A 138,153-nucleotide genomic window follows, 5' to 3' on the forward strand; every position below is an offset into this window, starting at 1 on the left:
ATCACATTTTATAGATGAGGAAACCAAGGCCCTAAGGAAACAGGCCAGTCAGTGACAGACGGTTCTCAAATCAGGGCGGCTTCAGTCCAAATCCTGTGTGTTCTGAACCCTTTTTGAGCCCCGTAGTCCAGTCCCAGCCCAAAGTTTTTGAGTGGCTTCGTCACTTCACTTCACCTCGGTTCGCATCTCTGTGGTATATCCCCAGCTCATGGGCTCAGCCTTAGGAGACTTATCACCTCAGCAGGCTTGTCTAAGATAGGGACAGCAAAGGCCCCAGGGATGGGAGGGGTGGCGGGTATAAGATAAGAACTAGGAAAGCATTGTCAGGGTGGAAGGGCTGTGTAGGGGGGCAGGTCTGCCCAAGGAGAGGGGATCAGGAAAGATGCGGGTCTGACTTTGATTCCACCCAGCATTGCCCTCTCTTGTCTGTTGCTCGGCTCCTAGCGGGGGGCTGGTCTATCTGTGGGTGGAGCTGGCTGTAGGGAGCCCCCTCCTCTTGCATGTGTGTCTCCCTCACATGGCTCTTTGCCCAGGACTAACACCTGGGACAGAAGCAGGGGACCCAGACTGCTCAGAATGCTCCTCAGCTCAAAGGTGCCTTGGAAGCAGGCCAGACAGAGTGGGCTTGGAATGGGGGCTGAGAGGGGACAATTAGGAAGGGTCAGTCACCCCGGAACTCCAGGCACAGGTCCCAGCCCTACTCATTTGTCCCTCTGAACCTCTGAGTAATGCTAGTGGCAGCAAATGTGGACCAATCAGCATCAAGCTTATTGACACCAGAGGACCCTTCTTGTTACTAAAGAGGGTGGGGGGAACCCCCATCCCACTGCCAGGGGACCAGACTCAGCCTTCCCACCCAGAAACAACCCACGGCCTTCATCCCCACCCGTCTCCTGCTCACTGCCTTATCACACACTTCCCTTTCATTCCAAAGCATCTGTTGATCATCAGCTGTGTATGGACACTAAGCTAGGAGCTGGCGATAAAGAAATGAAACCCATGTAGTGCCTGTCTTTGCAGAGCATATGGTTCTGTACAGACAGGCGAGCACATAATTACGATACAGTCAGATGATTAAGATGTTAGGAGCTTCAGGAAAGAAAAGACTAACTTCCCCTGGGGAGGCATCAGAGAGGCCTTCAGTATCAGAAAGGGGCCATGGGAGCTGGGTCTTGAGGGAGGAATAGAAGTTTTCTGTTCAGAGGAATACTCAGCCCTGGCAGGGGATCTGAATCACCTAAGGAGAGCGTTAAATACTGATATAAAGTATTAATACCATAGTCCTGTCTCCAGAAATTTTGATGTTATCGGAGGGGCCAGGGCATGGAGATTTGTAAAAGCTCCCCAAGTGGTTTTAATGTACAGACAAGGCTGGGAGCCACTAGTTCAAGCAGGCTTAGGTCTCTGACAAAAAGAGATGATTTAGAATCACTGATATGGGATACAGGCTGTGCCAAAAATGTGGAGGGCGTGTGTGCGTGTGTGTACCTCTCTGTGTATATGATTGGAAGTCCGTGCCATTCTTTTCTTTTCCAGCTTCTTCCCTAGTACAGCAGCTTGTATTCTTGTGCGCACCACACACACGCGCACACACACACACTCTCTCACACACACACACCCTCTTGTATGTACATGCACCTCCAGACACATACTTGTGTAGATTCCCAGGTAAGGGAAATCCATTTCAGATAGATTCAAATTTAATCGGCAGTCTCTAAACAGTGTTCCATAAGCAACATGCAAGAAGACACTCACCAAAATAAGAATTTTGAAGGGCCACCCTCCTGGGTCTGGTGCAGCATTCCCAGGGCAGCCGAGGGTTCACAGTCACAGAGCCGCGTGCAGGTTTGTTTTCCGCATGCCCTCCTTGCTTCGTGGCTCGCTCTGGGTCCTGGTCCCCCGATGCCAGTGATGGCTCATCAGCCACCAGCCACAGAGGGACAAGCGGACCCTCTCCAGGGACACTGGGGACCTGTGGGAGAGGCCCACATGTGTACCTCTGTGTGCACGCGCAGCTCCTGCAGCATGCATGCTTCCTCTTCTCGGCAGGACGAAACCGCAAAAATAGCCCCAGAGTCAGAGATCTCCCCAGCTCACAGGCCGAGCCTCGCAAGACTCTTCAAAAACTTCGTGCACTTGGCTACACTGCTTCCTGATTCTGGCCTCAGACCACCCTAGAAGAGAGGCTTAAGTTCTGGGGAGGGGGTTCCACAAATCCCTTTCTGAGATCACACCTTTGCCAGGGCCCAAGGTGGTTTCCATCTCCCCACGCTGTACTCCTTTCTGTCCCCATGGCCTACCACTCTGTCCTGGGACCTCCTCTTTCCCTCCTCTCACCTCGCCATGTCCTCCAAGGCCCTGTGTGGCTCTATTTCTTTTTCTGATTACTGCCCCCGCCATGCACATACCCACCCATCTCCCCTTTCTCACAAGCCAAGGAGGCAGGAGTGGGCAGATCCCAGGGGCTGAGAATGTGGTAGCATAGCTATGTGCAGGGACTGTGCTAGGAGCTGATGGAACAGAGAGAGCCCCCTGTGCCTGTGACACAGGGCAGATGTGGGTACAGCTGATTAGGCTGAGACAGGTGCTATGTGGTGGTCAGCCACGGTAAGCCTGCCAGGGGACCAGAGAAGGGACTGCACTTGCCTTTCTCCTTCCGCGCTATTTCCTGAGCTCCAAAGTGGCCACTGCCAGCAGCTGGAGTGACTGGCAGCCCGGCCTTTTCAGAGCAAGATTCGGACATCCCCAGGTCTTTTCTTCAAGGGGTTTTGTATTGCCATTCTCACTCTGACGTCTTGCTGCTCCCCCACCTGCACAACTGCGTTCTGTTTCCAGGCTCCAGGGGGACAGGGAGGCATGGAGGGTGCCCTGCTTGGGCCGGGGGGGGGGGGGCGGAGCAGCTGGCCTCGCCCTTTGCTCCATGGGTTTTCACCTTCCCATGAATCTCCCCTCTGGTCCCCTGGACCCAAGGCAAGCTATATCTGCTTTCCTGAAACCAGGTGCCCCAAGGAACGTGGATTTATAATGGTGACATTGTTTTACAGATATTCGGGCACACGTTTAATCTCTGAATAGTGCCAAGAATTCCTAGAGGGTGAAGATTGAGTTCAATTCATCCCAAGTTCTTGGAAAGGTCTTGCAAAATGTATATATTGGTTTCTTTGCTAAATGAATGAATAAAATTTGGGAAATATGGCAATTCATGCATTTATTTTCTTCCTTCCACAAATAACTACCAAACAGCTAATTTGTTCAAGACCCTGAGAGGATAGGACACAGGACTCTTTCAAGGCCCGAAAGAGACACACGGGGAGAAGGTTCAGATCAGAGTGGAGTCCAGGCTGGGGGCTTTGTGAACTGAGCTCCTGCGAAAGGGATAGCCTCATAGCACCTGTGCCTGGCACGTACTACGTGCCGAATAAACATTTATTGAATGTCGTATAGATGAATAAATGAGCGCTGCCACACTCCCTTACCACCCCAGTGGTGGTTCTTTTCCCAGGGGCCTGGAAGCTGCCTGAGTTCGTGACAGTGCTCCAGGCCGGTGTCCAGGCCGTCACCATTAACCAACCGAAGAGATGCACCTCGTTGCCATTCTGGCCTCAGGGCTATCCTGGAGTAATTTACAGTGGGAGCACCCTCAGGCTAGCCTCCTGGGGCACCACCAGGGTGATGTGGTTGAGGTTCTCTTAGGACATCTGTCCCCCACGTTATCGCTCATGGGGCTATGTGACCATCTCCCGACTGGCCTCTCTCCCTGTCTCTAATTTGTTCCTGGCTGGCCCTTCCTCCATTATGGCTTATGGAGGTTTATTTCTGAAGTCCCTCCCGACCCTTCACCTCCATCTCAAAGTCCAGTCTCCTTAGCTGCCCATCAGACCTGCCACGAGTGGTCCCATCCTCTCCTCCAGGGTCTCCGACAGCTCCCCAATCTCCACGAGCCCCTTGATCTCACTGGCCAAATCCCAACCTGAGACCCTAACACCCCCTCTTTCTAGATCATGTCCCAGTTTCTTTTTCTCTGGATGCCTACAAAACAATATTCTTTCTGAACCCTACTATTTGCTGTAATGGAAACAGTTTCTTTTTAATCTAACTTTCCTCTGCGTATCCAGCCAGGCCCCCTGGTGGAACTCTGGTTCTTTCAATGCCAGAACCTGGGCAGACAGACCCAGTTTTCCCCAGCCTCAGGGGCCTAGGTGCCTGTCCTCCCATCCTAAGTGCTCTTGTTCATATGCAAAGAAAAATATCTCCCCTCGCCCATCTTCCGTGGGAAGCCCAGCATTGCCCCAGATCTCCGAGGATCTTCAGGGGCTTTTATCCCCACGCTGTCCTTGGCTTTGATCTTTGGGGTCCTCCGAATTCATAATCTCTCTCTCAACTGCCTCCTGTGGCTGATGCCTTCTCTTCATCCCACTTCCGCTTAAGGAAACAGCCAACTTTCCTTAATTTCCCCAAAACATCACTCACAAAAGACAGTCTTGTGTAGAGCAATTATTTTCTTCTTTCTTAATGATTTTTAAAACTGTTTACACTCACACACACACACACACACACACACACAAAACCCCAAGAACTTGCCATTTTCTTCTCAGTTTATTTAGCTGATTTCATGTATTTTCGACAGGTTTGTCATGTTTCCGGCAGTTAAAACTATTTTCCCCTCTGGCGTCACTCCCTGACACTACATTTCTGGTCTGTGACTCACAGAAAGTTGTCCCACAGCTGGGGCTCGAATCCAGTCTTTTTTCTTCAATCTCGCATCTCTCTACCCAGCCCCAGGTCACCATCAAACCTGGCGCTCACCATCCCTCAGCTGAGCAGTTATCCAGGGTCTCCCCTCTGGGAGGAGAGAGTTATGCCCTGAGTCAGCCACATCAATCCCACCTCCGCGGAGCCTTGAACTCAGCCTGTGCCAAGCCCATACTCCAAACCACCTTCAGAGCCATCTGGCCCACAGACAACATGCATTCATCCTCTGGGTTTTCAATTCCAACTCCAGAAGTTTCTAGAGAATTTCCCCTTGCACGCACACACATACATGCAAAACACACACTTTTTTTTTTTTTTTTTCCCTTAAGTAAAGAACTCAAAATGCTTCCAACTCCCGGGGAAGAAATCTTAATTTTTGGAGAAGAAAATAGAATAAAAAAGCAATTTTTGGGGTATACTTCGAGATAGCTATTCTGACTTGTCTAAATAAAACCCAGGGCAAGAGGTTTGACAAAGATTTTCATGCCTCTCCGTGTGTAAGAGGCAGCCTAGAAAGCCAAATGCTGCAACTTGATGAAGAGCTCTAAGATGAACAGGACCAGGCCTTCTCAGGACAAAGTCTTCAATGATCCTCTCCACTGGGGATCACAGCATAATATATCCCTTTTGTTAAGGCTCTGAAAAGTCCTGCAGTAAGAAACCACTTAAATTTGAGAACTGAATGTCTCCCAAACTTATTTGAGCACTTACTTTTAAAAAAATTTTTTATCGTGGTAAAATATACCTAACATAACATTTATAATTTTAACCATTTTAAAGTATACAATTCAGTGGTATTAAATACATTCACAATGTTGTGTAACCATTGCCACTATCTATATCCCAGACTTGTTCATCATTCCCAATAAAACTCTGTACCCATTAAATGATAACCACTCACTTTCTGCCTCCATCCAACCCCTGGCAGCCACTATTCCAATTCCTGCCTCTGTGGGGTTGCCTACCCTACATACCTCATGTAAATGGAATCATACAATATTTGCTCTTCTCGGTTGAGCATAATGTCTTCAAAGTCTATCCACGTCGTGGTATAGAATCAAACTTCGTTCCTTTTTATGGCTGAATAATGTTCCATCGTATGGATATGCTGCATTTGGTCTATCCATTCATCTGTTAATGGAAGGAGCTTATCCTTTATTTTATGCCCAGAATTCTCATGGGACAACAGGGAGGGTCCCTGGAACACAGTTTGAGGACTGCTGGTGTGTGGAGCCACTGGAATGTTTGGGGTTTGGGTAGGCCAGGATTGTCTTACCCACACAGTTGCCCAGACACTGCCAGAATGGCTTGGTCTCCAAACTCAAGGCAGCAGCTGAAGTCTGGAGAGGTGAAGCTGGCTGGCAAGTACCCCTGGGAGGGCTGGTCAGTGGTCTGCCCTGAGGGAAAGCAAGGGGGAACCTTGTCCGCTAATCCTCGCAAGACACGTGGCCCTGCTATGCTGTGGGGACCCATTGAGATGATTGACAGCTCAGTGTTGGTGACATCTGTCAGGGCTGCCTTTCCTGGCTTTGATGAGAGGACTGGACAGCAGCCAAGCTTGAGGGGAGCAGTTGCCTGAGAGGCCCTGGTTCCCTTTTGGCAGGGTCACGGCTGCTCCCTGTCCTGCTCCTCCAGGGAGCTGGACAGGCTGTTCCGAACCACTGCCCCTCCCTGCCCTTCCCCGTCAGTGCTTCCCAGAGACCCCTTTCTAGCAGGCAGATCTGGGGACATGTAGGGTAAAGTGTACACCCTATGAGCTCCATCCCCCTTTGAAAGGGCCTCACTGCAGCCCTATTCTCCCACAGGATGGGGTCTGGGATAGGCAAGTGAGGGTGTGCCCAGAGTCTAGCCTCCTGCGACCGGGGAAGGACATGCCCCCTTCTGGGAACTGGAAGGCCTGAAGTTCAGCACAGCCTCACCTTCAATTCCACATGTGACTTCTCTGAGTACAAGTAGACAGTGGCTCTGTGACCCAAGACCCCTCACAGCAATTTTCAACCTGGGCCCCAAACTTCCTTGTCCTGACTGCTTGCTGGGCTCAGGGATCAGGTTACGACTCCCCCACGGGAGCTCTATCCCACATCTAGCCTGAGCCATGTTCTTGCTGAAACAGCTTTGTTTCTCCTCCTGAGGGGTTATCTTTTGAGCCAGATAATTATTTAAATGTGCAAAGACCTTTTGGAGTTGTTAAACAAAACAAAAACAACAAAGCATCTTTAGAGAAATTACAAATAGGTGAATGTTCATCCTTCTAATCTGGGTATCATCCCATCAGACCCCAGACCCGCCTTTTAACTAAAGGTCCTTTAACCTTTGTCCAAACACCATGCTCCTTGGGCCTCCCAGGGCACCCCCTTTTCTCCTCATGGCACTGTTACCTGCTTCTCCATCCACCTTCCTAGCTCGGTCATTTACTCCTGGAGGCTGGTGTGCATGGCTGGCTGTTGCCCCAGTGTAGGGACAGCCTTTAGGGCCTGAGGCATTGAAGCGCAGTGCTGCTGGCCTGGGCCAGGAGGGCACCTTGGGGTTCTCTGCCCTGGTGAGGGGTCCTGCCCATCACACTCCAGCTGGCCGGTGGTCTTGCAGAGCCCAGCAGAGACACAGATGAGGGAGAAAAGTAGTAAGTGGATGAGTGTTCGCAGTGTGACGTGAATAAGGAGCAGGAGCCACGTGGAACACACACTGAGTTTCTCCAGCCCAAAGCTGTGTGCTGGATTGAAGTGGCATTGCCTCAGCCACAGGACAAGGTAGACAGTGTTTGTCCCTACCAGGCCTGTCTGCGCCTCCCTCTCAAGTGCTGAGCCCACCTTGAGACCTGCCTTCTCACAGAGCTCCCTCTCCCTCTTCCACCTGGGCCAGGCCTGTTCTCGGGACCTCTCTTCCCTGCTCACAGAGCCCAGCCCTGCTCACAGCTAGACCTCTCTCTCTCTGTTCTGTCTCCTCTGTTGGAGCCCATTTTGCCTTTCCTGGGTTCTGCTCCTGCTCAACAGCCTGGTGTCCTCAATGTATGGATTCAGGTGGCAGCAGCATTTCCCAGGCATCCCCTGACATGCAGGTTGTCACAGGTGTCGGGGGTCCGGACACTGGTTCTCAGCCCTGCCGCTCACTGGCTGTGTGACCCAGGGCAAAATACTCCCCTCTCTGATCCTCAGCTTCTTCATTTATAAAATATGTGGTTGGAGGATATGATGACTGAAGCCTCTTCCAGCTACATAATTCTATCTCTCTAGAAAATGTCACTCAACACCAGGCTGAATTAAAGTTCTTTTTACTTTCTACTTTAAATTCACCATTTTAAGACTGCCCTGGCCGGCTGGCATCAGCCACAGTGAGAAGGAAGGGGCATTTTGTTCCATCTGCTTTTCTCACTCAGGAATGGCCTCGGCTGGCCTATCTGTCCCCAGGCCCTCTGGGCCCCTTCCAGGGCTGTGGCCTTCCTCTGGCAGGGCCCTTGGTCAGGGGCTCATTTCCTCCTCCAGGCCTGAGCACTTTCCCGAGGAGCCAGTGCCTGGCGCTTCCTCAGAGGCAGGGCCTGGGTCAGCTTGGCAAGCACCTACTTGCTGTTGATGAGACTTAATTAACAGAGGGATCTGCTTCCTCCTGGCCCTGTGAGAGGTGCCTCCTTGGGAGTTCGGAGACACAGAGAGCTCCATTGTTCTCTGGAAACTCAGCTGCCTCCTGTAACTGCTCATCAGGGTCTCTCAGCTGCTCCCTCTTGCCTATCCTTGCTCCCAGCAGTTCCTTTCACTCCCCTCCCTGAGAGGTTTGCCCAAGTGCTCACTCTCAATGTCCAAAGTCTTTCCCAGGGCTGGCATCTTCCAGCCGTTCTCCTTCGTAATGTCCGTGATGCTAACTAAGTCCAGGGTCATCCTTAGTCCTCATCAGACTTGACCTGTCGGCACATTTGGCGCAGCCCTTCCCCCTCCTTGAACTAGATAGAGTTCGGTCTCTCTAGGTTGCCTCCTACCTCGGGCTGCTCCTCCACAGCCTCCTTCATTTGTTGGCATGTTCTGGAGCTCCATCCTCAGGTCTGTCCTTCTCTCTCTTTCCACATTTGGGGTGTTATGCCCCATGTAGGCTGTTGATTTCCAAATGCATACCTGCATCCCGAGGATGGCTAGATCTCACTCAGGGTAAACCCAAGTCCTTACTGCGGCCTCCAAGGCCTGCAGCCCCTGCCCCTGTTATCTCCCTGACCTCACTGCCTACTACTGTTCTCTGTGGTTCATTGACACACCAGACTCAGGTCGCCCTAGGCCTCTGCACTGGCTGTTCTCTCCACCGAGAATGTTTTACCTTCGAAGATCCCCGTGATTTGTTCCTTTACCTTCTTCAGTTCTTTGATCAAATGCCATCTTCTCATTGAGGCTGTCCCTGGTTACTTACTCCATTTTAAATTGCAACCCCCCGCCCCCACCCCTCTTCCCTCGGCATTCTCTCTCTCTTTGCTTTGCTTTATTTTTCTCCATAGTACTCGTTACCAACATGCTAAATATATCTATTTATTGATTATCTCCTCCCTCTGGAAGGTAAGTTCCATGGGACCAGGGATTTGTGTTCATTTGTTCAGTCTCCCCAGTGTCTAGAGTGTAGTAGTTCCTGGCGTCTGGCACATAGCAGTTGATCAACAAATATTTGTCAAACAAATATAGTGGGTGCTTCCGTAGGTGTCCTTGTACATAAATTTTCATGTTCTGGTGTTTTCACTTTTGTAGAGTAGATTCTGGAAGTGAGGTTATTCTATCAAATACACATATATTTTTAATTTTAATAAACAACTCTAGATTATATTTCCAGGAGGTTATAGCAACTTATGCCCATTTCTCCACTTGGGCTGGATGTCATCACAATTCAATTCTTGCCAGTGTGCTGAAGGAGGGAGAAGACATCTTGTTTTAATCTTAATTTTCCTGACTAATTAGAAAAGAGCAGTTTTCTTGTTTATCGACCACTTGAGTTTCTATTTCTGGGGATTTTGGGGGAGCGGGACTGGTGTGAGGAGCTGATCTTTCCTTACAAGTTTGTAGAGGGAATCTTCATTAAAAAAAACCAAAACCAGATAATTCTGATATTTATGAAGGTCCTGGAGCTACTGCTCTAGAATGAACACCCTATTGGTTCACCATTGCCTGACATGCATGGGGTCCCCCATGTGTTTTGGAACTAAAGAGGTTTTAATGTTTTTTTCCCTGTTGGTTCTCTGTATTTTTTTTTTTTTACAGTAAACTGGTGTTACTTTAAAAAAGATATTAAAAACAATCATAGGAAAATCTTTATGCCATAATGCCAAGTGGAAAAAGCATTTACAATTAGGATGTACTTTTTGATGACAGCTATACAAAAGGCTCTCTGTATATAGAAACTCTAGCAGTAAATCAACCAAAATGAAAAGGAGGGACTGTGGGTAATTTTTTCTTACTATGGGAGGCAAGCAAGCAAGGCGAGGTGAAGCACTAGTGGAAAAGGCTGAGCTGCCGGAATGATGGCACTCAGGCTACAACCCTCGTCTCTGTGTCTTGACAGACATCACTAATCACTTCAGTGGTTCCTCCTAAGTCCAGACTTGGCCTTAGAATCTTTCTTAATCCAGTAGGCACAGAGCTACCAGTCACAGATCAGAACTAGCAGGCAAGATCAAACCCATTCACCTAGCCTCCCTGGGCAGAAGGCAGTGCAGTCAGCACCAGCCCCTCAGATGCCTATCTTGCTGGGTCAGTGACGTGTACCCAGGTGACCTCCTGGTTGCATTGGAGCTATAGTCCAGTTGGCTGTTCTTGCCCACCTATGCCCTGGCTGGAGCACCTGGGGTCTTTTTAACCTGCACTGACTCTCATCACTGACACTAAGCATCACTTTCTGGAATCTCTTTTCCTCCTGGAACTTGGGGCTTTTTGGAAGCAGGAACACTGTTCTTGTTCCAGATGTGACTTTGCCTAGACTCTGGCACATCCCCTCAGGCACCTTACTTTGGCTACTCTGGCTTTTGGCCTGACTCTCTAGCCTCTGACCTCTGTTCTCATGCTTCCTGGCATGCTCCTCCCCAGACCATGTTCCCAGCTGTGATTTTGTGCCATGACGTTGTGTCAACTGGCACATCTTGACAGTCTAACCAGGCCCCTGGCCTTGCCCCTCCTGCCTGCCCTGTGCTTGGCTTGCCTCAGAGCTGAGGGATTCCCCAGCAAGACTTCCTGCAGCGTGCTCAAGAATTCCTCACCCACCCTCCTTCTCTAGACCATCTGGGGGAGGTGGGTTGATTAAAAGCATAGAAAGAAATATTTTTTATAGCTTTTTCCATTTTTGGAAAAACAGTAGATGATATAAAAAAATGACATAGAAAAGTATAAAAAGGATTGTCGATAACTCAACCACCTGGAGATAACCACTGTTTTTGTGTTGGCAAACACCACCCCGGTCGCCCCTCTGCCTCCACACCCATTGAGATATGTGTATATAAATTGTCTTAAATGGGATCATGCTGTTATTCAACCTGTGTTTTTCACTCACCCATATGTCATGAGCATCGTAAAGTATGCCAATGATGAAAAACATGTTTTCCCTCTCCTAGAATGTAAATCATATTCGACAGGATTTTTTCTCCTCCTAACATATCTTCATTTTTGTTTCTTCTGAGGTAGCAACTTTATCCTTTCCACATTTCTCTCCCACAATAATAGATCACCGATTTTTTAGTTGGGTGTACAGCCACTACAGTACAGACTATATATCCCGGCTCTCTGTGGACTATGTGTGGTCATATGACTGAGTTCTAGCTAATGGGGCGTGAGCAGAAGGGGTATGTGTACAACTTCCCAGGTGGGCCCTGTGCTGGTTTTATATGGGTTTACAAATTCTTTGACACTCCTTCTTTCATTAAAGGTGAAGTCCTCATAAGTGCATGCTGTACTTAGTGACTTGCTTCTCTTGAATAGAAAGTGGCCAAAGTCATTGTGTGTAATATCCAAGATTAGGACAGAAAAGACAGCTGGCTTTCTCCTTGCTTTCTCTCTTTCTTGGATCTTCCACTCTGGGGAAGCCAGCTGCCATGTCACGAGAATAGTCAACGAGCCCTATGGAGCGGTCTATGTGGCAAGGAGTGTGCCAATTTGAAAGAAAAGCCTTAAGCCCCAGTCTAGCCTTCACATGACTGTAGTTCTGACTGACATCTCGACTGCAGCTTTGGAATTCATGACTCAGAAATTTGAATACTCACAGATAACGAATGCTTATTGTTTCAATCAACAAAGTTTTGGGGTAATTCGTTATGCAGCAATAGACAACTAATACATGCCCTTAACAGGATGAGGGGTACTCTCCTTCCCCTTAACCCTCTCACTAGATGGAAAGTGGATGCGCAGTATACCATCTTGGATCTTGCAAAATGCTAGAGATGGAGGAGCAACGACCTAGATGAGGTCTGTGCCCTTGATGGCTTCATGGAGCAGAGTCAGCTAACCACTCACTGATTAATGGGTCTGAACTTCCCAGCCAATGTTTGGCCTCCCTAGTGTTTGTAAATGGGTTACAGGTGTGTGAAGCAACTGATGGCCTCCAACCCCAGTCCAGTGGCCTCTGCACACAAGTAGCCTTGTGCTTTCATTCCGCTGAGCCATATAATTGTTATTGTTTTCTCTGTGTGCCATAATGGGAATAAAATTTGAGAAGCTTTAGATCTCTGTCACGACAGCCAAATTTTATCCCAACAATATATCCTGCAAAGAGATGTTGCTTAGTACATTTAACATGTGCTACTCTCCTTAATAAGATCCCTGAGTATTTATGCCTGGAAGGGGTTTGTCAGATCTTGCAGAGGAGCCTGGCAGGTGTTGCAGGTGGTCAGGCTTTCCTGATGTCCAAGACACCCCACCCCGCTGGTCATCACTCACCCTGCCCAGACAGAGGGCCGACTGCAAACGACAGGAACTTCTCTTCAGCCTCAGAGACCAGACCTGCTTTCGATCTGCCTTAGACTCCTGCTCTCCTTCCACTGAGCTGCCTGGCACTACCTCCATCTCCCTTTTTTGGGGAGTTCTGCCCACTTCCAGAACAGAGGTGGCAACAGAGCTAATGCACCCATCTTCTCATGTGCTGTTCAATAATGTCATTTCTCCCTGAGGACAGTCATGGGTCACACATTCAGACAGAACCAAGCCTCACTCGGACAGAAGTCTATTAAGCAGGATGGGACCTGGGCTTTCCTAATTTTACACCCTCAGAACAGCAGAATATCAATTTTAATAGCTGGTAAGGTTCCCCTGATCTGACCCAGGTAATCAGGACTCAACAAAAAGATTCGTTTTAGTGTGATGATCTCACATCATGAAATGACAACCATACACATTTTACGATATTTCTTATACAAACATAGACTCAAATCTACATGACCATAAACACTCTGCAGTGGCATTCTGGGCAGTGTCACCGCCCAGCGGTTCCTCCCTAATAACTGGGGGGAACCATGAGCAGTGGGGCCAGGAAACGGTGCCAGCTGGACCTGGCGGCTTTCCTCCTGCCAAGCTCTGCTTCTCCCTCTGCCCTCTACACTCTGCCCTCCCTATACTGCTGGTCTTGGGTTTGGGTGTTTTCTTGTTTCAGGGCTCTTATTTTCAAATTAGTTTCAGTATCTGCCAAGGTGATTACACAAAGTTTGCACTGAGCATTAAGAGTTGTTTTTTTTTTCTTCTTCTTTTTTGGGTGGGGGGAGGGAGATTTTTTATTGTGGTAAAATATACGTAACATAAAAATTTACACCATTTTAACCATTATTAAGTAAGTGTACAGTTCAGCAGCACTAGGTACGCTCACAGTGTTGTACCACCATCACCACTACTCATTCTCAAGAACTTTTTTATCACCCCAAAATGAAACTCAGGCCCATTAATCAGCAACCCCCATTTCCCCCTTCCTTGGCCCCTGTGAACTCTGCTCTACTTTCTGTCCCTATGACTCTGCCTATTCCAGGAACCTCCTGTGAGCGGAATCATATAGTGTTTGTCCTTTTCTGTGGCTTATTTCACTTAGCATAACATCTTCAACCTTCTTCCATGTTGCAGTACATGTCCGAATTTCGTTCCTTCTCATTGATGACGATTAAGATTTTAATCAAAATTATTTTTCACCAAAGGTTGATGTTGCCAATACATTCTACAACATTCCCACAGACACTTATGAAACCTGGAATCAGCTTCTCTCTCTGTTCATTTTATCCTCTACATGCTGTCTGACTTCCAGTAGTGCCAGGCAAGGTGTTTCATTTGTTCTCTGGATGAGAAGAGGTGCTTCCAGGTTGGAGCTCTGTGCTGGGAACAGATGCCCTGTGGAGTGGCACCAGTGGTACCCATGAAAAGCCCTCTATTTGGTGATGGTGCAGGAGCGCTCACCGTTATAGTCTACTCCTATGTTCTATAAGCCTGGTTAATGTCATGCTTTTTTTTTTTTTAAATGTGGTTTCATGTTTCTTATTTGATTTAATCCTAACCCCATGATGTATGCCAGGTGTCAGTAACCCCTTTTTACTCTGAGGAAACTAAGGTCCTGGGAGGTGATGGATCTTGCCTACCCAGGAGGTTGGTGACATCCCTGAGAAAAGATGAGGTCACCCAAAGCCCAGGAGTTCATTCTATTACCCTGTTGGCCTCTCCATGGAAGCAAAGACTTCAGGCTCCCTTCTTTCTGCATGTCCTTCCTCTTCCTCCCTAGATGGAGTTAGACGGAGTGATAGGGTTTGGAAAGCATAAAGAAATGGGGAAGAATGAACACCAGCCCTTCCTCTTCCTCAGCTTGGGGAAAACCCAGCCAGGCTTCGAAGTACCATTAAGGTTGAGCCTGGCGCCCTCAAGAGGCAAGGGTAGGAAGGTGGCAAAATGGGCTGTGCTTCCTCCTGGGGACAAAGGGCTAAATCCATGGGGCTAGAAGCCTTCTCCTTGCTTGTGTAGGCTTTCTACCGGAAGTGCCAGTAACTACAGCATGTTTGAGAATAAATGATTCATACACATGGTTCAAAAACTACTAGATACAAAGGGAATACGATGAAAAATCTCTTCTCACTCCTGCCACCAGCATCAAGTTCCCTTCTTGGAGATGTCAATGTTTCTACTTTTGTATATCTTCTTTGACAAATGTGATATATACATGCAAGTACATACACATATACACATATTTATGGATGTATGTGTGTATGATATATCCTAGATCCTCATTTTTTTTTTCACAAAGGGTAACCTACGTACTGCTCTGTGCCTTACTTTTCCCCTCACCTGCACTTAATATATAATGGTAATAACAATGAGCATTTATTAAGTGCTTACTATGTACTGGGTACTATTCTAAGAACTTGATAGATATTATTTTAATTCATCTCATCCTCTAAACAATCCCATGAAGTAACATTATTTTTTAAAACTCTACTCATAATAAAAACCATGCAGATTAAAACAATAGGAAGATACTATTTTTCATCCATTATGCCGTTAAAGATCAGAAAGCTTGTTAACACACCATGTGGGAAAAGGTGTGGGAGAAATTGACATTGTGTAGGTTGTTGACAAGCAACTTAACAGTATCCATCAAAATTATAAGGCACCTATTTTTGATCCAGAAATTTCACTTCTAGAAAATTTCCCTGCAGATGGATGTGGAATTGGGCACAAATTATTCATGCAGCATTGTTTGTAATAGCAAAAGCTTGGAAACAACTTAAATGTACATCAATAGGCACTGGCTAAATAATTTTGGTATATTAGCCACACTCATTGGAATATTAGGCTGTGATTTTTAAAATGAACAAACTCTTTATGCATAAAGATGCAATGTCTTAGTCCATCGGGCTGCTATAAAAAGATATCATAAACTGAATAGCTTATAAGGAACAGAAATTTGTTTCTGACATTTCTAGAAGCTGAAAAGTTTATGATCAAGACACTGGCAGATTTGCTGTCTGATGAGAGGCAGCTTGCTGGTTCACAGATGGCTCTCTTTTCCTGATGTTCTCACATGATAGAAGGGACAAGAGAGTTCTCTGGGGTCCCTTTTATGAGGGCACTGATAGCATTCATGAGGGTTCCACCTTCATGACCTAATCACTTCCTCAAGGCCCCACCTCCAAACACCATCATGTTGGAGATTAGGTTTCAATATATGAGTCTGGTGATGGGGGGTGAAGTGAGAAGGACAAAACATGCAGTCTATGGCAGAGAGGCAATGTTACCTAATGATTAGACATCCAGACTGGAGCCAGGCTTGCTGAATTTTCATTTTGGCTCTGCTGCTAATCAACTGTGCAAATTCAGACTGTTACTCTAAAAATAACACCTGGAGTAATACCCCCAGCCAACCCAAAGACCAGTGAGAAATAAATGCTCATGGTTGTATGCCTCCAGGGTTCGTTTTGGATATTTGTTACACAGCATGATTGTGGTGAGACCTATCTGAGACAAGACCATAGTTGCTGTTCGGTTGCTCATGGGCGCCATTACGCCAGCGGGAAGGTGGCTCAATACCTAAGGTGGCTCATGACCAAAGTTACAGCAGAGACTTCCCGGGTGGCAAGATCAGCCAAACAGAAAAGTCCCCGCCCTGTAATCCCACAGACATCCTGGGCCAAAACCTTTAAAAACTGCTTCTATACCCCAGGCACGCGCGACTTCTCTGGCCCCTTTCCTTGGGACCAGTGAACCTCGCCTGCAGACTCTAATAAAGCCTGTTTTATACTTCGCTTTGGCTCAATCTCACCCTCATTTTCGTCTCCTCCGGCCAATCAGTTGGTGCTCAATTAATATTGTTTAATAGGAAACTGAGCAGGCCCTTTCCTTATAGTGAAGATTTCAAGGCTACTTGGAGAATGTCTCCATATAGAGCCCAAAGAAGCTCAGGGTTACTATCCAAAGTAAAACCAAAGCACCGGGATTTTATTTATTCAAAAGGCTGCTTTTTGAGTCCTGGTTGTGATGGAAGCTGAAGCACATACGAAAAGAATACAGATTAATCCTCCTTGTCCTCAAGAGCTCACAATCTCTGGAAAGAAAGATTTATAAACAAGTAATTACAAGGTATTGTGCTACTTGCTGTAACAAAGATATGCAGAAAGAGTGCAAAGGAGGGTACAAGCGTGTCAGCCCATGGTGGATGCAGGGCAATAGAGATGGGTTAAGTCATAGAAGGAGGTGGTGCCTAGTGATGAGGAAATGGATTTAAATTTGCAAGGTAAATTGATACAGAGCGGGAAGAGATCGGAGTTTTGGGAAAGGAATCTGCCTTCTCCTGATTGTTTTGTTTTGCACATATACTGCCATTCTGCCAGTAGAAGGCATTATAAAGGTTGGGGGAAGGATTTCCATGGAGAGAGTTCAGCTATAAGGAAAAAAAAAAAGTTTAAATCTGCTCTGAAAATACACAAATACATTCAGTTCGAGGGTAAAACATAACCCTTGTTTGTAACCATTTCTTATAGAAAACCAATAAGACAAATGAAACTAAGCCATCTGAAAATTTTTTAACAGTTTATATGAATAAAAATATGCTTAACACAAACCATTTCTTTAGCACTATGCAGTACATACTTTGAAATAAATTCTCGTAGAAAGAAGCGGCCAATCTGAGGGAAACTGGTAAAACCTTTTGGCAGAGAGAGATATGCCATGTTCCAGGCTGTGTTTGAAAAGATAACTCTGGAGTGAGCGTGAAAGATGCTAAAAGCCGCTGTCGCAGGGCCTGGGGTGTAGCACTGCCTACATCATGCCTCCTGCTGCAGGTCAGAATTGATCCTGGTACAACTACTGTGGATAGGATTGATTTGGGAACCATATAGCCCTAGGGGAGGAAACAGGAGAAATACAGGGGTTGGTAACCAGAAAAAGTCCTTTCTTCTGACTTCTCTATTAGAAACTAAACCAGTGAAGAAGGCATTTGGCTGCAAGTAGCAGAAAACCTGGCTATAGAGGATTAAATACACAAGAGAGTATTTTTCTAACAAGAGGTGTTGGTTGCTAACATTACTGTCAACACTCGACAGCTCCAAGGTTCTCTTGCCTTTTCCTCATGGTCTTAGATGGTTGGTACGACTCTAGGTGTCAGAACCACCTTCGAAAGAAAGAGACAAAAAAGTGGGACGAGGGAGGCAGCAACAGCTAAATCTATCCCTTTTACCACAGAGAAGAAGCTTTATTGACTGACACATACATACATATACACACACAGGTGCACATACACATGCATGCACACATGCACACACATACACACAGGCACATGCAGGCACACACACACTCACACAGACATGGCAGACTTTCACCTATACCCTCTGATCCACTCCTGGATGTCAGGGAGGAACAGGGTTAAGATGCTTGGTTTAGACCAGCCATTGATCCTCTGCTTGGAGCTGGGTGCATTTCCATCCCAAATAAATTGGATTTGTTAACAAAAAGAAGGGAAATGAATGATGGTAGGCAAGGCAGTGCCTGCTGCAGGGACTCAGGCATGTCCCCCAGATACAGCTTGAAATATGATTTTTTTTTTTTCTTCCTGAAATGGAGCTCCTGGAGGCATGGCAAGAATTCAGAAAACTTGCCTCTGGACTTGACATTGCAAAGTCCACTGTGTCCCCTGTTCCCACTTTAGGACCTCGCCACAGGTAGGTCCCAGTTTGTCCATGTCCCTCTCTGAGAGGCTCTTCAAAGTAAATCCAGCTGCTGGGTTGGGGTTAGTGACTAGTGCTAAGCAGAGTGGGAAGGTCTCCCTGGGTCATTGGACACAAGCGCCGTTGCAAAAACCCTGTAGATTTTTTTCTGAGCTGAGCTAGTACAAGAGTCTGGGGACAGCTGCTGGTTAGAGTCTGGTGTTCTAGTATCAGAGAGGACTCATATAAATCTATCTGAACTCTCTTGCTGATCCCCTCTTGTGGCAAGTGATGCTGAGCCATGAGGACTCTTGAGAACAATCGGGAAGATTCTAACAAAAGTGCCTAACATAATGCACTTACCCTGGAGTAAGGGGACCTGGATTCTTCCAAAGTTCAGCTTGATGGCTATATCAGTAAGAATAGGCTGGGTCACGCTGTGGTAACAAACAGCCCTGAAAGTGTAATATCTTAAACACAAGTTTATTTCTTATTCATTCTAAATGTCCATCATAAGTTCACTGGGGGCTCCATTTCATTTTTCCCCATTCTGGGATCCAGGATGTTGGAGCGACTACTAGTTTGAACTTGCTGGTTGCCGTGATAGAGGGAGAGAAAAGAACTGAAGGGTCTCGCAACAGCATTTGAATACTTCAGTTTGGGAGGGACTTGTGTAATTTCTGCTCACAACTCACTAGCAAAGACCAGTCACACGGCCCTCTCTGCCCACGAGGGGGTCCAGAGGTGTGACCCTGCCATGTACCTGGAATATAAGAGAGCGGCAAGTGTTTTTTAAGTGACACTCATCATGACCACAGTAACCTTGGGAAGCTCATCTCATTTCACCTGGCCTTCTTTACTTTACCTAAGAACGGTGCTCCTAAGGCAAAAACCGGATATGGTCAAATGGTCCTTATAATCCCTTTAGCCATTTGACATCCACAGGTAAAAAAAGAACTTTGACTTAACCTCACACCTTACACAAAAATTAACTAAAATGGATCATAGACTTAAATAGACTTAAATACAAAATTATTAACTTGAAAAAGCATAGGATAAAATCTTTGGGATCCAGGCCTAGGAATGATACTGGACTTTGTTAAAATGAAAAACTTTTATTCTCTGCAAAAGAGCCTGTTAAAAGCATCAAAGACAAATTTTAGACAAGCTACATGTATGATAAGAGCCAAAGAGCTACTCAATGCAAATAAATACATGCACATCTGGTAAAATCTGAATCCATCCTAAAAACTAGACAGATGCTGGTTTCCTGGTTTTGGTATTGCAGTAATGGCAATGTAAGATACCAACACAGGGGGAGGCTGCATAAAGGCTGCTTGGGACCTTCCTGTACATTTCCTGGCACCTTCCTGTGAATACATAATTATTTCAAAATAATTAAGACTTAAAAGATCTCTTCAGCTTCCCTGCAGGGGTCATATTGTTTATAAGCATCCATTTGTTTTTTAATAAAATATTAAAATTTTTCCAGTTATAGTTGACATTCAATATTATATTAATTTCAGGGGAACAGCATAGTGGTTAGATAGTTATATAACTTATGAAGCAATCCCTCAATAAGTCTAGCACCCACCTGACACTGTATATAGTTATTGTAATATCATCGACCGCATTCCCTGTGCTGTACTTTATGCTCCATGACTGTTTTGTAACTGCTGATTTGTACTTCTGAATCCTCTCACCTTTTCACCCAGTCCCCGACCCCACTCCCACCTGACAACCATCAGTTTGTCCCTTGTACCTATGAGTTTGTTTCTGTTTTCCTTATTTTTTCTTAGATTCCATGTATACATAAAATCATATGGTATTTGTTTTTGTCTGACTTATTTTACTTAGAATAATACCCACTGGTTCCATCCATGTTGTCACAAATGGCAAGATTTCATTCTTTTTTATGGCTGAGTTATATTCCATTGTATGTATGTACCACTCTGCTTTATTCGATCATCTATCAGTGGATACTGAGGGTGCTTCCACATCTTGGCTATTGTAAATAGCACTGCAGTGAACATAGGGGTGCAGACATCGTTTCAAATTAGTGTTTTAGATTTCGTCAAATAAATATCCAGAAGTGGGATTGCCGGGTCATACGATAGTTTTATTTTTAATTTTTAAAGAAACCTCCAGACTGTTTTCCATAGTGGCTATACCAATCTGCAATCCCACCAATAGTGCATGAGGGTTACCTTTTTCCCACATCTTCGCCAACACTTGTTTTTTTATTTATTGATGATAGCCATTGTGGCAGTCACAATGGTGTCTTACTGAGGCTTTAATTTGAATTTCTCTCATGGTTAGTGATGTTGAATATCTTGTCATATGTCTATTGGACCTCTGTATGTCCTCTTCGGAGAAATGTCTATCAGGTCCTCTACCTATTTTTTAATTGGTTTGTCTTTTTAGTGTTAAGTTATGTGAGTTCCTTATATATATTTTTGATATTAACTCCTTATTGGATGTATCATTGGTGAATATCTTCTCCCATTCAGTAGGTTCTTTTCATTTTGTTGATGGTTTCCTATGCTGTGCAAAATTTTTTAGTTTGATGTAGTACCATTTGTTTCTCTCGGCCAAGGAGACATAGCAAATAAAATATTATTAAGAGCAATGTCAGAGAGTTTGCTGCTTATGTTTTCTTCTAGGAGTTTTATGGTTTGGGGTCTTACATTTAAGTTTTTAATTCATTTTGAGTTCATTCTTCTATATGGTATAAGAAAGTGGTCTAGTTTCATTTTTTTTTTTTTTGGTATGTATTCATCTATTTTCCCCAATACCATTTATTGAAGAGAACGTGTTCACCCCATTGTATTTTCTTGCCTCTTTTGTCATAGATTTCTGGGCTGTCCATTCTGTTCCATTGATCTATGTGTCTGTTTTCATGCCAGGACCATGCTGTTTTGATTACTATAGCTTTACAGTATAGTTTGATATAAAATAGCATGATACCTCCAACTTTGTTCTACTTTCTGAAGATTGCTTTGCTTATCAGGGATCTTTTGTGGTTTCATATAAATTTTAGGATTATTTGTTCTAGTTTTGTGAAAAATGACATTGGTATTTTGCTAGGGGTTGTATTGAATCTGTAGATTGCTTTGGGTAGTATGAACATTTTAACTATGTTAATCTTCCTATCCATGAACACAATATATCCCTCCATTCACTTATATCTTCTTTAATTTCATTCTTCAATGTCTTATAACTTTCTGAATACAGGCCTTTTACCGCCTTGGTTAAATTTATTTGTAGGTTTTTGTTTTCACCATGAAATTGTAAATGAGATTCTTTTCTAGAGAATTTCCCTTTGCATGCACACATATGCAACTAATTTCTGAATATTAATTTTGTATCCTGATACTTTACGGAATTCATTTATCAGTTGTAATAGTTTTTTTTTTGTGAACTCTTTGGGGTTCTCTCTCCAAATATCATGCCATCTGTAAATAATGACAGTTTTACCTCCTCTTTTCCAATTTGGATGCCTTTATTTCTTTTTCTTGTCTGATTGCTGTGGCTAGGACTTCCTAAGCATCCATATATTTAAAGACCAAAGTCTTAACATCTATCTACAAGGTATTCCTGATATGGTGTCCTCCAGGAACTGAAGTGAGCACGTCAGTGTGTGGAAAGCATCGCAGAACCACCCGAATCATTGCCACTGACAGCTCTCTCCCCCTCTGTCTCTTTATTTTGTGGTTTTCACTGATCCATAGCTTTTTATCTGAAACCCTTGGGACCAAGATGTTTTTAAGTTGTTGTTGTTGTTGTTGTTTGTTTGTTTGTTTTTTGTGGGGGGTGGTTAGAAAAGTAATATAGTGCTATAGCATTTGTTATGTAACTCCCTCCCACCAGTAGGGTGGGTAGTAGTCCCCTATAATCAAACACATTAACATTAATATTCATTAATGTAATGTATAAAAAGCCCCAGTTAATGTGATAAGCACAGATTAAGAATAAGTGTCAATTCAAGTCACCAAATGAGTTCTGTTCAGGTCAAATTACCTCCAAACATGACACACATGTATGGGTACACATGGTTGGTCTTCAGAGCTTTTGGATTTGAGAATTGCCAAGCAGTGATAGTTAAGTGCAAGTTGAATGTAGCTACCATGACTTTACTGTGTGAGGCCCAGGCCCTGTGTGACCTGGGCCTTGTCTACAGAGGCTGCTGTGCTCAGGGTGTGAGTGACCCCTGGAAGGCCCTGACCAGTGTGCTGCAAGTGTGGGGTTCCCTCAGGTCCCTCTTCCTGGCCCTGACTGGCTGTGCAGGTCACAGCCCCTAGAGGAAAGCAGGGCTCCCTCCCTCCGAGACAACCTTGCCTGCAGCTCAGGCTGCTCACTCTCTTCAGACTCCAAGGTGCTAGAGCTGGAGCTGGAGCTGAAGCTGGAGTCAGCAGGGGTCTATGATGGAGTTCCACTAGCCCCTTTAGATGAGGAAGCTGAAACCCAAAGAGGGTGAGTTGTGTAGAATCACAGGCAGCTAGACAAGAAGCAGAGACTGGGTGGTTTCAGACAGAGGTGGAGGTCCTGGGGGCATGTTTAAAAGCTGGGACTAGAAAAGCCTCCCATCCCCTGGTACAGGGCTCAGAAGAGTAGTCTGGACCAGCCCCCAGCCACGGGGAGCGTCTCACCCCACCTGATGAAGTGTGAGAGATTTCCAGCCCACTCTTTCTTCCTCGGGACCCAGAGGGAGGTCCGGGGTCACGCAGTTGTCCCCTCCCCCACCCTTCCCCCAGCAAGCTCGGCCATGGGTGGGGGCGCTCCTGTCCTTAGCGCCCCCGCGGGCGCCGGGCCCTGTGTGGGCTGTTCAGACTGCGCTGGAGCCCAGCTCAGGCAAACCACGTCGCACTGGACGCCATTCAAACTTTTACAGGCCCTCAAATTGGGGCTGGAGCCGGAGAGGAAACACTAAAATCCTGTGTACACAACTTCTGTCTGTGCGCGGGCGCCCGCCAGAGAGTCGGGAGCGGTGAGGGACAGTCTGTACTGTTAAGGGCTCACTCCTTTCACCCGGCTGTTTTAGCAAGCAGCATTGATGTGCCACCTAAAACCAAGTCGCCTGGGTGTAGGCGTGGGGTCCTCGGCACACAAAGCCTGGTCAGGGTCTCCGCGCTTCGCGCTCCGTAAAGCACACACTCTTCAGGCCCAGGCCCTTCCCCCTCCCTGCAGAAAGATGCAGACGGGAGCCTGCTGCTTAGAGGTCAGTGGGGCCGGGCTTTGGGGGTCAGGGTACTGGCAGGAGCCAGCTCACCCTTTGCAGCTCTGTCACCATGGGCATCTGTGAAGTGGGTGTGATAATGATAAGTCACCTGAGAGGTTTCCAGTGAACATTAAAGAGATGATGCTGGTAGGGAAACAGCTGAGTCTGGTACATCATAGGTGCTCACTAAACGGTAGTTGTATTTATTATTTATATGAAGTAACAATAATAGTGCCATTAGGGGCCCAGTACACACTAAGTGCTGCATACAATTTAAATCATTTAATCCTCACAGTAGCCGTATGAGGCAGGACTTAAACCACATTTTATGGGTGAGAAACTAAAATACCAAGGGATTGACTGACATACCCCAGGTCATACAGGTAATGATTGGCTGGGGCAGGATTTGAATCCAGGCGGTCTGTGTCAGAGTCGTAGGTGCTTTGCTGACACTCTGAACTGTTGGTCAGCTGTACGTGACCATGGCGTCCTCTGCCTGCCACAAAGCTTCCCACATCTAGGCCCCAGCCCCCTTCCCAATTTTATTCCTGCCAAATGACCTCCTACTGTGAATCACAAGACAGCTCCTAGATTGGAAACCTGTGCTCCCCCTCCCATCTCTTGGCCTGGGCTCAGGTCCCCCACCCCACCCCTGCTGCAAAGCTCTGTCTGCTGACTATCTGTAAGCAAGGTCCATCCAGAGAGGCTCACTCCCTTTCTGAGCTGCCTCATCCTTACCCCCTGAAACTTCAGGTCTCCCACTCACTTGACCTTGGGCCGCCCTGGTCTGTGGATGTGTCTTCATTCTGGCCCCTCATCGAGACCCCTGATGTCCGGACCAGTCTTGTACAGAGCAGGGGAGCAGGGTCTCCCACTTGGAGGAAAAGAATTTTCACTGCTGGCAAATCTAGGGTAATGGGTGACATCCCTGTGTGAGAGAAGCAGAAGAGAGCCCCGAGCCAGCTTGCTTTAAGGAGGTGAGGGACAAAGTGGGCATCAGCCCCATGTTCCTGACACCTGCTGCTAGCCCGGGAGACAGCCAGGAGAGCAAAATGTGGTGTTGGCTTCCCTATTTACTGATGCTTGTCGGGCCCTGCCAACCCCTGTCTCCATCTCCTCTTTAACGGTCCTGTCATCAGGGCCGCCAGACGACCTGCTCAGTCTCAGGGAAGGACAGACACCTCACAGGGGTCTGGGGTCCTTCTGGCTAGGCCGCCTCAAACCCTAAGCCTGCAAAGGGCATCCATTCTCCAGACCTGCCCATGCTCTACATGACACCAACCTCTGTTTGAGCCATGCTAGCCCGTACCTGTATGTTGGATCTTCCAAACCTCTGCTGGGCAACTAGTGCTCCCACCCTGCTTCCCCCAAACAGCGCGAACTCCACCGGGTGTCCACATGGCATATATCCTTCAGCAACGGGAGGTCTGGGCTTGAGTCCTCGCTCTGTGGTTCCATGATGTCTTGGGCAAGTCGTTTAACCTCTTCTGAGCCTGTTTCCCCATAGGGATGTTTTCTTTCTTGTGTTCTTGAGATTAAGTGACATGAGAAGCATGAGATGCCCTGAACACTGTCGGAGCTGAAGTGTTGGTTTGTTAAGTGGGAGTCACACACTTGGGGCGACCTGGACTCTTGAGGTCATCTGGGAGCTGAGCCTGAAAGGATGACCCAGTGACCTGGCTCTGGCTGTGAGAAGGAAAAATGGATGATGGGAGGGCCAGTGTCTCCTGGTCTGGCCTCTTCAAGACTCGTAGCTGAGTCCTCGTTCTTCTCCTAGAGAGTGGGGCAGTGTTCACTGCCCTCACCATTTCTCGGCTTTGATCCCTGGGGGAAGAGAAGCTGTTGTGGGTCTGGGGTACCACAGATGCCATGTGGAGCACCTCAGATGCTTGGAAGAGCTGCAGTGGTGCTCTATAGGTGAAGACTGGTTTGTGACCACGTAGAAGCTATACCAGGGACTTCCAAACAAGGCTCAATGCTGAGGGAGCTAAGATCTGTTTGTGGGAGCTTCAGGGGACAGAGACCCTGGAGATATGTCACCTTATGCCTACGGGTTGGTGAGACGTGAGGGTAAGGGCCGCTCCACTGAAAAGGGCATGGATGCTAGACACATCCCGCTCCATTTAGATGTGGTGGCCTTCTTGAGTGGCCTATGCCTCAGGCATAGGCAGGAACAGTCTGCATGGTGTGGCAGTGCCCTCTGCTGGCCAGCCTTGGCCAGCACAGGCTGCTCCTTGGCACAGGGTGAGGGTGACCCTAACCCACCCATGGGGAGTGCCTCCACTCAGGCAGACGAGCCATGCCTGGGTCTGTGAGGGACCCTGGTAGATGGAAAGCCATTCTTATTTTACAAATGAGAAAACCGAGGGCTGGAGAAGGGAAGTAATTTGCTCAGGGTCCCGCAGCTGTTAAACAGCTGAGCAAGGCACAGTCTGCAGGGCTCTTTGTACTACTCCAAATAGAATCGTTTCACGCAAATATAACAGAATTCAGTTATGCTGGAAATATTGCTCTTCTTTATTTCATTAAAATCAAATTAGATCTGATTCCATCTCTGCCAGGGCTGTGGAAAAATTCACTCCTGCTTGATGTTGGAGGTGGGAATGGGGTTCTTCTTCCCTTGGCCTGTGTAAGAGCTCAGGAACCTAAGATGATGTCAGAAAATGGGGAAAACGAGCAGCTTTAAGTCCACAGCGTGTCACAGCCACTGTGAAAGCGCCATGTTTGAGCCTCGGCTCTGCTGCTTCCTTGCCAAGATAGGTAACCCTGGGCCCTGAGTCATGTCCGGGTCTTCCCCCGAAGCCCACAAGGCCCGGCCCTGCCACCTTATGTCCTGACCCCTCCCTAGTGAGCACTGCTACTCCTCCTGGCCTCTGAGTTTCCCCCCAAACCACCTCTTTCTCCTCTGTCCAACACCCCAGCCTAATCCCCTTAAATTGATCAAGATTCTGAAAATAAAGGCAGGAAGGTAGGTTGAATAAGGGGAGGAAAATCCAGAACAAACAGCAAATCATTATCACCAGAAAAGTTCCTGCCCCTCTAAACTCTGTGCTGAGCAGCAACATGTGCTTGAGGGGAAATGCTATGTCCTTAGACTGACCTTCTTGAAGCAGCTAAAGCCAAGAAGACATGGTTTAGACAGTGAGTACGTTGGCTGAATGTAACTGGAGAACTTTGGGGGATGGGGATCATCATGGGGAATGGGCATGCCAAACCAGTGAAAGTCAAAAAAGAAATTATGGAAAGTTGAGTGAGGGGCTAAATGCCCCAAGAGCTGGGTTGCAAAACCAATCTTATCTGAAAGGAATGGACTCGGGGCTCCCTATTGTCATCCCAAGCATAAAAAGGATGGACTGGAGAGTCCAACTGTGGCCCTCTGGATTCTGGAGCTCCCAGATCCTCAGTCTTGAAGTTCTGACCAAAAAAAATCTCACATTGTGGCCGTAAACTGACAGTCTAGTGTCCCCAGTTCCCTGAGGGTGGCGCCCTCAGCCTATGAGACATGGTACATCTATCTGCTTCTTCAAGGACCCTTCCCTAGCCTGGGAAAGTTCAGGTTCAGACATGAAGATGACAGAACAAATAAAGCCCCAGGGATCAAACTTTCATTTTAAGCATAGGAGTAACTCATGTATATTTGTATCTTTAAAATATTGTAAAATTCTAGATAATCTAACATATTAAACACTACAAAGTAGCCTGATATTTCCAGTTTGGAATATGTAATAGAATTTAGACTTGTGATTTTAAGCCAGAAGAGGAAAAACTATTTGACTCCATTTTTTTCATCAGCACAGTGTTTTATTATTATTTTAAATAAATAGATTATGATTTAATGTTTTTAATGATTGCAAAAACACATTTTTTTCCCTCTAGACCATTTAGGAAATTCCAGAGAGCATAAGAAAAAAAAGTCTTTTAATGACCTGTAATTCTACCACCCAAAGATAACCACAATTAACACTTTATTGTACAGCCTATGGATGAATGTATAGATAGATTTTCTTTAAAAGTATACATGAATTTCAATGAATTAATTTATTTTTGTAACTTAATCTTTCATGGTAACATTTTTATGTCATTAAACATTCATTCATACCACCATTCATAGTGGCTAGGAAATCATCCCTTGACTATATTTACTAGAATTTAACCAGTTTGAAGCCCTTTTGAGAATATAGATGTTTCCTTTTTCTCAATGTTCCAAATAATACACTTTGTTGTTGGGAATATAAATTGATACGACTTTTGTGAAGCCAATGTGGCAATAGGTATCATTTTAAAAAAAATTTATTTTATTATTAGTTTCAAGTATAGAGTACATTGGTTAGACCAATTTGACTCCACTTTTGTATTAATGGGATTTAAAAGGAAACTAGTGCTATGCTATACTAATACATTTTATTTCTTAGGCTAATAAGAATTTATTACTTAGAGATATTGTTATATCTTGTTATGTGCTTGTTAGAGTTATATGTTTACTTTGTTAGGCAACCGAAATGCTTACAAAGGAAATGTAATATATTAAATTTATAAATGCAGTTCAAAGTGTTTAGGAGAATTTAATTAAGTGTGCAAATGATTCTTAAAGGGCACTTAGGGGCTTTAATTTGAGTTAATAGAACATTAATCAGCAAAAACTGAAGGTTACTGTTCTTATCTTGCCATATTTATGAACAGAATAACAAGATTTGTAAACTGAGCATAACAGCTTAAAGATAACTAGGTTATTTTTATTTTAATGAATAGAACATTAATTTAAAACCTAAGTAACTGTAAGTACTGGACTGCCCTTTCTAGACGGCCCTTGGACATAAAAAAAAAATTTAACAGTGACAACTATTAATACTAATAGCTAATATTTATGGAGCACTTTACCCTGATTATCTCATTTAACTTTCTATTCCAGATGAGACACACTGGGAGGTCAGGAGCTTGCTCAAGTGCACGCTTCTAGGAAGTAATGCAAGTTGGACTCAAGTTGGCTTGTTGACTCCAGGGCTACATTATTAATCTTAGTGTCGGATGATCTTTGGGTCTTGGACTTCTAGGATCTGCACTTAGGTCCCTGGAGAATGGCCTCATACTTCCCTAACTTATACCTGTGAATGCTGTCTTGTTAGCACCTCCACCTGCCCAGAAATTTTGATTCTCAACAGAAATGGGGGGGCTGCTGAGTGCCTGGATCTGATACCATTTGTAGAACTGTCACATATTTGTGTCTTATAAACTCAGAAATTCTGATATCAGCCAAAGTCTTGTGACCAGTTACAGGTATGCATATTTTCTTCTTTTTCTATACATTAATCATTTTTCATTTTTCCTTCTTGTCTTTCCCCTAATCACTTACTTAAGAAATGTTGACGGTGTATAACATAACAATACAGTGTCTAGGTAACAGAAAATTTAGGCGGGTTTGGTGACTGAACTAGATGAGAAGTTAATATTGCCCAGAGATGGTGGCAGTGACTAGTGGCATTTGTGTCTAATATTTTGTAGAGAGGGGGAGTGTGTTCTCATTTGTGTAATGGTCGCTTCTTGCTAGGCAGTAGCATGGGGTATAATGATTGTTGTCATTTGTAAGTTTAAATATGGGCGCTATAGATGCTGAGTAGTTAAAGGAGTGGACTGTGCTGGATCATGTCTGCGTTTCTCACTTGTCTATATTATCCTCTAGACTGCAGGGGTTGCAAGTCTGAAGACTATATTCCTAGACCGGCTGCCTGTCTACCTGCTAGGTTCTGCTAATGAGAGACAATGGGGGAAGATTTGAACAGGGAGATGTATGAAGATTTTTGGGGGCCGGGGCATCTGGTAGCAACTCTCCCTGTAGCAATAGCAACAGTGGTGGCAGCAGTGACGACAGCAGTAACAGGTGGTGAGTGTGAGCTTTTGGTAACACCGTTTTTGCCAGTACAAAACTGTAGATAGCTTGACCTTCCACTTTTGTTCCTACAGAAATTCCAACTTGTTTTTCGCCAATGCTCTGTGTTAAATTCCCTCCAAAATGTTTATGGTAGTTTCCATTTTGTTGACTGGACACTGGCTGACACGGATTTTATTCTCTCGTTTGCTTTTTGTGCTCAGCTCTTTGATTTTAAGATAGATCCATCTTGTAGCATCTACAACAGGTCTGTCGCTTCTAACTGCCACGTAGTACTTCACGAAGTGTGCATCGACCACATGCACCTGCCCCTCTGCCAGGTCGACACCCAGAGTGCCACCCAATATGCTGTGATAAATATTCTTATACATGTCCCCTTTTTAAACCTGTGTGAGAATTTCTCTGCAATAAAAATGTATACCCAGGAGTGAAATTGCTTTGTTGTGGGTCATAGGTATGTCTATACTACATTTGACTAAACACTATAAGATCGTGCTCCCGAATAGCTGCACCACTCCAAAATATAATACTACCGTATTTAGGTTTACAGATTCTGGAATGAGGCTGCGCATCCCAGCTCTCCCACGCACTAGCTGTGTGACTTTTGGACGGTTGCTTAACCTCCCTGTGCTTCAGTTTACCCATTCGTAAAGGGAAGATAATAATAGTACCTAACTCAGTATGATATTATGAAAATTAAATGGGATAATGCAAGAAAGTGTTCAGTATATTGCCTGGCAATTAGCAAGAACCCAAGGAATATTAGTTATTATTGTTGGACATTTAGGTAATTTCCAGTTTTTTTTGCTACTTCTCAACAATACGGCAATGAAATTCAAGATTTTCTTCTTCTTATTTTTGTAGTTAAAAAAAATCACATAACATTAAATTTACCACCAAAGTTCAGGATTTTTAACAGACTGGCCACTGCCCTGGAGCTCTGGCAGCAAATGCAGCCTGGGTTTGACCACCTTTTGGCTTGAGACACCTGAATCTCTACTGAAGTAAGAGCCTCTCTCCAGACTGTCTGCCCCATTGCTGTGTGACCACAGCCTGCGTCTGGGAGAGCCCTTCCTATGGTTTCCTGATTTCTGCAGAGCCAAGGTCCTTCCCAGGCCCTTACCCTCCCTGGGAGTTGGTGAGACTCAGAGCTCCAACCCTGAGTCAGGCAAGGGAGTATCTGTGCAAGGTTTCATGCTGTTAGGGAAATATTGATTATAATCCCAAGGCTTTGCCCTCTGTGTGATCTTGTGCAAGTGATGTCACCCCTCTGAACCTCTGTTGCCTCACCTGTGAAAATGAATCGTGGCCTCTAGACTCATCGACAGTGTGGCTTGGGTAAGTCATCTTTCCTCTTAGTTTTCTTATCCATGAAGTGAGGGATATCACACACCTTTACAGGTTTATCATAAGGATAATGTTTGCAATGTACTTGGCACAGTGCCTGGTAAAGATTTTTATGGCAGGTAGACATAAGTTCAATACTGAATATTTTGTCTGCCTGATCCTATAAACCCCTGAAATGCTCTGTGAATTCTGACTAGTTGGCATCCAGCCTGCACATGGAAAATAAGTCCCCCAGAGCCCCCATGCTTATGCTCAGGGTCTCTCTGAGTTTGTAAATCCTCTTTCAGAATGCCTTAGGGAACACCAGCTGCCCTCTGTCCTTGGTACTGAGGCCACGGACTCAAGAACGCTTCAAAATTTCTTTCTCCTTCTCTGTCCCTATTTCCATCCCATCTTTATTTTCCACACTTGAAAGGAAAACTTTTCCTCTCCAGCATAGATGGATGAAGACATTGCATCTACATACATTCCCAAGGTCACTGAGAGGGGCTGTCTACTGGCCAGATAGTTGTAACTATCTGGCTCAAACAAGCAAACCAGGGAGATTTCAGTTCCAACATGTAAAGAATTTAGAAGTCATTGCTCCCATCTTCACAACAAGAAAGAAGTTGAGCAAACTGACAGATACCGAGGACAGAAAATCAGTAATTACATAGTTGAACTGAACAGCACCATCAGTTGTCTGGACCTAATTGAGATCTTTAGAATATTTCATCCCATAAGAGCAGAACACGCATTCTACTCAAGCTCATACAAAACACTCACCAAGTGTCTGTGTCTCCCCAATTCACATGATAAAGCCATAACCCTCAATGTAGCTGTATTTAGATATGGGGTCTCTAAGGAAGTAATTAAGGTTGAGTGAGGTCATAATGGTGGGGCCCTGACCTGATACAATTAGTGTCCTTATAAGAAGAGAAAGCATGTGAGCACATAGCAAAAAACCATCTGCAGGCCCAGGGGAGAGCCCACATAAGACATCTATCCTGCTGGCACTTTGGTCTTGGACCACATTTTGGGCAATAAAACATACCTTAATAAATTAAAAGAAAATAGAAAACATGTAAAGTATAGTTTCAGACTATACTTACAATGGAATTGGAAAGCGCCAGTCAAAATGAGGGCTCTACTGACTTCAGGCAAATTTGCTTCTGCTGGGGACCCCACTTAAGGCAAGACTGGTCCACCTCTCTGTGTGTGCCTATTCTTTGCAGACTGTCTCTCTCCTTTCTGACTGGGATCTGGGCCATGTAAAGGACATTCTGTGGCTATGGGGATTCAATGAGGCAGCTGACCCAACCTCCAGGGCCAAGCCAAGGCTGTGGCCTGGTAACAGGAGTTTCTGTAGCCAGGAATGAGGGGAGATGAAAACGTGGCTCACAGGTAGTCCTGGGGATGCATCAGAATCTTTCCTCTGGCCTCCACATTTTTGCCAACACTTGTTATTATCTTTTTCTATTATTATTATGATAGCCATCCTAGCAAGTATGAAGCGGTATCTCATTGTGGTTTTGATTTGCATTTCTCTGATGGCTAATGATATTGAGCATCTCTTCATTTGCTTATTGGCCTTTTGTTTATCTTCTTTAGAGAAATGTCTATTCAGATCCTTTGCCCAATTTTAAATTGAGCTGTCTTTTCATTTTTGAGTTATAATAGTTCTTCCTATATTTTAGATACAAGTCTATTATCAAGTATATAATTTTCAAAAAATCTCTCCCATGCTATGGGTTGTCTTCTCACTTTCTTGATGGTCTCTCTTGAAATTTTAAATTATGATGAGATCTAGTTTATCCATTTTTTACTGTTGTTGCTCATGCTTTTGGTGTCATATCTAAGAAGCCAATGCCAAATCCGAGACCATAAAGATTTACCTTTATGTTTTCTTTTATGAGTTTTATATAGTGTTAACTCCTATATTTGGGCCATTGATTCATTTTGAATTAGTTTTTGTACATAGCGTGAGATAGGAATCCAGCTTCATTGTTTTGCTGTGGAAATCTAATTGTCCCAGCACTGGTTCTTGAGGGGACTATTCTTTCCCACTGAACTTGGAATGCTTGTTGAAAATTAGTTGGGCATTGATGTATGATTTTATTTCTGGACTTTCATTTTTATCCCACTGTTCTATATATCTACCCTTATGCCAGTACCATACTGTTTCAATTTCTGTCATTTGGTAATAAGTTTTAAAATTGGGAAATGTGCATCTTCCAACTTTGTTTTTCTTTTTCAAGAATTGCTTTGGCTATTTGGGTTTTCTTGAACTTCCATGTGAATTTTAAGATCAGTTTATTCATTACTGCAAAGCAGGAGATTGAAATTTTGATAAGATTTCATTAAATCTGTAGATCAATTTGGAGAGAGTATGGACTGTCTTTCTATTTAGCGCTTTTTTAATTGTTTTTCGACAATGTTTCATAGTTTTCAAAGAATGAGTTTTGCATTTCTTTTGTTAAAAGACTACTTTTATATTCATACGTATTTAATTTTTTGATGCTATTGTAAATGGAATTGTTTTCTTAATATCAGCTTCGGTTTGTTCATAGCTACCATATAGAAATACAATTGATTTGTGTACATTAATCTAGTATCCTGCAAACTTGCTGAACTCTTTTATTAGTTTAATCATTTATAGTGGATTTCTCAGAATTTTATATATATATGTGTGTGTATATGTGTGTGTGTGTGTGTGTGTGTGTGTGTGTGTGTATATCTCATGTCATCTGCAAATAGAGACTGTTTGTACTTATTCCATTCCAATATGGATGGTTTTTATTTTATTTTATTTTTTGCCTAGTTGTCCTGGAGAGAATCTCTAGTACAATGTTGAATAGAGATTGTGACATCAGGCATCCTTGTCTTATTTCTGATCCTTGGGGGAAAGCATTTAGTCTTTTACCATTAAGCGAAAACTCATTAGCTGTGGCCTTTTAATAGATGCCCTTTATTAGGTTGAGGAAGGTTCCTTCTATTTCTAATCTATCCAATGTTTTCACCACAAAAGGATGTTGGATTTTTTTCCCATTTTTTTTTCATTTATTGAGATGATCAGATTTTTTTTTTTATTCTATTGATATAGTATATTACAAAAATTGGTTTTTGGATGTTAAACCAATCTTGCATTCCTAGAATAAACTCCTGGTCATGGTGTCTAATTAATTTATATATTGCTAGGTTCAATTTGCTAGTATTTTATTGATAATCTTCACATCTATATTGATAATAGATATTGCTCATAGTTTTCTTTGCTTGTGGTGTCTTTTCTGGTTTTAGTATTGGGGTAATATAATAATACTGCCCTTATAGAATGAGTTGGGAAGTTTTCTTCAGTTTTGGAAGACTTTGTGAAGAATTTGTATTAATTCTTTAAACTTTTGGTAAAATTCACCAGTGAAACCATCTGGTCCTGAACTCTTCTCTGTGGAAAGTTTATTCATTATGAATTCAATCCCTTTACTTGTTACAGTTCTATTCATATGTCTTATTTTTCTTGAGATAGTTTCAATAGTTTGCATCCTTCTAGGAGTCTTTCCATTTCATCTGTTACCTAATTTGTCGGCATGCTGTTGCTTACAGTAGCCCCCCGTGATTCTTTTTTCAGTTCCATAAGGTCAGTAGTAATGTCACTTCTTTATTTTTGAATATACTAATTTGAATATTCTCTTATATCTTGATCAATGCAGCTAAAGGTTTCTTAGTTTTGTTAACCTTTTCAAAGAAACGATTCTATTATTTTTCTATTATTTGTTTTATTATTAATTTCTACATGGTTTAGGGGAATATAAATTACTATGACCATCTTGGAGAACAATTTGACAATATAGACCAAGATTTAAATATATATATATATATATCTTTAACCTAGCAATTCCAATACTAGGAATTTATCCTAAGAATATTATCTGAAAAGAATTCAAATATAGATTTATATTAAAAAATTAAAACGATCTAATTGTCTTAGAGGATTAGTATAATTATGGTGTATTCAAACAGCTATTAATATGATTAAGTAGATTTCTTAATCATTAACACGTATATTACAGGGGAGAAAGAAGAAAAAGAGGATCAAAGGCAGAGGTGTGGGGGGAGGAAGAGAGGGAGCCCGAGGAGCCCGAGGAGCCCGAGGAGCCCGAGGAGAAGCGGTCAGAGGGCAGGAAGGAGGAAAGTGCCAGCAGCCAGCGAGGACGTGGGCCAGCAGGACTGCTGCTGCCGGGGAGTGGGTCCGACCTGCCACGCTGGGCCACACACTTCGTGGACACTAGGTGGCACTACGGCCCACTCTAACGGCCACTCTTTTCAGTGTTGGCTGTTTTCTTTTTATTCAAGAAAAATTAATGGGTGCTGGGAACTGCCGGTGCCCTGTTTAACAGAAGAGAAGCCCAGAGAGGGGCTGCGACTTGCCCCAGATCACATATGGGTGTCATGGCAGAAGTAGGCCCACCTCCTCGCCTCTTGGTTCTTGTCTCATGTTCTCTCTCCAGCCCTGCTCCCCTGCCCCCCGCCGCGCCCCCTCCATGAATCTAGAAAAATGGCTGGCAGAATTCCAGGTCAGAAGGCAGGCTGGAGGACCACGAGGCCCACCAGACGGACACCTCCAGCCCCACCCGCTTCTCAGTCTCACCCACGATGAAATCACTTGCCTCGGTTTTCCCATCCTTTCTGTTTCCGGTCCCGCCTCCCTCGCCCCCTATTCTCTTTCTACCTGAGCCACAGTGATGTTTTTCAGTACAAGTCATTTTAAATAATTCCCACATTAACACCCCTACTGGCTCCAAAAGTGCTCTTTACCCTGATGTTTGTCTTAGACTGGGCTGCGGGGTCTTCGTTCCTCTCGAGGCGGCACCTTAAACCTATACTTGTCGTTCAGATTTGCTCTGATAAAACCGTGTCACTTCGGCAAAATATGTTTCTCTGCCAGGAACGCTCCTCTCCACTCTGCCCCTCAACCCTCTAACCACTGTTTCGGCTTCAGGGTGACTTCCATGACAGCTCTTCTTATGCTCCACGGTCCGCTTTCCCTTTGACCATCTTGTTACGTTTACTTCTTTCCTCCTGTATACTAAACTCCAGGGTGGTAGGAGAGGGGTCATTTTGTTTGCAGCCTGTCCATCAGGGCCCAGCCACGGCTCTCTGAGGCTAATGGGACAAAGTGTGACCATGCTAGCAAAGCAGGAAAGGAGCTGGAGTCAGGTGGCACAGGGCAATACTTTTAGGCCAGCCCTGCTGGGTACTAAGATACAGCCAAGAGTGTTTGTCTACATTGTGGGCAGAGCATCAACTGTTTTCAGCTTTTGAACAAACGGTGTTGAGAATGGAATGCCTGAGCCACAGAATTGAGCGTCCTGCAGAAGGGCCCCAACTGTTAGTATCACTCCCATTTCTAAAACCTGGTGTGGTTTAGTGTGTTCGAAAATAAAGCCATCATTGGGTTTGATTTCAGTTCCAAATTTTGGAAAATGTGGGGTGCATGTGGAGCAGGTAGGTCTCAGCAGGGCCTTTTTTTCTGACCCAGTCAGACCTCTCCCAGAGTTGAGACAAGCAGACCCTTGGGCCAATGACAGCAACATGGAGGGATCCACAAAGCTGGTGATGGCCAAGCACCCCATCACGCCATACCTGTTTGGGCTGTTGGCTCATAGGACCAACAATTTAAAACATTTCCCTCTCCTCTCTCTTAAACAAGTTGCATCCATGGCTGTCGATAGAGGCTTTGTATTCCCCTATGCATAAGCAGGACAGCTGTAGGGCTACTTACATGCAAGTTTGTTGCACAGAGAAGGTCACATATCGATTTATACACAAAGAGACTTCAAAAGGCTAAATAAGTAAAAAATGATCTTTAGCTTTTTTCCTATTTCATATTTCAATGTTAAATAATATTTTAAACCTTAAGATCTTTTTTCAGGAGTATTCAAATTGGACAATAAAAATTGGAGTCCTTTGTTTCTGCAGGAAATTTTGACATCTGACAAACAGAAGCAAGGTCATGGTCCTTGCCCGTTGTCCCTGGCCAGAATCTCCTCGCTTGCTAGCCCAATTCTGCCATCCTCCTGAAGAAGAAGGATTCTTTCTAGTTGGAGGAAAGCTAAATCAGTGTTCACGTTCACAGGGCATGAGCAGGGGTGGGGATGGACAGAGAAGAAGAGGGGAAGAAAATCAAGACTAGTTCTTTTTCTTTTTTTTTTTAAATAAATTTATTTATTTAAATTAGTTTCAAGTATACAGTACATTGGTTTGACATCTATAATGTTCATAAAACAATCCCCCCGATTGCTCCCTTCTCCTCTGGCCATCACTTAGCCATCATATTAATGCTAACTGCATTCTCTCTGCCATGCTCCCCGTGCCCAACTATTAACTACTAATTTGTACTTCTTTAGCCCTTCACCCCATTCTCCCAGCCTCCCAACCGCTTCCCCTCTGTTCGTCACCAAATAAGACTAGTTCTTTATGAAGCATGGTCTGGGGGCAATTCTGGAGACTTTGAAGTAGCTGCAGGCTGTGATGGAAGTGGTGAGAACCCCTTATAAAAGTGACTCCAAGTGTGTCTGGATCCCTACTTTAAAAAACACAAAATAGGTTACTAGGAATAAGTATATAAAGCAATGAGTACGGGGATTATATTTTCCAAAGTAAAATCAGGATATTTGACCTGCCAATTGAGTGGCGTCATTGAAACTGAGACTGCTCGCCCCTTCCGGATGGGAAGTGCAGGCTAATGTCCATGAACCCTGAAAGGAAATGCCTGTCTGTGAAGCAAGAGGTTGCCCAGATGGTTCCTCATTCCCTGTCAGTCTTCCTATGTGACTAGTGGTGGCACTGTTGGAGAGTAGGAGAGGTTAGCAAGAGGACAGAGGGAGGGCCTGTCCCTTCCGACCTCCCCTCAGCTTGCCCCCTGTGTTCGCAGGGCACCCATGTTCTTACATTTAGATCAGGTCTGCAGAGAAAAGTGACACAGAGGAGCCACAGGCAAAAGACGGGGAGGGCGAGGCCACTGCTGGCACATTCTACTCGACCTTTCATTTTAGGGCAAGACTCTTGGTTTAGACTAGAATCTAGTTTTGCTTGTTCGGAGTGTGTGTGTGTGTGTGTGTGTGTGTGTGTGTGTGTGCAGAATCTCACTTATTTTCCATACTGAACATCACAATGGAAGAGAAAGCAGCTCCAGAACAAAACCTGTCGTTTGTCTACCATTATCTTAAAGACAAGGCTGCATAGTTCAAAATGATCAAATCTTTTAAAAATAGTCTTTATTGAGTAAACTATGTATACCAAAAGAAAGAAAGAAAAAAAAAAAGAATAGCAGACAAATATATAGACACAATAGAGGTATATTATCTTGGTTCCCAAATTCCATGTGATAAATTCACTATGGCTGCCTTGAATACAAAACATAAAGCCTGTGATGCAGGAGCTTTCCTCTTATAGTATGAAACTCCAACCCATACCTGATACACAATTTCAGTGTGTGTGGGGGGGGGGGTTTTTCCCCACACCTCTGACAAGCAGTGCTCAGACACTAGCAGGGTGTCAGAGAATTTGATTCAATTCTGACACTATCTACCTGGAGATAGTATCAGATTCCACAGGTTGAGGGCTCTGTCCTACAAAACTGCCATCCCCACCACTTCAGATGCTATAAATTGGAGGTTCCAATGACCCCCCCTCCTTCCAATTCGGGATGCCAGTCATTAAGTCCAGGTTGTTACCTGTACTTTTGACTGACTGGCTCTAAGTCAGAGGTTCCTAAGATCCCCTTCTTAGGTTGGATTAATGTGCTAGAGTGGCTCACAGAACTCAGAGAAATGTTCCTGGATCACTGGTTTATTGTAAAAGGATACAACTCAGGAACAGCCAGACGGAAGAGAGACATAGGGCAAGGTATGGGGATGGGGCGAGGTCCTTCCTTGTCCTCTCCAGATTTACCACTCTCTTCACACCTCCATGTGTTCACAAACCTGGAAGCTCTCTGAACCCCATCCTTCTGGGGTTTTATATGGGCTTCATTACATAGGCAGATAATTATTGGCCACTGGTGACTGATTCAATCTCCAGCCTCTCTCCCCTCCCTGGAGGCCAGGGGATGGGACTGAAAGTTCCAACCTTCTGATTACTCGGTTGGCACTGTTGGCGACTGGCCCCCATCCTTAGGTGCTTCCCAAAAGTCATCATACATGTAACAACAATCACCTTTATGTCTCTCATACTTAGGAACTTCCAAGGGTTCTGGGAGCTCTATGACAAAAAAGGAAGGCCAAATGGGTATTTCTAATTATAAATCACAATAACACAGTAGGTCTTTGAAAAGATAAGGTACAAACCTATTTTGGAAACTTCAGCAATAAGTTGGTTTTCCAAAATGTATGGATATATATACAGCCATTATACAGGCCTACTCAGCTTTTGGCATATTTTAAAAATGTCGTTTAAATCACTAGGACAATTATATACAGAAAAAGTGACCACGTTCATTTATTGCTTTAGTTTCCTGTATTCTGTTCTTCCTGGCATAAAAGACACTGTTCACCCAGTGTCTAGACCCTAGAGCTCTCCATTTTATCTCCAGTCTTAGACCAGCAGCTGCCCATCTTTAAATTTCATTAACAGTATCAAATCAATAAAAACATATTTATGTGATGCCCACAATAGTCAAGGCCTTGTTGTAGGTACGATGAATGGAATAAAGAATAAAATTCTGCCAGTTAGGTACAGATGTACTCATGAATTCTCAGTGCTCTAGGGCTGATAGTCAATTTCTTCCCATCCTGAATAAGCACTATCTTGATATGTTATGGGTAGCTACTTCTGTGTTTGACTATTGTTCTTAATCTCCTTCAACTGGCCCTCGCTGCACACACTCTTTCCTTAGTCATCTGTCATATTCATATTACTGTCTGGTAATTTAGTCTTTCAAATTGAGGATATCACCAGCATTTCAAATAAACTCATCGTTTTTAGTATCAGTTTTTCTTGTAACTGATTTCCCTCAATGAGTCAAAAAACATAAGCCAGGTAACAGAGGATACAGTGGGAATATATTGCTCTTTTAGAAGTTACAAATTTTTAGCGTACAGTTATTAGTATTGCTATGAGGTCCCTACTGAACAGCTTCTTTAATGTTTACACTTTCTGAAAATTCATTTTGTTAACATTTCAAGCTGCATAAAGGCTATAATGGCTACATCTGCCAACTCTTGGAAGGTAGCTTGACACACGGACAACACTTGACATCTCACTTCTTCCAGACAGAAGGAAATTGATAAACCTGCCTTCCTTCCTGCATGCTTTATTGAAGCAGTTCATTGGAAAAATCTACTTTTGAACAAGAATAAATAACATGCTAAATTTCATAGCATGTTATTTATTCTTGTTGCAGCATAGCCTGCTGATATGGATGCTTTTCTTCTTGCTAAATGGTTGAAATTTAATGTTGGAAATTAGTCAAATCTAATCATTCTGATAATGAAAGTCAGACTACTAAGACTGCAATTTCTTTTTGGGGAACATTAATTTCTAGTCAATAAAATTTGAGTGTGCATGTTTAATGAATAGTTCTCCTTCCCAATTTACTTGATTTATATTGAGTGTTGGTTGTAAGTAAAGAACAGATAAATACCATGTTTTGAGAACACAAATCCATGCTGTCCAAAAAGATCTTGGGAAGTGGGAAAGCAGAGAAGAAAAATTCATACGATTGGGCCAGGGTGCCTCAATCTCCAAGGGGAGCAGGGGGACCTGTTTTTGGCGTGCTCTGTGTCCTGTGTCCACCTCCCTTATTGTCTGTCCTGCTCTGAGAGCTGAGTGTGTGGTCGTCGGGGGCGCCTTCATCAGGGTCAGAGCCTGGGAACAAGGGCCTTGGTGACACAGGCAACAAACACAGGGTCTTTTGTTTGAGGGAAATTTTGTTACCATGTGTGTGAATAAAAGAAGTCCCTGGTGTCACATGGTTCCTGCTTGCTACTCAAGCATATTAAAAGCTCACTTCATTCTAAGGGGAATTCTGCTAAATCACAGGCATTGTTCCTTTTCTTCTTTTTCAATAAACTTAACTGAAGTGTCTCAAAGAACAGATGAAAAAATAACCCACACAGATGGATGCTGTAAACCTGCCAAGGAAGAGACTCAGTCAGCATTTCTCAATCTTCCTACAATACTGGGCTGAAAGTTTCTCTTGAGACAGTAATAAGGCAAATTCAACAATCCCTTTGATATCAAGTCCCAACCGCTGGGGTTAGATGTAGCTAAAACAAAGTGGTCTTGGTTTTAGAAATCTTTAATAACCTGGGGAGACTAGCATGTGACCACGGCTTTTGCTTTTACTTTTACAACTAAGCCCCTGTAGCACAAACCTGAAGAACTGCTGATGGCCCAAAGGTTCAACATAAGCAAAAAAGTTGGTTTGACAACTTATTGTAACTAATGGGTCCAACAAATGATGACACTGCCCTCACCCCCAGCCACCAAAACTGTGGAAATAGACATGGTCAATGCCTTATTTTTACTCTCAGAAATGAAAAAAAAAAAAAAAAAGTGACACAAAAGGAGCAATAAAACAGGCAAGGTAACACCTAGAACACATAAGTTGTCTAGATCCCAGTTTAGCTTTGCCTAAAAACACGAGATGTCATCAGGAGGTACCCATCCCCGTTCCAAAGCATTTTTTCAAAGGCCAGCCTAGGTTTCTGGAGAGAATAGGCTCTCTGTAGGAGAGAAAAACAAAAACAAGAACCCTAAAGTTGATTGATGATTTTCTGTGGCTCAAAGTTCCAGTAAGAAGTTATGTCAAAATACATAACATGTATAAGTTGTCCTAAGTTGCCTCGAAAGCAATGATTATAACCATGTGCATGTGTGCCTGCAAAGCTATAGAAAGTTGATACCTCAGTCACTGGAGATCAGCCTTGTGACATCCTGAAGCACCTAGACCTCTGTTTTCAGAAAAGCGAGAGCGGGCGGGGGGGGGGGGGTGAGGAAGGAGCAACTCTGAAGCAAAGAAGCAGCTTCCAACAAATCACCGCCCAAGTGCAAGGTTCCTGAAGGTGGCCTCTGATCAACGCTGATTGGCTGAGGGACTCCAGAAAAGGCCTTTGAAAAAAACATACCTTTTGATTCATTTAGGGCACTTACTGCCTGCTAGTAATTAAACATTGAGAGTTGTGGGTAAAGCGATATAAGGATGCAGAAAAGGACAGAGATGAGGAGGGGTGGGGACGGACCAGGCCTGACATTTGCTGCAAGTTGACTAAGTGCTGGGCACGGAGTTGTGCATGTCTCAGCAGCCTTGGAAGGACATGAGTCCACAGGAGGCCACGAAGAGGCGCTCACAACAGTGAGAAAGTTGTTTCAGGAAGTTACAAACCCTGGCTTGAAAAAAGAAATCAGGCTTTCAGTAGTAGCCCATGAAGGATGAGGGGCTGGAGATGTGCGGTGGAGGCCTGGCCCTACCTGAGTCACAAGATGGCTGTGGACCATCTTCCCAAGTCTTGATCTTTAAAACTAAGTCATTTAACTGGGGAGAAATTTAAAGCATTTTCTCTTAAATAATATCTTATAAAGTAGAAAGCAAAACCTATGATAAATTTTAAGACACAAAACCAGAGAAATATTTTGTTATACAGACTGCTCTGAGCTGATCCAGAGACCTGGAGATCCAAGGGACTCTGCTGAATGCTATCACCTGGCTCCTGACCTGCTTGCTCAGGCTGAGGAGGCAGCAGGTGTTGGGAGTTAGAACTGCCCTGGGGCTGCAGAAACAGTTAAAAGAAACTAGAATTGAGCGGGAGCAGCAGGAGACACAGAGCAGGGATGCAGCAGGTCTGACAGCAGAGCCAAGGGCAATGAAGAGACAAAAGCTAGAACAAGCTGTTCTCTGGGAGTAAGCCTCCAACACCCAACATCTCTCCAAGAGTTCACAGCCATCTGGGATGAGGCCCCTGGCAAAACAAGGCAGCCTTCATTCTCTGTCTCCTGCTGCTGGCATCCACAGTGAGGGCTCCATCTAGCAGCCTCCAAGAAGGATATTTCAGGTAGACTTATAGACTTATATTCTCTCTCTTTTTTTAAAAGGCACTCAAATTAACTATACTGTGAGAGTTCCTCAAAAATTTTTATTTTTTAAAATTTATTTTTCCGACCAGCACACTGCCTGGTACACACTGTCCGGTAGGCATTTAAACAAAAAGTTTTTAAATAGGTAATTTATAACACTGGGAGGATTTCATTTCAGTGTTTCAGAAAATGTGGTTATTCTTGGAAAGGATTTATTCTTCCACCATTCCGCATAATAAGAGGTTCCATCTTAATTTTTATAAGCCATTTCAGATGGAACACCTTAGATTAACATTTAAGTGCTTTGGAAGGGCAGTACAAAACTCCCAAGAAATTCACGCGTTGTCATAATCACAGGGGAGACAGCAGCTTCTGCAGCCCTGGGCAGATTTGCAGTGCTGAGAGAACAAAGGAAATGTCTTCTGCATCTCTTCTGGACGGGGGAACCTCCAGGACAGTTCCTCTGGTTGATTCCTGCACATCTCGTGGCAGGAGGCAGACCAACGGAGAGGGACTTGAACTCCCCAACTGGCTCAGGCCTCATACTGCGGCATGGCCAAACCAGCCGAGGGTTCAGCTGTTGAGCACGTTATTCTGGAAGTGCCCCCAACATCCGTCACAGCACAGAGAGAACCAGAGAAACAACCAGAATCGGGCATTCAGGGATCTCTTCAAAGGCTGACCTCCCTTCTCCTTCCACTTAATCACCTGGTATTCTATGTGCATGAGACATGGACAGAGTTTTTACAAATTAACTTTCTTAAACTACAATGAAACATCATTACATACAATTCACCTTGAAAAGTCTTTCCAATTAATTTACAAAATTTTGTGCAAAAACACAAATCTCAAATAAATAGGGTGGAAAGAGTGGAAAAAGCAAACTGGTTTTTTGTTTTGTTTTGTTTTTAAATTAAAAGTTAAAAACACCAGCTGCACTTCCAAGTATTTGTAGGATAAAATGTATCAAGAAGGCCATGAAAAACAGCCTTCAGAGTCAAGAGTTACATTTTCAAGTGAGGTCTTCTGTGTTCAAAACTCACAGTGGATGCCTCCGCTGAGGTCCTTCACCACCTGAGCTTTGACCAGCTTCAGGAGAAACTGGGTCTCCGTTGTCACATTATGCATGGTCTGAAAGTTCATGGCAGCCATGCAGAGATTGTCAAAGTAATGCAAAGGTGTATCAGGCTGACTGAGGTCATATCCGAAGCCTGCGAAACTGACTTCATCACAAAGATGTGTGGCTAAGACAATGGCTATGACACCTATTGTGGGGATGTTCTGAAAAAAGAGAAAAAACAAAAAAGTCTTATTAGCACAATTCACTGCTTCCCAAATAGTATTCATGCCATGCGAAGTAATAAAGACTGCATTGGGAGCTGCAATTTTAAACATCACACAATTTTCTCTATCGCAGATTTCTAAAGTCTGATTTTCCATCCAAGTCAGGATTCTAAAACATGGTCTGTGATATGAATACTTTTAACACCACCGAGAGGCAGCCTGGCCGTTCCTCCTGCTTCAAGCCAAGAGGTGTTTTTCTCAACTTCTACCCAATGGTCCTATATACGATGACAACATTGCAAAACTAGTCCATTTCCTCTTTCACATGACAAATATCTAAGGTCTGCTCCAAGATAAGAGGCCACAGGACCTTCCACAGTCTTTCTTGGGACATGGTTTCTGAAGTCTGTCCCTTCCTGGTGGGCACCAATGGCTGCCTCAACCCCACTGGTGAAGGCTGTGCTCACCCCTTAACTGAAGCTATGTCTCATTTATGGCCCTCATTTGCTTTTCTGGCAAGTAACACTTCCAGGCCATTTTCACATAAACAGCTGCTAAGTCAGTTTCTGCTCACCCTATGTTTGGGCAAGTACATTTTTAGGCCCAAATTAAGGGCTTTCACATTTGTTCCTTCCAAAATGTATCCTGCTGACTTTGGCTTTGGGTGCTGAATGTCTCAACCATTTTGTATTCTGACGGTACCACATCTCCTCATGGCCGATACTTTGCCACTTGCAAATCTGGAATCCTGCTTTCAGGATCTCCATCCCAAGCTTGGATAGAGACAGCACACAGGGCAGAGGAACGGAGAAGGCCCTGCAGCTGTCTAAGCCTTCTCTGAAGGCTATGGCTGACCGACTGATTGATATTCTGTTGTATATTTTTGTAGGTACGAATGTACCCCCTCTGTTCATCCTAGCTAAGTCTGTGGCTTCCAGAAGTAACTCTCTTTTTCTGTAAACTGGAACAACAGTGAACCCCTCACAGTTCATAGATTTAGCATCTACCAAACCCACCATTCATTAAAAACAGTTTCCTGCTCCTCGGTATGTTGTATCTACCTTTCAAAGCTAACCTCGCTTGTTAAAAAGGAACTCAACAGTCATTCTGCATGTTTGGAAATAGAAATCGAGAGAAATCAACCTAGAGGAATCATTTCTCCTGTTTAGCCTTAGGCCCCTGTGGCTGGCATGGCATCCAGCACATTGGAAATACTCTGTCAGAGCTTGTAGAAGGAGTGTATGAAACCAGCTGTTCACAGGGGCAATGTATGGAGAGAAACTCTGAAACCGTCCAAAACTCCCCAAAGCATGTTATTGCCAGAACACAGCCCCTAAGATTATCCAGCAGACTCCTCTCTCTGTGGAAGGTCACGAAGAAGTTTCTGACATTGGAATTTTCTATCAGAAGTCATCTTGTAAGTTACTGTTTTTATTCAAAAGAAAAATATCTCGTCAATTATAAAAATAAAAACATGTTCAATTAATAAAAAAAATGGATTAGAAAATAGAAAGTAAAAGTCTTCGATAAACCCACCCTCCGGAGAAGGGCACTCTTCAGAGTTTGATATTTATTTCTAAGCTTTGTCTTGTGCATTTCTATATACACATTTTTATTTTTAAACAAAAATGTGACTGCATAAATGTTCTATAACTCCATTTTCTTGCTTAATATATTGTGAAGGTATTTTTATATCCATTAATTAGTTTTTCTCCATCCTTAACAGTCACACAATATTGCATCGACTATATAATGTTTGTATAATCTCCTAATGATGACTGTTTAGGCTGTATTTAGGCCTTTGCTATTAACGTCATGGTGAGCATCTTAGAATATCCATCTTTTCAGATTGCTCTTATTTCCTTACACTAAAAATTTTACAGCAAAATTATTGGGTCAAAGATTATTCATATTTAAAAGTGAGATCTATTGCTAGACTATCCTCCAGAAAAAGTGCCCACTTATAATTCCACCTACAAGCTAAGAACTAAATTCAACATCTTTATCAGATTTCTTTCCTCAAAGCCCAATTTGTTAAGTACTCAGGCTTCTCAGCTCTACCTCATTCATACTTCCTGCTCTCTTACTGCCTACCCACCTAAGATTTTTTGTAATAATAACAAGAGCAAACTGATGACTGCCAGATGGGAGGGAGTTTGGGGGGATGGGATGAAAAAGGTGAAGGGATTGAGAAGTACAAATTGGTAGTTATGAAAACAGTCATGGGATTGTAAAGTAAAGCATAAGGAATATAGTCAATAATATGGTAATAACTATGCACAGTACCAGGTAGATACTAGACTAGTCATAGGGATCACTTCGTAAATTATATGTCTAACAACTATGCTGTACACCTGAAACTAACATAAAATATTGAATGTCAACTATAATTAAAAAATCAAAAACATGGGGGTGGGGTAGTGTGAAGGTGAATGAGAGGTTCAACTTTGCAGGTATAAAATAAATAAGTCATGTGAATGTAGTGTACAGCACAGGGAATATAGTCAGTAATATTGTGACAGTGTTGTATGGTGTCGGATGGTTGTTGGACTTACGACGGTGATCACTTCGTTAGGTATATAAAAGTTGAATAATTATGGTGTATATCTGAAACTAAAACAATGTCGTGTTAGCTATATTTTAATAAAAATCTTTTAAAAAAACCCATAGACATTATCAAGCTTTTAAAACTTTGGTAGTGGGCAAAAGGAAAAAAAAAAAGTCATTTGGTCCTAATTTGCTTTTATTTAATTATTGGTGAAGTCGAACATTGGCTGTATTAATTTCTTCTTTTGTGAAATGTCTGTTCATATCCTTTCCTCTTATTTTTATTTGTTCACCTTTCTCTTTTTGATTTCATAAGATCTCTTTGTACTTTGAGAATATTTACTGTCATATATATGCTACATTTCTCCCCAATTATTTTGTGTTCTAACTTTTGTTTCTAATACCTTTTGTCATTCAGCAACTACATATTTTATGTAATCAAGACTGTCCATTTTTCAGATTACTTTTTTCAGTAAAATATACATATAAACAGACAAATGAGCATTTGCCTGTCCTTAAAAAATACTATGGAGTGTAATGAAGAAATAGGGCGATTTAAAAAGTACAGAAATCTAAAAATATTGAAAAATACCAAAGTATATTTACAGTAAAACTCCTTCATAACTTAAAGAATCTTGCCAAAGTCTATTTGTCTTTTTTTAAAAAATCTGTTTTGTTAAAAGTGATGCTAACAGATTAAAAGTTCTAAGACCATGTCCAATGGGCAGAACTACATGGCCTTCGTGGGCTCGCCATGGATGGAAAGGGAGGAAAACACCACAGGCCGGAGAACCCGAGGAAAATGGTGGCCTGATAGAAGTATGAATGTCACTGTGACCCGTCTCAGGTGAGCTGGGTAGTCAAGCCCGGAGCCAGAGTTGAATTTAGCTGTCACTTATCATGGTAAAGAACTAGGTTTTGTTTTCAAGGAGCTTATTAGGTGTTTGTTTTCCTTAATAACCACAGAATTCTTCCTTTAAAATTTACGAAGCTGTTTTCAAGAATCTTGATAATTAGAATTTGATTCATAGGGCAAGTAGAAGAACCTGGCAATCTGCCTATCCCTAATTGTTTAGCTCAGTATTTGCAAACTGTGACCCTGACCAGGCCCTGCCTCTTAGGAAATATGTCAGGCCATGGGTGTGAGCGGCAGCCCCTACATTTCAAAATCCCTTGCTTTCCTTTACCTAGAGGTTTTGCTCAAAATTTTAAGAATGATTTCCACTGCTTTAGTAAAAAGTTTAAAGACATAGGTCTAGTTATTCAGATCATGAAGAAATAGGTAATAAAAACCTCTTCATCCCCCTAGTAGCTGCACAGCCTAATTGCTGGTAAAGAACTGACTGCAATGAACAGCGTATAGTTCAAAGATTCTCAAATTAGGCTACAAAATAAAATCACCTGTAGAACTCTGACAATCCCAATGTATAGACCACAGCACAGACCAATTAAATCAGAATGTCTGGGTGGGACCTAGACATCAACAGAAAAGCACTGCCTTTAGGGCTGAATTTACCATCTATAAAGTGCTGATAAATGTCAATTCTCACCTAACTACCTGCAGAGCTATAAAATGTAAACAGAACTTTCCAGACCACCACAGTGCCTTTCAGGGTCCTGCAGTTAGTTACATGGAGTATCGGAGTTGGAATATCTTAAATAATATCCCAGTGACCTAAGTGTTACCGTGCTGACTATGCTAAAGAGGAATCCCCAGGAGTAGGTCAATTAAACAATGAGGAACCCGGAAGCCAAGAGGCAGAGTGGCCAACACGCCTGGAGCACCAGAAGGTGCTTCTGGGTGTACCGCTGAGCCTAAGTCGCCCCTCAAACACAGAGAACAGTTAAATTTCAGTAGCAAGAAAAATACCTTATCTCGGCCCCAGAACCTTGACTGAGGCTCTGAATATTGAAGGATGTCAAAGGCGGTCTCTTTGATAATAACTGGATTCAAAATCCTGAAATGTTTCGGCTGTAATGGGATTTTTTCAGCCACCTGCTTCCAAAAGAAGAGTCGTACCCAAAATGGCTAAGGAAAGAAAGCAAGTAATCATTAGGGGTATTTATAATATAATATAATAAAGTCATCCAATCGGTGGAGGGTGAAAATGCATCCCCTGATAATCCCACCAGGCTGTGGCCGTCACCCTTTGTGGGCATGCAGTCTGTAGCAAAGTCATAGACCTTTGCACATTCAGTACCTCAACTCAAAAAAGCAACTCTAAAAGACCTGATTTATGAAGGTGGCATACAGTTAGTGTGTGCAAGTGTATATAAATGCACACACATGCCATGACAGCTGGCTTCTAATACATAATGGGTGGGACTATAATGCGATTGACCATTGTAAAGACAAACAAAAGGAATGACACGAGGTGAGGGCCGTCTCTTCCACATCTGGCCCTCTGGGATGCTGAGAATTTACTTCTATAAGAGCACTGCCAACCAAAGCATTTTTGGAGAATCTCTTTGAGAATGTTCTTCAGAGATTTTATGTATATTCTTGAATATCCTCAATAATGGTTTACATTAATCCATGTAAATCTAATTTCTACAAACAGCCAAAAGCCATATAAGTTCACATCTGGTGAATAAGTTGGGTCATCAATCTTATTAAAGTAATTTTGGTCAAAAACTTGATATTCCCATTAAGTACTGATGACAATTTCCACACGAGACTCAATCAGGTTTTGAAAGCACTTTGCAGCAAGGAGTTCTGAGGGCTTCCTACAAAGGGAGTGGTTATTTAAAAGATAACACAAAAGTATGCATTCCATTGTTTGTTTAAAAGTAAGTCTGTAATTACAATTAGAGTCCCCTTCACTTTTTACAAAGACATATTTGATAGCTGAATTTCTAGTGCTTACCAGCGTTTCATTTTTTACCATTGCTTGAAGCCAGTTGAAGTCAACACTCTTAAATAAAACAGCAACAAACAAGTCATTGGAATAATATTCGAGATCAGACAGTGGGGCACCCTCTGGATAAGTCATCCTTATAGTAGTTTTATTTCCAACATGCTCTGAATACCCCTCAACTGGTGCACTGTTTAACCTATTTAAATAAAAAGGACAAAATAAATTGACAAAGCAAGCCATCAACTATCTTATTATATCACACACATAAAAAAAAAAAATCCCCTCATTGTGTTTCTCCACACCTTTTTTAGGACTGGGAATGAGTATGTGGTTGGGGATAGCGTGTCCCTCCAGCATCCTTGTTGCCCCTCACAGCTCTGCCCTTTCCAGATGCTTGATGAACGCAGCAGCCTTCAGCCTGTAAGGGATGCCCGAATCTAATCTCTGAATGTCAAGCGATTCTCTCTGGTCCTGCCATTTTAAGCCAATCCAAAAATGTTTTGGTCTTCTCTTGGCACTAGCAATGTTTCCTTGCAAGCATCCCATTGTACTCATATATTAGTGGCTCATGCTAGAATTTCAAAAAGGTAATCAGAGAGGAAAACCTAGAAACCAGGGCAGGACAGACATGAGTGGCAGATATACGGGCAGGTCAGACCAAGGGGAGCATTGGGCCAGGTGCAACTGGTTTTAAAGCAAGGATTTGGGGGAACTTACACACCCTTAGATCAGTGAAGGCTTTACCAGCATGGTTGTGTTAGGGAAAATTCTAAGAATTCTTCTCTAATCAATACCACTCCCTCTGTTACACAATTTTGTAGTCTGGTTCTTCACCTGTATTCTGATGCCTGTATATAACCTCTCTTTTCTATTCCGCTGCCACTTCCTGTTCTAGATCTCAGACACCAAACTGTTTTCCTGTTTAGAATAAAAAAGTGCCGCTCTCTGCCACTGTTAATTTTACATAAACTTGCTCTTTGAGGCTGAAGCAAATCTGACTGGTTTTCAATGTGAAAACACAATATAAAAACTGTTCTTGGAGTCATTTCTAAACAGAATTTGTCTCTAATCCTAATGTAACAGAAATGTATACATAAATTGGATTCATCAAATGAATCTTCAGTAACAGCTGTTCGAGAACAATGTTTATATCACACATAGGAATTTTATGTTTTCTAGGATTTGACATTTTCAGCGTTTGAGGGTTACTGTATTTTGTAAATGGAAATACCACTGCTAAAAACAGAATGCTATAAATAGAATGATGTCATTTGTTTCCAAAGACTATTGATATACTAGAGCGATGTGAAAATAATAATAAAAGTGAGATATTTCGTGGCAAACTTTGCGGAGTGAGGTTTGGACTATAATCATGAGTTACGTTGGGGTAAACCATGCAGCTGCCAGCGAGTGTTCATGGGGCAAACTGGAAATGGGTTAAATAAAGGACATTATTAGAGTAACTGATGAAATCTCAATAAAAACTGTACATAAGGTCTACTGTATCAGTGTTAATCTCCTAAGTCTTCATATTCCCTGTGGTTCTGTAATAGAATGTCCTGATTCTTCTTAGGAAACACACACTAAAGTATTTAGGGGTAAAGGAGCTAGATATTTGCAATTAACTCTGAAAGGGCTCAGAAATGAATAGTATATATAGAGAGAAAATTATAAAGCCAATGTGATAAAGCGTTATCAATTGGGAAATCTGGAAGAAAGGTGAATGGGAGTTCTTTATACTATTTTGGCAACATTTCTGTTAAGTTTAAAAACACTTTAAGCCTGAAAGTTACCCAAAAAACGGCTTAATTCATCTCCGCCATAATCATGCTAAGTCACCCTTTCTCTGTCCCCAATGCTCAGTGGCTTCTTAGTCCCTACTCATAAAGCCCACGCCCCCCAGTCTGGCACCTGCCTGCACTGGGCACCTTCCCAGACTCCTTTGCGCCCTCCTCCTGCCAGGTGAGGCTCCACCTACATCTCCCTGCCCGCCCTTCTCCTCCCTGAAGAGCCAAATCCCACTGTTCTTCTGCTCAAGGCCACCCTTCTCTTCCACATCTCTCCTCTGGCCCAGAGTGCTGTCGGCACCTCTTCTCCCATACCCGTCTTGCACCATAGATGGCCATGGGATCCTGCCTGTCACCCCCACCCTCCTCCAGTGGTGCATGTATACAGAAGACCAGTCAGCTGCTCACAGATGGCCAGGGTTGAGGTTCTGGAAGCCTCAAAATCCTGAATTTGGAATGCTGGGTTTTGGCCTGGACCCTGGGTCCTATGATGTCTTCACCTATGACATTGGCCAATAGTGAAGATTTCACCAGGGAATGAGGACATGTAAGGCACATGACACACACTGACACACAGACAACTGCCAGTCAAAGGCAGCAGTTACAGCTGCCTTCACCCCAACCTTTACACTCCCACTTCACGCCATTAATGTTTTCTGGTCACTGGGGCCTATGGTACCTTTAGCCCTAAAACTTGGTTCTTAGTTGTTTCTTCTATCTCTTGGTCCTTACAAAAATCTGGTTCTTTCCTATAAACATGATATACTCTCTACCTCTCCCCCTTAACCCCTACCTTCCTAGTAATTCTCCAAAAATAGCTGCTAATAGTTACTGAACATTTACTGCAAGCCTGACACTATTCTAAGTGCTTTAAATCAGTTAACTCATTTTATCTTCTCATTTTATCTACCATGTAAGGGAGGGGTCCCCAACCGCGGAACCTCCCCCCCTCCCCAGGTTGCACAGCAGGAGTGCAGGCAAGGGAAGCTTCATCTGTATTTGCAGCTGCTCCCCAGAGCTACCATCACCACCTCAGCTCCCCCTCAGGTCATCGGGCATTAGATTCTCATAGGGGCACTGGTCCCTGGTGCCAAAAAGGTTGGGGACCACTGCTGTAAGGTATGTGCTATTACTGCCTCTGCTTGCAGATGAGGAAATGGGCACAGGACAGTTAGGAAACTTGCCCAAGATCTCAGCTACTGGGGACAAAGGCATTACGTGAACCTATCATCATCACCTTTAGCTCAAAATATTGGAAATGGATCTTATCACCCTCCATCCCTAACCAGAGATTTCCCTCAATGGCTCCATTTCTTACAGTGGTTCTACTGTTGTCTTAGATGCCCAGACTAGAAATCTTGGTATCTTTGGATATTAACTGTTAAAACTGTCAGAAAGTCTTATAATTTACTTTTCCAAAATACCTCTCATATTTGATCCTTAGCCTCTATTTCTTTTTTCTCTGCCTCACACCAGGCCCACACTGCATGCCCTATTGCAACCTGTATACCAGGCTCCCATCCATATTCTCTCCTGCCTTCAATCAAATCCATATCCTACTGCCTGACAAACTTAATTAAGACCCAACTTTCATCATGCTCTTGGTTCTGCATACCCTCAAGACAGGGACAATTTACTAAAATATAACAAGAGCCTTAAAAATATTCAAATATCTTTAAGCCAATAATTCTAAAAATTCTTGGAACTATTTCCTAGGAAATAATCAGAGATGTACATAAAGACCTATATGACAATATGCAAAGCATTTTCACAATAACAAAGAAACTGGAACCATTCTAGATGTCCAGCAATAGGAGAGTGGCTAAATAACTTATGATACACTCGTTTAAAGGAATGTTAAATACTTAGTAAAGATGGTTTTCCGAAGGATATTTAATGACCTCAGAAATTATTCATAATATTAAGTTAAAAAAAACCAAAGTACTTCATAAGAATATAAATGCACTCATTATTATGTGTATAGGAAAGTGGAAAAAATAAAGCAAATTAGTAGTGGTTGGTTATTTGTGTCATGAGTGATTATTTTCTTCCCTATATTTTTCTGTATTTTTTTAACCTTCAAGAATGAACATGTTTTACTTTCACAATCAGAAAAATAATTTTTAACTAGCCAAACCAAGAAGAATCGAGGTTAGACGTGTTACAACCACGTTGTGTGGTGTTCAAAGTCCGCTGTGTGCTTTGTGCATGCCAGTCGTGTGGCCTTACAGGGCTGCCCCACACCAAGCCCTGCTCCCAGAGGCCAGGTATCCCACTGACTCAGTCTACTGCCTTTGTTGGCTTAACTGAATCTATTCATCCTTCTCCAACTCACCTCCTCTGAAAAGGTTTTGCCAAATTAGGGTCAGTACAGCACAGTACGGGCATTTAATCATTTCATGGTTTTGTTTCAGCTTCTCAAACGGTTAAGTCCTCTAACGGCAGAGACATGCAGGCTGCTTGTGTCCCTTACTGTTCTTGGTGCTGCACTGACCAACAGCAGTGAATTTAACCCTAGAGGAGAAAGGCTGGTTTAAAACCAATGTACCTTATCACAACATCGAACTGGTTCAGGGCATGGCCCAGTCCTAGTCCATGGAGTATTCCGCCGCTTCCAATTACCACGCAACGCCTACAGCTCTTTGTTTTCAAGTGTTCGGGAAAGTCATGCTCAGGCAATACTTCCAAGAGAGTCTGGACTTTACTGGAGAACTGCCGGAACCCAAAAGGAGGATCATACTTGTACTCGGCCTCATTCACTCTGGGGGCCTTCTTCACGAAAGGCAGTAAGTCCATCTTATACGTCTCAAACAAGCGTGCCATTGACTTCTTGGCGAAATTGGGTCGGCATTTCTCTTGCAAAACTTGCTGAGCATATTTCTGAGCTCTCTGGAATGGAATCAAACCAATCTAAGTTTAAAATACTCTCAGACATTAGAAATTTACATCTGACACTTTGCCCTGTAATGTCTGACATAGTTCCCCTTTTGATTATTGTCTTTTAACACAGACCAGATGCTTGTAAGAGTTAATTTATGCTAGAAACTTGAAAAACCTAGGAGAATCAGAAGACAAGGAGATAAACTCAACAAGAATATTTATTTTATTACATAAGTGAAGCAAGAAGAACCCCCACCTCCTACAACCCCAGGCTGACCTTGTTCAAATAAATTTGGGGGTAGAAAACATACTTTGATGAGTTTAAAATTTCGTGTTTTACAAATTCCTGTCATGAATAAACCTTGAGGACATTATACTAAGTGTAATAAGCCAGCCACAAAAAGACATATACTGTTATGATTCCATGTACATAAAGTATCTAAATTCGTCAAATTCATGAAAATCAGAAAGTAGAATGGTGGTTACCAAGGACTGAGGGGATGGAGAAAGGGGTAGTTGTTTAATAGGTTGAGTTGCAGTTTTACAAGATGAAAAAGTTCTAGAAATCTGTTTCACAACAATGTAAATATACTTAGAAATAATTAAGATGGTAAATTTTATATGCTTTTTACCATAATAAAAAAATTGTTCATATTTCAGGTTCCAACCTAGCAAGATGAGAAACAGGCTTATTTATAAGTTGGGGTAATGAGCTTCATAGTCTGGAATGCAAATTACTCTAATTGCAATCAGGGACGATGTCATGTCAACACAGAAGTTGCGTTGGTTTCAGATACAATTTACCCCGCACATTAATGTTTTGCATCAACAAGGAACAACTATCAAATGCCAACTACACTAGCCCAGTTGAATACAGCAAGCCACAGAGCAACGTGGTACAAATGACCACGTGCCCCACAGTCTTCCTCTTGCCTCAGTCTGGCCAACTGCCACCTGAGAACCAATCGCTCAGCAGGACGTTCTCCCTCATCACTGCTTTTTGTCCTCATCTCCACATTCATCAGCCTTGGCCCTACCTTACACCTCCTGCCACCAAACTACTTTCACGTGTGTGTGTGTGTGTGTGTGTGTGTGTGTGTGTGTGTGTGAGTGCGCGCGCGCACACACACACACACACAGTTCTATATTTACTGGGATATTTTTAGGGTTGAACATGTCTGTTGAACTGTGTCAGTAAGGTTATGAAGATTATTATTGTTGTATATAGTTTTAAATGTTTGATCCAACTATGTTTTTTCTCAGTTTCATTATTTTTATCATCTGATTTTTGTAGAATAATTTTTTTTATATATTTTTTTTCAATTATAGTTGGCATACGATATTATTAGTTTCAGGTATACAACATACTGATTAGACATTTATGTAACTTACGATTGCCCCAATAAGTCTAGTACCTATCTGACACCACATATAGTTATTACAATATTATTGGTTATATTATTCCAAATGCTGTACACTACATTCCATGATTATTTTGTAAATGCCAATTTGTACTTCTTAATTCTTTCAACTTTTTTACCGGCCCCCCAATTCTCCTCCCATCTGGCAACTATCAATTTGTCTTCCTTATCCATGAGTTTCTGTTTTATTTTTTCCTTTATTTTGTTTTTCAGATTCCACATATAACTGAAATAATATATGTCTTTATCTAATTTATTTCACTTAAAATACCATCTAGGTCCATTCACGTTGTCACAAATGGTAAAACCTCATTCTTTTTTATGGTCAAGTAATATTCCATTGTATACATATACCACTTCTTCTTTATCCAATCATCTATCGATGGACATTTAGGCTGTTTCCATATCTTGGCTATTACAAGTAATGCTGCAACAAACATAAGGATGCTTATCTTTTCAAATTAATGTTTTGAATTTCTTCAGATATTCAGAAGTGGGATTGCTGGGTCATAAAGTACTTCTATTTTTAATTTCTTGAGGAACCTCCATACTGTTTTCCATAGTAGTTGCACCAATTTACAGTCCCATCAACAGTACAGAAGGGTTCCCTTTTCTCCACATCTTCACTAACACTTGCTGTTTGTTGATTTATTGATGATAGCCATTCGGACTGGTGTGAGGTGATATTTCATTGTGGTGTAAATTTGCATTTCCCTGATGATTAGTGACATTGAGCATCTTCTCATATGTCTATTGGGCATCTGGATGTCCTCTGGAGAAATGTCTATTCAGGTGCTCTACTCATTTTTTAATCAGATTATTTTTTTGGTGTTAAGTTGTATGATTTCCTTATATATATATATATTTTTGATATTAACACCTTATCAGATGTACCATAAGTGAATATCTTCTCCCATTCCATAGGTTGTCTTTTTGTTTTGTTGACGGTTTCCTTTGCTGTGCAAAAACTTTTTAGTTCGATGTAATCCTATTTGTTTATTTTTTCTTTTGTTTCCCTTGCCCGAGGAGACATTTCCAAAAAAATATTACTAAGAGCAATGTCAGAGAGTTTACTGCCTATGATTTCTTCTAGGAGTTTTATGGCTTCAGGTCTTACATTTAAGTCTTTAATCCAAAATGTGCTTAACTTTAACAAATTGTTTATAAAAATCTTCCTCCCTTTATTTTAATAATTCAAAAGTAACTGCAGTTTAGAGATGTGATAATAAAAAAATCTAAGGCAAATGGTTAGAATGTTAAATAATAGATACTACTGCCTAAGATTTTACTGGATTCACTGGTAAACAAAACAAGCCAATGTACTATTAAAAATGAATTTTTAACCACAATGAAATGACACTGTGGTCAAGATGAATATTTTCAACCTAATTCTTACACATCTTGATTTAGCTTTCTGTATAAGCATCATCTGCTTCTTGACAAACTTGATAAGATCTCTGCTGTGCAATGTTTCCAGCCTTTCACTCTTCAGGGAGCCTGCTAGTCAAGCATTCGCTTTACCTCAAATTTCCTGGTTTTAGGGATAGCTTGTGAAGCCACCCCATCTCGAATAGGGTCCTTCATGGCCACCTGCCCACTGAGGTCCCGAAGCTCTTTGACCCCACATCATGGCCACCACTACCTCCGCACGTCTGTCTGAAGCTGCTATAATAAATTTTTTGTAGAAACACAACTATCTTATTATAGCAGAAATCCCCCCACATCTGCCACCTTTAAACAAATTATAGATTCAAAAAGTTATTAGTACCTGGGAAGATCACACCATCTACATCTGGAGGTTCTCGCCCAGGTTCTGACACAGGAAACTGATATTTTTGACATTCAGCTGATGCTGGAGACACTATGCATAGTCACTGTCTCAGTTCACCATCGCGATGCCTATGGCACCTCGCAAGACTGTCACCAGTAATGTAACTTCACAGGCTCAAACTGGCATAACCAGTAAGGGCTGAGCTGACAAGCTAACCCAGGCTGATTACTTCCCAAACTCCAAAAACCACAGCCTCTGTAGACAGAGAGCAGCACACAAATACTCCTCGGAGAACAAGAGTCTGAACACAAATTGGCATCTTCATGAGAAAGCTCAGCGAGGAGCCAGTCATAGCCCAAGCAGCCCCAGAATGAGGCCGACCCTAACCAAGACCTAAGCCCTAAACACCTGGTTGCTGGGGGCAGGGCAGAGGGGCTGCGCATCCAACACCCATTCATCTCCAGACAATGGGCCTGGAGCTTAGGAACAGCAATTTTCAGAGAACAAAGGTCTAATTCTTCTCTACAGAATGACATCCCAAGCATCTGGTTTTACATATCTCCTAGGATAGAAATGAACTTGTTTGAGAAGTGCCAAAAAAGAGCTAGAGAAGCTCAGTGGAAAGAGCAGGTGATCAAGCTGAAAACCTGCACAAGGTTGCGAGGCTGCCAAGTTTTCTCTTTACAAGTTTCATTTGGAAGGAGTGAAATTTCATTCCACTTCCATTTTATCAAAGAGCTCCATTTCAGGCTTCAAACTTAATTTTCTATACTGTGAGCAGAGTACAAGGCTTAGAACAGTCTTCTATGAACCTTCCTGTACCTCATTCACAGTGGCTGCAATAAATCAATCCCTAGCGAATAAATGTTCCAAATGGCACTAGAAAATGTCTAAAGCCACAGCAATTTTCTTTTGTTTTAGCGCAATCAAAAATGTTTAACAAGCCCTGAGAAAGCCCCCTGGATAATTTCTTCTAATCAGAAACTGCCAGCCTCTCTCCTTCTTCTTCTATGCTTCAAAGTTCATAAGAAAAACCCCTTGGGAGGAAAACCTCACTTGTGGAACTGTGATAAAAAAAGGCAGGCTTTAATCTTCTCTGCTGCAGACAGCTCCAAAGCTGGAAGCCAAAGGAGGCAAATGAGGAGGGACATGGAGGGGTCTGGATGGCAGTCACCCAGGGTAAGGTAAGGGAAAATTGGGGACTCTCTAAAATACGGGAACTCTCACTTCTTTCAAATCCAAGCATGGAAATGAGGCCTTCAGTTTTTAAGGGTCATCTAGGCTAAGCTTGCTGACTGCCCACAATTAAGGATAAACAGACATCTGGTAGTTCCAAATGTCAATGATGTGGTGATTTGCCATGGAAAACCACAGTGTGACATTTCACCAGAGTATTTTAAAAAAAATCAAAGTATTTTGCTTTTTGTTTTATATCCCACATGTAAGTGAGATCATACAGTATTTTTCTTTCTTTGACCTATTTCACTTAGCATAATGCTCTTGAGGTTGGTCCATGGCGCAAACAGCAGGATTTTCTTATTTTACATGGTCGAATAGTATTCCATTGTACGTATACACTACATCATTTTAATCCAATCAAACAAATTCATAGACACAGATATAAGAAGGGTGGTTACCAGAGGGAAAGGAAGTGGAGAGACGATGAAGAAGGTAAAGGGGGTCAAATACATGGTGATAGAAGGAGACTAGACTTTGGGTGGTGCGCACACACTGGTATACACAAATGATATATTATAGAGTTGTATACCTAAAACTTTATATAATGTTATTAAACAATGTAACTGTGATAAATTTTTTTAAAAATCACTTTAAAAAATTGAAGTAATTTTCCTCAGGAAAATCTCCACTTTCATTTCTACTTCATAATTTTTAGTATACTCCTTCTCAGAAATATAGGTAAGCGGTATAATTCTTAGTAAAAGGCAATGTCCTTATTTATTTATTTATTTTCTTAAATCCAGGAGAGGGCACAGCATTCAGTTTGAGAGTTTCGGGTCTGGAGTTAGCCAAACTTGGGCAGGAGCCCAACTCAGCCATAGACCACGTGAACTGAGGGTCTGAGTTAACCTCATGAAACTCTGGTGTCCACGTTTACAGACTGTGGATCTGGTCTCTTCCTCACAGGGCTGCTACGATGCCTAAGCATTTTGCAGTGCCTGAAACATGTGAAGACCTGATGCCATCATATAAGAACAGCGACTGTGGGCAAAGCTACTGCCACATTGAACTCACATTAAAGTTACCTGTCCATAGCTTTTACCTGGTTAAAAGCAGAAAAAAATTTGAATAACCAAGTCATAGAAAGAATGCCACAGTAAAAACTCAACCAGTCAGTAGTGTTGACTGCAAAGCAGGTCAGAAGGAACTAACCTGGGAGACAAAATGTTCTAAAATCGAATGCTGGTGATGGTGGTGCAGCTGTATAGACTTACTATCACTCACCAAACTGGTCGCTTAAAAGGAGTAAATCTTACGGTATTTATATTTTATCACAGTAAACTGTTTAAAAAATCAGAAGACCTAAACCCAGTTCTAGATCTCTTTAACCAGTTGTGGAATCTTGGTTAAACATTTAACTCTAGGTCAAGGTTTCAGCTTCCTCAAGTCTATGACATTCAAGGACAGTCTGGGGGCAAAGGGGCACAGCACTGAGGAGAGAAAAAATTCTGTTTGGAAGTGCAAGTGCCTGGACTAATTTAATAACTCAGCACGAGGTTACTCTGCTTACTTTAAATATGTGAGTGTAGGTTTGCAGAGTCAGAAGTAAATTTGGCCATAATTAATTACACAGCACAGAATGCAGTCCCCAGAGTGATATGTGGTCTTTAGCTGCCTGAGAGAATAGAAAGCCAAGTTCAAACTGCTGCTACCACAGCCCGAACCTAAATTAATGTGTGTGCCCTCATTGTTCTGCAAACACCTTTTAAGTGCAATTTCACATCTGAACCGCATTTTCAAAGTGTCCAAGCATCTCCACAGAGACCATTGTTAGTCTTTTTTAAATAAGTGGCACATTAAGAGAAAGCTTTAAACAGAAAATACAGAATGCACAACCAAGAGGCCCGCACTTCTGCTACATTACTGCGGAACAGGCCCAGCGCAACCAAAGCTCAGGGTCCAACGGGGCGGCAGCGTCCCACCAATGCTGCAAGTTGCTGCACATTATCAACAAAGGTGACAGGGCCCCACCCTCACCGCTTTGAGACCCTCTTCTGCTAATACACATCCACAACACAAATTTATCCTAACGCTTTGGTGTTAAGGATCAATTTCCACCAAAGCTGGAGGCAGGGTTTTCTCTGTAGAGCGCTTGTACTGAATACCATCTCACTCCTATTCGGAAGGAATATCATGACCTCACCAGCCAGCCTCCTCAGCCAATTCCTCTATTCTGGGAACTTGAGAGAGGGTTTGGTTTTGTTGCAATGATGCACAACCGGGTATCAAATTTAGGAGCTTGCTGAGTGTGGCATCGAGGCCTTGCATTCTCATTCTCAGTCTCACATCCTGCTATTCCCCATCCCGAATCCTCTGTGATAGCCAACTCTCTCTCTCCTCTAATTTGCAAAGCCCTCTGAGGCATGGGTTTTAGCGCACACTGTTCCCTCTGCCTGGAATGAAGGAGGACAACACGTGGGGACCATATTTTAAAAAGTAGCATTTTGATAGAGTCAACGATATTAAAAAGCTACATTTAAAAAAGTCTCAAGTAATAGAAGACACCCCTAATTCCAACATGTATATAACAGGCTTTCTCTTTCCACTTTGTTAATTTCTGAATCGACTGAAATTTTCACAAACATGTGTGATCTATACAACTGCTCCCCTATTCCTCCCTCTGTCCCACAAATTACAGGGGACTTGCTACTTTATTCATTTCTGTATTACTTGAATTTTCGATGTTATTTTTATAATTGGAAAAAATAGCAATCTTTGAAAACCTTTTAGAACTGGGCTGATGTGGTGGCCACCGTGGGCTGCCTGCTGGGTCTCCAGACCCCACTCTGCTGCATTCGGGCAGCGGGCTTAGGAGGCTGACCCTGCCTATCAGGTAGTCCCATCTCCCTTGTTGGTGACTGGTCAGGAAAACTCACTGGAGCCAATCAGAGCAGAGCACCTGGCTGCTAGAGTCTTGTTGTCGGTTCAGCAGTGAACTTAGGTTTTAAAATTGGCCCCATGAGCCTAAATCGAGAACTCATATTCTGCTATGTAGGGAAAAGGTGCTGGAAGGTAACTGTCTACTGGTGGATATAGAGCTGAACAGGAGGTATCTTTGCTACTCTAAGGGATATTAAACTTAATGTGCATTACTGAACGTACTTAAGGAATTGCTTGTTTTTTTTCCTGTACCATTTGGAGTTCAAAGATGAGATACCACACTGTAGTTTAGAGTAATATTACCCCTCCTTCTGGAGTTTAATATACATAAGTACATATTGATTAATGTAAAATGTTAGCACACAGTCCCTATTCCCAAGGGCTTGCTTGTGGACAGTGAGGAAGTTAAAATACCACAGTGCTAAGTGTTAGGATGAAGATACAAATGGGGCTTCTAGAAGACGGAAGGATGAACAGAGAAGGGTTCTTAGAAAAGCTAACCCCTGAGTTGAGATTTGATGTAAAAGAAGAGTAACAAGAGGCAAAAGTAGGGAAGGGTTCCAGGTGGAAAAGAAAAATGCAATGAACACAGGGAAAAGTCTTTTCAACAAATGGTGCTGGGACAACTGGACAGTCACATGCAAAGGAATGAACTTGGATCCCTACCTCATGCCATATATAAAAACTAACTCAAAAATGGATCAAAGACATAAACTATAAATATCTAAAACTATAAAACTCTTAGAAGAAAACAGAGCATTAAGCAATGTTTTCTTAGGTATGATATCAAAAGCACAAGGGACAAAAGAAAAATAGACACATTGAACTTCATCAAAATTAGACACTTTTGTGCTGAAATGATAACATTAAGAAAGTGAAAAGAGAAGGCTGCCTCTCCCAGCTGCCCTTCCCCATGGTGAGTGCCCACCCCAAGCAGGACACCCGGTGCCACGCAGGTGCTGTGCCTGCCTGCCTCGCTGTGCGCCCTGGCAGTCAGTCAGTGGGAGGGCCTGGAGGGAAGGTCACTGCGGGACGGTGGGGCTGAGGCAGATGGCAGCCTCCTTGTGATTCCGTGGAGCTGCCTCCAGCCTCCGCTACTAAAGTCTCTAGCTGCAGCCAGCAGCCACCAGGCTTGCACCATTGTGTTCTAGGTCAATAGCCTGTAAGACTTCAGTTGGATTCACTGGTCTAAGCAATATGGGGAATCCCACAGAAAAAAATCTCATGAAACACTTATTTATGATGTGTTCCTTTATGCAGGTAAAAAGTTTCAAGATATAGGTCCTGTCTTCCCCAGCAGAGGTAGCTGAAAAATCTGACATAATTATTATAATGTTGCCCACCAGTATTAATGTAAAACCTTATTCTGGAGCAAATGGACTTTTTAAAAAAGTGAGGAAAGGCTCATTATTAACAGATTCAAGTACTATTGATCTTATGGTTTTGAAAGAATTGGCCAAAGAAGTTAAGAAAATGGGAGTCTTCACCCCTATTTCTGGTGGGATAAAAGCTGCTGGGTCTGGGAACCTCACGTTTACAGTGAGAGGAATTGAAGGTGAATTTACTGCTGCCCAGGAGTTGCTGGGCTGGGCTCCAGTATGGTGTATTGTGGAGCCACTGGGACCTGGCAGGCTGCAAAGATCTGCAACAACATGCTGCTAGCTATTAGTATGATTGGACTCTGAAGCTATGAATCTTAGAATCAGGTTAGGGCTTGACCCAAAACTATTGGCTAAAATCCTAAATATAAGCTCGGGACGGTGCTGATCAACCGATACTGACAATCTTGTACTTGTGGTGACAGATGGAGTTCTACTAGCTAATAATTATCAGGGTGAATTCCAAACAACCTTCGTGGTTAAGGACCTGGGATTAGCACAAGATTCTTCTACCAGCAGGAAGAGCCCAATCCCCTTGGGCTGTGGAAGCCCATCAGATCTACAGGACAATGTGTGCAAAGAGCCACTCAAAGACTTCTTGTCCATGTTCCAATTTCTATGAGAGGAGGAGACCTTCTGGGTTTGCACTTTGGCTGTGGACACTGTTGGAAACCAAACTCTATCTTGAGCCTCCTTATAGCTCACTCCACAATGAGTAAATGAGTTTAATCAAAAGTTACCTGTCTGCTTTTGATTGTCTAGGTCACAGTAAACCCTAGAATTTTTCACCCATTTTTAACTGCTTATTCTTTTTGTCATTTTAGTGGACATACATTATCTGAATTTTTTTTCTGCAAGCCACTGATAGTTTCTGCTAACTAGTTGATTGACCTTTTTCAAAAATTTGATCTTTGATCATCTTCAACTAAATCATTGCATACTTCAATCAGGATATCATTTCCTTTTTTAAAAAATAGTATTTTTATTTTTCAATTACAGTTGGCATACAATACTATATTAATTTTAGATGTATGACAGTTATTAGACATCTATATAACTCACGAAGTGATCACCCTAATAAATCTAGTGACCCTCTGACGTAGTTATTACAATATTACTGGCTATATTCCTTGTTATGCTTTTTAGCTCCATGACTATTTTGTAACTACTAATTTGTACTTAATTCCTTCCCTTGTTTTCACCAACACTCCTCAATCCACCTCCTATCTGGCAACCTTCAAAATGTTCCCCGTATCTGAGTTTGTTTTTATTTTGTTTAGATTCCACATATAAGTGCAATCATATGGCATTCGTCCTCCTCTATCTGACCTTCTCCATTCAGCATGCTACCCTCTAGGTCTATCATGAAATACCTTTTTTATCCCCTTACTTTTAGTCTGTGTGTCTTTTAATCTGAAGTGAGTCTCTAGCAGCATATGTAAGGATCTTGTTTTCTTATCCATTCAACCACTCTATCTTTTGATTAGAGCATGTAATTCTTTTTCATTTGAAGTACTCATTAATAGATATATAGTTATTGTCATTCTTTATTTAGACTTTTGATACATATTTTTTTTTCTTCTTAAAGAAGTCCCTCCAATATTTCCCATAATATTGGCTTGGTGGTGATAAACTCCTTTAGCTTTTTCTTGTCTGAGAAGTTCTTTATCTGTCTTTTAATTCTAAATGATAACTTTGCTGGGTAAAGTAATCTTGGTTATAGATCCTGGGTTTTCATCACTTTGAATATTTTATGCCACGCCCCTCTGGTGTGTAAAATTTCCATTGAGAAATTGGTTGACAGTCTTATAAGTATTCTCTTGTATTTAACTAATTGCTTTTCCCTTGCTGCTTTTAAGATTCTCTCTTTGTCTTTAACCTTTGGCATTTTAATTATGATGTGTCTTAGTGCGGACCTCTTTGGGTTCATCTTGTTTGGGACTCTCTGGACTTCCTGAGGTTGTATTTCTATTTTCCTCACCAGGTCAGGGAAGTTTTCGGTCATTATTTCTTCAAATATGTTTTCAATCTCTTGCTCTCTCTCTTCTCCTTCTGGTACCCCGTGATGCGAATGTTGTTACGCTTGATGTCCCAGAAGCTCCTTAAACTCATTTTTTTGAATTCTTTTTTCTTGTTGCTATTTTGATTGGGTGTCCTCTGCTAGCCCATCCTCTATGTCACTGATTTGATCCCCCACCTCATTCACTCTGTTGATTCCCTCTAATGTATGCGTCGTCTCAGATACTGTATTCTTCATTTCTGACTGGCTCCCCATTGTGTTTTCCATCTCCAGTTTCATGTTTTTTTTATCTCTTTGTTAAAGTTCTCACTGAGTTCATCTACTCTTCCCCTAAGTTCCTTGAGCATCCTTATAACCAGTGTTTGAACTCTGCATCTGGTATACTTCTTGTCTCCGTTTTGGCAAATTCTTTTTCTGGAGCTTTGTTCTATTCTTTCATGTGGGACATGCTTCTTTGTCTCCCCATTTTGGCTGCCTTCCTGTGTCTGTTTCTATGTATTAGGTAGGGCTTATAAGTTTACCTGTCTCATAGAGTGGCTTTATGTAGTAGATGTGCTGTGGAGCCCCTTGGCACAGACCTGGGAGGAGTCCAGCTACAGGCCAAGTTCAGCCATAGCCTATGTACCTCAGGGGCCACCTGGTAAGAGTCCAGCAATCCACTGGCTGCCACCTGTGGTGGGCTTATAGGTGCCTCGAAGGGCTAAGTCAGAAACCAAGGCCAGCTGCCACTGGTGCAGGGTTTGGGGCTACTCAGCAAAGAAGTACAGGACATGCCGAGACCAGATGCTGCTTCTTTGGGTTTTGTGAGCCTTTGAGAGATTTTATAAAAGTTCATAGAAGGAGCCAAGACAGACCATTTGTATGGAATAAATCACTGGAAGTAGCGTGGTTGGGCCCATAAGTTGGGAGAAGCAGAGTCTCAGGGAATCCCCTGAGCAGAGTGACTTGTTACCCAGGTTGATAGCACCTGTGTCTACAGGATGGGAGGGAGGGAGAAGAGCTTAACAAAGGAACAATGGCTTCTGCCTGCACCTCCAGCCCTTGCTCTGAAGCCTGACAGCTCAGCTTTCCCAATATGTCCCTGGTGCCTCTGGAGCAGCTTCTCTAGCCTGGAGCTCAGAGCAAGTGAGTTCATTAGGGAGTAAGGCTGAGAGTGGGCCTTTTAAAAGGAAGGTCTCTGCTTCCCTCAGCCCTCCATCTCACTCAGCCGCCACCTCTGCTGGTTTTCACAGCCACAGGTTGTGGGGACTTCTCTTCCCTGCACTGGAACTCTCGCTGGGGAGCCCAGTGTACAGCCAGGACTCCTTGATTTCCTTGATGGGGGAGGGGCTCTGCAGCCAAGAGAGCCCTCCTGATTCTTGATTGCCACACATGGTTGTGGGACCCCGACATTTTGTATCTCTGCCCCTCCTACCATTTTGAGGTGACCTGTTATTTGAGGTGACCTATAGGATTCCCAAAACAGTTATCCGGGCTTTGCTTAAAGACCTCTAGAGATTTGTCAGAAAGGTGGCCAATTTATGCCATCTTTGGATGCTTTGGACCATCAAACCCTTCTTTCAGCTCGGCTGCCATCCCTTGGGCCACATCTCTGTCATTAAGCCCACCTGGTCAGGGCAACCCTCTGATGGGCAAGGCCTCTGGTTTGCTGACAGTAACTGCTATGTGCCCTGCACCAGACTGTCTGTCCTTCAGGCTACACAAATGTTCCCATCCCTTTGAAGGGTCCTTAGGGACATGGTCTCAAATCTCTTCTCTAGTCATTCACAGCAGTCACTATGATTCCTTGGAACCTTAGGGAATCACGGCTATAATGTTCAGAGCACTGAACACTGCAGGGACAAGAAAACTATCGCTGGTCTATTAATGTAGCTTATGGAAAATGGCCAAAGGCAGCCATGGTACATGTTGACGCAGATGGCACTGGCTAGGCACTAAAATCACTAAGCTGACTTCATCCGAAGTGTTAGTAAACCATATCTCCTCCATCTTGTACCTGTGAAATGATGTGCTCAACTCTTGCATGAGAGCTCATATTTCTCAATTAACCATAATTTGAGAAAAATTATCTTTGTAGCTAGTCAGGTGATCAACGGTGTACAAGAGGATGCATACAGAATGTGTAGAGTGCGCAAAAGAAATAACAGGAAGAGTTCACAGATATCAGTAAGTCATATCAAGTGGCATCCTTTGGGTCTTTCCCAGGGAACAAAAAAGAGACAGGATGTCTAAAAGTTTTATCCAAGAGAGCTGTGAAAGGCCTAGGAATTGAAAGGGATCTGGGGATGTCCACAAAGCCAGCCAGATCAGGAGAGGGGAAGCCTGAGCAGAGGCTCCAGCAAAGCGGATGTGCTGATGAAGTGAACTGAGTCAGTGAACATCTGAGGGCAGACACAGCAAGGACAGCAAGGCTCTGTGATCAGAAACACTCGAGACACAAGGGGTCTGCACAGGCTAAGCTGTGAGTTTATTAATTAATTTCTCTTCATTTACTTACTTATACCTGTCTGTATCACCAAAACTTTGAGGCACTTAAGACAGATTAATTCAGAAACATGTGGATAAAAGTCAAGATTACAAAAGGAGCTTCATGTATTATCTTATTCAATTTCGATGACTACCCTACTACAGAGATGCTGTTATTGATCTTTCACAGCTAAGAATACTCGGTCTCAAGGTCTCCAAACAATTACGTAACTTGCCCAAGGTTTCATTGTTACGAGGTGGCATTTGTATTTGAAGCTAAGTCAGAAGCTTCGGTTCTCTCCTCTCTGCATCATACTGCCTACCTCTCCTGGCTTCTTCTCTGTGAACACTCCCTACCTGGAGTCATCAGAAGCTCAGACTTTAAATCTACATTGCTGGGTTCCAGCCCTGACTACCACTTACAAGATAAGGTAACCTTGGGGAGGTGACTTAATCTCCTTGCCCCTCCATTTCTCAGTTGTGAGCTGGGGATAATAACTGTACCTACATCTCCAGTTTGGAGGATTAAATGAGTTTGTATTACCAAAGCACTTTTAGATAGTTACACTGTATACGCTAAACTAGATTAGTTAACTAAACTAGATGGGAGCTTGGGAAAGGAGCTTAATCCCCCAGGCCGTCAGCTCTAAAATGGAAAGAATAAGGAGATATCTCTGAGTCATGATGATAGCTAAATGAGATAATACACATAAAACACCTATACACATTTGGTTATCATTATTACTATGCTGCTTTACTTAAAATCATCTCTTTTTCATCCGGGGTGGAACATTATTGGATAATTTAACCGCTCAAATAATTAGCACATTTAATACATGTCAACTTATTTAGAAAAAAGAAATATAAATTGAAGGGGAAAATCTTGAAATACACAATGTAAAATCATTAAAAAGAAAAATGAAACACAGAATGAAAGGTGATTCTTCCTATTCTGTTTTAAGGACATGTACATTGGCAGCATCATGGCACATTAACTACATGCCAGATACCCTAGAGAGTGCTGAATGGAATTCCCCCAACCCTGTTATTTTAGTAAATGGGGAAGGATACTGTGGGTAGGTGGGCTGAGTTTTTTTTTTTTTTTTTTTTTAGGGTTGGTTATCTCTGATTCTAGTTTTGAAGTGCTAAGATTAAGTGTTTTCCCTTCTGTTTCTAACTTTCATGAGATGACATTACTGTTTAAGCGTATGCTTGGACATGTTTTATTTTAAACCACGCCAATGGAATTTCTAACCTTTATGCGGTCAGGATCCACGTAAGGCACTTTTTTCATATCACATTCTTCAGTAGTATAATTTAACTTGATGATATAAAGGATAATACATACTCCAAACACAGGCAACATATACCTAGGAAAAAAATCAGTTAGATATAATGATGCGGTCATGTGATAATCAAGAGAGACCATGTGAAATAAATGAAAACCTAAACCAAATTGAGTTTGTCTGCCAGGGAGCAAAAAGTACAGTCTATAAGTTGACCTCAGTAGTCAACTCAAGGCACTTACTTCTTATTCCTGACAAGATAACTTAGTCATTTATGACTGTCTTTGTTACAAGCAAAAATAAATAAACCTTTTCCTCAAAGGCAACATAATAAAATCTGAATCAAAATGCAGATTACTGGACTTAAAAAATAGAACCCAAGGAAGAGATTTTGATATATGGAATCTCGGCTTCAATTTTTTGCCACTTTAAAATACTCTCAAATCCTTCAAATACTGTGTGATTTCAACATACGAAGTATGTAGAGTAGTCAAAATCATAGGACAGAAATAGAATGGTGGTTGCCAGCAGAAGGGGGAATGGGGAGCTAGTGTTTAATGAGTACAGAGTTTCAGTTTTACAAGATGAAAACAGTTCTGTGGACGGACGGTGTGATGGTTGCACAGCACGGGAATGTATTTAACATCATTAACTGCACACTTAGGAATGGTTAAGATGGCAAATCGTATGTTTTATGTATTATACCACAATAAAAAAAAATTAGGGTTAAAATATTGAGTCTGAAAAAACAGGAAAAGAAAATAAACTATGTACTCATTATTCCTTTAAAGAATTCTATCTAGAAATGAGGCTGACTGAGGTGAGACAGTACCACCAGTCATCTTCAAGATCATCTACAAAAACACTGCTTTTAAAGATCTGATAAAGTCACACTATTATATAGTTTAAGACACACATGGGCACATACACATACAAGATTAGGAGAGAAGAACTGAGCCTAGTTGTGATTCTAGAAATTCCATTTTAAATAAGTTCCCAAGCAATAGAGACAAACTGATAGTTAAAAAATGAAGTTAAGAAATAACGTTAAGGGGAAAATAACCTATTTTTTAAAGAAAGGAGTACTTTAAAAAAATATAGTACCTAGCATGATATACTATACACAATAGATATTAAACATTTCTTAATATTTGAGGATGTCGATACATGAAAGTATTGATAGTGATTCTCATTTCAACAGGCTCCCCATAAAAACCTGGACAAGCATCTTAATTTTTCCTTAGGACTATACAATGTTAATAGGATGCTACCATTTGTGCAAAAAAGCAAGGGAGGGCACACATATACAGTATTTCTTACACACACAAGACTGGTAATATTGGTTATCTTTAAGTGGGGATGGGAAATGTGGGGAGCATGGATGAGGAGATGTTCTACTGAGTACCTTCAATATCTACTGAATTTTGAATCTTGTGAATGTAGTATTACCTAGTCCTCTCTCTAGCCCCCAGAAAAGGTATTACATTCAATGCACATAATAATTCCCCTATTTTGATTTTAAGAAAAGGAAAAAGGATGTTAAAAGCAGACCCAGTGTCTATAGCACTGACTCCACTGTACTGTAACTCTTGGTCTTAAGTGTCCTGCCCACACTGTAGGGAGCATAGGGCACAGGTCTATTCCATTTGCTGCCTTGTGGCCAGCACTCAACACAGGGCCAGACACATGTAGGCCTCAATACATATCGGTTGATGACTAAAAGGACATGGAAAGTGATGTGTTTATGAATATACATTTCCTTTTTGCACTTTCCTCCATCTATACTTCCTAAATTAGTAAAGTGAGATGAGAAACTAGATTTCAGGCTTCATTTCTTTCTTTAGACATAAAAAAAAGGGGTAATTTTCAACTTGGTTTAGCTGGTACCAAATAAAACTGACAAGTTCCTCCTTTAACAATTCTATCACTTATCAGAAGGCTGAAACACCCATTATCCTTTTTAGTATTCAATATTTAATGTTATTCAAATGCCTTTAAGGTCATTTAATTAATCATATTTTAGATTAACTCAAAAGAGCTAAGGGAAAAAGCCCTCTTTTGTTAAACAATGTCAGGAAGAGTTGCCCCCTTGGGCGTCCAAGCTCGAGTACAGAGCCTCAACAGCCCCCTGGCTGGGTACTGCACTCTGACCAAGTATAGTCTGATACATGAACCCAGGGCATCTGTGCCCTGAATCCTACTCGATGTGCCATTAAATGATCCTCTGACCGAGTATGGGAGCCATTGTTAGAGCTCTCATTGAGTTTTACTCCCAATTCTACAGTTGACTCAAATCAGGGGGATCTTAGGGCCCAAGGGCTCGTACTTACTTGAAGATGACTTTTAACAACAAGCTGGGTCTCCTCATCTTATTTTGAGCTTGGGTGTACCATTGCAGGGAGGATCTTGAGCAATCGCTTTTCAGTTTCACATAGTGATAGTCACTTGGCATTGCTGTGAAGAAAGGGAAAGAGGATAGAAAGAGGAAAAAGAGGGACGAGTTTAGGAGGATAATGTTTTAAAAGAGGTATTACGTGGTATATCCATACCACAGGATACTATTCAGTAATAAAGAGGAATACACTATTGATACACGCAACAACTTGGATGAATCTAGAAAGAATTATGCTGAGCCAAATACTAAAAGGTTACATGTTGTATGATTACATTTGTAGAACATTCTTGAAATGATAAAAATGACAGAAATGGAGATTAATAGTTGTCAGGAGTTATACAGGGGGTAGTGGGTGTGGCCATAAAAAGGCAACATGAGGGATCCTTGTGGTGATGAAAATGTTCTGTATCTTGCTTGTATCCATGTCAATCTCCCAGTTGTCATACTGCACTACGGTTTTGCAAGATGCTACCGTGGGGAAGACTGGATAAAGACTGCATGGGATCTCATTATATTATTCCTTACAACTGCATGTGAATCTACAATTATCCCCAAATAAAAAGTCTAATTTTTTAATATTTTTTAATTAAAGTTGTTGGGGTGACATTAATAAAATCAAATATGTTTCAAATGGACAATTCAACAGTATGTCATGTATATATTGCATTGTGTGTTTACCACTTGGAGTTAGATTTCCTTCCATTACCAAATATTTTACCCTTTACCCCTATTTACCTCCCTCCTTCCCACAAAAGCCAAATTTTTAAAAAAGAGCCTTTACCTTTTAGGGATACATATGGAAATACCAACAGGTGGAAGAGCAGAAATGAGATCTGCTTCGAAAAATCAGAAAGAGGATAAATATGTGGCAGGGGAATCGATGAGACGAGACTAGCTACTTTAAGTTGAATCTAGGCAATGGGGTACACGAGGCTCATTATACCATTCTCGACACTCTTATATTTCTATATGAAGTTCTCTACAATAAAAAAGTTTTAAAAAGAAAGTGTTTTCAACACTAAAAACAGAAGACAAGTGTTACACTAAGAAAAATAAATAAAATGTGGCAATTAAAAATTTTTTCTTAAAAAATACATATTCTTGGGTATGCTTGCCTATTCTTTTGATTTAATTTTATTCTCAAAATTTCAAAATCCCAATTACATTCCAAAAGGAACTACAATAGAAATTGACACAACTCCCTGCCAAATCAGTTTCTCCCTTCCTTTCAACTTACCAGAACTCTGGAATTTTAGCTGAGCAAGTACCTTCCCAGAATAAAGACTATATTTCCCTTCCTCCCTTGGAACTAGATACGGCCTTGTGACTAAGTTCTGACCAATGGGATATGAGCAGCAGAGACTTGTACAATTTCCAGGGTGCCTTCCTTGGCATATTCCCTTTTTCCTTTGTTCCCCTTCCTGCTGGTTGAAATATTGACACATGGTGAGCCACTCTCACCCACACAGAGAGCACACCACCCAAAGGATGGTGGACCAACAAAAGAGAAGGGGTCTGGGTTCCTCCCTGGACAACCCCAAGGGCAGGGGCGCCATTCTACCTGAGGCTGCCTGCTTCTAAACTGCTATGTGATGGAGAAGTAAAATTCTGTCTTAAGCAACTAGTTAAATGCGAAGTTATATTTAATATAGGCACCTGTTGCCATGATAATAAATTTATATATTAATTTAAGAAATGTCTTTATATAATTACTCTTGTAGCCAGGAAGAAGTTACATCTCATTATTCACTTAATTTCCTCCATTACGCTCATGCTATTTTCTTTGGGGGAAATAAAACCCTTTTATTAAACTGATATTCAAAGATTTCTTTTTTTTTTTTTTTTTTTTTTTGCTACTGTGAGCAATCTCTCCCTCAATGCCAGTTCTAACTGTGTAGCATTAGAATGTAAGAATTTTCATAAATATGTATCATTCTATTTGAGTAGTTTCAAAAAAACAGTGCCAAGGACCTCAACGGTAAACCTTTGCTGAAAAATCTACTGAATTCTTAAACGAGAAGTTAAAACAACTGAGACCCTGGAAGGTTTTCAAATATCACAACTCTGTGGATACTTAAATACATGGCCAGCCAAGTGGGGGAACCAGCAGGCTACCTATACCAAGTACGTACATAAAACTAAAGTTTCTAGGAGGTCTAGGTTTTTATAACCATAATGACACTCAATTCACACCATAGTGGACCTCCAGAGAACAGGCTGACTGTGGTATTCAAAAGCAGCCAGTTTCCACCTCTGCCTGTCATTGGTGCTCTCAGCTCTACTCTGCCCCTCGGGCTGCAAATCTGTAATCGACATTTCCCAGACTCTCTCTTACCAGCTGGCTTCCTATTAAGTTACGACTGCAGGACATTCTGGAGGAAGATTGGAAGACAAGAGGAAAGCAGCAGACTTTCCATGGAGCTTCTGATGGGGGCAGCAATAGTAGCAAGCGACAGAGGGTGACAACATGTGACTCCAGAGGCGGCGATGGGCATCCAGCATCCTAGGTTTCTACTTGTCAGAAGCGAAGGCACCTCCAGGAGCATTCTGACAAGTACGAGCTTCAGCCCAGAGTGAGAGCAGCTTTCGATCTCTGGCTGACACGTCTTCCTCACCTTGGCACCTTCGGGCCTGCCAGTGTCTTTGTAATCAATGCCCCGCATGAAAGCCCTCTCTGACTTAAGTTCTACACGGTTTCTAGTTTCCTGCTGGACACTCCCTGGTATATCAGGTGACCTTCTGCACTTTCAGGAAAGCGGACTCAAACAAAAAAAGGAGGCACTCCGGGGGCGAGAGGAGAGTCGACAGTCCTGAACGCTTTCCTAGCCATCACTGCCACATAACATGCTCACACAATCCATTCAAATGCTTAAAAAAAAAAAAGTTGCGCTTTGTTTTCCTGATTACACTGCAGAGGCTCTCAGGAGAGGCAGTAGGAAAGCACAGCAACTGTAACTGGCACCTGGGCTTAGCTCCTCCACCTACCAACTGTGAAGCTTTGGGCAAGTCACTGTGACTCTTACAGCTCAGCTTCCTCATCTGTGAAATGGCTGTAACAACATTTCCTCCCTTGGAGGATCAATATGGGGAATGGCGCTTGCACGTAACAAGCATTATGTAAGTGCCGGTTGTCGTTATTACCACACAGAAACCAAAGTTACAGATGCCCAGCTTCGTTTCATACAATTCATCTCACAGGGCTTTAAGGCATTGCCGTCCTTCAGTCGCCCTCGCTTCCAGAGCAGGCTTCGGCTCTAGCCCCATCAGAGTTCTTTCTTCAGTCCATTCTATTTCCTTTCCTAGGTGTCTCTGGAGAAGTAACATCACCCCCAAGCTGCTCATGCACTCAGCCTAGATCAGGTTTCTGTCAGTATCTGCTCTCTTCCCCAACCTCCTCCTAAACATTCAGCTTTCACTGGCCTCTTCACCCCACTGTCACTGCTCCCTGTGATGGCAGAGCCGCTCCTGGCCTGAGTCTGTCCTCCTTCACTCAGCCTGCACACCATGCCCAGGACTCCTGGAACCATACTTCCTTCACGACCTCTGCAATCTTAAGCTTCCACATGCACATTTTATGACTCCAGGATCTGGGTTTCTACCCTCTGCACAATTTTCTCCTTGCCCCACACTACTCATTATAAGATTTCACTACTGTCCTTTTACTCATCTCCTTAATAGAGTGAACCCCTAAATCCATCTTACTATACAGACCCCTCACCTGATCTCAGACCTGTATATCTAATGATCCGCTCACTATCTTCATCTCAGACAGCATTACAAGGCGGAACCTGGCATCTTCCACTCAGCCATCCAGGCCCCAAACCCACAAGTCAACCCCAGACTTCCCTCTTTCGTTCTCAACCCAATTAACCCCAGGCCTCTCAATCATACCTTCAGACTTCCCAAATGCACTGACAATCCCTTAGCGGAAGTCACTCGGCCTCCCCTATATCAATTTTTTTCCTCTCAAAGCCATCTCTCTAAAATATATATCTGTCTGGTGGTTCCTAGCTCAGCTCAGGTTCTATGACTCCAGATAACAAACTTGCCTGTCACACTCTAGCCCCAAGGGAGTATTACTAGAAGCCTGGATGTGTCAGGTTATTGCTTCAGTGCCTCTGCACATGATGCACCCTCGGTCTGGAATCCCAGTGGGAACCCCTCCAACAATCTGCCTGGTGAACTCCTTTTCATCTTTAAACATTCTTCTTCTCTGTGAGGGCCACTTTTCAACACCAGAGTTGTTTCCATGTACTTTCCTATCTCTGCTCCCCGCAATGAACTGAAATTTTCTGTGAATGTTTTAGGTCTCCTCTACTAGCTTTCTGCAAACACCTGGAAGGCTGATCTGCAGGATCAGAATGCTGTTCACTTTTGCGTCCTCAACAAGTAGGACAGGCCTTGGCACATAGCTGGCTCTTAAAAAAACAAAAAAAAAGAAAAAAAGGAAGGAAGGACAGAAGGAAGGAAGGACAGAAGGAAGGAAGGACATTTCACATTGAATGGAATGTCTATTACATGCCTATGGCTCTCACCAAAATGCATTTTCTTAATAATACTTAAGATTAAACCTGAAATTGACTGTTAACAGAAATTATAATAGCAAAGAATAAAGCATAAACTCTACTGAAACATACACAATGTGAAACAGGGTATTTGTTGGTAAATTATGGTGCAAACCACATGGAATACACTGCAGTCCTTAAAGCCTTGCTACCCGAAGTGGAAGCTGTGAGCTGTGAGCATCACTTGGGAGTAGGTTAGAAAAGCAGAGTGTCAGCCATCACCCTCCCACTGCCTCTAAATCTGCTGAGTCAGGGGATTCATATGAACATTACAGTCTGAGAAGCACTAACTTAAAGTATTGGTTACAAACATTTACTGACACTGAAAGATATTGTAAGAAAAACACTGTTTTATAAAAATCCATGTACATATACATATAATCATGTTCTGAAATGTTCAAGACCTGAGAACTTAACTTCCCAAAGAGTTTCATCACATGTTCTTACTTGGGCTTGGGAGGTATTCTTCTGATTTACAAGGGACCATTTGAATTTCATGTCCCTCGACATCCCAGAAGGGCCCACCTGGGTCATCTTCACACCGTACAGCTGACATACAGACAGGTAGGCAGCCTTAAGATGCTCCCTTGGAGACGTGGGGTTGACCAGTTCGCAGTTGTGCTCACTTGTGCCCACCTCTGTGCCACCTGCACTGTTTTTATTCATTTCTTTTGTCTTTAAATGTTCTTTTTGGTGGAGGATGGATTGCAATGAAAGGTTTAATTACAAAAACACTGAATGAGCCATGGACATGTTTTAACTACTGAATAAGTGCATACCATTAACTTCAAAGGTAATTACATTTTTATCTAACAAACTTATCATAATGCTGTTTATTTATCCATAGGTGTAGTCAGGCATAAAGCTGGAAGAAGGTACACGTGCATGTCATCAGTGGGGTGGGAGCACAATCGTGGATAAGTGAATATGCACTTGTGCCTTGTCTCTTCCACCGGAATATATTCCATGGAAGCCGGAGTCTTCACTTGCTCACTACTGAATTCACAGTGACTAGAGAGGTAAGAGGCACACGACAGGCATCTAGTACATATTCATTGAACAAATACTCATTCCTCATGAGGGTTTCGAGGCGATGGTGGTTTCAGGCATGCCTCCAAGGACTTTTGTTGGCAGGCCGTCACCAAGGGCTGGCCTGTCTTCTGTCCTGTGGCACCCTCCTAGCTTTCCTTCTCCACCTACTGCGCGGGCAGCTCTTCCTCCACCATCTCCCACTAAGTGCCAGCGTCCCAGGGCTCAGAAATTTGAGCCTCTTCTCTCTCAGACTGCCAGGGTGAACACCTTCGCCAACCACCTTTATAAAGAAAAGGCTTGGCTTTCAAAATTATATATTTTTACTCACATACAAAAACAAGCATTTAAGAAGCCTTTGAGGATTTTATTCAGGAGAGGTCATGAAACACAGAGGAAAATCACTGGGGAAGGAGCTGGGGCCGTAGAGGAGGGGAAAGGCGAGTATGAGATGGGAGACTGCTGAGGACCTACCAGGGCTTACAGTACATCCTGTCTCAGCAAAGATGGTGGGCAGCTCACAGGAATTTTTCCCTGGTGAGTGAGTACTCATTTTGTTGAATGCTCTTGTTTTCTTTGTCAGTCTGTTATATTTTCATAAGACAGAGATGTCATAGGGGAAGACACAGCACATTCCCCTTAGGTATTCGTCTATTTCCAAGAGACTCAAGGCTTAAAGATGTTAATGCAGCAGCCCTCAACCCTTTTGGCACCAGGGACAGGTACTCCTGTGAGAATCTAATGCCTGATGATCTGAGGTGGAGCTGAGGTGGTGATGCTAACACTGGCTGGCAAGCAGCTGCAAATACAGATGAAGCTTCACTAGTTCACCGGCTGCTCACCTCTTGCTGGGCAGCCTGGTGCCTAATCTGAAAGTTGCCTTTTTCATCCCTGCCATCCAAAGTGCATTTGGCAGTTAAACTAGCCAGAGCTTTTGATTAACATCTTTTGTCTTTTTGTCCAGGTATGGGGGAATGTGTCATGAGGGGGTCCCAGTCCATAAGGGGCCTTTGTAATCACAACCTTCTTGCTTTACTGCCTGTAGCAATGAAGGGCTTTTACAGTTTTTGATTACTCTGGGAGTGAATTTTCTGGATCTTGTTCTTTGCCTTTGGTTAAGCCATAAAAGGCTTATTGGTCCACGTCGCTGAAATTAATAGATCCTAAATTAATACATCCGTCAATGGCCAGATGATGGATTCTTTGAATTGGAAGAAGTTCTAAACTGGAAAGTTTTTAGGGAGCTCTCATCACAACAGCTGTTTCACTGATACTTAGGAAATCCCAAATTAAAAATTGGATGCAAAGAAATAGAATGGCTATCCTCTTTGATTTGCGTACTCAGTCCAGTAATCCTTTGTATAAACGGATCAGCTCTGATATCATTTAGGCAGGAACTCAACACTTTGAGGAACTGAAAGCAGCTGTCCTTGTTTTACAAATTTAGTCTTTACAGGACCAGGGGTATGGTTCCAGAAACAAATGGAAGCCCACTAATCCTTTTTACTATCTCAAAACTTCACTATTCATTTCAAAAGGATCTAAATATTGACCTTAGAAAACCAAAGTCTTTCTGGGAGGACCCTGGATTTCTTACTCTGCGCCTCTGAAATGTAAATACATGGTCTTCTCCAGAAACACTTATTTAGGCATTTTAAAATGTAAATTTCAGGAAAGTAATTCTTAGACCAAAAAATAAAAAAATAAAAGCAGGGGAGTAGAGGGTGAACAGTGAGAGAGGAAGATCCCTTGAACGGATTCCATTTCATTTATGGAAGCCATACCGTCTCTGTTTGCATGTTTGTATGTTCATTTGTGTCAATATGTGTGTTATATATGTGTGGTATTTCTAATGGTATTTCTAATTTGTAAAAGAGCTCTATTTAATTGGTTTAAACAAGTGCTTATATAAATTAAGGAGTAGGTATTCTAAAATTCTCATAAATACAGAAACTAACCCAAATGTTTTTCAGGTTCTAGAAAAACATTTGGTATTAAAGCTAAATAAAATAGGTAGGTATGTCTTTACAATGATCGGAATTAAATATAATACTTTTATTCTAACTAGGCTTACAAATTTGTCAGCAAAAATAATAACTTGGAATGATGGCTAACTTGGTCTAAAATCTCATGAGATTTTTGTGGGTTATCTAAATGAAATTGTTAAGATTAATAAACTAATAGATAAAAGCAGAATAAAAGGTTTTTAGGTAAAACATTTTAGCAATAATTATATGTTATGGTCTGTGTACTTTAAAATATATCCTAAAATCTTTTGGTAATTTGGAATTTTAAAGGTTTTTTAAAAATTCATTTAAATTAGTTTCAAGTATATGGTACATTGATTAGACATTTATATAGTTCATAAAACGATCCCTCCAATTTCTCCCTCCCTCTCCTGAAACTTCCACCTAGCTAACGTATTAATGCTAACTGTATTCCCTATGCCATGCTCCCCATCTCTGTGACCATCTGTCAGCCACTAATTTGTACTTCTTTAACACTTCACCCCATTCTCCCATCCCCCAAATTCTCTTTTCCTCTGTCTGTCACCAAACTGTCCACTATATTTGAGTCTGTTTTTGATTAGTTTGTTCTTTTTATTCCTTAGATTCCGCATATAACTGAAATCATATAGTGTTTACCTTTCTCTGTCTGACTTAAATACCTTCTAGGTCCATCAAAGCCATATCTTTTTCTATCCCATTCTTTTTAGTCTGAGTGTTTCTTTTAATCTGAAGTGAGTCTCTTATAGGCAACATGTAGGGGTCTTGTTTTCCTTTTCATTCATCCACTCTTTTAGTTGGAGCACTTCTTTTCCATTTGAGGTACTTATTAATAGGAATGTAGTTGTTACCATTCTTTATTTGATACATGTTTTTTCTTCTTAAAGAAGTCCCTCCAACATTTCCTGTAATACTGACTTGGCGGTGAGATATTCCTTTAGTTTATTTTTGCCTGGGAAGCTCTTTATCTGTCCTTCAACTCTAAATGATAGCTTTGCTGGATAAAGTATCCTTGGTTGCAGATCCTGGGTCTTCAGATGTCAGATATTTTGTGCCAAGCCCTTCTGTCCTGCATAGTTTCTTTTAAGAAATCAGCTGCCAGTTTCATGGGTGGGTGTTCCCTTGTAGGTAACTATCTGCTTTTCTCTTGCTGCTTTTTAATATTCTTTCTTTGTATTTAACCTTAAGCATTTTAATTATGATGTGTCTTTGTGTGGGTCTCTTTGGATCCGTTTTTTTGGGGATTCTCTGAGCTTCCTGGGGTTTTATGTCCATTTCCTTCACCAGGTTAGGAAAGTATTTTTATCATTATTTCTTCAAATAGCTGTTAAACTTCTTGTTTTCCTTCAGGTATGCTGATCAGACAGATATTTTGACCCTTAATAGTGTCCCATATGCTCCTTAAATTATTTTTATAGTCTTGGTATCTTATCTCCTGCCATTTTGATTGAGTGCCCTTGGCTTTCCCATCCTCTAGATAGGGCATTTGATCCTTTTCTTTATTTACTTTGTTTATTCCTTTGTTTATTCCATTGAATATACTTCTCATCTCAGATCATTTGTTCTCCATTTCAGACTGGTTCCCTTTTATAATTTCCATTTCCATTTTTATGTTTATCTCTTCGTTGAAGTTCTCACTGAATTTATGTACGCTTTCCAAAAGTTCATTGAGTACCTTTATAACCAGTGTTTTGAACTCTGCATCTGTTAGATTGATTGACTCCATTATATCTGGACCTCTTTTCTGTTCTCTCATATGATTTCTGCTTCCCAATGCAGCTGCCTTTCTGTGTCTGTTTCTATGTATTAAGCAAAGCTTTTAAGTCTCCCGGTCTTACTAGTGTGGATTTGTGAAGTAGGTGTCCAGTGGCACAGTCCTGAGAGGGGTTCAGCTGCAGGCCAAATTTAGCCCAAGCCTCTGCCCCTCAGGAGCCACCTGTTAAGATTCAGCAAGCCGGACATGGTTCCATAATGTAACGGTTAGCACATCTGCTTTACACGCAGAAGGTCCTGGGTTCATGCCCCAGTGGAGCCACAGTTCATGGTCTCTGGTCATGCCACCCTGAACAAGCCCAATATCTGATTTCAGAAGCTAAGCAGGGTCGGGTCTAGTTAGTACTTGGATGGGAGACCACCTAGGAAGACCAGGTGCTGTAGGCATGAACAATAATAAAAATAAATAAAAAGATTCAGCAAGCGATCCACAGATGCTGTGCTTATAGTTGCCTCAAAAGGCCACACCAGAAAAAGAGGCCAGTTGTCTCCAGTGTGAGTCTAGGCACTGCTCAGCAAGGAGCACCTGACTCACTGAGGCTATACCTGGATGTGGCTTGGGTGGGGACATGAGTTGTGGCAGGCGGGGTTTCAGGGAATCCTCTGGGCAGAGCGACCTCTGTTACCCAGTTTGATGACATCACAGCTATGGCGGTGCTGAACCCTGCACTGGGAGAGGGCAGGGCTCAACAGGGAACAATGGATGCTGCTGGCACTTCTGTACCAAGTAACTCTCGCCTCAGCCTTAGCCTTCACTCTGACAATGTCTCTCTATAAGTCTCTGACGCTCCCTGCGTACAGCTGAATCAGCACTGGTGCTCAGAGTGAGCAGGCCCCTCACTCGAAAATACGCTCACAGACGCGGCCCCTTTGAGAAGCTTCTGCTGCTGCCACTGCTGCAGCCTCCGTCTCACTCAGCTGCTGGGGACTGGGCAGCCCCGCATCCTCGCCCCATCCTACCTTCTGACATTGCAGAATGATCTCTTGGATTTCTCCCTAGTTGTACGGTTTGTTCCTCTAGATCCCAGGTGATTTTTTCCTTGCTGCTGCTCCTTGTTTCCATCACAATTTTGATTTGTTCGCCAGAGGGATGAACAGAGCCTCTATCATCTACACCGTTTTTTTTCCCCTCATCAAAACTTTAAAGTTTTGGTAGCTAAATCAAATGATGTAAATTTACTGAATAATTAGATAATTTCCAAATAAGATAAAATACTAAAACATTAATTGTTAAATAAGTCTTAAGTTTACCTACTTTTGGCTTCTTAATACAGAGACATTAAAAGATAAATTTGGGTTAGTAAACTTGTCGCACTGAAAGATCATACTATATAAAGGGACATGTGATTCTTGAAATTATGACTGTATTAATCAATTTGCCAATTTTAAAAAATCTGATATAACAGTTCACAATTATTTTTTTCATTAGAAATTGATGTTTTTAAGGGTTAAAAATTCCAATATATGTAATTTCAATATATATGTAGTACCTTGCTTATTATGAACAATAAGAGAAACAACTTTGAATGCAAGGATATAATATATATTTTCAGTAAAAGATAAAAGGTATGAAAATGCATTTTCACAACAATCTAAGTTGTAAGTTTGTGAAAAGGAATCTTAAGAAGTTTTGTGCATGGTCAAGCTGAATAAGATCGAATGGATTTCTTGTAAGCTTTGATATCAACAGTGTACTTATGTAAAAATAAAACAATGTTCTTTCATCTGCTAAAAGGACAAAGTTTTCCTGTACAGTCGAATGCTCTTAATCAAAGATTATAAAAGTAAAATAGAAGTTTTGAGTTTTATTATTTTTCTGTGCTCTTTGATTGCTTAAGTAAAATAAGTCTTCTTAATATTAAAAGAGCTAAAACTTGTGACTATTTAATTTTCTGTATTTGCTTGCAGTGTTTGTCACCAGGATTACATGGATAACTAAACATTGTTTCAGTGACCTATAATCCTATTTAACGAAGTATTTAAAACTTTTGATGGTTGACAAACTTTCCAAAATTCAAAAATTGAAGTTTTTTTCTTTATCTGAAAATAACTGAGATTTCCCCAAAAGATCCCTGAAGCACTTCGAAGGATCTCTCTCTCTTTACAAAAGGGGAAAATTAAACTAATTAGGCACAGTTGCTATGATAAATTACATGAAAAGCATTATCAAGTGAGAATGTGTATGCATTTATTATTGTTATTAAAATAAATGTTCCAGAAAGTATATAAAATCTCTAAAGATCTAAAATGTCCTGATGTTTTCATTTGTAATTCTAGCTATTATCTTGTATGCTGCAGAGAAAAGCAAATTTCTTTCTCAAACGCACTGCAATCAAATCTTTAACCATATCATTTTAAGTCTGTCATTTACAGAGTCATTCTCTTACTCTGATAATTTTTGCAAATGTTTCATCTTCAGGGAGATTCATGTCAAATGTCAAATGACTCTGACATTTACTCTAGAATACAGGTTTTTGAGAAACTTTCTGATCATACCATTAAATTAGGTGAGGATTTGCAAAACTCTAAGGAAAAGTAGATTCATAAAATTAACAAAAAGAGATCAAGATTAACAAGAATAACATGAGACTGAACTGATAATGATTATTACAATTTTTCTAACTTTGTATTTAAAATATTGCTTTTTTAAATCTGTTTTCCAGATATAAGAAAATTTTTTTCTCCTAAGCAATGATCTACAGCAATTTGGTAAGGTATACCTTTAGAAGCAGAATACAAACACACACCTCTTCTTCCTGACCCAATTCCTCCAGAACTCAGAAACTCATAGTGAGTGTTGCTATTTTCATGGCCATGTAATTATTTACATAAGTTCAACAAGAATCTGTTCTCCTTGTAACAGCACTCAAATGGAAACACTGGTTACATTACCAAGACTGACTGGAATGTCATATTTGAGAAAGACATGCAGAGTCCCACATATGACCACATAGCTTTAAGGAACTGACTTATAGAATCCTTCTTGAAAAAATTGGCCTGGTGTCTTGCTTACAGGGTTCCCAGCAGCCTTACTAGGTCTACCTATGCATTTAGCTTTACCTGCTTGTGATATCCAATTGATGTCCAAGAAGACGAAGAAATTAAACACCACAATTTACAACCAGGTGATTATGCATACTGGAAAAGAGACCTTCAGGACTCTTTACAACTAAAGAATGGAAAGGACCATATATATCAGGTACTCTTAACTAATCTGTGTGCAGCCAACTTTAAAGTTGTTGCTCTTGGGTTCATGTTTTTCCTTTTAAAGAAAGCTCTTGCACCTATCTGGACTGCTAAATCAACAGAATATTTGAAATTAAAAATTACTGGGAAGTGAAGCTGACAACATTTGTTGTGGGCAGCCAACCCAAGCTTCTGGGCCAGGCTTGTACAATTTAGTTCCTTCCTATCTCACAAACAATATGTGAGGCCAAGCACTCATTGTAATAGTTATTGTTTCCTTTACCCCTAAATTTCTACCTGGAAAGATAACTCAGCATTGAACATCATCTTTAAAGCTACCTCGCAGATCAAAACATGCAACTGGCTGCACACACAGCCACAGGTGTTCAGTGCCTGGCAGTATCAATTCTAGTGAAGATGCCAGATTTGGAAAGATATTTTTTCCTTGGGTAGGTGTTGCAATTAATGAGCACATAATTACATAATTAGAAACTTATCAAAAACCTGAGGGGAAATTGCTGGAGCTACCACCAAAGCAATAGCCAACCAGGAAAAATCTTTACATTCCCTCGGGCTAGTGTTAAACTTGCTCTTGACCATATCCTACTGAACAGGTGAGGTTGCTCTGTTGTTAATACCTCTTTTTGTACTTGGAGAAAACACCTCTGGTAAAATAAAGATGGAACTAGTTAAGATCTGGGCACAAGCAAATAGTTACATAGAGTGCCCACTGACACCTCATGGTTCTTTGATATCTTCGGCTGGCTGCCCTCCAGTATTGCCTCCTGGTTCAGATTTATTCTCCAAATTGGATTTAATATTTTGTTTGTTATTGTAAGAATTTTTGCTGCTATAAAATTTCATTTTGCATTGCTCAATGTTATAAGAACATCCTAAATATAGTTGTTCAATGTTTTGAGATGATGACTAAAGCCTATGTGACTTCATATGAGAAACCTCAAGAATACAGAAGATGTTTGTACTTGAAAGAATATGATGATAAAGCTGTCCTCTGTCCTGGCACTCTCGTTGCTCAAATGTGGCCTAAGGCTCCTGAGAAAAAAACACTTTCCCTCCCACATGGGACACATACTAAGAATGAACCTTCCTAGCAATGAGGCGTCAATGATGCTTTTAATAAATAGTCAGTGTTTTCTGATGACTTTTTGGTGATATTTTCAAAGGAAGATCTTGATCAAAAAGGAAAATGTCAAAAATAATGCAAACGGAGCCACTTTAAAATGGAGTCAGCGATGCCATCCCAGAGGAACTGCCTTGCACGTCGTGTAGAGCATAAAGAGTTAAGGACTTTTTGGTCTTTATAAGTGGATTCCATGGGGGCCATGCCAGTAATGTCAACTGGCACATAAGGGGACTGCCCTTATGATATGGGTCATTATTTACAAAATGTACTCACAGAACTTTTAATCGCTTTATTTCCTTTCCCTAGGTAAGCCCTCCTCCCTCAAACTCAGGTCTTAACCCTGAAACTTATAACTAAGGTTATTGATTAAGTTACTGATTAAGGTCCTCTGGTTATTAAGAATTACTGAAGCAAAACATTCCTCTAGGTCCATTGTAAGCAGATATTGCCTTGGGCCAGACATGTCCATTGTGGTCACCAGGAAGAGGGGACCCTTAACCCAAGGCTTTCTTTCTTTAAGTAATGTGTTAACCTAGTCTGTATTCCCTTACTAAACTTTTTCTTTTCACTTAGTAAGTAAAATAAATATATGATTTCAATAACAAGTTTGCATCTTCCTTTCTTTCTCGTCTAGGGATGGGGCGGCATTTTGGCGGGATACATCTTCTGGCAGAACTCGAGACCTCGTTCTGACTGAGACAGAAAGGGAAAGAGCTCCATGAAACCCCAACAGGCAGGGACTATGACCCTCCTCAGCAGGAAGCAGATACAGAAGAGACCCCCTGTCCCTTAACATCTATGCTATTAGGAAAGGGTTTATGGCTATTAAAAAAAGTTAGGAAAAAAAGATAGAGAGGGAGTTTTGGGCCTGCCTGTAAAACGCTGAGGCCATCGTTTTCTAGAAAAGGCCTACCCCAGTCCACTCACAATTAAGTAAGCCAAAAGGTATTTGGGGCTGAAAAGTAACCTCCACAAAGAAACAGGCAGGCAGAGAATTAGGTACCAGTTTAAGCCAGTCACTCGCACCTGCGCAATGGAGACCGTAGTGTCCCCCAACTCACCTGAGTCTCATTATGCCATCATTATAATATAATGCATATGCCCAGAAGTTCACTAATATCATTATAACAGACTGAATTCTGGGAACGAACATGCACAGAAAGTGACTGATAAGTTACTGAGCCCTGTCAATCTTAGCTGTCAATCAAGGAAGCCCACTCCTCTAAGAAAAGTAACCACCCACAGTAGGTAGGGAAAAAACTCCCAAAGGCTTTGTTACCAAGCCCTTTGAGCCACTCTTCTCTTGCTCGGTCTGCTTCCAAATCTGGAAGTGTGCTGTTGTTTTACTCTCCCTTCTAATAAAACTATTCTTTTGCTGTTGTACTTCATTGTCTTGCTTAATCCTTTGTTCAAGACATCAAGAGCCTGGACAACGTGTGGAGAGGGCAACGGAACCCCACTCTCCAGTAACACTTAGGATGTGACCAGACCTCCCCAAACCACAGAAATGTCAGTCACAACTGCCTCCAATATGCCCTGAGTACAAGGGCCGATAAGCATGAGGATCCCACCTTGTCAGGTCCATACAAGCCAGACACCTTAGATGATGCCCAAGCCTGACCTCAGAGCATCACGGAGGGGTGCACTAAGAGCCAAAAACCCTGACCTTCTGCCTGTTGGAGCCACTGGCTTGGGACCAAAGTGCAGCTATCAGTACTACCAGTCAACAGAGCTGACTTTGGAGACGCTGAAGACTTTCATCCCTTTGCTCTGTTGCATAAGATTCTGTACTTCCTCTCTCTGTGTTGTGTGTTAACCTGCAAGGGTACTTGATGGGGTTTATCTGAGAAGGGTCCACTCAATAAACTTGGCATTGTGGGAAGACACAAATGTAGCCGCTTTTCTTGATTGCAACATAATCATTCCCCTTTCCTTTCTCATCAATATCCCTTGCCTTCACCTCCTAATCAAAACATTATTTGGGTTTCTGTCTAAATCAGTGCTTCCTGAATAGCTATTCTTTCAGATCGCAAATGCTCATTACCTCTCATTTTGGCCTTTTACTTTTAGGTTAACAAAGAAAATAAAACTTAATGCAAAAACTGAAAATCAAAGGCTGTGGCTTAAAAATTAATACTTGAGCTTCAGTGTCTAGTCGGGAGTCAAAAGACATGAACAGGCCTGCATTCCCACACCAGCCCATGAAGGTAGAGCTCACAGATGTGCACTGGGTGGAGGGGTATGGGAGGTGGAAGGACAATACTCACTCCTGGATCCATAAAACTAAAGCAGAGCACCTTTAACCATTTCATTCCACTCCTACAGTAACACAGTGAAATGCTGGGTCTCTGACTCCACGTTCAAGCCTGCATCTTTCCCATAGCCCTAAGGCTAATAGCTCCTGCTTTATCGTGCATATAAACAAACTAATCATTAGAGGGATTCTGCTTGGGGCTTCAGTTTTACAAAAATAGTCCCTTCTATTTTCCCTTCCCTTGACAGAAAATAAGCCTGAACTCTGTACTTTCTCAAGGTAGATTTGAGAAACCACTATGAATCCCATCTTCTTAGCTAGTGTCTTCTTGATCAATAAACTTTTCCTTACACCAAACTCTATCATTCTGAGTTTTGGCTTGTCGAAGCCATGGGCACACGGACTTTGGACCTGTAACACCACCTCTGCCCATAAAACCCCCACTATACAGTGCTTCCCTAGTTCCACAGGGTCAGCAGTACCTTATGTCTTTTAGGAATGTAAATTTCACTTGTGATATCAAAACCACAAAGAAAGTGCTGGCGAGAGCACTGGTTCTGAGACCACACCCAGTCATCTCTGATATCTCACAGCATTTATTCAATTTACTGTACCAAATGCCTCCATGATGTTTTAGCCAGTGATTCTCTGGTCTGACTGTACAAGAACCGCTGGAGGAGGCTATAATATATTCAGATTCCCAAACCTCACTCCCAGAATCTCCCACCTAGCAGGACCAGGTACGGGCACCAAATGTACAAATGTACACTGTAAGCAAGTTTTCCCCTGAGTTACATTGGTGCGGCACTTGAGAAACCCTGCTTGCCAGCAAACTTCTCGCAGCTGTAATTAACAACAGATTTTAGCCTAAGGCTTTTCAGATCCTACAGACTGCGGAGTTATAAGGGCCTGTCTTCAGCAATGAAAAATAAGTGTTGCTCCACTAATTTTGACCACCAACCAAGATGCAAACACTTCAATGATTCTGGGGTGTGCTTTTTAATCTACTCCTAATCAACCGGTATTCCTCTAATGTTGAGGATACATCATTCAATTGCCTGCTTTTTACATGTTTCGAAGTGTTGAGGCAATTAATTCTAAGTCCTCAAAATACAAAAACATTCTCCCAAAATAGACCATGCCCAGCAACTACGAATGGTATTTCTCTAAGAGTTCACTGAAGTGGCAAAGATGTTAAGAGGGCAGCAACTCTTGCAGGGCCAAATCCAGAGCTCTCTCCCTTCCCCACCTTTCTTACACTCTCCTCCTTCTCACTCCACTTCAGCTAGTAGGCCTCCTGCTGCTCCTCACACCTCCATCCCCACCTCAGGGTCTCCACTTGCAGTTCCCTCTGCCTCCTCCAGATGGCTCCCTCCCTTACCATCTTTATTCTGGTCTGTGAAACACACCTTCGACAAGGGCCCAATATCCAAAATATACAAAGAACGCATACAACTCAGTAACAACAACAACAACAAATGATCCAATTAAAAAATGGGCAAAGACACTGAAAAGACACTTCTCCCAAGAAGACATACAAATAGCCAACAAACATATGAAAACGTGCTCAGTATTGCTAGCTATTAGGGAAATATAAATCAAAACCATAATGAGGTACCATCTCACACCTGTTATCAACAGGACAAGTGATAACAAATGTTGGAGAGGATGCGGAGAAAAAGGAACCCTCGTACACTGCTGGTGGGACTGCAAATTGGTACAGCCACTATGGAAAACAGTATGGAGGCTCCTTAAAAAACTAAGAACTGATCTACCCTATGATCCAGCAATCCCTCTACTGAGTATTTATCCTAAAGACTTGAAAACCCATATCCGAAGAGGTATTTGCACACCAATGTTCATAGAAACATTATTCATGGTGGCCAGGACGTGGAAGCAACCGAAGTGTCCTACGATAGATGACTGGCTAAAGAAGTTGTGGTACATATATACAATGGAATATTACTCAGCCATAAGAAGAGATGAAATCTTGCCATTTGCAATAACATGGATGGACCTCAAGGTAATCATGCTAGGCGAAATAAGCCAGACAGAAAAAGTTGAAAACCACATGGTATCACTTACACGTGAAATATAAACCTAAAAGCAACACACAAACAGGACAAACAAGCAGAGACATGGACAACAGACTAGTGGTTATCAGAGGGTAGGAGGAGAACACGGAGCAGGGGAGAGGGGGGTGGTAGATGGGGTAGATTGGAAGTTATGTAAATTACATCAAGTGATTGTAATTACCCTCTGTAAAACACCATTCCACCCTCAAGTTGTTATTAACTTTCCTGCTTTACTTTACTTCAGAGCACTCATTGCTACTCATATATATGTCTACTGTCTGCTTTCCCCACCGGCAGATTCCTAGAGAAGGGCCTCTGTCAATTTTGTTCACTGCTTTAACCTTGGAACCTAAAACAATGCCTAGCACGTAAAAGGCACTTAATACTTGTTGAATAAATGAACCAATGACCGAATGAATGCATAATCAGTGGCTTGCACCTAGATCCCCAAAGAAAAGCTAACCCAAATTTAACGTAGTCCTAACAAGAAGCAGATGTGAAGACCAGACCCTTCCATGTGTCTAAATATCACAACCACTGGACGTTTATGAAGTGTCCACAACATACCTGGCACATGGAGAACAGAGATGGGAATCCTTTTTCAAACAAAAATCACCTTGTGTATATTGAGGAAGGAGATAAAACAAAATCAAATGATTGTCCCACCTACCACCATGGAAAAAAAGAACACCTGGATCTATTGTTTTGTTAAGAGAAAAGAGATAAAATACTCAACTGTTTCACTGCTGGCTATTTGACTGTGTCCAAGTCATCTCTTTGAAGATGTGTACTAATATGTAAAGCCAGATTGGGTGAGAACATTTCTACTCCCCCTTCCTCCACTAAAATTTTATGAGTCCCACTTAACTACTTTTCAAAGTAAGAACAGGAAACATAAAACTTATTAAATGGAAGCTAATAAGTTATGACCATTTAGGAGAGAAATGGGGAGCTGGAATAAGTGGAAGAAGATAGATTTTAAAAAGTAAAAGGGGAAAGAGAGAGAGGAGGACACAAGAGTGGAGAAAATGGAGTGAGGGTGGAAGGTAGGACATTCTGGAAAAAGGAGAACTGCAAACAGAAAGGAAAAGCTTAATCACCATTCTTAACCACATTCTGTTCCTTGGGGCTAATGAGTTTATGAGGAATTTCTCTGAGAATTTTAATATGCGGACCCACACACAAACCAACCTCGGGCTCCAGCTTAGAGTTCCCCTTCTGAATCCCCTGCCACCTCTAACCCACAGGAGAGAGCATAGAAGGTTACCCTAACCTGGATAAAACTGGGGGTTGGAAAAAGACCACCCTCCTCATGCAGAAATAGTACCTACAGGATTTCTATCAAAACACACAACCTGAGGTTTTGTCAAGCAAGGTAGGAGAGGGGACCATCTTCCACTGGCCAGTGCCGAGGCTCTGGGTAAAATGCACTGTCTGGGGTGTGGGCTTTACTTGCCAGCAAGGGCTTGACTTCAGTGTGGATGAAAAAAAGGGGTTCTATGGAAAGTAGCCTCCCAGGGTGACCTGATCATAAATTCCTAACTGGGCAGGTCACGGCAGGTCAAAGAAGCCTATAGCTTCTTTTAAAGCAGCCTTGTCCATTGCGCTGGTGCATCTAGGTTAACATGCCTTTGAAATACCAGAAGTATTACGGCTCGAAGAGGGTATGAACCCTCAAGAGAATCCATACTCTTGCTAACTATCCTGTTTTCCAATCTCCGCCTTGCTTTCTCCAACCATCCTTACATCCCTTCCTTAATTTCAAATGCATAAATGAAACTGTAAAACTGTTATTCTCCTGGGCATTGGAGATCTTTCTCCCTGGCATATGTCGTTTGGCTCCAATAAACTCTTATAAAAATTCTCTACAGGTTTGGACTTTTCTTACAGTGACACTGGTGAAGTGCACTGATCTCATCCACAAACACTCTCCAACTGCATTTGAATATATTTTCAAAGTCACATCCTGCCTGGCAAGGCTCTTTCACAGGACAGCTGTAGGCCTAGTGTAAAGCAGGTAAACATGTGAATTAGAGCTGGTTGACCAGATACCTGAGGACAACTGGCAGGAGATAAATCCAGAACAGCAAGCAGCAGCAGCAGCCACCAGAGGCAGCTGAAGAAAGAAACCTCTCAGGTGAAGCCACACTTAGTGGTCACCTACCCTGCTTTGCTCCGATGCCAAAGGAAGAAAAACCAATTTTGAAGAGAGTTCAGTGTTATGGGAAATGACCTCAGTGACGATCACAGAAAGGGTGGACACCGAGAAAGTCCACTGTGGCCCTGAGGCTAGACTGGGCACAGCACCACGACCCAGAGGTTCCAAGTTTTTAAACTTTGTTTTTTTGACATAATTTCAAATTTATAGAAAGACTGCAAGAATAGTATAGAGTTCCTGTATGCCGTTCACCTAGACTCCCCAATTGTTAACATTCGACACGTTTGCTTTGTTACCATAATTCTATTATTATATAATATTCATATTACCTTTTAACCATATTAAAGTAATAAGTTGAACATAATTACATTTACCCCTAAATATTTTAGTATTTTCTAAAAACAAGGACACTCCCTTATATCACCACAGTATAATGATAAAAATCAAGAAATTACTGTTTCTCCAACAGTTTTATCTCATCTAACAGCCTTATATGCATTTCCCTGGTAGTCTCCAAATGGTCTTAGAACAGGAACTGGATCACATGTCCAGAATTACACGGGGCACTCAGCGGTCATGTCTTACAGCCTCCTTTAAATCTGAAATGCTTCCTTTATCTTTCACGACCTTGGCATTTTTTGAAAGTACAGGCCTATGGTTTTATGGAATGTCTCTCAATTGTGGTTTCTTTGTTTCTTTATAATAAGATTCAAGTTACCTATTGGGGGCAGGAATATCACAGTAGTGATTCTGTGCCCTTCTTGTTGCATTTTCTCTGGAGGCACATGATACCCATTTCTCCTAATACTGGTGGTGTTAAATTTGATCAATTAGTTAAAATGGTGTAAAGCAGATTTCTCCTCTGTCAAGTTACAATTTTCCTTCTGTAATTAATAAGTAACTTGATGGGAGTTACTTAGAGACTAAGCAAATATCCTGTTCCTCACCAAATCCACCTGCTTCAGCACCTACTGAAGCACCTCTAGATTTGCTTGTGAGAGTAGCCATGAGTATATCCATGAGCATGCTGGTTTCTCTCACAGAGACCCATGCCTGCTGTGAACTCTGCCCTTCATAAGATGACCAGTGGCAGCAAAAAGAGACAGACACCAGGTGCAGACAGCTAACAGCTAATCATCCTCACACTGAAGCCCAGTTCACCAGGGGCAATGCTGAGGGCCTCAGCCGGATGACTCCTGGTCCGCTGCAGCAGGGCACAGGGAGCTATATTTAATTGATGACAGAAACTCCAACTCTACGGCCTTATACTGAGGTGTAACCAGGTTTGGGAACTCCGATTTGGCTTAGGCAAGAAACATTTTTTAAAACTGTTATCACAAAGTCAGAAATTCAAAAATTACATAAAAGCAGAGAGACCATTATGAAATCACATACTGATTGTTACATTACAGAGTACTGATATCACTGTTAACATTCTGGTCTATATTCTACGGGTCTTTTCTGTTTGCATATGTATATTTCATCAGGATTGGGATCATGTTGTCTATATCAGTCTTCTTCAAGCTGGGTTGCACTGGGCAATTTAGCACTATAGAAAAGGATCTGTATGTCTATTTTCTCAATTCTTCTAAAGATGGTCTATACTTAGATCCATTCCAGAAACATAGGAGAGAAGGTATTTATAGCATACGATGATTGTCTTAAGGCAATGGTCCCCAACCTTTTTGGCATCAAGGACCAGTGCTTCTACGAGAATCTAAGGCCTAATGATCTGAAGTGAAGCTGAGGAGGTAATGCTAGTGACTGCAGATACAGATGAAGCTTCACTTCCTTGCCCACCGCTTACCTCCTGCTGTGTGGCTCTGTTCCTGACAGGCCATGGACTGGTAAGGTCAGTGGCCTGGGGGTTGGGAACCTCTGCTTTAGAGTACTAGGGCTAAATTCTCTTGTACAGCCCAGATAAGAAAGGCTGGTCCATATAGTTGTGTAATTTGTTTTTTTCACCTAACAGTCCTTTAAATAAGCATTTAATAAGCACCTTCCATACACCAGGCATTGAGAAGGTAAAGAAGACAAAACTCCTTTCCTCTTTAAATGAATAATCCAGCCAGGGAAATGAAAATACTTAAACACCCCAAATATGGAATGACGCCATGACAGAGGAGTGGCAGTGTGCCTGGAGCACCCTGTGCAAGGAAGCATTAGCTCCATCGGAGGAAATCAGGCAGGCTTTGTGCAGATGATGTGCAAATGGGTCCTTGAAGAATGGGCAAGATTTCAGACTGAGAGGAACAGGCATTCCAGATGGAAGTAAGGGCATGCCAAATGCCCAGAGAGGTGTGCTCACACCAGATCACAGAGGACTTGTGGGCAATACGGCCAACGAGGCACCAGGCCTGCCAAACTGGCCCCAGAGGAGATGGCATCAGGCACCCACAGTGGTTCATAAGCAGAGGGGGTTGATGAGCTTACCCTGGGATCAAAGTGACCAAGGGAAAGGATGGTCAAGGAGCCGCTGAGATCACTGCAGCCAGAAGTAAGGGGGGAGCTGAGCCAAAGCAGGGGCCGACCAAGAGATGTGTAGGAAGAAGATGCCACGGAATGTCACAGAACTCAGTGACTGAGCTGGCACGGGCTATTTTTATAGCACCCAGCCAAGATCTACCAGCATAACAAATTCAGGCTGCTAACAGGAAGAGCGAAAGAGAGAGGGAAGGAGGGAGGGGACAGAGAGGGAGGGAGGGGGAAAGAGAGAACGTGAGCATGCAAGAAGGCACCACATGCTGCCACCATTCTCTGAGATAATTTAAAAGCAGAGGTGGGGGTACCCCTCAAAGAGGAGGAGGCCAGAGGGAATAAGACATGACATTGGGGTAAACTGAGGAAACTGCCCACAGAACTGGCCCTCCTCTTGAGGTCCCTCTAAGCTCTAACAAAAGGCCTTATGTAACAGCTCACAGCAAACTATATATGCAGAATATGCTATAGGAGAAGTTATCTTTTTCATGAAAGATCTCCCTCTCAATTGAAGAAAAATACAAGTAGTTGGGTTGAATAAATAATACTTAATAGGAGAAAGTGAAAATCAGTAGAATTAACAAAAGCAACTCTGGAACCCAATATAAACACATTCCAACACAAGGACCTTCCCCACACTTGAATATAATGGGAAACACAGGGCATGAGATGATGGGAAAGAGTGTATGCAAATTCTAAAATAATGGAGACCCCTACCCCCAAAAAGAAAAAGTAAGGGTGTGGGTTCTTAAAGTTTGGGATTATGAAGTGACAGAAGGAAAAGAACGAGACTGGTCATATTAAACCCCAAATTAGAAAGTGGCAATGACCCTAGCTAACAGTCAGTTACTGGAAACCTGAAGTGTGAAAGGCCTTGGTAATTTAGAGACTGAAGGAGAGGGAACAATCATAGAAAAGACAAAGGAAAGTTTTGTTTGGGCCACTTCAAGCTCAGAAAAGTTAAACATGTATGTATTTCAGGTCTGTAAGAGGCATGGCTAAAATATCCAATTTTATACCCCAATCATGCATCCCTGGTCTAAAAATTTGGGAAACCAGCATTTGGGCAGGCTCCCAAACAGGTATACCATCATCCATATAACCTGTTTTTAATCAAGCATGCAGCATGCACCTGGGAATATAGCAACAAGCAACACTGACAGTCTCTCCTTCTAAAAGCTCTCCTAATCTCATTTTAAAAATTGGACAAGTAGCTCTATCACCAATGTAATCATTTTCATAGTTTTTCTTTTTACCTTACTCTCACTGGACATGAGGGAAGTGTTAGGAGGCATTTTAGATTTGGGGTGTGTGTGTACATGTGTGCATGGGAAGGGGCTTAGAAAAAGCTCCCCCAGGAGGAAATGAGTAGGACTTGGAGGGGGGCAGGGGAAGGCAAGTGCCGCCTGCGCAGGGACAGCAGGCATTTAGGGGACGACTCTCAGTGGAGTGTCTGAAGGCCCAGCCCAGGAGGCAACAATGTACTAACAGAGGCTGGAAAAGACAAGCAGGCCAGGTCTTGGCAAGTTGGAATTTTATCCTAAAAGGAGCAACTAGGGAAGGGTGTGGGGTTGGGGGCGACTGAAATTGAAACTGGATTTTGGAGAGACCTCTCTTGAGGCTGGACTGGAGATGGAGAGGTCCTCTTGTGAACTGAGACAAGTCAGGAGGTATGGGTGGGAAGGTCCGACCTGGACCAGGGAACAGAGCCATCTCAGCCACCTCAGCTGACACTTCAGAGAATTTCCACAGGAGCTGTTCTGCAGGGTGGGGTGGAGTGGGGTGGGTTGGGGTGGGGATGCACTATATGCTACTAAGAGGGATGCACTTGCTTCACCTACCACCTGCAGGCCAGACTGCCTGCCTCTGAATCCTAGCTCTGTCCCCTAGAGTTATTCTTAACCTCTTGAATCCTCAATGCCCTCAAATGGGGATGATATCAAACTCATACGGATTTTTGTGAAAATTTTTAAGTTGAGAAGTTTTTATCTTTCTGGAAAATTAAAACTTTGATCTACTTGTTTCTTTTTAATTTTTCAAATGTAGCTACTTGAAAATTTTAAATTATATGTGTGGCTTGAGTTATATTTCCACTGGACAGTACCGGCCCAGAGGAAAGATAAGCAGGATGCGCCAGCCATCAAATCCTGGATGACTAAGGATTTGATTGCAGAAAATGACAAGCAAAGAGAGTACTGGTGGCCTTGATGAAGTGTCACTGTCCTCCTCTCTTGCTGCTGCAGTCTAGATAAGAAATGAGAACAAGACATTAAAGGCAGAACAGAGGTGAAGAATGATAGAAGAAGATGAAAAAGCAGAAAGTGATGAGAGGAAAGTCAGGGTAGAAGGAACGGTACATGTGTAATAGAAACACTACTCCTGCTCTGAACATAACACAATAAGTCTTTAATTGTAAGAATGACACCCAGTCTTAAAAAAGCCTTGATGTTCACAAGACAGAACAATTTCATCAAAGTACACTTTTAAAATTTAATTTGTTTTCATCAATTTTCCCTTTTTGAATTAATCAAATCATATCATATGACACTTAACTATTATGATTCCAAATATTAAAAACTTAAAGGGAAAGGGGGAACATTCATGCATATAGGAGTTGATGAACTACCCAATCACTTAATCCTAGATATTTTTTTACACCATGTAAGAGGAGAGCAAAAATGTCTTGTATAGCTTCAAAAGACAAACAAGAAATGGGCTTTTCCTCTAGGGCAGCGGTCCCCAACCTTTTTGGCACCAGTGCTCCTGTGAGAATCTAATACCTGATGATTTGAGGTAGAGCTGTGGTGGTGATGCCAGCGCTGGGGAGCTGCTGCAAGTATAGCTAAAGCTTCCTTGCTTGCCCACAGCCTCACCTCCTGTGCTGCAAGCACAGAGTAAGCTTAGGTTGCTTGCCCACAGCTCACAGCCTGCTGTGTGGCTTGGTTCCTAACAGACCACAGACCAGTACCAGTCTGCAGCCTGGGGGTTTGGGAACCCCTGGTTTAGGGCATAGGGGAATTTTTAAGTAGAAATCCAGAGGTGCAAGGAAGACAGGTCAGAGAAGTAGAAACAGAGTATAGAAAGTACAATGTTACAAATACTAAGGCAGGAGAGGTTCCCAGGAACCTCTGCAGTAAGAAACAAGGGAAATTAGACAAAGAAAAGTTTGGCCAGAGAAATTCTTCCCCGAAGACACACTCTTGAAGCAGAAGGGTTCCCACAGCTCAACATGTCCTGCTGCTTGACCCAGGGGAGACTGGGACCTGGAGGTGACTGCACTTGCCAAGAACACATGGGGCACAGCCAGGTAGAAACTGGCCATGACTCCCTGTCTAACTCCTGCTTCAGTCTCCTTGGTGAAGTGACATCAGCTAGTAACAAGGAACAACCAATGTAGTTATTTCAAAATTGGAATAAAACGGCTTTGTCTGTAGCTCCCAAAGCTAAGCATGCACACAACCCATGACCCCGTATTCATACTTCTTTGTATACCCCCATCAGAAATGCATACATACGTATACCAAAGATAGGTATGCGAACACTCACAGCAGTATTATTTGTAAAACCCAAAATGCTGGCAACTACCCAAATGTCCATCAACAGTGCACAGATTTGGTCACTCCATGACCAAATCAGCAATAAAAGTGAACATACTATCACAGGCAGCATCATGAGTGAATCGGAGAAAACTAATTTGTAAAGAAAGATGGACACTGTAGGATTCCATTTATATAAGTGCAGGAAGTCAAGGAGGGTAGTGACTGGAAGGGAGTGTAAGGGCAGAAATATCTTCCTGCCTTGCCTTCTAGATTCTTTGGCTGTTCTAATAATTAAATTGATATAATGCATATTAAGTGAAGGAAGACAAATGTAATATGTACCTAGGGGAGCCCCATAAAGATATGAAGACTGAAAAGGCAGCCGGGTAATTTTTAATATCCTTTTATTGTCTATTCACCTCCCAAGAGACAACCTGCTAAATAAACACCCTCACTGGTGTCAAATAGGCCAGCAAGGAAAGCGGGGAAGAACTGCAGGAGACAAAATCAAAGAACAAAGAGTCTGTTCTTATTCTCCCTTGAACATATCCTTTAAATTCAATACCAATCAAAACAGACCGGTATAGTAACATGGGGCAATTTGATAGTCTACGCCAAAATCATAAGCATTTTCAAAACAGGCAGTCATAAAGGCAAATTTTTAGAATTTATACCTGTCAGCCCTCTCTTCCATAAACCTCTTCATGCCTTCCTATCTCACCCATTTCTTTTCTTGCCTGGGGAAAGAAATGACTAATTATAAGGAAGGTTCATTTCCTCTCACAGAAACAACATCACTCACATAATGGACAGACACGTAAAAAAGCCCTGTGCCATGTGGTTACAGTACTCTTGAAGCTCATAGCAGCCTCTCCTTGCCCAAGCATTGGTTGGAATTTAGGTGATCCCCAGCTCTATGAGCAGGGATGTAAGACATGCTTCTCAGTTTCAAGCTTTCATGATTACACATATGGAACCACAACCCTTTCTGTTTTTGAGCCTGTATCCCTTCAATCAACAGACACAGGTACCTCTTCCAGCTTCAGGACATGCGACCTTCTGTAGAAGAGGATTAGCAGTCATAAACCAAGAGGAGGGCTCCACTAAACACCAGAAGGCAAGAGATGAGTCTCCTTCCTCTTAACAATCCCAACACCCAGAAAGGTGCTTGGCAGAAGAGCAGGCAGTCCAAGGGTGCCAGAAAAAGCACCGCAGGTAAAACCATTTTCCCTTTTAAACGAATGCTACCTAATTAAGCAGAGGCCATTATGTACACTAATTAAAATATGAGAACATAAAATCATTCTTTCAAGTCAGCTAGTGATTCTGCAGGGCCCTCTATATCTTAAATACATTTTGTGGTCAGAACCATGGAACGAGGTCACCTGGAAGTGACCTCGACCATGAGTAGAACAAGCTTCTCGGCATAGACCAGGAGACCGAACCCCACAGGGACATCAGTGTTGGCCAAGGTCACTCAGCTAGTGTGGAGTAGGGGCAGGACCCTGCCTCTCCTTATTCGCCGCTCGGAGATGCTCTCTAAAAACCTTGCGTTACTTATACACTAAAGGCGTATAACGAACGCACACATTGGTTAAGTAACTGCTTGCAATTCTGAAGAAACCAAAGGTCACCAAAACATCTCTCCCACAGGGCTGGTCGCAGAGAGTGGCAGGGAAGGTCACTGGCGAATTTCTACCTGCAGACATCACACATCCCGCCTTCCCGATTGATGCAAAGGGCGGTATCGGGAGCTACCAGTTACCTTGCGGGGAGTCCCCCAATCCGGTCCTGGGGAAATGAGTTAACTCGGCTCTGCTGGCTCGGAAGCTTCCAGCAATAAATTAAACCCCGAACCGCTACGGAAAGCTGTAAGGAAAGGGCCACTGCGGCTGGACTGGGCACCCAGGCCGTTCGCCCCTACGCCTCTACAGCGGGCCGCAGCGCCCCACGCCTGACCAGCCACGACTCAGCCCGCGTCCCCGCGAGGCGCGTCGAGGGGCGCCGTACTCTGGGCGCTGCCCGCGGGGGCTGGGGCGGAGCCCCTAGGCCCAGACAGGCAATGACAGATCGCCGCCGCGGCCCCCAGCCCCGTGTCCCGCTGCGCCGAGGGAGGGGGCTGCGCCACGTACCTCGGCCGGCAGGTGCCGCAGCCGCCGCCGCCTCAGTTCGCGGCTGCAGGGGACGCCGCTCCGCGCCGCCCGCCGCCTTCGTCTGCATACTAAAGAGGGGGCGTCTGCTGGCAGCCAGCGCCGGGTCCCGCGCCCCCGCCCGCCCCCAGCGCGGCGCTCGCGCCCATTCAGTCGCGACCATCCGCTGCCCAGCGCGGATGCGAAGGAGGGGCGTGGGGGCGGGACCGCGCGTCACGAGGACACGGGACACCAATCGGAGTGTGCGAGGGCTGCCGCGGCGGCCCCGCCCACGGGCCGAGCAGTCCCTCCACCCAGCTGGGTTCGGGGTGCCGGGCGCCCCCAGCTGGACGCACCCAGGGCGGAGGGCGAGCTGGGGCTGGGGTCGCAAGCACCCACTGCGGTCTCGAACTCTGCGTGCGGATAGATGGTGGAAGGAACGAAAGATCAGACTGGTTGGTTATAGGTTTTTACTGCGCAGAGGACTCGTGAGTGCAGAGCCAGTGAACGAAGGGGCTTCGCATATTCGCGTGCTTTCTTTACGCGCTAACACAACCCCCAGGCCAACCCTGGTTCAGAGCTCCTGGGGCGGTAAAAACCTGCACCAAGGCAGCCTAGCCGTGTCTGGAGACTTGCGGAACAGCTTTATGTTGTTCCACGTGTAGGATAAAGGAGTGTGAACACTGATTACCCACCAGTGTAATAGATGGGTAATTGGGGCCCAGAAAGCAGACGTGAGTCACCCTAACTCATTGTGGGCATTTAGTGGCAGAGCCAGTATCAGAACTTGCGCTTGGAGCATGCCCTTCTGGAATCCCCTTTGATTCTGGAGAGGAAATGTCATACAATTTTTAAAAAGTATTAGTGAATCCCAAAATTGAGAAATTAATAAGAGTTTAAAACACTGATGTTACCTCCGTAACAGATATATGTGTATTGTGTGCCTGTGACGTTCCTGTGCCTTTGAACTTTCTGACTCTTCAGTGATACCGTTCTGCTTTCAGAATTTTCTTTCAGGTTAGTGAACTCAGAGCATCTTGTACATGTGCCTGCGATACTGCTTTGGGTTTGAAAAGGAAGATCCTAGACGTTGAACAAAATATATTGCATAAACCCAAAGTTTTGTCACCTTTTTTTTTTTTTTTTTGCAACAATTTGCACAAGGTTTGCACAGCTCCAAACAGTTTGAGGATGCCTGCGTTCTTCCCTTGGTGGGGGCAGGGGTTCTGGGAAAGAATGTGTATCTGGGTAAGAAAGGTTAGGAGGGAAATCTTGGAAATGGTGAGAGGACTCTGCCTTTGTACCTCCCAAAGAGATTTCGCTGTTAAAATGTTTCCGGATTATTCTAAGGTGAGGACAAGAGCATTTTCAAAAAATTGGAGGAAAAGCTGTCACTGGGAGATCTAATCCAGAAGTTGGCCAAGGCTGGCCAGGCAGAGCAATTGCCTGAGTCAGTGACAGCTGCAAGGAGAATGCTGAGCACCTCACTCCTTCCCTCTTGGAGACCAGCCTGAGGCCTGCTTGCTGAATCAGACAATTTACCTCTATTTGCCTCAGCTGCTCTTCCTCTTTGCTCATGGATACTCTTTGTCCACAGAGCTAGGCCCTGAAAGCATGGAGGTCAGCAGTACCCTTGCTTGGAAGAGTCAGGGTAAGGTAGTGGTGAGGAAGAAAGGGAGGTTGAAGCTGTCTCCTATCTCAGCCTAACAGGACAGCTGGTTAGCTTACTCTGTACCCACTAACTCATTCACCCTACTCACATTTTATGGAGAGGTTGACCCACTTGTGTACCAGGACAAGTCCTGCCCCCAAAACGTCCTTTTCACTGGCCACAGAGCCATTCTTAGCTACTGTTCTGGATTAAAACAGAAAACTCCATGCAGTAGATTAGGATCAGCCAGCCAGCGCTAGATCTCAAAGCCTCACCCGGAATCTCTTCAGGTCAGTGGCTGGTGTCAGAAAAGCATCTAGACCCTGACTAGTAAAGAGACTATTTTTAAATCCAAGACAGCAACCATGATTTTTTAATTCTTTAGTTCCTTTTGCTCATTACTTTGGTCATTCTGTAAGCTGTCATTTTGGTTGCCCCCAACATCCATCCCACCCTTCCCTTTGTGATGCAAGGTACAGTTGAGGTAAGTTTGCCCTACTTTTAGCTCTAATTGGTCTAAGTTATAGTTCTCAAAGTATGGTCCACGGACCTCTCTGATGGTCCCTGAGGATCTTTCAGGGAATCTCCAAAGTCAAAGTTATTTTGTAATAATCTAAAATGTTATTTACTTTCTCACTGATGATACAAAAGCAAAGATGTAAAAAAATTTCACAAATCAAGGTAGTGAAACCAAACTGTACTAATATCCTCCACCACCATGTTTTAATGGCAAAACAAAACAAAACAAAACAAAACAAACGGTTTCACTTAAGAATGTTCTTGATGGAGCAGTGAAACAGTAAAAACTATTAACTTTATTAAAATCTCAATTTTTGAATGTGTGTCTTTTTAATATATGATAAAATGAAAACTGCACATAAAACACGTTTGAAGTATGTTGGTTGTATAAGAAGAAGCATTTATGTAATCACTTGCATTGCAAGCTGATCTAGCTGTTTGTTTTATTTCATGAAACAGCATTTTTACTTGAGAAAACAATTGACAAATTATGGTTATTCCAACTTAGGTATTTTCTTGAAAACGAACTGAGTGAACCTGTCCGCTCAAGGAAAACAATCGACTGTTTATTGCCAATAATGAAAAAATTCCAGTTTTCAGAAGAAATTTAGAATTTTGGGAAACTTATAAGTTTCACAGCTTCTCAATATTTAAGGATCTTTTTTGATAAGATCAATAGTGATATTAATGAATGTGATTTTTGGATATTGGATAATGTATAATATTTCAAAATTTGGAAGACCTGAATTTACTCAGTGAATCAGTGTTTCCCAGTGGCTAATGCATGATGTTACAAACTCATTAATTAAAAATGCAAGGCAGACAATAGATTTTAATTTAATAATATTAAAAGTTTATAGATAAGGTTTTAGATTCCACTGTGTAACAAACTTTGAAGAAATTACCTCTTGTAAAGTTTTGGTGTAGTATCAAAGAGGAATATCCACAATTTTCTTAAAAACCTAGTAAAATACTCCTTCCTTTTCCAATTACATATTACTGTGAATCAGATTTTTCCTCACGTACTTTAACCAAGCAATATGCAACATATTGAATGCAGAAGCAAATATGAAAATGCAACTGTTTTCTATTAACCCAATATTAAAGAGAATTTAATTTTTAATTTGGCAAATAGCAATAGATAAAGCCTCTATTAAAAAGATACTTTGGGATCTTCAGTAATTTTTAAGAGTATAAATGGGTCCTAAGACCAGAGTTTAAGACTAAGCCAATAAAGCTGGTCTAAGCCACCCAGAGTCCTCTCATCCTCCTTACCACTAGGATTGGTTCATAGGTGACCATAGGAACCAGAGTGATCCAATGACAGGAAATCTCAGGAATTTATTGGATGGCGGGAGAGAGATGCTTTCATTTCCTGCTAGAAAGGAGCCAGGCAGTAGCTTCAAAAGCTACTGATTAGGTAGCCATTTTAGACTACCAGAAGAGCTTATCTTAGTAAGAGAATAATGCTATGGGAAGCAGAGGGAGAGGTTAGAAAGAAACCATTTCCTTTATGACATTTTTGAACCACTATATCAAACCGTCTCTGCAGCCCATCTTGCCGATTTACATGCCAGTTTTACAAGCCAATGAATTCTATTGTGGATTAAACTAGTTACCCACAAGTGCCCTAATTGATACATTTTGGACCTTTTCGTGTATATTTTCATCTAAACAAGTACCTAATGTCTCAGATAATATATTTCTAGGGTTTACTCAGTCATTCATTATCATTACAATACAAATTAGCTTCTGAAGTAAAGTTGGAAGGCAAAGCAGCAGAGTCTGTGAGGACAGGAACCTAGCACAGTTAGAGGGGTCAAAAGGGCTGACATTTTTGAGAGCAGTGAGGAACAGTGGCATATGATCTCGAACAGCAAGGTAATAGCAGATTTCCAATTTGCTTTGCTTTTATATATTTCACAAATTGGACAACAGGTGCATGTATTGCTTTTTTTTTTTTTTTAAGGAAAAACGATATTATTTTTTAATAGTCCACTGAATGGGAGCACAGGCTTAGAAGCAGGTTGGGATTGGGATATGGAAAGAGAACTCTTGGGCTAAAATTGCTAGGAAGGAAGAAAGAAGATCTGTAAGGAATGCCAATGGGCCCAGAAAACAAATTTCCTTTTATTTAGTTTGCCAAGAGCCAACCTCAAAGATCCAAGGGAATGAGCTGGAATCCCCAAAGGTTAAGGAATCATTAATTATGCATCAATCAAATCAGCTGAAATATTTGCAGTTAAGAAAAAAGAGAAGCCAGTGTGAAGATTATATTAACACTGGAAAAAACATAACATTGAGTAACATTTCATTGAGTGAAAACAGAAAAGTGGGACATAGACTATATGCAAATTTTTATTACGTGACCAAAAACTGGAAGAGAGTTTAGAAAAAGGAAACAGTTGTGGTGTTAGAGTGGTAGGATCGCGAGTACCTTTTTTTCCTTTTTAAGAAATTTCCTCATGTTGTTATAATATTGTGTTTTTTTTTGTAGTAAATAAAAATGAGAGGAGTCACTGGTTCAAATTACTGAGGTCTTGGAGTCCTTTCCAGATGGCCTGTTTCTTTGCGCTGGCTAAATGGCTCTCATCTGAAACCAAGACAAAAGCTGTGCCTTCCCCAGGGCCTGGCATTTTTGAAGCTCTTAGGGATGATGCTGATGTGACTATTTTGTAGATGGCCAGAGGAAAGAAGCAAAGGAAGTTTTAGCAGCCAACACTGAAAGTGCATGACATGGGGGGTCTGGAATCGCTGGCCCCCTTCCACCACCTTGTTTTGGGGGGTTCTGACCCAGCCATTGTCTTTGCCTTTTTTTTCCTGGTGGGCCTCACCTTCTATTCAACTCCCATCTCCGTCTTCCTGAAGTGCTGTTCCTCCCTCAGTCCCCAGGGGCTGGAGCACAGCTGCAGCCAACAGAACACAGACTCTGTCTGCTGCCCTGAAGCACAAGGGAAGTCAGTCCCCTGAGGTTTTTCTAGGAATGTTTCCTGTGAGCAATCACAGGAGAAGCAGGAGTAAAACAAACAAAGAAGGGGAAGAGACATTACAAAAACATCAGAGGAAGGCTGTCTGTTGGCAGAGGGCAGCTCAGATTGAGGAAACAATTCCACACAGACTGAATTTTTTGGAAGCTGTGGGGCACATCTTCACACATGTGGATTCAGGCACGTCTGCAGGCCTTCATTCTGTTCATCCTTCACCCATATGTTAAATCGCACAAACATTTGCCGAGTGCCTATCATGTGCCAGGTATTACACTAAATGCTTTACATAAATTAATTCATTTTATCTTCACAACGCCCCATTTTAGGTTGGGTCTTCTTATCCCCATATCTTATCTAAGGAAGGCAAGGCTTGGAAAAACTTAGGGAAATGAAGTAAACTGCCCAGGCTCTCATGGTTAAGAAGTAGCACACCAGGATTTGAACCTAGGCCATCGGACTCCAGAGGCCACCTAAGACATGGTCCTTGCCCTGAAGGACCAAATGGTCTACCTCAAGAGAAAGGTATTTAAAAACAAATGAACAAATAAAACCAGCAACAATGAGAGATAAGAGAAAAAATACTAACGAAGGGGCATGGGAATATCAAGGTTGGGAGCATGGCTAGATCTGCTTCAGAGCTCAAGGATACCTCTTGTTGAGATGTGATAATCAATTTTGAACAAGAACTACAAGACAAACAAAAGCTTTATTTTGCAGGTCTTTTTTAGCAATTGCAATCTGAGAGGCACAGATTTGGGTAGAAAACCCAACTGTGTACTGAGGGGAAAGAAAAGGACAGAGTTTCTAAAGACAGTAAAAGAGGGACTTTGAAAGGGAATTACACAAGTTACTTTGAAAGAGCTGTAATTGGTGCTGGCAAGCAGACTTACAGTATGCTGTACCTGTTTAATTGTTTATGTCTATTGTTAGGTGAAAATTTTATTTTTTTAAATAGAGTTCAGTGATGCAGAGACAGTTCTAGGACTGTATCAGGATGTAGCCATTTGGTTCAGCCCAGTTCAAAAATTCACTATCACAAGGGGGGGTTGGCAGTGAGCTCAGCTTCCCAGAGGCCCCCCAGCTCTATTTTGGACTGATCTCTTGATATACCGACTCCATTTCGATGATTTTGTTTCACACATCTCCCTTTTGATGATTAACCATTAGGAAATGTTGTGGGTACCTCATTAAAACAGTAATGAGGGACCAAAAAAAGTAATGAACCCTCACCAGGAAAGCTCATTCCAGGTATGTCATGTCTCATGCAGAAAGAAAAGCAGTATACAATAAGAGAGCTTATGGCTACATTTAAGCAACAAGGAGGCTTGTTGGAAACAGAGCTAAGTCACTTATTACACAGTTTAAAAGTTCCTTTGTAGAAGTGGTCTCAGTTGGATTTATTTATTGTCACATCCCAAGGCTTTGGGCTACTATTATACTGGTTGTTAGTCATTGTTCAATTCACCTGGCATAGCGTGAGAATTGAGTATGTTCATTTTGAATTAGACTAAAGAACTAGGAAGAGGTATAATGTTTTCTCAGAAGTTTTGTTCAGGCAAAAATTAGGTTACAATAGCAATATAATCAGTTAAATTAAACAAAGATGGTCAAAAGGAAGACCAAATGCAAGAGTTTCTGGGTGGAATCATGTATGACTGGCCTGGTCCAGGGCCTTGAGAGAGCCATCTCCATCGGATGCTATCTCCTTCAGTCCTAGAAATGAGAACTCTAGTGGTGGTCTTGGGTTGTTTACAGACTCAACTTTAGACCTGCAATAGGCGGAGATTACCATTCAGGTGTGAGTGTCCTTTTTAAATGAGAAAGGTGAATCCACGTTTAATCCATCCTTAAGTTTGGCAGCACAAGAGTTAGTACATAATACGTGACATGGCCCTAATCGGCAGGACCGAAGGGCATCTTTTTGGAGATGGACGTCATCTTAGAATTGGAGATCGCAATGCTGTAGGTCTCCGTCTCCCAGGAGTGCACTGTGGAATGATTGCTCCATGAGCTGTTCGTCTTAAGGAACCTTATCAATTCTTTGCAGAATATCAGGAGGTCTCCTGAAGATTCATACATTCCTGGACCTAATCTCATAGGTCTGCCAGTAATAATTTCAAACGAAGACAGACTATATTTGCTGAAGGGAGTAGATCTTAAGTTGAGCAATACCAAGGGAAGAGCCTCAGGCCAAGGCAGACCAAAAGACACTAGGAGTTTTGCCCATTGAGTTTTGATTACCTTGTTAGTCCATTCTACAAGACCAGAGGACTGGGGATGATAAGCACAATCGAAAGGCTGTAAAATCAGCCATATCTTAGAAACGGATCGTATAACTTGTCCTGTGAAACGAGTTCCCAGGTTGCTATGGATCTCTGAGAGGATTCTCCAAAGTGGGGAAGCTCTTCTCTCAAAGTAGTTCACTGACTGCGGAGGCTATGACTTTGTGGCAGGGGACTGCTTCCACCCAATGAGAAAATATACAAATCATCACTGACACAGATTTGTATCTTTCAGAAGGGGGCAACTGAATAAAGTCTTTTTTCCAGACCCCAAAGTGTCCTAAGGTGCAAGGGAAAATGCCCCATAGAGGTGTGAATGGCCTTTCCAGAATTGTGTGTCGGGCAAATTTGGCATTTTTAGTACACCTGGGAAGCTACCTTTAGAGACGGTTTACAGTAATATTGTTTTCTCCATAAAATCATTTCTTCAGTGTTCCAGTGAGTTAAGTCATATACATATTGTAATATGTGATGTATGCAATCAGGGAGGAGGAGGGGGTCAGTATTTGGACCTACCCATAAGTGTCTTTTACAGCCTTGTTCTAACCACTACTTTCCATTTTGTCAAATGTCTAAATGCTGTGCTTCCATAATGTTATCTTTTAACTCTCCAATTGCTTCAGCAGATAGCTCAAGTGCTTCCATTAGGGGCTAAGATTGTTTTAACACTGCTGACTAAGCAGCAGTGTCAACCAAATGATTATTTCTATTTCCTCTGTGTTTGCCATTGAATCTCCAGGGACTTTTATGGTTGCTAAAGATTTATGTAATTGGGGAGCTTCTAAGAGTTCTAAAAGAGAAGAACTGTTTTTTTTAATCTTTTGTACAGAAGAAGTCAAGAATCCTCTTTGTTTCCAGAGCATACCAAAATTATGGGCCACACCAAAGGTATATCTTCTGTCAATATAAATGTTAGCTGTCTTACCTTTGGCCAAATTGTAAGCTCGAATTAATTTATAGAGCTCTGCTTGTTGAGCAGAAGTTGCCTGAGACATTGGCCTGGCCTTAGTGGTTTCATTTAGAGAGACAATTGCATAGGCTGCTTGATGGTGGTTTGTTTCATCTTTTGTCATCAGTAAACCAAACTAATTCAGCATTTTTAGAGTTGTTTCCTATAAATTGATCAAAGGAGTTAGTAGTCTGTTTGTTAATGTCAGGCAGTCATGAGAGGTTTTGTCAGAGGGAAGAAGGAGGAGAGTAGCAGGGTTCTGAGTATTTCAGAGAGCAATAATTGCATTAGATGAAGATAATGAAAGAGTTTCATAGGAAGTGAGTCTGCTGGCAGAGAGGTGCAGAATTTTATGATTGCCGAAGATTGTTAAGTAAGGCTTCCACTGAGTGAGGCACATAAAGAGTCAGTAAAGAGCCCATTATTATCTTTTCTACATGTAGTAAGTTGGCAGTAGCTACAATAGCTCTCAAACAGGGAGGGAGAGTTTTGGCCACTGGATCTAATTGTTGACTGTGGTATCCAATGGGCCTATGTTGGCTTCCATGTTGTTGTGTCAAGATGCCTAAGGTATTTCCCGCTCTTCCATGGACAAAGAAAAAAAAAAAGGCAGTTGATAATTAGATTGTCCTAAAGCAGGCAGCCCTTAAGACTGCTTTTTATTTCATTGAAGGCTTTCTGGGATTCCTCTGTCCATGTGAGGGGTTCTATCTGGTCAGCCTTGAGAAGAAAGTAAAAGATTGAGCCATGAAAGAGAAATTATGAATCCAATTTCTATACTGTCCAGTCAAACCTAGGAATCTTCTGACTTGCTTTTTAGTATTGTGGATAAGATAAGTTAAAAAGCCTTGGATCCTATTGGAATCCAAGAGGAGATATTTATCAGTAACTAAATGTCCCAGATATTTAACTTGAGTTTTATAGAACTAAAGTTTCTCTTTGAATACGTTATGTCCCTCTTTTGCTAGTTTTCGAAAGAGGTGGAGGCTATCTTCAGGGGATGCTTCCTCAGAGGGTGAACAGAAGAGGAGGTCATCCACATTGTAAAAGGTTGGACTGCTAGGGGAATTCTGTATTGACAATATCTGCCTTTAACCCATTTCCCATTTGCCCTGATAACACTTGCTGGCAGCACTTGCGGCTGCAGCGTTTACCCCGAGATAACTCGCAGATCACATTCCTAACCTTACCCGTAAAGCTTGCCACAAAACATCTCACATTTCTTATTATTTTCTCATCACTCTAGTATATCAATAGTCTTTGGAAACAAATGACATCATTCTATTTATAGCATTCTGTTTTTAGTAGCGGTATTTCTATTTACAAAATACAGTAATTCTTGATCACTGACTCGATTGCTGAAAATATCAAATCCTAGAAAATGTAGCATTCCTACATGTGATATTAACATTGCTCTTGAACAATTGTTAGCTGAAAATTCATTTGATGAATTTGATTTATTTGTACATTTCTGTTACATTAAGATTAGAGACAAGTTCTGTTTAGAAATAACTCCAAGAATTTTCTATATTTTATTTTCACATTGAAAACCAGTCAGATTTGCTTCAGCCTCAAAGAGTGTGTTTATATAAAATTAAATTATTGTTGGCAGAGAGATGTACTTTTTTTCTAAATGGGAAATGAGTTAAAATTGGGAAAAGTAAGTCCAACTCTCAGTGTAGTCCTAAAGCAGTACTGTCCAAGTGTATTGTCCTTCACATGAAACTGAATAAAATTAGCTTTCAGGGTCAACAGGGATGATAAAGAAAGCACCGCAAAGATCTAGAACTAAAAAGAATTTACTTCCTGGTGTTACAGGATAATCGGACAGAGAGATGGGACACGAAGGCAATAAGCAAGAAGGAGCATTTGTTGGTGCCGGCACCGGCTCAGAGGATTCACATCCAAAGGCTGAGCCCCGATTGCAGCCGGGCTTTCCCTTTTATACACATCTTATACTTGCTTATATTTACAGACTTGCCTATTGCTTTCTATATAAGGAAAGTGTGTTTTGATTGTTTGTCAGGCCTTAAGGGGAGTGAACGACCAGAGCCGGTGGTCTGTGCCACGTCAACTGTGACACTGACAAGTCCCTTACCTATTGGGAAAGGGAAGTGAACAACCTTCAACCATTATAGGAAATGGTTAGCTCGGCACTGCAACCACAGTATGGCTAAAAGTAAGATATGAAATTTAGGGATGACTGGATGCCAGGATATGGCTATATTTATTTATAGTTCTTAGATCTTGAACAAATCTTCATCTTTCTGTGAAGAATTTTTTTTTTTTTTAAACAAGGAGGATAGGAGTATTATGAGGGCTTGTGCAAGAAATAACGAGGCCTTGTTTGAGATATTCCTCAAGGATAGGTTTGATTCCTTGAATGGCCTCTGCATTTAAAGGATATTGGTGGCTGTTAGGCAGAGGTTTATTTTATTCACTTTGAATTTTCATCACTGGTGTGGGATGATCGTGACCCATGTTGGCATTTTTTGACCAAAGTTCATTTGGAATGGAATTTAAAAGAGGATTTGGGTCAGTTAAGGTGACTGAAAAAGCTTCAATAGCTTTAAATGAGTCCTCTTGAAGGTCATTAGTTAGAAGCTCAAGATGTAAGACTATTTCTCCCTTTTGAGAGAAGAAAATATGGGCTTTGTGAGCTTCAAGAAAGTCTTATTCTAGAAGGTGAATAGGGCAGAGGGAACCAAAAGAAATCGTTGGGTTTCTTGAATAAGCCTGAGTTGAAAAGGAATTTGAAGGGATTTAGATGCAGTCATGAGTTGGCTGGAAACTCCCACCACTTATATGGTTTCAATATTCTGAAGAAGGGATTAACCCCGTGGTGGGATTAAGAACTGATAAGGTAACTCTTTAGCGTCCACTAGGAACTTGGTTATCTCATTTCCAATAGTTAGATCAATTTCTCTTAAAGAACTAGAAGCATGTGATAAATCTGCTTTTGATCCTCAGAGCAACTTTATTGCTGAGAAAATTTAGGTTGGACTCCTTGAGGAGGATTCATAGACTTTACAAGCTGTTGGTCTTGTGATTGCTTTTGAGCTTTAAACAAATTTTTCCCAATATCCAGCCTTTTTTTTTTTTTTTTTTTTGCATTAATTGCAGGCCCCTTTGAATGGTAGTTTGCCTTAGAGAATCTTAAAAGGCAGTTTTAGACCATTCTTGCAATTGTAGGCTCATTACTTGAGTTGTCTGAACTGGGCATTCAAGCCTGTGTAGCTTTCTTTTTGGTATCTTTTTGGATATTTCCGGAGAGTTGCTCAGCATAGTTTACTAATTCATGGATTTGCATGGTGGTCCAATGAAGCTGCTATTTTTCTTTTACCTGTTGTTCAAGTTCATCTTGTAGACCCTCCACAAAAGCTGAATTAAAAATCTATAAGTTGTCATCATGGACTTAATCTATGTCAGAATACTATTTAAATCCTAAAAAAAAATCTGTCATAATAATCAAAAACAGTTTCATTTGGCTTTTGAACATATTTTTGAATTTTATTTGAATCAATAACTTGAGGAAAATCTCAGGCATCTTATCATGAAGTTGTCTAGCCAGCTTGGAGCTTCGTTCCTGGCTCCTCATCCTCAATAGGAAAAGTCTCTATAGCATTTTGCCATCCCATTTTGTTTAGCCATTCTCTGGTATGTCCTTCGCCTAAAAAAATATGCATACGCTGATAGAGATCAGAGACCTCTGGCTCATATGTTTAGGTGGTGAACAGAAATTCTCCAGGAAACCCAATGGGGTCCTTTTAGGATTAAGGAAATCTTTAGTAGTGGTACAGAGCTCAGCTTTAGTTCATGAAGTATAAGAAATAAGGGGTTGGCATCCTGGGTTGGGACCCAATGATTTAACTTTAAATGGGGTGGTAAGAGCAGGGCTATCTAATGGAGCTTCAGGCTCATCATTATAAAAAGGTAGTTAAGCGAATGAAGGGTAAAGAGTGAAGGATAGGCAGGCAGCAAAGGAAGAGAAGGTGCAGATAATAAGATATCAGAAGAACATTTAGAAGTTTGCTCAAGTTTAGTAAGCTTCTGAGACAACTCAGAGTTTGCTTTGGTTAATTTAGAATTTGTATCTTGGTTAGAAGCAATTTTTGAATCACTTGTATGTATAGAAACCACAAAATGCCAATTGAAATATGCTTCCTGTTCAGTTTTTTTGTTTTGTACTTTTTGTTTAAGTGATTGCACAAATAGACTAACTTGGACATTTCAAAAGAGCCCCAGGTTGGCTGGCTTAACTGTAAATCATCCTGGTTATCATGGCCCAGCAAATAGAAAGTTACAGGACAAGGGCCTGTAATTTTTGTACATAACTCTAGCAGGAGTTCCAGTAAGTTCAGCAGCTGTTCTTTTAGAAAGTGAACTAACCATTTTCCAAAGAGTAATTTATTCACCAGACAGGCGTTTTAAGACCCATAGACATAAAGCAAGATAGAGCCTGAACCTCAACTGTGACAGGGGTCTTGGGTATGGGAGACCTTACCACAATGATCTGGGATGACCAGGGAAGTGATGGAGTACAGCGGACTCTTGTAGGTACCTTACCCGAATCCATGGAGGCACCAGTGGAGGGGACAAGTCACCCTGGATCCCGCTTCTCTGACACCATGCAATGCAAATCAAGTTTGATCAAGAACTGTAACATACACAAAAGCTTTATTGGGAGATCTTTTTTTAGGAATTGTCATCTGAGAGGCACAGATTTGGGTAGAAAATCCATCTGCATATTGAGGGGGAAAGAAAGGAACAGAGAGTATAAAGACAGGAAAAGAAGGGCTTGAAAGGGATTACATGAGTTTCTTTGACAGAGTTGTGATTGGTGCTGACAAATAGTGTGCCATACATGTTTAATTGTTTATGTCTATTGGTAGGTGAAAATTTTATTTTTTTAATAAGAGTTCAGAGATGCAGAGCCAGTTCCAGGACTGTATCAGGATGTAGTCTAGTTCAAAAATGCAGCTCCACAGGGAAGGAAGGGGATTAGGTCAGCTTCCCAGAGGCCTCCCAGTTCCATTTTGCACTGATCTCTTGACAATTCCATTTTGTTGTTTTCCTTTTACAAGTGAAACTTGAATTTATCTTCGAAGGATAAGGTAGATATATTGGTAGGTATATTAGCTTAGCGCTGTATTAGTTTTTTTTATTATTACTGTGTAACATATTACCACAAATTTAGTAGATTAAAACAATACAAATTTATTACCTTACAGATTAGGTCTGGATATAGTGCAACTGTTTTCTCTGCTCAGGGTCTCACATGACTCAAAGAAAGATGTTGGCCAGGGCTGCAGTTTTCGTGTGGGCTCAAGGTCCTCACACAAGCTCACTGGTTTTGGCAGGACTTATTTCCTTGTAGTTATAAGACTGAGATGCTTGTTATTTTGCTGTTAGCAAAGGACACCCTCAGCTCTCAGGGACTGCCTGCAGCTCCTTGTCCTGTAACCCCAAGTTCATCACGTGGATGTTTGCTTTCTTCCAGGCCAGCCAGAGCACGGCTCCATTACTTTCTCTACTATCACTAATCAGACAAAATTGTCTGCTTTTTAAAACCTCATGTGATTAAGTCAGGCCTACTCAGATAATCTACTAATTTTTAAAACAATTAATTTGAGACAGTAATTACATCTGCAAAATCCTTTCACAGATTCATGCTTTATTGAATAACAAGGAGAAATTGTGCATACATGAAAGGCCAGGAATTTAGAAAACCGTCTTAGAATTGTGCCTATGGTAGGCAGTAAGATTTAGAAAATGGAAATGTGGAAGATCAAGCCAGAAGAGGAAATAGGACGAGCAAAGGATTCTGGGAGACTGTCGAAAAATGAAGATAGAAAAGTGAGTTCCATGTTTCCGACAGTATGGCAGACTACATTCTGGAGAAGTCTACCAACTCAAAAATCCTTAGGATGTTGGGGAAAAAACATGTTTTTACAGCAAGGCTGAGCTGGTAGAATGCGGGGAAACCACTCTGAGGCAGAAAAGTAAGAAAGTGGCAATCTAGAGAGGTGCGTAGAAGCCAGAGTTTGCCTTGGAGTCATCTGTTAGTTGTGGCCACGCGAGCTGGAGATAGAAGACAAAACCTAGACTGAAGCAGAATGTGAGATTAGGTTGGAGAAACTTATTCATACCCAGAACCTTCAAAAAGCAGAAATTTCAGTGGGTGTAGTCAGATCTTGCTTCCCAAGTGAAACGGTGAAAAACTTGCCATAGATAATTACTTGCTGTTTGATGCCTGATGTTAGTTCAGAGTGGAACCAAAATAAAAATAAAACTTCCCCCTGAAAATTCCCAACCAAAAGGCCGCACTCATTCAGTTTTGGTACTGGAATTCATACCACTTTTGTGACCAAAAATCTTTTAAAGTGGTCCTGGGTTCATAGTTTTCTTGGGCACCTGTAAGAAGCAAATCACCTCTAGGGATATGCTTTTAAAAATATATATTTATTTATTTAAATTAGTTTCAAGTATACACTACATTGGTTAGATATCTATATTGTTCATAAACGATCGCCCCAATTGCTCTCTCCCTCCCCTGGCTCTCAACTTAGCCATCATATTAATGCTAACTGCATTTCTTGTGCTGTGCTCCCCACCCTCATGTGAAACTATCAACTATTAATTTATATTTCTTTAATCTTTCACCCCATTCTCCCAGTCCCCCAACACCCCTCCCCTCTGTCACCAAATTGGGACATGCATTTTAAACCCAGGCCTAAGAATTCCCACAAAGTTCCAAAGAGTTTGACTTTGCGATTTAAACTATCACAGTATACATAAGGAAATAAGCCACTATACACAGGAGTCAGTAGAAATAATAAAATTAAATAATAAAAAAATAATAAAATTGAAATCATAAAATGAAGACTTGGACCTACAAAATGGAATTAGGAGATACAAAATATTGAATAAGTTTGTTCAACATATTTATAGAAATAAAAGAAGGTATTGAAAGCATGACTAAGAAATAAAAGAAGCAGGAGACTATCAGAAATAATAACTCAGTGAACAGGTGAGACAATAGTTTAAAAGGTAAAGATATAAGTAAGTAGAAAGTTGGATACAAAAAAAATTACCTAAAATGCAGCACCAACAGAAAAGCTATAGAAAAAAAATGAGATTAAGTGACATGGAGGATAGAATAAGTAAGTCAAAAGTCTAGCACATGCCTGATCAGATTTCCAGAAAGAAAAATAGAGAAAATGGTATAAAGGCAATAACTGAAGAAATAATGACTGAAAATTTTTTCCAGAATTGTTGAAAAACACAATCCTCACATTCAGGAACCCCAGCAAGTCATAAGCGGGGAATTAACAGAAATTCTAGACACATCAGAGGGAAACTACGGAACGTTAAAGACAAAAAGAAAATCTTAAAAGCAGCCAGAGAAAGAAGACAGATTACCTACGGAGAAATAGCAGTTATGCTGAAAGTTGCCAGAAGACAGGAAAATAATATCTGTAAAGTTTTGGGAGAAAATAGCTGTCTACCTAGAATTGTATAAATAAAGAAATCATCTTTCAAGATTCAGAGGAAAGTAAAAACATTTTCCTACAACAAAAATTGATTAGCATACTAAGGTAAATATGGGATATACATTAGAGAGAAGGAAAATAATCTTAGAATGTCTGAGAAGCCAAAAATATCAATCAAAGGCACAGGCAAAAGAGTTGAGTAATGAAACTTTATCTGAGAAAACAACCAGCTAAATGCACAAAAATGTGAAAATTATTTGTGTGTACCCTAATATTGGGAGCAATGGGAGGATTAGATTGGGACCAGATTTTGAAAGATTTAACAGCCTAAGTCATGTTTAAACTATTCCTCTGACAGGAGGAAAAAATTGGATTTTTAAATTAGAAAAGGATAAGATTAGATGCCTGGGGGGACCAAGCAGGTAATTTAAATGAGTGAAGCAAGCTGGGTGTAAAATAATAGGAAGTGGGGACTATAACAGCTGGAGAGACCCATCTAAAGGGAACGGTCGACTCTCGCCAACTGCTGCCATGTAGGGACTGTGTGCCCTGTGTTTCCAGATCTTCAGATTTTTCCAGAGAGCTAGAAATCTGGATATTTAAGTCAAGTCTCTCAGTTTTAAAAGTTAGCAACAAACTCAATTTTTAAGATTACAGCCCAAATGAGCACGGCATGGGTGAAAGAAAACTGCTCCACAAGGAGGGCCCGAAGGTTTGCGGCCTCTGGACTGACAGAAAGGATAAAGAGAAACACAAATATGGTGGAGCGTACAAGTTCAACTGGCAGCCTCTTCAAAAGCTATCTCGTCTAGTCAGGTTTGGTTTTGTTTTCCTCGGCGATGCCCTGTCAAGTCCTTACAAGCAGAGACCTTGTCTTCTCCGAACATTCCACAGGGCAGAGCATATTGTTTGGCTTTTAGAGGGTAGGACAAACAACTTGGTAAGAAGTTAGCTCTCTTTTTCCCCCTCCCCTAAGTTTTATTCTCAAAAACTTGGAGGTATTGTTTTGTTCCTGACCCCTCAGGATTGCTACACTCTAGGGATCCGGGTTTCCCTTGCCTAAGCTATAGTGGATGGCCTCCAGAGAGACTCCTGCCCTATGATTGGTGCTATTGTTATCATTTATTTTTATGTCTGGCTCTGAACATCTGCTCCAGGGCCCGTGGAGATGCCCTCACCACACATAGCTCAGCCGTCGTCTTGATCACAGGACCTCCAGCTTCCTGCACAGCTGTGGCATTTAGTGCTCAGGACCTGGGCATCCACAGACATTCCTATAGAACGTTCTCCACTACCTAGGGCATTTTAGAGTAACTGGACATAGGTCTCAGCCTCTCTAGAAAGTCATCCACTCATACCCAGAGCCTGGACAGTTAGATAATGACTTGAGTTTAGGATTCCTGCCCTAAGTTCCCATTTTGCTTGTCCCAGGGCACTTTTTAAAATAATCACTTAGATTAGAGTCTGTGAGAAGTTAGTGACCTTTTCCCTGACCACCTTACAAGTAATAGGTAATTGCTACCTCGTTCTCTATCTCTTACATTCTCATGACCTATGATGGGGGACTGCCCTTTCCCTGGGCTCACCATCCCCCGCCCCCACCCCAGTCACTCTACTTTCCTTGTGTAAGTGTATTGAAACTTTGCCTTCAATTGAAAAAGCCCTGTCATTTTCACTTTCCGAAGTGGGAACTCAGATGCCAAGGGAGCTACCTGCCCACCCAGTGTGGGTCATTATTCAGCAGGTCATAATCTGAATATTCCTAATTCAATACACTAACTCTGGCTTCTCAACATACACTGTTATGCCCATTCTATGGGCATTTGAGAAATGTTTGTGGAAGCTCCACCAAGAGTGGAAATTGAGGGAGGTGGAGGAAGGAAGTTGATAGAAATGGGAGAATTTACCAAGCCTTCAATCATCAGGGACATGTCACCTCGGCTTATCCCAGAGGAGCACTTCTTTTGTGGCCAACTTTACTAAGGTCAATAAGAATAAAAATCACAGCCTTTCCATTTTCTATACACTTAAAATTTTTTACTGAAGTAAAAAGGCCTACTATAACGTTTAAAAATTACAGTGTATGGCTCAGTGACTTCTCTAAGTAAACATACCTTGTCAAGAAACAGCATGGCCTGCCTTCCATAAGCCAGCCTCCTGGCTCCTTCTAGTCACCATCCTCACCTCCTCGGCAGATACTCTTCTGACTTCCACCTCTGGAAGTTTTTGAACTTTATGTAAAAGAAATCCTACAGTATGGGCTCTTTTGTGTCTGGTTCCTTTCACTCAATGTTGGGTTTGTGAGTTTTGTCTGTGTTTGTCACACACCTTTTAAATTTGTTTATTTTCATTGCTGCATAGTGTAGCTATATCGCAGTTTTTTAATCCCCTCAGTGGACATTTGGGTCATTTCAAGTTGAAGACTATAACATAACAGACGGTACTGCTGTGAACATTCTTGCTCAAGTCTTTGGGTGGCATTATGCTTTTTTGTAACCTTTGAGAAGGCGTAGAACAATCTTATGAGAACAGTGGAATGACTATACGTTCTATGGTCAGCATATCACTCGTAATCATAACATTTTATTGAGTTAAGACGATCTGAAAGTACACTAATCATATTCTTTGCATTTTTCTGTACAGTAAGTCTTCACTTAACATCGTTGATAGGTTCTTGGAAATCATGACTCGAAGCAAAACAATGTATAACAAAACCAATTTTACCATGGGCTAATCGATATAAACGTGAGTTAAGTTCCTACTGTATATTTCTGGTCACAAAAATATCACCAAACTTCTACATAAAAACCCAAAACTTCTAATATTAAACATTGAAATAAATGTGAGTTGTTCACACACTTTAAAAGATTAATATAAACAAGATCATGCTTTTTCAACCCACCGATTCCAGTTCTGGGTAGTGGGTGACTGGAGTCCCTTCCAGCAGCTCGGGGCACAAGGCAGGACCCACCATGGACAGGATGCCCTTCTATCCCAGGGCACACTCACATATCCACCCTCATTCAGTCTGGGATGAAGTAGATGAACCAATCCACCTCTTGTGTACATCTTTGGGATGTGGGAGGAAACTCATGCAGATGTGGGGAACATGCCAACTCCACAAAGACAATGGGCCCCACCCGGAATCATTATTTTTTCCTCATTGATGTTATAACAAAACGATGATGAATGAAATAAAGTTATTTAATGAGATGCTGTACTCAATTTAGACACTTAGAAACTCAAAGAGAGTCAGAGGTGAAAGAAATTTTATATATGATCCAGCTCAGAATTTCCCAAACTTCTGTTTCACAAATGACATCTTTGCGATTTTTGCCATATTCTTGTACCATCCATACTATCACTTAATATTTTTCTTTCAATTGTTTAACTTTTAATCATTTAAAGGACTATATTAGTCTTATCCTAAGCAATAATAGCTGTGAACTCATAGCTTTGATGTGCTAGCTATATTCTTTTTATTACACATTAAAAAAACACATAACAATTCAAATAAATTTGTCAGAGTGCTACCTGTATGAGATATTCTTCAATGCCACCTTCTGGTCCATTCCGTGGTCTGCCCCATCTGGGAAACTGACCTCTAGCTTGCCTTGATTGGCTTCCTGGTTCTCTGGCTTTGGCTTATATTCAGCCAAGAGGTACTGGAGGGTGGGTAGAAGTCAGGGTACTTATTCCCCTGGCCTCTGCCCTGCCCTACCACAGTTGGCAGTGGCTGCATTCTCCCTCAAAGACTATAGGTCTGGTCAGACAGACAGCCCCTGTCTCACAGTTTAGTGCCATCTCCTTGCCATGAAGGCTTCCAGATGTTGCAAGTCCCTGACATTTTACTCTCTTTTGCTGGTTCTCTTAATTGTGCCCAACCCTTTATAAGCAACCTTTCACTAAGCCCTCCTCCTTTCATGGGGCCATCTATTTCCCTCATAGGCATACTTTTCTTGCACTTGTACAAGTGCTAGCTGAGACCCAGGACGGAACTCACTTAACCCAGGTCCCCCAGCTGTGAGTGCCAGAGCTAGGCACAGTCTCCCTGATACAATGTATTTCTTACCATAGACCTTACTCCTCAGGAGAAAATGATCGATCGGTTCCAAGAATAGAGTCCAAGGGTTCAATATTGCAAATCCTCTTACCCAGCTCTTCCTGCACACCCTTTCCTGCCCTAATCTATTTTTGGCTTGGCCCCAGATCTAACTGGATCTCAGCTAGCTTAATTTTTCCCTCCCCTAACGCAATATTCGTGTATGGCATGCATCAGCCCTCCCAGGGCACCTTTCTTCGACATACCTGCATTTCACCTCCTTTAATCGGGAATCCTTCCTAGAAACAGCCCAAAGTTCTAACTCAAACATTGCTTCTTCTATAAGCCTATTGCCTAACTTTTCCCCTCTATTCAGAAATAATCATTGTCTGCCCCTTCTTCCAGTACTCTCCCTTGGTACTGGCCTGAATGGTAACTAGTTGTATATGTGTTTTCTCAACTACGCTGACTGCTTCTATGAATGACCACGCTGAATTCAACTACACTGACCGCTTCTATGAATGACCACGCTGAATTCCTCTTTATATTTTCAACACCCACCACAGAGCCTGAATCAAATAGGCCCTTGTAGTGCTGTTTTGAATTAAATCGCACTTATTAGACCATTAAGAACATTAAAGTGTGAAAGATGTTCTAATGGGTCACAGATGAATTCCTATCCTGGTAATTTTTAATGATTATTTATTTTAAAATAATATATTAGAGACATGATCTGAGCCCAGGGGGCAGGGGAAGAGCCTCTTCTCAGTCTTTTAGTCTTCCCCTGAGAGGGCCGAGGGAAAGGGGTGAAGAAGTGGTCTTCCAATTTCATAGTGGGTCATGGGTCCTTCAGCTGGGGTCCTTAGAGAGGCAGCACTGGACCTAGAAACCTCAGTAATCATTTGTGAAATGTTGAGTGAGTATGCACTGGGTGGGGTGGGGGATGGAGAAGGGATAGGAGGGGGGCCCTCAAAGCTCTCCTTGAATTTCCAAAGTGGCCCAGCTCCAAAGAGCACTTTGGCCTTCCTCCATCTTTCTTTTGGCCTTGAAGATAAAGTAGGTCTTGATCTCCACATTTGAGGTTGGGTCAAAGCCCCACGAGTTATAAATTGTTTCTTCTGAGCTTCTCCTCTGTGCATGGATCTCCCATAGAGGCCTTAAAGAAAGGGAACTTGGCCTCAAGTGGCAGCTTATCTGGGATTTAAATGTTTGAATCCAGAGTTATGGCCATGTCTTTGTCTCTTTCAGACATAATTTCTATGAGCATGGATCTAGGGCCTAAGTTTTGGAGGCAAAGTTCTTTGTGGAGAATATCAGCTCCAGTACCAAGAGCAGCCTCTGTGTTTACCACTGATAGTAGGCTCCACCCGTAGGTAGTTGGCTCTCAGCTCTAAGCACCTCTAGGACCTTGGACTGTGAGCTAGGGTGGTCACATGATATGTTGGGGAGGAGGAGGGGCTCCCCTAGAAGAGCAAAGAACTAGGTTGGAAGGTTGGATTTTAGAATTAATGGGTTGTCTGGGATTTACTGCATTCCAGTGTTAGGCTGGTTAAATGGGCGAGAAATGCCAAAAAGTTCAGCGACGTTTGAAGTCCCAAGTCATGTTCAAGATGTATTTTCATTTGGATAGATTGGCAGCTGCTTTCTTTCTCTCTTGCTCAACCCTTCCTTCTGCATTCCACTGGATTTCTTTTTTCCCATCCAAAGAGCTCAATTCTTTTTTGAGCAATTTTAGTTTCCTAGTCTCCCATTTCCTTTTCATTCTATAAATGTAGACACTGGTTCATCCCACGGTTTCCCAGGTAACCTTGGTGTAGCCCTACATTGGCTCTCTCACCATCTGGCTCATAAATTAATACATCTTTCAGTCTAACTCAGTTCTATATGTTGCTCTCTTCTTTCTAAACTCTCATCTGGCTCCTCATTAACTACTGAGTTAACCTCCATCTGCTGAGCCCAGCCTTAGAGGCCTTCTTCCATCTGGTCCCCAGGGCAGGAGCCAGCACAGCCCCAGGGCCATATGTGCCTTTTCCAGCAGCTGATGCAGCCCCAAGTCCAGGGCGCATGACTCTGACAGGGAAATTTGACCTAGATGTTAGTCCCATTGTACCCACTCACCCTAATGGCTTTGTCAGGAACCTATTGGTCCCAGACACCCTTTTTAACCTCATCTCCTGCTTTTCCCTTATTTCTGCCCTGCTACTTGGCTCAATGCCCCCTACTCACTGCCTCTCTTAAAAGCCTCACCTGTTCCTGTCTCACATTTCTTATATTATACTTTCCAACTAAAATTCTGTAATTTCCTTCTTAAAGTTTCCCAAGGCCCATCTTACATGGTACTTCCTCATCAGTCATGCATATGTGGATGGCGCCTGATCATACTGTAGGGGATTCGGGTGGGCTGTTTACCATGTGACAGTATCTTTAGGTTTTTCCTCTTAAGCTGCTCAGATTCCTCAGAAAAAAAAATTTCAAATTCCTGCTCGGAAGGTGGGTCAGGCTGCCAGTGTGTTCTGGGCCCCAAGCAGTGAGAAAGCCTGGGAGTCCTAGAGTTTCGAAATCTGTTTGCCATTCTATACCTTAAACTCCACTGTCCTCTGGCCCTTCATATAGAGACCCACTCTGTTACCTTCTCCAGAGAGAAAAACTCTAGACTTCTGTTGGGGTGAGGGAAGGGCAGGCACCCAGAAGACAGGGCCTCAAGGGTCCTAGAGAGTAGAGTAACAGCAGAAACTCAGACATTGCTTACCGAGTGGGAAATTCGCTAATTATAAACCAAAGATTAATTAATATTAATACATTATTGTTAATTAAAATCCATGACTAACATTAGGGGTCACTCTTTGTGTTGTACATTCAATGAATTTTGACAAATGCATAATGACAAATGTATAATGACATCTGTCATTATAGCACCATACAGAATAGTTTCACTGCCCTAAAAATCCCCCATGATCTAAGTTTTATCTCTTCCTTTCACTCCCACCCTGAACCTCTGTCTATGTTTATTTTTAATTTTGGACACTTTATTCCTCTCAACCCCTGATGCTGACAAATCCACCTCAGTGCCCCTCCTCCACGGGGCAGTGCAACGGAGAAGTGGGGAGGGAGAGAAAGTGCCGGGAGCCTCCTCTGAGGCCAGCATTCCTCAGGGCTTTGTTCTTTTCTTCTGCTTACTCAATACTCCTCCAGAAAGGAGTTACCTGCACAAATCAATAAAAGCCAAACCTACTACTTCTCTCCCCTTCCTCCTTGAGCTGCCTTATATCAGATCCAGGAAAAGCGAGGGAAGAAAAACACTCACTAAAGAAAAGCATCCAATGAAACATACTTACTTTTATTTTGCGGTGGTGTATTTAAACAAATTTTAAAATACACGTTTTATTATTTTATCTGAATGTTGGTAGAAAGGATCTGTTTCATTATGCTGGTAAAATTCCTGTGTTAAATATAGGGTTTGGTAATGTTGCTGTGCCTCGCATAAATTTGAGAAAGAATTTCTGATAACAGTCATGCTATGTTCTTCTCAAGAAAACAACTCTGGTTGTTTGTTTGTTTGTTTGTTTGTTTGGAGGGCGAGTGTCAAGGAACAACCACTTAGGCAGGGGGACAGTCAAAATATGTAGGAACTTGTAGGGCATTGGTGCAATTAGTCAGGATGCACTGAGTTATGCTGCAGTAACAATCAATCCTCCAACATCAGTGTCTTAAAATAAATTTATTTCTCAGTCATTGATGAGGGTAAGGGATGTGTTTGATTAAATGCTCTGCTGTCACCGACCTGAAATTCTTGATAATTTTTAACAAGGGCTTCTGCATTGTGCACTGGGATTTGAAAATTACTATGCGTAGCCATCCTGGTCCCAGGGGGGGCAGAAGGGGACAGGTAAACCAAAATGGTAGAAGGGAACTCCAGGAGGAAGGAGCAATAATCATTTACCAAACAGCACAAGGTGTTTCAACATGTTAACGATTGGCATGGGAACTAATACATATCAGCTGAATATCAGCCCAGCATGTAGGTTAACATGATGTTCCCTGAAAAGGCCCACATTCACTAGGACAGTCATGGGGTAGAAGTGATTCTTTAGCTTGGAAATTAGAATTCAGGGGGCAGGTGAAGTACTCCCATCTCTCTCTAAGTTTCCCTTTCATGACTCTAGATTTTAAAGAGGAGAAATGAAATCACATAACCTGGGGGGTGAAGGTTAAACATAGCATCTGCTACATGGCATTAGGACAGGAGCTAAAGGGCAAATAGTTATTCTCTTTTTAAAAAATCCCCTAGCCCAGGGTTAGCAAGTACCCAACATGTATGCTCTCAGCTGCCTTTATCTTCTTCTATGACAAGGCTGTCATGACCAGTGACTCATATCACTCTTTCCTGATGATCCTGGATGTAGCCTCAGAATCCTCTACATAGCACTCTAGGCTGTCACTAAGGTCATCGTAGGTTGGGATCCAAGGAAAACCCAAGCCAGGACAGCACTAGTCTTCAGTCAGTCTAGCTTAAATGTTTCGGCCTTGTGACTGCAATGCCATGGGATGTGGTTGTATAATAATTTATCTGGTCTTTGTTCTGGATTTCTCGGATGAAGCTTCTGAACTCTTGGAATTTTCTGAATGATAAGAGTGTCTTATTCAGACTGGGCCCCCAGGACTACCTGAGTTTATGCTAATGAGGTGACTCTTAGTGGGCCCTAGATAGTTTCAAGATGGGAGCTGGTGGTGCCAGAAAGACCAACCATGTGATAAGAGCTGAGGCTTTTTTTTTTTTTTTAATGGTGGTAAAATTGGTATATTTCCTGTGTACAACACTATAATTCAATATTTATGTATACTACACAGTGTTCGCCACTGTGGTTTAGTTACCATTCATCGCCATACAGTTCGCCTCTTTCACCCATTTCACCATTCCACAATCCCTTTCCCCTCTGTTTTCTGTATCTGTTATGAGTTCATTTTTGGTTTATTTTGTTTTATTGTTGTTTTTTAGATTCTACATAAAAGCGATATTGTATGGTATCCATGTGGCTCATTTCATTTAGCATAATGCTAAACCCCTTGCCATAGGTCTTAGTGGTGTCTATTTGGATCTCACTCCAGAAGGCAAGGGAAACAAAAGCAAAGATAAACAAATGGACTACTAAAAAGTTTCTGCACAGTGAAGGAAACAATCAACAAAACAAAAGGCAGCCTATTGAACAGGAGAAGATATTTGTAAATTGCATATTTGTTAAGGGGTTAACATTCAAAATATATAATAAAGTCACACAACTCAACAATATAAAAACAAACAACCTGATTAAAAAAATGAGCAGAGGATCTGAATAGACATTTTTCCAAAGAAGAGAGATGGATAGCCAGTAGGCACAGGAAAAGAAGTTCAGCATCACTAATTGTCAGGGAAATGCAAATCAAAAACACAGTGAGATATCACCTCACACCTGTTAGAATGGATCAATAAATCGACAAACAAGTATTGGCGAGGATGTGGAGAAAAGGGAACCCTCGTGCACAGTTGGCGGGAACATGAACTGGTACAGCCACCATGGAAAACAGTATGGAAGTTCCTCAAAAAAATAAAAACAGAACTACTATATGATCCAGCTATTTCACTTCTGGGTTTTTGTCTATAGGACACAAAAACACTAACTCAAAAAGATATATGCACCCCTATGTTCATTGCAGAATTATTTACAATAGCCAAGACAGGCAAATAAACTAAGTGCCCACTGGTAGATTAATGCATAAAGAAGATTATCTTGCCATTTTCCACAACATGAATGCAACCCGAGGGTGTTAAGTTGAGAGTCAGAGTTGTAAGCCAGGTGATAAAAATCCCCAGGGATGGGGGAGCTAAAGATTGAGTTCAATCATATGGCCAGTGATTCAATTGATCATGCCTCTGTAATGAAACCCCCCTGAAAGGTCTGGACACTGAGACTTGGGCTAACTTCCTGGCAGGTGAACACATCTGTGTGCCGGCAGGGTGCCCTGGATTCCTTGTGGAGAGGACCTGGAAGCTCCAAGTTCATGACCCTCCCAGACTTCTTCCTGTGGGCCTCCTCACTTGGCTAGTGCTGGTTTGCATCCTTTATAACAAAGCCAAGATTATAAATATAGCACTTTCCTGAGTTCTGTGAGTCATTCTAGTGAATTATCAACCTGAGAGGGTAGTCAGAACCCCCAAGTGTGTAGCCAGTTGATCAGAAGTGTGTGTGGCCTGGGGATTCCCTGAACTTGTGGCCGGCATATGAAACATAACAGTCTTGGTGGAGACTGTGCCCTTAACTTATGGAGCTGGGATAGTTAGTGTCACAACTGCATTGCAGTATTGCAGACGTGAAAGGCAAGCAGGAAGCCCACACTCCTGAGGTTGCCTTGGTAGCAAGAGTGCAGGAGATGAAGAGGTCTCCAGCGGCAAAGGGAACCTTTCCCGACCTCACCTGCCCTTGCAACCAGGGCATTCTTCCTCCACTGCCAACTTCAGAGGAGCTGGATTTTAGTAAGAAAGTACATGAGTTTTCCCAGGCCTCATGGGTACAAAGAGATCACATTCATGTCCTTGTTTCTCAAGTTCTTCCCTACATCTGACCCTGCAAAGTGCACGTGCCCCCTGCAAATCTTTGGGAGTTCCTAGGGTGGCTCGTGTCTGCTCATGAATAAGCATAGTCACCTCTTTCCAAGGTCTACTGGACACTGCTTCTATGGGATGGCACTGTGTTGGATAAATTCTGCTTATCCCTCCAGATCCCCTCCCTATCCTCCTCAGTCATGCTTGGTATCTTGCACTGCTGACCTTTACGAATTGCATCATTCAGGCTACTTTGCCCTGGCTTCTGGTCAATTTCAGCCAAGAAAGTCGCTGCAGGAAAGAGGAGTGTGAGGTCAGGGTGTTTATTCCCTGCTCCCTCCCTGCTGTGAGTTGCCCGATTCCCCTAAGAAAGTCTGCAGTTCTTGTCAGGTGGCCCATATTCTAACTATTCCTTCACTTGTCTCCTCAGGTCTAAGAGAGGTAAGAACTGCCTGCTGTTGCTGGCCCTCATGATGTTCTACCACCCCTTGTAGGTTTCCCTTAACACCCACCCACATCTTTGTAAATGGTCTTTCAAATTCTCCTCACATATTCGATTTGAGATACCATTTTCTTTCTGTTGGGACCCTGACCACACAGAAGCCACTGCTGTTTCCACTGGATACGTATCATGAGGCCACCCCGCCTCCCCCAGACATCATCAGTAATTCTACTGTGTCCTCTTGAAGCAGAGTTGACATGATGCCACCCCTGAATAGCTGCCTGTGGCAATGAGGGAGGGCACATCTCACCCTGCTCCATTCCACTCTGTTAGAAAGGTCTCAGAGAGGTACTCCTTGTGCTCCAGTGTCTTCCAGAATTTTGAATGCAATTGCTCCTTCTGTTTTACTTGCATGCAGAGGAGTCTGGGTGTGAGAGGTGCTAAGCTGGAAGGAGCCGAGGAGCGGCGCCCTCACAGAGGAGGCACTGGACGAGGGCCTGGGGGATGGATCTGGGAGCTGGTTTTGCCACTGAATGGCTGTATGCCCTTGGACAAGTCACTCTCACTTTTAGGCCTCAGTTTCCTCAACTGTATCGCAAGGGCTGGACTCGGTGGTTCCAGACTGCTCTGGGTCTGCAGCCTCTCTTTAGCCAGAGTACTCCTATTTGATTGGGCTTTTGTGAAGATTTCTTCTAAAGTGTGGATTTGTAAGAGTGGAAAATTCTTACAGTAAGCTAGTTACAAGGAAGAGACAGGGAGTGATATCTTCAGATGCCAGCTCCCAAGAAAAACAACATTGCCCCCAGGATGCAGATAACAAAACTGTCTACCAGGCCCTGTTTGCTATAAGATTTAGGAGTCCCCCAGAAACAATATATCTTTGTACCAGATGCTAACAGCCAACTTCTGCTTTTGTAATCTGCTTGCTTGCTTCAGGCTTTGTAAGTTGCCTCCTCTGGAAGCTCGGGGTTTATTCTCTGACCCTGCGTGGTGGAGAGGATCAGTCACCAGCCGGCTAATAAAAGTTCATAATTCATCTTAATTGGCTCCATGGGTCTTAGAATTAATCGTGCTACAACAGATTCTATTGCTTTCAAAATACTTGAAAATAACTGGACCAGATGTTATTTCAACCTCAACATTTTTTTGCATAAAATCAACCTTGTCTCCCTTACCATCGTGTCAGGGAAGGTCTGGTTTCAAGAATTAATGAGAACTGATGCTTAAAGGCCCATCTGCTGCCAGGGTGTGTGCCAAGGCAGATCTGCCATGATCGGGTAAGTGGTTGTGATCCCTCCCTGTCCATCCTGAGCACCTTCTCACTTACTTCTCAGTGAGGTCTGTCACTATTCCTAAGGCGAGGATGAGAAAGGGAAAAATTAAATCAGTTGTACAAAATGCAGACTAACCCAGCAAACGAAAATGTGGAAAGATGGAAGCTTTAACACACTGACCTTGGGAGATTTGCAAAAGCTTGGCCTGTAGCAGTTGAAGCTGGCAGCCCCTTAGTAGTTCATTCTAGACATTTGGTGTGCTGGTGAGGATTACAGAGCAGTGATTAATAGTTTGGGCTCTGGGGTCAGAAAGATATGGATCAAATCCCAGCACCACCATTTACTAATTGGATGATCTTGATCAAGTTACTTAACCATGCTAAACATTTTTTCATAATCTATAACATCAGAGTAATAATAATATCAACTTTATAGAGTTGTCACGAGGATTAAGATTGAGATTATACACATAGAATGTTTAGCAATATGCCCAGTACATAGACAGTACCCAACAAGTCAGCTATTTATGGTTATTGTTATTAGAACTATTTCCCTTGGCTTCCAGGAAACTCAGAGGTCTGAGCTCAGTTGAATGCTCAACTGAGAAACCCTCATAAGGGTCATTCCCTCCCCGCTCCTCTTCCATTTCATACCTTCTTTTAAGATAGTTATCACTGAATGCTTTTCATGTGCTAAGACTTAGAGATAGTACCCAACAGTGTATGATGTGTTACACTGTGTTATCTATAATATAAGAATATTATAGATAACACAGCATATGATGGTAGAATAAGTAAATTATCTTCTTCAATGCTCCTAGTAACCCTGAGAAATAGGTATCATTGTCTCTATTATAGTAGACACGTTGTTGTCACAATTGTGCGGCATCTGAGCCTGCGGCCTGATTGTGGAGAATTCTGCCCCTTGTGTGAGGATCCCACTGTGGACACTGAGAAGATAAGCTCCTCTCAACCTCTGGTGCTGCAGCACAAACATATGAACTAAATACAGCCATTCAGATCCTCACCTGAGACTTTTAAATCCAGACTGAACAGTGTAATTGGAATTACTTCTGGTGAGGCTGATGGCTAAGGCACTGGACATCCAGTATCCTGTGGCATTGATGGCACAGGAGCCAACAGTGACCACAGTGCTGGCAGAGGGCCCAGTGTCCAGCTACCCACAATCTATTTTGAAAGGTCGAATGTTATGGTAAGTGACACGATATAATGTTCATTTTGCAAGAGAGTTTCTACGTCTTGCCAGGCTATGGTTTTTCCAACTTTCCCTTTTCTTCTGTAGTTTGTGACTTTCCTTGACACTCAGTCACCTCCAAACTCTCCCGGGGGATTTCTTTCTCAGAGTGCCTGGCTTCCATCGCCTGAGCAGATATTTAGGCAGCTGTGTTGCCTCTAAGAAGACGAGGCCATACCTCTCCTGCTTCCCGTATCCTCCTTCTGCCAATTTTATGCCCAAGCTCTGCCAATGCAAGGCTGTTGGTGCCCTTCTCCTCTTGGAAATGAAAGCCCCAGGGTGAGTCTTGCTGTCACACACACATGTGCTGAAGTTGAGGGCTGATTCATAAATCTCACTTAAAGGAGAAAAGCCCTTGGGCTAGTTGGCAAAGTAGCTTTCATTTATTTCTTTTCCATTCCCTCCCTGAACTCCTCCTCTGCTCCAGGCTTGTGGTATACATCATGGAGAATTCTGAGGAGCAAATGCATATACAAAATCAGGAAAATAATGCTGGACTTTGAATTAGGATAAGTGAGTTGGACCCCTGGCTTGGTTACTCATGATCTGTAAAAACTTGAGTAGGTTACCTAACCTCTCTGAGCTTCAGCTTCCTTACCTGTGAAATGCATTCCTGAGTGCTCATATTCTATGGATTGTTAGAAAGTTTAAGTAAGAACATTCTCAAGCATTTCTCAAAATTACTGGTTCATAGAAGACCTCCCATAAGTGTGTGCTGCTGTCAATTGAACATCCCCCAGTTGATGGAGCCTCAAAGGAAGATGTCCCACACCCTGGCCATCCTAAGAGGGATAGGGGCATTTGGGAGTTGGGATACTTGGCAACGTGGGAAAAACTACTTGCAGTCATGTTATATGTTGGGTTATATGAGTCAAATATCTTTTTTAAATTTTTTAATTTTTTTAGGTGTAGCAACCCTTGGTTGACCTCACAGATCACAAGGACCTTGTCAGCTTACAATCCCTTATTTTTTTTATTTTACGTTTTATGCCTATAGCACCTGGTCTTCCTAGGTGGTCTCCCATCCAAGCACTAACCAGGCCCGACCCTGCTTAGCTTCTGAGAACAGACGGGATCGGGCTTGTTCAGGGAGGCATGGCCGTAGACATATCTTTTTATATTTCTTGGCAAAATGCTTGTAAAATAGAGCGATCAGGGGCCCTGAACAACCAGGGTAGTTAACATACGAGGGACAGTGACTCGAGGGAAGAAGGTGCCAGAAGGGAAGGTGCTAAAAAGAAGCTATAACCATAGCTCAGTGCTGTCTAAATAGTGCCGAGTCCAGTTTCCCTGTGGCCTTGAGGCAGGGCTGGCGAACACGCTAGAGAGGTGAGGTGGAAGCAGCATGGGTGCTGGTGTCTGCAGTCCTGAGTTCCAGTCTTATCTCTGACTTTTATGAGGTGAATGAACTGGGAGGGTCACTGAAGTTCCCTGAGCCTTAGCTTCACGAGCAGTGTCGTAGGGGAAATGCCAGCACTTGCCTTACAATGACGTAAACAATGGCTAAGCAATTGATTTTTTTAACGGCTTATTGAGATATGATCCACATGCCATAAAATTCACCCCTTTAAAGTATACACTTCCACTGCTTTTTGTATATTTGCAAAGTTGTGCAACCATCACCACTATCTTGTATTAGAACATTTTTATCGTTCCCTCCAAAAAAACCTGTACCCATTATCAGTCACTCCCCGTTTTCTCTCCCAAGAGATTTATTTTTAACTTTTTAGTGCTGTGTGCATTTTGATTAGTATCAAGCAATTGGTTAGTAGTAACGGTTGATCTTTGTTGCACAATAGTCTGCTTCTAAGTAATACAGTAATTTTTTTAAATTAGATTTAGTAAAAGGTGGCTTAAGAACTGTGTCAGGAGTAAGCTCAGCAGGAAGAATTTTAAAGATAAGGAGGCTCAAAAAACACAATTTATTTCTCTCTCAGAGGATAGTCTAGGTAGCTCCAGCTAGCTCACTACTCCATCTTCTCTAGGATATGGCCTTCTTCCTCAGGATCTAAAATGCTAGCTAGAGCTCCAGCCATCATGTCCTTGCTTCAGATAGAAAGATGCAGGAAGAAATTAACACTGCATGCCACAGGCTTTTAAGGAAGGGCCTCAGAAGCTGTCACACAACACTTCTGCTAACATCACATTGACTAGAACTCAGTAAAACGGCTACACTTAGCTTTAAGGAAGTCTGGGGAATTTAGCCTTATTCCAAATAACCAGTTAAAAACTGGGATTTGCATTGTTATGAATGTGAGGAGAACAGCATTAGTGTTAGTCAGCAAGTGCTATAATAATTCTGCATAACAAACCGCACCAAATCTCAATGGCATTCAACAATGAACATTTATTTTTCTTGCTTTCAGGTCTGTAGGTTGGCTGGGAAAGCTCTGCTTGGGGCTACAAGTCTGCTGGGCTAAGATTAAAGCTTCGAATTGGCTCAAATCTCCCTGTTCCCATCTTTGGACCAGCCCTACTAGGGCGTGTTCTTTTCATGGCAAATTGCAGAAGCATAGGAAGTTGAGCACTGAGTCACTCCTGCCCACATTCCATTGACCAAAGCAAGTCACATGGCCACTCTGATATCAGTGGCAGGAGACGTACTCCACTCAAGCTAATGGAGAACACTGCAAAGTCACATGGCAAAGGGCGTGAGTGTAAAATTCTAATACAGAAAGGCTCTGAAGAATGGTGAACAATGATTCATCCTATGACAGAAGAAACCCAGCATTGCCAGGAAACACAATTATCCGTGGTTTTGGTCCCCCAAATCTCCCAGGGGCCTGCTGATGCTGCTGTTCTTACAGTTGCAGTCTCCTGCTCCATCTCCCCACTTTTGGTAATTCCACTTTTCAGATGAAGGACTATCCTAGTACAGCCTCTCATGTAAGCTTTCTAAGCCATAATTCCTAAGTCCTGGCCTCATCAGCTACCCTGCAACCATTTCCTCTGAAGTCTTGCCAAGAGAATCAGGGCTTCCAAGGAGTTCAGGACTCCTTCATGTGGGACCAGCTGTGGTCAGACCCCTTTGCTCCAGTTTCCAGGAATCCATCCAGGATCAGATCCCTTTCTCCTGTTCAGTCTCATAAACCCAAAAGCTATCTTGCACTCCTTTCTTACATAATGTGGCTTGTTGATATATCTGGCAGAGAGTGAAGGCTCTCAAATCACAGAAAAGCCTGTTTATCTTTCCTGGAGTAGGACAGAGCCCACAGCAGTGAAAATTCAGAACTCAGATTAGCTTTTCAAAGGGTGACCTTTCCATAGTTTACATTCTTAATAAATCACCCTGCTAAATTGTAATTGGTTGAGCTTAAGGCAAAATTCCTAAAGGTTTTGTCAACATTTTAGCGTAAATAACCTTCAGCGTATTTTGGTATTGCTACTCTGCTTAATCCATTTCCACTAGTAATGTGAATAAAGCATTTTTTTGTGTAAGCATTTTCTTATGTATGGCCCAAAGTTAGCACTGATTATGAAACCTGCTCAGGAAATGGTTAATTTGGGAGCTATTAAAAAACAGCTTTTTTCAATAAGAGCTGTCATCTCTCTGTTACCACTTTCTCTGTGGAAGTTGTTTTGGTGCGGTCTTCACAAGCTGATTTTTAAACATCCTTTCAGGAAGGCTACATAGAAACAAGGCACAAGTTTCTGTTGCTGTTTGTTTGTTTGTTTGTTTGGGGGTATCAAATTAAACATACACTTATAACCCAGGAATTCCACACCTAGGTATTTTTAACCTAGAAAAACGAAACTTCTATTCATTCTACACAAAGATTTCCACATAAATGTTCTTCGTAGCTTTATTCGTAACAGCCTAAAACTGCGAAAACCCAAAAGTCCATCAGCAGATGAATGCATAAACAAATTGTGGAATATGCATACAATGGAACACTCCTGAGCAGTAAAATGGAAAAGACTGCCAATACATGTGACAACACAGATGAACCTCACAGAGATTATGCTGAGTAAAAAAAACAGACACGAAAGATTATATACTATTTGATTCCATTTGTATGACACTGTCTTAGTAGGGGCTGCTTGACAGAATACCATAGCCTGGATTACTTATAAACAACAGAAATTCATTTCCGGAAGCTGGGAGTCTAAGATCAAGGCACAGGCAGTTTTGGTGTCTGGTGAGAGCCCTCTTACTGGTTCCTAGATCACTATCTTCTCCCTGTGTCCTCGCTCACATAGCAGAAGAGGCATAGAGTTCTCTGGTATCACTCTTATAAGGGCACCAATCCCATTCATGACAGCTCCAACCCGATGACCTAAACACCTCCGAAAGGCCCCACCTCCTAACACTATCACATTCAGGGCTAAGGTTTTCTCATACTGTTAGGAGGGGGAGAGAATTTCCCCACTTTACTCTTCTTTAGTTCTTCTGGCTGGACTAGTTATAAAATAATAAAATTGACACAAGACTAGATTAACAGGGGAAAAAAAAAACAATTTAATGCATGTACACAGGGAAATCACAATATGATATATTTAAATCATAAAATGAGGCTCAAAGAGTGATTGAACTAGGCATCTTTTCGTACTTTTAGATAAAGAAACAAGACATTTGTGAGAATTGACAGGAAAGAGAAAGTCAGCGTTTATGAGAAAGGAATCTAAGCAGGTTCGGGTATTTGTTAGTGAGGAATCTAAAAGTTTGAGCTTGGGTAGTAAATTACTAAGGCGTTATAAGGGTTGTTTGCATATGCTTTTTTGACTCTGGATGTTATAACTCTTATGACAGGTTGTCTCTCAGTCTTTCAGGAGTGGGGAGGGTGCCTATCTTGGAGATTTATTACCTGTTTTTAGTGGGGACAGAGGACAGTCAGCTCTTTCTCCTCTTGCTGTATATATGTGTCAAAATCATCAAATTCTATAGGTTAGATCTGATTATTTCACTGTATATAAATTACATCCCACCAAAAAATATTTCTTAAAAGCCAGGCTATTTTCTCAAACGTCCCAAGAGCAAATTTAGGAGTTCCGTGCTCTGAATGTTAATGCAGACACTGTAGCCTCTGACTGGAGAGGTGGTTTGTAACACGTGATCAACAGCCACCTGGCAATATTTTTATTTTGTGTCATGAATCATTTATAAAGGGTTTTTCAAAAAGGGAGCATGAGGCTCATCTAATTAGGTCCTTAAAATAACTTTGCAAGTGGAGCTCAGTAAACGCAACTGTCAGTGTGGGTGGCTTTTCTGTCAAGGTTCTATTATGCTCCCTTGCTGAGAAGCAGGGCTTTTCCAAGCCCTCAGAACTTGGATCTGAAGAGACTGCGACATATTTGTCAGAAAGAGTACCTCTCCGGCTCCAGGCAAAACATGAGATTCTGAAGGCACTACAGACTTAAAGGAGATCAGGGATCTTGTTTGCTGGGGTGGTGGAAAAAGCTCTTACTTGAGGTCAGGAACCTTGAAGTGAGACTTTGCCCTTGCAATAACCTGCACTGACCAATAAAGCTATCTGCGGTCCTACAGACACTCAACAGGAGGGAACAATGCTGTGACCTTGAGCAAGGCATTTGTTGCCTCTCTTCCGATTTACCCAGGGCCTTGGGACTCCTAGAACAAGACATTCATTATCACACTCCCTTGACCAAAATCCTTTATAATTCGCATGCTGCCATCCTGCCAGGAAGGGCAAAAATCTTCCTTATGCTGAAGGCTTTGTTTTGTTTAAAGTGACCTGGGACTGACTTGGACCATGAGTTTCCCCCCACATGCTCAACTGTGCAAGCTCTTTTGACACAGAGCAATACTGGAAAACAAACAAAGAAACAAACAAACAAAAACCAAAAAATGAGCAAAAACCCTCCATGAAAAACAGTGCATAAGCTGCAAAAGAAGCCAGAGAGTCCCTTCTCTTTTTGTCAAATTTTCTTTGGAATGTGTTTTCCTTCCCACTCTTCAGTGGTGGGAATCCCTCCTAGTCAGGGAGGACCATCGTTGGGTGCTGTCAGTTGCTGGGTGGCCCAGGCAGTCTCCTGCTCACTGAGCACCTGGAATGATGATGTATAATCTACTTCAAGGGCTTGGCTAAGGGTCCCCTCAATTCTCTCTTCTGGTTACCATATTCTCAGTATTATCAAGAATGCTTGCCTCATCACCTTCATAACACACACACACAGAGATACATACACATAATCATAACTACACACCACAATCACACCTACATACCACATCCATGGCATACAGCACAGAAACACACACGCACCACACACACCACACACGCACACACACACACACAACTGTTGTTCTGGGTAGAAACTGATCAGTTCTGTCCTCCCACAGCCTTTAGTGCTTCTCAAACCTTGAGTCACAGAGAAGTGTCGCCGGGGGCTGATCGTCCGTTTCCCCATCTCGACCATGAATAATTTGCTGATACCCACCGGTAATGCTATTTTAGGCAACCAGCAGACAAGCTGTCTTTCCAATCATTCAACTCACTCCAGTTTTCTATAGTCCTACCAGTGACCGTGGTCACTGGTCACCTCAGGGAAGTCACTGGTAGGATAAACAATGCACACAGCTAGAACACACCAAGATGATATTATTAGTTGTAAAGTATGCAATGCTTCTGTACCAAGTGGTAAATACGTGCTATCCCAAGTTCTCTGGAAGTCACATCCTTGTAGCTCTGGCTCCTCTTCTGGGTTTACTGGTCCCTTGTGGTTAGTTGCCTGTCAGTGAGGTACCATTATTTGTAGTTTAATCATCATTCCTGTCCTCATCCTCAGGGAACAGGGGAAAGGTCACCTCCTCTGCTTTGAGTTTTCTTATGATTGTCAAACATATGTTGTCCAAGTACAGATTAAACCCTTCTCTGTGAAGGGGGCCATTCAGCAGGATATGGCCCAATTGGTGGCAGTGGAATGAGAATCCCAGGAGAGATCACGACCAGTCAGTCAGACCTGTTCACCAGAGCAGACATAGCTCAAGGAGGATTCCCAGTCCAGGGGGGTGACGATGGATCTGGAAGATGAGACAGAAGCAGCAGGTGGGATCTAGGCCAGTAGTTGGAGATGCAAGGCAGAACCTGCCAGGCAAGTGCATACCAAAACAGAACGCAGGAATTCAGTAAAAGGTGAGTTTGGTAGCAGGTAGAGAGAGGGAAGGGTGGATTGACAGCAAGGGAAGCAGTATGGACAGTCAGTCATTCATGAATTCACCCACCAGCAAGTGTGTATTGAGCACCTATGTACCAGGCACTGCGCTAACCACTCAGGATACAGCCTTGAGAAAGGTTAACCCCAGGGGAGGTGTATACAACACTCATGCTAACAAATTGGTAGTCAGAGATGTCAAAAGGCAATGACAATACAAAGTGATGAATCCTACACCAGGGCAAGTGCTATAGGAATGCAAAGCTAGAGGCACTATTTCAAGATTTCAAGTGATTGTTACTTTTGTCTTTATATTTTCTATGTTGCTTGAATCTTCATTATTATCTATTTTTTCAATTGGAAGCTCGATAAAGTTAGATTTTTTTCTTTGTTTCTTAAAATATTTTCTAATTGAAGTGTAATTGACGTACAATATTACCTTAGTTTCATGCATATGACATAGTGATTCAACATTTGTATATATTGCAAAATGATCAGATGGTTGTTATCATCTATCACTATACAAACGTAATTCAATGTAATTGAATTAAGCTATATATATTACATACCCATTTATTTGTCTTTCTTTAAAATTTTATAGGAACTTGAGACGATAGTAGAGAATTCCCATATACCCCCTAACCCAGTTTCCCTGTTAACCTAGATGGAATCCTTTATTTACATGGAGGACCTAAACAGAAATCACACTTGTAGATTTTGGTTCTATAAAGCCCTGACTTTCTTGTTCTCTCTGGAGCACAACTTAGGGGGCTATCTGAATTTGTGATTCACAGATTGAAATCTTTTTTGCTCATATAAATACTTTTCATTCTCAATTGCAGTGTAAACTTCTTTTTTGGTTAATAAGCTCTTCTGCATGGGGGGTTTGTCTCTTCTCCCCCATTTACTTATTTAATCATTTTTTATCAGTATGGACTCATGAATATTTATTGCATATTTTGGGTTATAATCTCATATTACTTTAATTATTTTGCTACTGAAAATAATTTGTTCCAGCTTTGGCCATTGGGAGGTCTTTCAGTTGACTTCCAAGCCTCTTTGACATATCCCATCAATGTGGCTTTCTTTTGTGCCTGTGTGTCTTATTTCCTTATTTTTTGTTTAGCACTCCTTACTTTCTGGCACTACAAGATGCTCCAGGCTCACTTTGTGTATTCCCTGCCCTGGTTCTAGAATTAATCTCTCTTCTCACAAACTTTGGCTCCTTCTATTGCAGAATGAAATTAGAAACCAGAATCTAGGCACTAGGTGTGCATGGTACAACTGTAGGGAAAAAGCCAGTGAAGTCAAGTCAGCAGCCATGTATTTAGGCAGACAATGAGGCCCACCCAGTGGCAGAATAAGGGTCACTTTTAGAAGGGCGGTTAGGCTAGGGACTGTCTCTGGGAGAAGGTTATGCTGGCACTGTCACAGGAGACTTGCAGGAGAGGGAGAGTCTACCTGGCCCTGTCCTGATTCCATCTCAGGTTTTCTCTTGAGTGGCCAGAGGGTGCAGGAAAAGGAAGGCCCTTCCCCTCCTCTAGACTCCAGGGCCACTGCAGGGCATGTGGGAGGGGTACAGAAGTGCCTGGTCCTCATCAGGTCCTGGCAGCCCCCAGATCCTGCCACATCTGTTGTCCAGATAGGATCTTTCTCAGCAACACTTTTGAGCTGATGTTTAGGCCTGTATCTACAGTGGCCACTAGTCACTCTCCAGTTGCCAGGCAGCATTTCAAACATGTCCAGAGTCAGGAAAATCCTGCCAGAGGATTAAGTGAGGCCTTCCAGTACACAGGCCTAGAGGCAGCCCTCTTCCTCTAAGCATCTCCTAAGGTGGGGCTGTGGCATGTGACCAAGCTGTCCCACACTTGTGCATCAAGGCCAGGTGGAAGACTGGTTTCCCAGGCTAAGTAGAAGGAAGTGCAAGCTGAGGCCTGCTGAGTCTTGGCCCACCTGCAGCACTCTGGAAGGTCTAGATTGGGGACCTGATGTTGACCGCATTTAGGAGTGGGATATACTGATACTAACTGGGGCATGATTATACTTTAACCCATCTCCCGTTTGCCACAAGAATACTTGCCCAAGGCACTTGTAGCTGTAGCATTTATCCCGAGACAACTCACGAATTACAATCCTAACCTTACCCTCAAAGTTTGCCATGAAATA

At 42.3% G+C, this 138,153-nt stretch overlaps 1 protein-coding gene and 2 pseudogenes across 1 annotated transcript; 1 reads left to right on the forward strand and 2 right to left on the reverse strand.

The window, feature by feature from the left end:
* Positions 1–39,823: 39,823 nt before the first annotated feature.
* Positions 39,824–99,617, reverse strand: ST3GAL5 (ST3 beta-galactoside alpha-2,3-sialyltransferase 5). The gene is made up of 7 exons (XM_016136589.2): positions 99,411–99,617; positions 71,007–71,130; positions 68,646–68,760; positions 53,883–54,223; positions 49,557–49,743; positions 48,560–48,718; positions 39,824–44,139 (listed from the first exon to the last, which is right to left on the reverse strand). The coding sequence occupies exons 1-7, from the start codon at positions 99,589–99,591 to the stop codon at positions 43,891–43,893; spliced, it is 1,356 nt and encodes a 451-aa protein (XP_015992075.1). The 5' UTR covers positions 99,592–99,617; the 3' UTR covers positions 39,824–43,890.
* Positions 62,576–63,592, forward strand: LOC107506378 (annotated as a pseudogene).
* Positions 99,618–129,865: 30,248 nt separating the features above from the next.
* On the reverse strand, positions 129,866–129,984 carry LOC118605918 (annotated as a pseudogene).
* Positions 129,985–138,153: the final 8,169 nt, after the last annotated feature.

This window comes from Rousettus aegyptiacus, unplaced genomic scaffold (genome assembly GCF_014176215.1).
Source record: "Rousettus aegyptiacus isolate mRouAeg1 unplaced genomic scaffold, mRouAeg1.p scaffold_m13_p_7, whole genome shotgun sequence".
In the NCBI taxonomy this organism is placed as follows: Eukaryota; Metazoa; Chordata; class Mammalia; order Chiroptera; family Pteropodidae; genus Rousettus; species Rousettus aegyptiacus.

Bases quoted from the DNA above. Each gene is read 5' to 3' on its own strand.
- ST3GAL5 (XM_016136589.2), bottom strand. From the start codon at position 99,591: ATGGTCGCGACTGAATGGGCGCGAGCGCCGCGCTGGGGGCGGGCGGGG. The intron at 68,761-71,006 runs GTAAGTACGAGC...TTTTTTTCCTAG, and splicing joins TTGTTAAAAGTCATCTTCAA to GTATATGTTGCCTGTGTTTG. The intron at 49,744-53,882 runs GTACATTGGTTT...TTATTTAAATAG, and splicing joins CAGTTCGATGTTGTGATAAG to GTTAAACAGTGCACCAGTTG.